The 144,179-nt window shown below is 39.6% G+C and overlaps 2 protein-coding genes across 17 annotated transcripts; one reads left to right on the top strand and one right to left on the bottom strand.

The window, feature by feature from the left end:
- Window positions 1–46,466: 46,466 nt before the first annotated feature.
- On the bottom strand, window positions 46,467–120,057 carry LOC107816080 (uncharacterized). 16 transcript variants are annotated; one of them, XM_075248218.1, is made up of 44 exons: window positions 119,850–120,057; window positions 119,584–119,769; window positions 118,249–118,338; window positions 117,187–117,260; window positions 116,936–117,091; window positions 116,269–116,381; window positions 116,011–116,066; window positions 103,882–103,936; window positions 103,751–103,807; window positions 103,514–103,615; window positions 98,834–98,914; window positions 98,643–98,695; window positions 93,280–93,349; window positions 85,654–85,717; window positions 81,861–82,009; window positions 81,632–81,759; window positions 81,492–81,549; window positions 81,223–81,320; window positions 75,916–76,000; window positions 71,669–71,734; window positions 71,529–71,588; window positions 70,779–70,865; window positions 70,505–70,691; window positions 63,973–64,016; window positions 63,767–63,898; window positions 63,553–63,684; window positions 63,383–63,435; window positions 63,243–63,291; window positions 62,077–62,135; window positions 61,622–61,761; window positions 61,369–61,517; window positions 53,604–53,732; window positions 53,439–53,524; window positions 53,234–53,349; window positions 53,034–53,146; window positions 52,768–52,891; window positions 51,036–51,157; window positions 49,706–49,874; window positions 49,402–49,615; window positions 48,500–48,812; window positions 47,587–47,726; window positions 47,380–47,504; window positions 47,078–47,279; window positions 46,467–46,884 (listed from the first exon to the last, which is right to left on the bottom strand). In XM_075248218.1, exons 9-44 carry the CDS (start codon window positions 103,775–103,777, stop codon window positions 46,803–46,805), a joined length of 4,008 nt encoding a protein of 1,335 aa, XP_075104319.1. In that variant the 5' UTR covers window positions 103,778–103,807; window positions 103,882–103,936; window positions 116,011–116,066; window positions 116,269–116,381; window positions 116,936–117,091; window positions 117,187–117,260; window positions 118,249–118,338; window positions 119,584–119,769; window positions 119,850–120,057; the 3' UTR covers window positions 46,467–46,802. The 16 variants fall into 16 exon arrangements, 13 of the variants coding, with proteins under 13 accessions (XP_075104319.1, XP_075104322.1, XP_075104310.1 ...); XM_075248221.1 differs by having other exon boundaries at window positions 46,467–46,881; XM_075248209.1 differs by having other exon boundaries at window positions 116,261–116,381; window positions 119,850–120,052.
- Window positions 120,058–130,779: 10,722 nt separating this feature from the next.
- LOC142178146 (uncharacterized) lies at window positions 130,780–131,358 on the top strand. The gene has a single exon (XM_075247475.1). It carries the CDS (start codon window positions 130,780–130,782, stop codon window positions 131,356–131,358), a length of 579 nt encoding a protein of 192 aa, XP_075103576.1.
- The last annotated feature ends 12,821 nt before the right edge of the window (window positions 131,359–144,179 follow it).

The following is a 144,179-nucleotide window of genomic DNA, read 5'->3' as shown; positions in this document are numbered from 1 at the left end:
AGCGTTATGGTCACGACAAGTCATATCGTCTTTACCATGATGAATTTGCCATCTCTTCTTTGGGTTGGACTCATCGCCAGGTTTTTGTATTCATTGTCTATTTTCTGGGGATGTTGATATTCCCGATACAAGGAGAAAGGATTCACACTCACCTAGCTATGGTCACTAAGACCCTAATGGAAGGAATTGAGGGGCAAACTTACACTATTGTCCCAATGATCGTGGCTGAGTTGTACCGAGCCTTAGACCGTTACAAAAAGGGATATAGGCATTTCGAGGGTTGCAATCTGTTGCTGCAAATTTGGTTGTTGTAACACCTTCGGAGAGGACAATACCATCATGAATTTTGGCGAAAACCATAGAATGACCACATAGCTTATCACCATCTGAAGAGAATGACTTTTAGTCCAGACAGGTTTGCACAACCGGGAAACGCTGTGAGCTGGGTATATTTCTTTAGCAATTTGACTGATGACAAGGTACATTGGATGTTCGAGTGGTTCCCTAGCAGTGAATTCATCATCAGGTCGAGAGATGTTCCTCATCTAGTGCTAATCGGATTAAGGGAAATCTATCATTATGCTCATTTCAGAGTCATGAGGCAAGTTGGGAGAAAACAAGTTATACCAAGAGTTTCCAAAATGGTTCATTACAAAGCATACTTCCAAGGGAATGTCATTCCATTCAAGTTCAAGGCACAACACATGTGGCATTAAAAGATTATTGTAGAGAAAGATACCATCGAGGCAGTCAGGTATCATGCCGGCCATGTGTACTTCTACCGATCATGGTTGGTCGATGACATAGCAGGAGAGGTCAAGCCAGGGGTTGATTTGAGAAATAGTGTCATAGACGACGCTGCTGAAGTACAAGTCAAATACAGGAGGTTGCGCAAAAGGGTCTTTGAATCTGAGGCCATGCATTTGGAACATAAAGTGGACATGGAAGCGATCAATGAATGGAAGGGAATCGCTACTCAATCAACAGAAAGGTTGGAGTATTTGGAGCAGGGTTTGATGGAACTTGAGGGAAAGATGAGGAAAAGGGTCTCGGATTGTCAGAACGCAGAGGGCAATGAAGGAGGACATCTAGCAAGGGCGTATCGGCTATTGGACATGCGCGACCTGGGGAATCTGATTGACGGGGCTAAAAAGGCCAAGCTTGGAGAAGGTCTCTCTAGGACCGAGTAGATTAGGAATGATGTTTTCTAGATTCATTTTAGTATTTGATTGTAATAAGTCAAATGCCACTAGTGACTCTTTATAATTATTGTCGTTTTAGTAGAGATTTGGTCTATTTATCATATTAATGAAATGATGCAGTTATCGGCATTGAGTTTTCTCCAACTATATGTCGCTAGGCCTACCTCGGGCACGATGAGGTCCCCAAATTATGACATGAATTTATAATTCCGCAATACGTGTTTAAATATCATAAATATCCTTTTAATACTCCTTACTGACTTATTTACCTTTTGCTTTTCTACTTTTCTTTGTTTATTCCCATCCCTAAGGTTGGTTCGTGCATACTGGCTTCATCAGCATATCATACCAAATCTAGAGGTCCTCCGCCTCCTCCTCCTCTAAGTGATCCTAAGAACAAAGGAAAAGCTAAGATGTACGATATGAGTGGTGTCAGGAAAGACAACGCTACGAAAGCCGAGAATGTCAAAACTTCAGATGGTTTGAGTACTCCGGCGCAGAATGACTTGGTTTTACGGTTAGAACAGAAGATATTGGAGTTACAAGAGGAACTTGAGCAGGTCCGTAACTTGGCAAACGTTTCTGTTACCCTGAATGTTCCCGATATCAACCAACAAAATGCCCAAAACCCAGCACTTCCTCAAAACACACAAAACCAGCACCCACAAAATCCTCCCGCACCTCATCAATATGCCACACCTCCCTAAAATCCTAATCCTCCACCAGTACCAACCCCTCCACAGCATCACCATCATCCAACCCACTATCCACAAACTACCACCTACCATACTCCTTAAAATGCACCACAACCTACCCCTGATCCCCAAAACTCAACCAATGATCACCATTACGCCCAAATCCCTAGAGTCCATCAAAGTAACCACATATACATGGAAACCTTACCCCACACTTCACAACAAACCTTGTATATACCGAAATCCTCCGAGAAGGACCTGCTCATCAAGAACATGGTGGAAGAAGTTAAGAAGCTTACAAGTCAAGTCCAAGGTGTTGAAGGTGGTAAAGGCATCGAAGTTTTAAACTATGAGGATTTGTGTATTCAACCGGACGTAGAACTGCCAGAGGGTTACAAACCTCCTAAGTTCAAAATGTTCGACGGGACAGGTGATCCAAAGGTACATCTGAGGACGTATTACGACAAGCTCGTAGGGGTTGGTAAAGATGAAAGAATCCGCATGAAGCTGTTTATGAGGAGCCTCACTGGAGACACCCTATCCTGGTACATCAGTCAAAATCCAAAGAAATAGGTTAATTGGGTAGGCATGACGTCAGATTTTATGGATCGGTTCAGATTCAATATAGAGAATACACCAGACGTCTTCTATATCTAGAATCTTAATAGGAAGCCAACAGAAACTTTCTGCGAGTATGCTACTCGGTGGAGATCAGAAGCTACAAAAGTAAGTTCGGCACTGGAAGAAGAGCAAATGAACAAGTTCTTTGTTCGAGCTCAGGATCCGCAGTATTACAAGAGGTTGATGGTTATTGAAAACCATAAGTTTTTTGACATCATCAAATTGGGAGAAAGAATAGAAGAGGGAATAAAAAGCGGAATGGTAACCAATTTCGAGGCACTCCAGGCTACGAATAAAGCCTTGCAGTCGGGTGGTATATCTAAAAAGAATGAAGTAGGGGCAGTGATGGTAACCTAAGATCCGAAGTCTCCTCTCACATACAAAACACCTCCACCCACATATCAGCCTTCACCTCTTAGATATCAACAACCAGCTACCGCCTACCACATTTACAACACTCAGCCAGCATATTACCACTCACCACCAGCCCGCCAAAACTATCAAAAACCCAGGCCAAATTTCGATCGTAGGCCGCCCAGACAATACACTCCTATTGCCGAACCTATTGACCAGTTGTATGAGAGATTGAAAGTTGCCGGTTATGTCACTCCCATCCCGCTGTCGCCATGGAAAATTCCTCTCAATGGGTTAATCCGAACAGGACATGTGCCTACCATTCGGGCATGAAGGGTCATACTATTGATGAATGCCGCACTCTAAAGGATAATATCCAGACGTTGATTGATACTAAAGTTATATAGCCAAAGGAGACTGTATCTAATATCCGCAACAATCCCCTCCCGGATCACAGGGGCGAGGGGGTAAATGTGATAGAAACTAATGAATAATGGGATCCGGAAGGGTCAATTGGGCTCATTCGAGAAGGGGATGATCCCAAAATGCCTCAAGTTACTCTCACACCTATTATGGTACAGATACAGTCACCGATTGGAGTTGAGATAGCCGCACCGACTCCGTTCAAGGTTGAAGTACAACGCCCTCAGCCACGCCAACTCCGTTCGAAGTAGAAGTGACCACACCATTCACCGTAACGGTAGCACCCACACCATCCTTTAATTCCAATGTTGTGCCCTGGGACTATACTGCAGAAGCGAGAAGGAAAGGAAAGGAAAAAATGGAAGAAACTGGTACAGCACAAGGTATGACCAGAACTGGTAGGGTTTACACGCCCGAGCATTTGGGGGGAACAAGTAAAGAAGCCGCTTCCAGGCAGCCTATCATTGAAACTAGCCCGGATGACCTTTGAAGAAAGGTGCAAGCAAGGGAGTATTCTGTGGTCGATCATTTGAACAAAATTCCTGCTCAGATATCCATTCTATCACTACTGCAGAATTCTAAGGCACACAGGAACGCGTTGATGCAAGTGTTGAATGAGGCTTATGAACCCAACAACATTACCAGTGGAGAGATTGCCAACATGGTAGGACAAGTATTGGAAAGCCATAAGATCACTTTCCACGAAGATGAATTGCCACCAGAAGGGTTGAGGCATAATAGGGCGTTGCATATCACATTACAGTGTGAAGACAAACTCATTGACAGGGTCCTGATAGATGGGGGTTTAAGTCTCAACATCTACCCGTTGACTACTTTGAAGAGGTTAGGTAAAGGTTTGCATAAGATACGAGCAGGAACTATGAATGTAAAAGCGTTCGATGGGTCTTAAAGGGCCAAAATTGGAGAAACCAACCTCTGCTTACAAATGGGTCCAACTTGTTTTGATGTTGAATTCCAAGTGCTCGACATATCCGCCTCATACAATCTGCTATTGGGATGACCTTGGATACATGCCGCTAGGGCTGTAGCGTCTACTTTGCATCAGGCTGTGAAGTTCGAATGGAATCATTAGGAGGTGATCATTCATGGAGACGGGAGTAACCCTATTTACACCAACCAGACTTTCCCGGTTGTGAAGAATAGGAGGAAGTTAGGGGGAGAGACTTACCATTGCATTGAGCGTGTTAACGTGATCGAGAAGGACAAATAATGGAGTAGCAAAATAGAAAGCATATTGGCATGGACATGGTATGAACCCGGCAAGGGTCTCGGCAAGAATCTCCAAGGGATCACCAAATTAATACAGTTAAAACCTCACGGCACGACCTTTAGAATGGGATATAAATACACCTGGCATGAGTATCAAAATTGGTCACCACCATGGCGTGGTCCTTATTACCCCCTCGAGCAGCCGATACCATATTTGAGCCAATCCTTCCATCATGCTGATATGATGTGGGGATCCGAAGAAGATGAAGCGCTAGCTGGTTTAAGGAATCTATTCTTGGAAGATGAAGACATGGACTGCAGTGTAATAGTTGAGGAGGAGGAGGAAGAAGGCCTCGTCATCCAGACAGTGGAGAAGGGAGCTGTTCTCAAGAACTGGACTGCCATACCATCAAGGGCCCACTGAGTTCCGGGGTAGCCTGGATGCTAGTGTCATTTATTTTAAAAACAATTCTTATGAGCATTTTTAAAACATTTTCAGTATTTTGTTTTGAAACATTTGTTTGAACCATTAAAAATCGCTTTTGTTTGACATCTTGATAACTATCAATGGTTTGCTATTTTATTATTTATTACTATTCTCTACATTTTTCTCTCTACAGAAATACTATTTCTTACCGTGATGAACCAACAACTGTGACATGTAATGAGACAGCGCAACATAAGGATAGTGACTCGAAAGAAATAGAAGAAGAGGATATAATACCTGAGGAAATTGTTAGAGAAGTTGAAGATTTTGAGAACAAACCTAAGTCCAACCTGGACGAAACTAAGATAGTCAAATTGGGAGATTCCGAAACAGTCAAAGAAACTCGCATAAGCATTCACCTGTCACCATCAGAGAAAGAAGAATACACTCATTTCCTGAAAGAATATGAAGACATTTTTGCATGGTCTTATGATGATATGACTGGTTTGAGCATGTCGATAGTGGCTCATAAACTACCCACCAACCCAATGTTTCCGCCCGTAAAGCAGAAGCTCAGAAAGTTCAATCCAGATATGAGTCTAAAAATCAAAGAAGAATTCACCAAGCAGACCAAAGCTAAGGTTCTCAAAGTGGTTGAATATCTAACTTGGTTGGCTAACATCGTGCCAGTTCCGAAGAAGGATGGGAAAGTCAGAGTATGCGTCGATTATCGGGACCTAAATAGAGCAAGTCCCAAAGATGATTTCCCGTTACCCAACATACACATACTGATCGACAACTGCGCCAAGCATGAACTCCAATACTTTATGGATTACTTTGCGGGATATCATCAGATCTGGATGGATGAAGAGGATGCGGAAAAGACAGCTTTTATTACACCGTGGGGGGTGTACTGCTATAAAATAATGTTATTTGGTCGAAAGAATGCTGGGGCCACTTATATGAGGGCCATGACAACTATTTTCCATGACATGAAACACAAGGAGATAGAGGTATATGTGGATGATGTCATGGAGTAAAATGAACAAGTTGGTGAAGAAATATCATTTCCAAAGGCACATTTTCTTGATGAAGAAGTATCATTCGTAGGAGAAGATATTGCCGAAGCCTACGACAGATGGAGAATGTTTTTCGATGGAGCTGCAAACTTCAAAGGATTATTGGAGCCATTTTGGTGTCAGAAACAGGTTAACATTATCTGGTATCCGCGAAACTCAGATTTCTATGCACCAATAATATGGCAGAACATGAGGCTTACATATTAGGGCTTAATTTGGCCGTTGACATGAATCACCAGGAATTACCGGTAATTGGTGATTCATATCTTCTGGTACATCAGGTGCAGGGAGAATGGGCTACAAAGAATACCAAGATATTACCATATCTATATCACATGCAAGAGATTATGAAGAGGTTTACGAAGATAGAGTTTAGACATGTCCCGAGAATCTAGAATGAGTTCGCAGATGCATTGGCCACTTTGTCCTCCATGATACAGCATCCGGACAAGAATTACATCGACCACATTCTAGTAAGGATTCATAATCAGCCAGCTTACTGTGCTCATGTTGAAGAAAAAGCAGATGGGAATCCATGGTTCCATGATAGCAAGAAGTACTTGGCAAAAGGAGAGTACCCGGAGTATGCAAATCATACTAAAAATGCACGCTCCGAAGATTGTCCAACTATTTCTTCCAAAGTGGAGGAATTCTATACAGAACGACTCCAGAGGTTTATTACGGTGTGTTGACGCCAAAGAAGCTTCCAAACTGCTCGAAGAGATACACTCTTGAACTTGCGGACCACACATGAATGGTTTCATTTTAGCCAAGAAGATACTGAGGGCAGGTTGTTTTTAGGTGACTATGGAAACAGACTGCATCAGGTGTGTCCAGAAACTTCATCAGTGCCAAATACATGCAGATATAATACCGGTGCTGCCAAATAAACTCAATATAACGAGTGCACCTTGGCCTTTAGCCGCTTGGGAATAGACGTCATTGGACCAATCGAGCCCGCCACTTCAAACAGGCACAGGTTCATTTTAGTTGCCATAGACTACTTCACAAAATGGGTCGAAGCTGCATCCTACAAAGCTGTAACGAAGAAAGTCATCGCAGATTTTGTCAGAGATCGTATTGTTTTCCGATTCGGGGTTCCAGAGTCCATCATCACCGACAATGCCGCCAATCTCAACAGTGACCTAATGAAAGCTATGTGCGAGACCTTCAAAATCAAGCACAAGAATTCCACAGCATACAGGCCTCAAATGAATGGAGTCGTAGAGGCTGCAAACAAGAATATCAAGAAAATACTGAGGAAGATGGTAGACAACCACAAGCAATGGCACGAGAAGTTACCATTTGCCTTATTGGGGTACCGTACCACAGTCCGCACATCAACCGGGGCAACTCCCTATTTGCTGGTCTATGGTACCGAATCTGTCATTCCTACCGAGGTTGAAGTTCCTTCTTTAAGAATTATACAAGAAGTTGAACTCAGTGATGCAGAATGGATAAGAAGCCGCTATGAACAATTAGATTCTCATTGACGGGAAAAGAATAAATGCAGTGTGCCATGGTCAACTCGATCAGAATAGGATGTCCATAGCTTTCAACAAAAGGGTCAAACCTAGACAGTTTGCATCGGGGCAGCTGGTACTGAAGCGGATCTTCCTGCATCAAGATGAAGCCAAAGGGAAATTTTCACCCAATGGGCAAGGGCACTACATGGTTCATAGAGTACTAACAAGAGGAGCACTCATACTCGTAGAAATGGACGGAGAGGTTTGGCCAAAGCCTATCAATTCAGATGCAGTCAAAAGATATTATGTTTAGAATGTTCGCATTTCTTCATCTGATGTAATTGAACTACGCTCGACCTGATTCCCGTTTAAGAGGGGATACATAGGCAGCCCTGTGGGTTCGGTCATAATTCAATAAAAATTTCATTTTTCCCACAACCAGAAACTGGGGCAGAATTTTGAGAAGGACCCTCAAAATTTCGGAGCAAGTCCAGCCAACGTCATCATATGCAGAACGGTCAGAGAATTGCCTAAGTAAACTGGGGCAGAATTTTGAGGAGGACCCTCAAAATCCTAAGGAACTCACAATGTCTCTAAATTGTCACAGTCATTGGTTTATCTAATTTATCCGATATTGCATACTAATGTATTTTAAATAGCTACATTCATCATATGCACACATATTTTCCAAAACTTTATTTTTATGAAACATCCAGATGCTACCCGTGGTAACTCAAGTAGGACTTCGATATAGATCAAAGCAAAGCGGGCAGGCGGAGGCACGAACCAACCTTCCCCCTTAAAACTCACGATTGTCCTTTGGATGCAAGAACAAGAAATATTCTCAAATTCGGGCACACCTCAGGAGCATTGTCTTCATAACGACAAAGCGGCCAAGCGCAAACACATTTCCATCTAAGAAATACTCTGCTACTACTTATTATATGTTCATTGCATGAGACTAAGCATTGTCTCCATCTTGCATGAGGCTAAGCCCCGCCTCCTCAATTGCATAAGGATAAGCACTGCCTTCCCCTGTATGAGATTAAGCATTGTATCCATTTTGCATGAGGCTAAGCCCTGCCTCCTTAATTGCATAAGGCTAAGCTTTGCCTTCCCCTGCATGAGACTAAGCATTGTCTCAATTTTGCATGAGGCGAAGCCCTGCCTCCATCTTGCACAAGGCTAATCACTTCCTTTCCTTGGATGAGACTAAGCATTGTCTCCCATCCTCCATGAGGCTAAGCCCCGCCTCCTCAATTGCATGAGACCAATCATCATCTCCCACTTCGCATGAGGCTAAGCATTGCCTCCCTAATTACATAAGGCTAAGCACTGCCTTCCCCTGCATGAGACTAAGCATTATCTCTATTTTGCATGAGGTTAAGCCCTGCCTCCATCTTGCACAACGCTAAGCACTGCCTTTCCTTGGAGGAGACTAAGCATTGTCTCCCATCCTGCATGAGGCGAAGCCCCGCCTTCTCAATTACATGATACCAATCATCGTCTCCCACTTCGCGTGAGGCTAAGCATTGCCTCCCTAGTAACATAAGGCTAAGCTCTGACTTTCCTTGCTTAACCCCAAATGCTATGCTACTTGAAATCTAGCACTATTCTCCACCTCGGGCTAAGCTCTGTCCCCGATCTTACATAAGACTAAGCTACATCATGGTCTAAGGACATCATCCCCATCGTCCAAAGACAACTTTCATGGTCAAAAGAGAATTTGCATCATGTTTGAATTATCACAATATACACCTGCATGCATTGTATTTAAGTTTTGCAGGTAATCCAGGAGGTAACCGTCTCCCAATGGGAGCAATCTTCGCTCCAGTTTCCGTTCAATATTCACACCCTGTAAGTACCTCAAATACGGTCCAACCACCATTCATTACCCATTTCCACTTGATGAACGTTCAAATACCCATAACCGTTCCAAGGTACATCCATTCACAATTCCGATATCGTCCTATCCAGAAGAGCTTGTCCGTTCCTATAACAACTTTATCGGCTTATTCCACCGTTGGATCCAGAACTACACACAGCCTGATTCCTGTAAAACCAGGGATATGTAGGCAACTCAGAAATCGGAGTTTGCCTCTATTTTTTCAAATCACCCCATTCGGTCAAAATCGGTCATCATTTCTTTACCCGACAACTCTTTCATCATTACCGGGTAAAGAGGGACAGCTGTTGATACTCAATTTTTTCCTCATATTTTTAAAATATATATAGTTTCAAAAATAGTATATTTGCATCATCATTTAGTTTATAAACCTATACAAGCATTTTTTCATAATTTTCCATAATTTTTAAAAGCTTTAAATTAATTTCTTTCTGCATTTTATTGTATAAATATCCAATAATTATCCTTAAAATTATTTTTTATGATGATTTAATCATCCAAACTTATTGTTTACACCAACATGTATGTTTTATAACATTTTACTCCATTTTATTTTATAATTACATTTGCATTTATAAGCTAAATAGCCTATATTCATGTATAATTACATTATTTGTGCCAAAATAATTTTTTTTATTTTTATAATGCCAAGTTATTATTTTCAATCATTTTTGTGCACAAGTAATATTTTTTATATTTATTAATTACTTTTATAAATTATTTTTTGATAAATATTGGGTATTTAAAAACTAGCCCCAATTTCTAAACAATTCCGGACCAAATAAATGGCCCAAAAAATCCCAATACCCTAGCCCAATAACCCCAGCCCAAACCAACAACCCCTTAACCCAAAAACTCGGTCGGTACCCGTTAATTGACCTGCCCCACTCCCTATTCTTTTAATCCTGGCCGTTGATCTCTCAAGATCAACGACCCTTGTTATTTCTCTCCCTTTTAATTACCCTCCCAGAAACCCTAAACCATAATCTCATAACCCGCCGCCCTCATATTCTCTCAACCTCCCCTCCCTCTCTGAATAACTCTAAACCCGCCGCCCTTAAAATCTTCTCCTAATCCCACTGAATATGGGATTTGATTATCACTTCTTGCCATATTCGACCTCTTTTTGGTACTGGTTGTTCTCCTACAGTGCTTGCCTAAACATGGCAAGCAGATCTCTTCAAAATTGAACCAAAATAGGTTTAAAACCCTATTTTTGAGTATTATTCTGTCTATATTCGTCCTATGCTACTGTGAGTCCGATTATTTGTTTATATTCTGTTGATTTTCACTTTCCCTAGAAACTAGGGTTTACAGATCCCTTAAATTGATTTTTTGATTGATTTGCATGTTTATTTACCTTATTTGTTGCTTAAATCGCTTTCTCTCCCTTGTTTGATGTTCGATTTTACTCCTATATAAACCCCTCCCCCATTCCCTTCTAAGAAAAGGACTTCAATCGCTAAAATCACTACTAAAAAATTAGGGTTTTACTCTGTGTTCATTCATTCTCTTGTTTTTGGCTCTTGGCCGGCTGCAAGCCAAGGCCACCGGATTTCCTACTTTTCCGACCTTTCTTGATGTGAGCAGTGCCCTGGGTTCTTTGAAACCCTTAGGAACTTGACGCATCTGGGATTCTGGGTCATATTGCTGTTCTTTTCTTATTTTTTGAGCAATAACTGGTTAGTTTCTCAACTTTCACAATGTTTATTCCATTATGTTCTAATTGGCATATCTATATTTTCTGAAATTGCATGACTTGATATAATCCCTTGACTCTCTTCATGTATGATTCTGCCTATAGTATGAACTTCTCTAGCATTGTCTCACGCCTAAACTGTTAGTTCTAAAAATGTCTTTGTATCTAACTTAGGCAATTTAGATAGTTTGAAGCATGTTTAGCTTAATGTGTTGACAATCTGAGTGTTTGCATAGGCTATGGGACCTAATCCGGTTTCCTGCCTGATTCTGAATTTCTTAGTGATTAATTTATGTTAATAGTATGCCCTAATCTGTTAAAGCCTTCACTCTAGTTGTAATTTGTCCCTATGACTATGTTTGTCACTCAGTATGTTCTCACTCTGCTCAATTCTATACCCCTAGAAATTAAGTGGAACCTCTCAGACTAGTTTTGCCTAAATTATGATTCTGCTTGCCTCATTAGTATAAGTTGTACTATTTAAGCCCTAGTGTTTAGCATAACTTGATCCTTAGGTTTGAACTTGTTGATTTAATGATAATTGTTTGTCTTGCTGGCCTAATGTCTCTTTGCTCATTAACTTTGTTATCCCAGAAGTTTAAGAATCCTTGCCTCTTACAAATATACCGTGCCCCAATGTGTTATGTGAGAACTTGTAGCATCAACTAGTTTCTTGAACTCATGCACCCTCTGTGTTGATATGTCCATTATGTGATCACTTTGTAGTGTTTGACTCCAGAAAATGTAAATGCACTTTTCTAAACCTTGTTACTTTGCTACTATTTTCATTGGTTGTTTCCCTGTTCTAAGTCTCTAATTCTTGGCCGGCTAAAATCTAAGGCCTCCTAAAATATCTCTATTAACCTCCCTAGTGTGAGCGCTGCTCGGGGTCTACTTTGAGACCCTTGTGAACTCTGACACACTAGGGCCTAAGGTTCTTGGCCACTTTCTTCTTGACTGCTCAAATCTGTCCCTCTCTATGCCTACTGGATAAGCTAAATGGCTTGTGTAAATGATTGTTTTCTGAATCTTTTGATCAACTATGGCTGTTGGGTATCATCCGAGTTCTCTTTTTGTTTTTGGGCTGTGTTGAAACCTGTATGGATACATAACGGAAAGTCTGGCTGGGCTGGGTACACTTTGGGCCTGTCTTAGGCCCACTATAGTTATTTGTATCTTTTTTTTTGTAATTTGATTCATTCATTGGGCCTGTAATAATGTTGTAATAACAATTGGGGTGTTAGTAAAATTGGAAAAATGGGTTTATTCTAATATTTGCATGAACGGGTAGAAATCCTGCCTATAGGTGTTTAATTTACTCAACATGTTCTGCTCCTATGTGTTGTTAGATACCATGCCTATAAGAAATAAAGTTTCAATGACCAATCTTTCAATTTACATAAATGCAGCATATTCATTAGATACTATGACTATAGGGCTATGTTAGCTTATGTTCTACAAAATCTGCATTTAGAAATCATGCCTATAGGGATTTAATTGGTTAATTCGCTATTATAATTTCCATTTAGGAGACATGCCTATAGGAGCTAAGTATTAAAAAAATCAATTTCAATCATTAATCGTTAAAAATCCTGCCTATATGGTAATACCACTCGCTTTTAAGTGTTAATATTGAACTTTCAACACTGTTTTGTTCCCACTATTAGAAAGCATGCCTATAGGATCAAACTGAGTAATTCTGAGAATCTTTAATAGTTATCACTGCCAACTACTGTGTAAATCACCTAGATATCATGTCTATAGGTTTAATCGCTTATAATCTTTAATCAACAGACAGACTGTGTAGTCGCTTTGAAATTGTATCTAAAATGGCATCTTGCTCTGAAACTGCCTGCACGTTTGAAACCCAAGGTCACATAGAAACCATGTCTATAGGGCTTAATGGCTTTAACTTGTCTCAATTCTGAAACTGTCAAACGCCTAATTTGTTTCCGTGCATTTGTTGTCTAAGTGTGGAGGCTAACTTGAGCCCTTAATTGCCTTCACATGAAGTCCAACTTGTTTTGTATGTCGCCTAGTTTTATCATTTTGAGCAACCTAAGTTAAGTCTAGAACCACCCAAAATAGAGGTCCAAACGCCTCCTGGACCATAGGCATGGGACGGGTAGTGCACGCATAAGGCACGACTTAGAATCAACTAGTGCGCCTTAGGTAACAACTTAAAGATAGTAATCGGGTAGCAGGAGATGATAGTCTGTGCCCGCTCAATAATACGAGTAACACCCCACCTTGAGGGAGTTACGAAGTATTATTTATGTTGCACGGGGTGATCCTTTCGGCTAGAAAACTTAGGACCCCCATCTTGTCTTTAAACCAATTATCTGTGTTTACTCAAGTACTTTCTAATAATGATTGTTTTTCAAACTTCTTGTTTTTCTCTTTGATTATTTGACTAATTCAAATAATTCAAGTTCATCCGGGACCCACAGTTGTAGACCTCGAAGAGTGCCTAACACCTTCTATTCGAGGTTATTTGAGCCCTTACCCGATCTTTGGTGACGCAAACAAGTTAAATCAGAGTTATTTGCAAATAGGTTCCCTAATGCACCTCAAACCCGTTAGGTGGCGGCTCTCTCTTTTAACACCTTCCTTTAAAGAGTTATCACGTGTCGAAGCCCGATTTTGCAAGAAAGAGGGGCGCGACACTGAGTCTATGAGCTTAATTTGGAATATTAGCTGCTATACGGAAAAGAGTTGCATGATATGAAGAAGGATACAACATGACTTTGGATTGGAATGTATCGTCGCATGTTTAGTTGATGTCGATGGGGGAGTGAACGGGCTTGTACGGCTTGTGAATGAGCACAGGCTCAGGATGGTTTATTGGTTTCATGGTAATTGTACTCAGTGCAGCATTGTTGGAAGATGTCTGCATGGAATTTCCACAGGTGGGATATCTCCTGTGAGCAGGTTAGCAGTTGCGTGGTATTGATGAAGCTTCTACGAAGAATTTTACTAGTTATCGAGTAAGAGGTCGAATATGTGAATATGGCTATTGATTCAGAATGTTTATGAAATGTTTAACATTAGGATTTCAAGAAAATTTGGCGGGTTAATTGTGCAAGATTATGTCAATAGGAGATAAGGAATCTTGGTGGGTTCTAAGGTTCCCGCATCAAGATGAAGCCAAAGGGAAATTTTCGCCCAATTGGTAAGGGGCCTACATGATTCACAGAGTACTAACAGGAGGAGCACTAATACTCGCAGAAATGGACGGAGAGGTTTGGCCAAAGCCTATCAATTCAAACGTAGTCAAAAGATATTATGTTTAGAATGTTCGCATTTCTTCATCTAATGTAATTGAACTACGCTCGACCTGATTCACGTTTAAGAGGGGATACATAGGCAACCCTGTTGGTTCAGTAGCAATTTAATAAAAAAAATCATTTTCCACACAACCAGAAATTGGGGCAGAATTTTGAGGAGGGCCCTCAAAATTCCGAAGCAAGTCCAGCCAACGTCATCATATGCAGAACGGTCAGAGAATCGCCTATGTAAACTGGGGCAGAATTGTAAGGAGGACCCTCAAAATTCTAAGGAAGTCGCAATGTCTCTAAAGTGTCACAGTCATTGGTTTATCTAATTTATCCGATATTGCATACTAATGTATTTTAAATAACTACATTCATCATATGCACACACATTTTTGAAAACTTTATTTTTATGAAACAGCCAGATGCTACCCGTGGTAACTCAAGCAGGACTTCGATACAGAGCAAAGCAAAGTAGGTAGGCGGAGGCACGAACCAACCTTCCCCCATAAAACTCACGATTGTCCTTTGGATGCAGGAACAAGAAATATTCTCAAATTCGGGGACACCTCAGAATGACTGTCTTCATAACGACAAAGATGCCAATCGCAAACACATTTCAAGCTAAGAAATACTCTGCTACTACATATTATCTGTTCATTGCATGAGACTAAGCATTGTCTCCATCTTACATGAGGCTAAGCCCCGCCTCCTCAATTGCATAAGGCTAAGCATTGCCTTCCCCTATATGAGATTAAGTATTGTCTCTATTTTGCATGAGGCTTAGCCCTGCCTCCTTAATTACATAAGGCTAAGCACTGCTTTTCCCTGTATGAGACTAAGCATTGTCTCCATTTTGCATGAGGCTAAGTGGTAGAGCCCCACCGTCTATAATTGGATTGGGTAATTATCAACTAGTATAGTTTCTGGTTATCAGTTTATTGATGAGTTGCCATGACTAAGGGAAGAGAACATCAGCGGTAATTTGAGCAAAGGATTTGAGGAATGTGTGCTATATTTGGCTTTATCGATTCATGTTCAGGTTTGGGGAAGACTCAGAGTCTAGGCTTCATGTGGAAGTGGTGTATAAGGAAAATGATTAGGCCGGGTGCTTCTTTGAGAGGACATTCATGTGCTAGTGGATCCGTGGAGTTTGATTATATTCTGGACCAAGTCAGAGTGGGTGAATCTCAACAATGGTCCTAGTAGGTTCAAAATTTAAGGTGCGGTGCCTACGGATTTCGAGCCCGTGGTATGGTTAAGTACCGAGTTTGGCAGCGGATTATGGAAAATAGGACTTGGAATGTTCTATGTTATCGTCGGTTTGCGGTGTGGCATTTGAGCAAAGGGAGAAAATAACATCGGGTTCATAGATGGGTTTTCAGAATGGGTGTACCAGTTGAATACGCGAATATGCGCACAAGGAGAGTATGAGATGGCTCGTAGGTTCTGGGGACAATGTGGTCTCGTGAAATGGGGTCGCTTAGGATGAATGCGGATTAAGTTCATTATATTGATAAAGGAGCTATTGTTATTTCTAAGGAAGATCCAAAGTAAATTAGGAGAGAAGTCGGATTCGGTTAGCAATGGTTGAATTGGCATGATGATGGCAATGATCAGCTCCTTCAGCATGTTGAGTTGTACATGTGATTTGTGGCGGTATGTGCGAGGCTTGACGACCGCCGTAATTGATTTTATTTGGGGGCATTCGAGTATTATGGCCTGTTATGTGTAGATGGAACCTGGAAAAATTATGATGGTTTAGACCACTAATCGAGGTTTGTATTTTGCTGCAGTTTGAGAATTTAGTTGCGTGTTGCATTGGTTCTTCTGGAATGAGCTAAGTAGAGGGTTTCTATATGATGAAATGTGTACCCTATTGGTGGTTTTGAAGTTAGAGGCATGGGAATTAAAAGTTGAGGATCAAGGTTGCAGTTGATGTCGATGAGAATGTTACGAGCTCGGATGAGCAGGGAAGAATTCAGATGTTTAGCGTAAGCTGGTGCTATTTTTAGCGTCACCTGAGATCGGTGTCCTCTGTAAGAGGCTTTGTGTATTGAGTTGCAGATTCTTGATTTGCTTTATAGCACTAGAGTGGCAGGCAGTATGGAGGTACATATTTATTACCTGATGCGGAAGGTCGTGGGGGTGTATCCCACGGGAAGATTGTATAAGTGTGACATGTAGTCACTGGATTGATTAAAGATTTGAAACTAAGTACGGAGATTTGGTACTATCGCTAATGTGAGACTTTATGCCTGAAGGGAGCTCAGTTTATTTGGTTGTGGAATGTGGAAAGTTTGTTCCGGATTTGACGGCTATTCTTATGTGTCGTGAATAGGTCGTTGTGGGTCCTTGAGAAGCTTTTTAGCCAAGCATGGTATGATCCGAATCGGTTGAGGTTCGTGGATGGATCTATATGTGAATATGGGCTATATATCAGGTAGGATGTGCTCATCTCAGCATGACGTTGTCATCGGAAAGGGTCTTCGGGCCTTGGATTTTATTTCTATCGTCAACTATCCCATATAATCTATATTATACCAGGTAGGTTGTGAGGTGGTTTGATTATTCACACTCATATTGAGATCTTGTATAGTGGAATTAGGTGAGCGGGATGGCTCTCGAGATGCAGATCATATATCACACCTTAGTCGTGCTTGAGTTTGATAGCGTATGACGCTACCCCATCTCCCGGATTTGTATTATGCACTTGGCGTGCTTATGATTGATATTCGGGCATTTCGTGAGTATAAGCGTTCCGGCTCGATGTGTATTTTCTTTAGATTATTATGTGTGGATCGGGTGGCACGACGCTACGGATATGTTGTTTAGATCGGGTGGCACATCGCCACGGGTATCATGGTTGGATCGAGTTGCACGCCGCAACGGTATCATGTGTGGATCGGGTTACACGCCGCAATAGTGTGCTATTGAGTACAGTTTCCCATATCTATTATTGCGTGTTTTGCTTCTCATTTTCTTGAGGAAGGTTCATAACATCCTTTCGGTTGTTTAATTAGCTACGTGAGTTGAGTAACTCTTTCCAGAGTTCGTTTTTCCTTATGTACCACATTCGAGTTTATGGATTTTGGCACATGGTGGTATCATATGAGACCTTTGGTAGTGTTTGTGGTGGCGTATTGCCGGAATGACTTGTACTGGGTGAGACGAGATTTTTGGACCTGGGATCAATGCGATCAGGTTTATATGAAGCATACTAAAGAGTAAATATTGCTATTCAGTATAGAATGAAGTAAGGTTCTTATAGGGAGGAGAGACTCCATAAACTGTAATTCGGTAGGTGGCTATGAGTTCTACACATCCTCTCAGTCGTGGCAGTATTGCGAGAGTTTAAGCAATGCTTAATTGGTCATGAGGTACACTACGAGCTTCGGTCGGTGAAAATTTTAGCTGATGTTCTTTGGAAATATCGTCTTGGGCAAGTGAGTAATGTGGTGCATGGTAAGAATTCAGTGAGAGTATACAATCATGAATTGGTACATTGTGTGGTGATTGAAACGGTGTTTGTATGTTGGAAGCATGCCTAGTAGAGAATTTCGGACATTGGAATTTGGCCCTAAGGCTTATTTGCCAAAATAAAGGGGAGTATCTTCAGATTTGCTCGAGCTAATGTACTCAGCTGGGTTGTGGTAGCACGGGCAGGTGCACGAGGTGTTAAACAGTGATTTCAGACAACTCCAGAACAGTTCTTAGCACGTTCGAGGACGAACGTATGTTTAAGTGGGAGAGAATGTAATGACCCAACCGGTCGTTTTGAGCTCTAGCACGTCGTTCAGTGGTTTGAGACCCTGAGCAGCTTTACTTCAGGTATTATGACTTGTACGCGTGGTCGAAATTTAATTTCAGGAAGTTTGGAGTTGATTTGGAAGAAAAATTATAAATTTCGGAAGCTTTAAGTTGGAAGAATTGACTAAGGTTTTGATTTTTGATTAAATGACCTCAGAATCGGGATTGGAAGGATCCAACAGCTTTGTATGATGATTTTAGACTTAGGCATATGTCCGGATCGGGTTTTGGATGACCCGGGAGCGTTTCGGCACCTATTGTGAAAGCTGGCATTTTGAAAGAATTTCATAAATTTGGGTTGAAGTGTATTTCAATGTTATCGATGTCCGTTTAGGATTCCGATACTGGGAATAGCTCCTTATGGCAATTCTAGTATTGGGAGCGTGTCCGGAAGTGGATTAGGAGGTCCGTAGGTCATTTTGGGGTCATTTGGCGAAATTAGAAATTTGAAGGTTTTGAAAAGTTTGACCGGAAGTGGACTTTTGGTATCGGGTCAGATTCCGATTCCGGGAGTTGGGGTAGGTCCGTAATGTGAGTGTGACTTGTGTGCAAAATTTGAGGTCAATCGGACGTGATTTGATAGGTTTCGGCATCAATGGTAGAAGTTGAAGTTTCAAAGTTCATTAAGTTTGAATTAGAGGGTGATTCATGATTTTAATGTTGTTTGATGTGATTTAAAGGCTCGACTAAGTTCGTGATGTGCTTTGAGACGTGTTGGTATATTTAGTTGAGGTCCCGAGGGCCTCGGGTGGATTCTGGGTGGTTAACGGATCGAATTTGGAGTTGAAGAAAGAGCTGAAGCAGCTGGTGTCTGGTGCAATTGCACCTGCGAGAAAGGGGCCGCATGTGCGTGCCCGCAGGTACGGCGTTATGGTCGCAGAAACGGTCCTGGACCACCTGGGCATGGGCCGCAGATGCGGAGTTGGGGGCGCTGATGCGCATCCGCAGGAGCGGTAGAGGCTTCGCAGAAGCGAGCCGCTGATCGCAGAAGCGGACAAGCCGGCTAAGGGAGAAAACCGCATCTACGAGGTTATTTCCGCAGATGCCGAGCTGCAGATGCGGTTGGCTAGCCGTAGAAGCGGAAATTATGGCTAGGTAGAATGTTTTAACGCTGGGTTTGGATTTTATTTCACCCATTTCCCCACACGGTTTGGGCGATTTTTAGAGCTTATCAAGAGAGTATTTTCGCCATCCTATGAAAGGTAAGTGATTCCCACCTATTGCAAGTTAAGTACTTGGTTTACATATGGGTTTAGACTTGAAATTTGTAGAAATATGGGATTTTGGTAGAAAATCTAGAAATTTATATTTTTGGATTTTGACCACGAAAATGGACATGGAATTTGGAATAAATTATATATTTGAGTTTGTGGTGTAATGGGTAATGGTTATCTTCGAAACTTTTGGAATCCGGGTACGTGGGCCCGAGGGTGCTTTTATTGACTTTTCGAGCGGAGTTGGAAATTGTTGTAAATTGATTAATTATGAGTATTAGGGCATACTTTAATTGGGTTGCATCTTATTTGAATGGCTTTGGAGCGACGGGCATTGGTTTGAGTTGTTGGAGCGGCTTTGGACCCGGTTATGGAATTGCGGAGCGAGGTAAGTCTGCTTTCTAACATTGTAAGAGGGAATTAACCCCATAGGTGAATTGATTAAATATGTGCTTCTACTTGCGGGGGCTACGTACGCTCGAAGTGGCAAGAGTCTGTACGTAACTACTAGCTATGCCTATGTCCGGGTAGTTTTAGGTTTATATCCTGCTTTGTTGATATTGTTATTTGATTTGTGGTTATTGTTTGCCTTGAAAAGAAACAAGATTGAGGTTTTCGTATTAATTATCTTGAGAAGAATTTAAATTGAGGAAATTAAGTTTTCAAAAAGTTTTCATTTGGACTTTGTATTTTCGAAAAGAAATTTAGGAATATTATAATAACTTAATAAATTTATATTTGACCGCGTCGCATGTATGATCCGCGAGCGGGAAAAATGATGCATGATTTATTGATAAATTTATATTTGACCGCGTCGCATGTATGATCCGCGAGCGGGGTAATAGATGCATCTATGGTTCGTGCCGTTCAACCCTCGGCAGTGCACAGTTTATATTTATATATTGGATCGGGCCGTACGACCTCGGCATGACTTGCACTTAATTGTATTAATTGCTTTGGGAATTATAATAATTGATATTGCTTCTTTGGCTTGAGATATAAATTGTTAAATGATGAAAATGAATTTGGAGAAATTTCTTATTAACAAAAAAGTTGTTTACTTATTTCATGATATTGGACTTACAGCCGTTCTACGTGATCCATGCTTAGTTATATCATTGGTATATTAATTATAGCCCATAGTATCCGAGTCAACCCCTCGTCACTACTTCTTCGAGGTTAGGCGGGATACTTACTGGGTACGCGTTGATTTACGTACTCATGCTACACTTGCTGCACATTATTTTGTGCAGGTATATATATGTCTAGAGGCCTTGTGGGCGCAGAGGCGCGGTTATTGCGGGGACTTAGGTGAGCTGCACTCTCTACTACGATCCGCAGCCAGCAGAGTCTCCTTCAGAGTATTTATATTTCTCCTGTCCAAATTTTTAGTCCGGATAGATGTTGTATTTTATTTTACTTCCTAGTTGATGCTTATGCAATTGTGACATCGGATTTTGGGGTGATTATGGGTTGTCCCGTATTGAGATTTATTGAAAATATTATTAGTTATCTTGTAAATTCCATCTCTTATTATTTAATTGAAGGAAAAATGTGATTTCAAAATATTAAAAACAAGAACCAAATTGAGCATTTATTGTTAGCTTGTCTGATAGCGGTGTCCGACGCCATCACGACCTTTAAGGGATTTTGGGTCGTGACACTTTTCTTTCTCTCTTGTTGTGAGGCCCCGTAAATATTTTATCTAAAACCCGGGATTTCATGGTGCCGAAGTAGACTATGTGTTGACGAATGTGGAGATTCTTCGCGGCGAGCTTACTCGCTGCGGTACGGATTTTTTTGGATTGACCAGTGCGCTGGGGAGTAAAGGAAAATTTTTGGTAGAAAAAGACATTTCTGTGGCCCACTATGCGGTCGCAGAATCACTCTGCGGGCCACAGAATGAAGCAGAAAAATGGGCAAAGTTTGGGTGATATTGTGCGGTCACTATGCGATCGGAAAACCATTTCGCGGGCCGCACATTGACTGCAAAACCAACATGAAATTTTTTGGAGGGAGGTTCTGCAGGCGCATCAAGTCTGCGGACCGCATAATGGCCGCATAGTGGGTCAGAGTTGCCCAGTTCAGGAGGACCATTTCGCGGCCCATTTTGCAGACCGCATAAGCATTATGTGGTCGCATATGTGACCGCAGATCTATGACGGGGCTCCTTTTTTCTAATTTTTTTTTACCCAACCCTATTTCGATATATTAGAGTAATGGACCACTTCTGAAGCAAAAACATATATTCTAGAGTGAGGGAGTGCCAAAGAGTGAGAGGGGGAGTTCCTAAGCCCATCATCCATCAATTCTTGCTCAAAGTTGAAGAAATTGTAAGAAGAATTCACTAGGTCTTCATCCTAGAGGTAAATTCTTTCTCCATAGCCCTCAATTTCATGATTTTTACTGAAAAATGGTAATAAGCCAAGTAAATTCTGGGGTGTGTGAGTTGTTTATTTTACATGCATGTACCATCTAGGGTAGTGGAAAGATTGTTGATCTCTTTTGGGTAAGCTTTGGGTAGTGGGATGATAGAATCCACCATAGGAGGACCTTGGAACCTTAATACACACGTAGTGTTTGATAAAATGCTCAAGTGAGCTAGAATTATGAACTCCTTCCTAGTTTGTGTTCAATTTTTCAATATCTCTACATAGATCGAAGTGGCTAGGATCTTCGGAACATTTTAGTAAATTAAAAGGGCTCTAGGCAAGGTATGTTGGCTAAACTTCTCTCTTAGAATTGAATTCCCATGATGATCTTGTAAGTCCCGAGTTGTCCATTATGAATTGACTTTTCTGAATAAGTTTGACGTCGGATGATGTGTATAGATATGAATATGTTCAAATGTGTTCTGGAATGTTCTTATTATATTGTGCAATTCTTCGGGAGAGTATTTGAAGTATGAGTATGTATTAAAATGTTGTGACTTCAAGTCAAGTCCAAATGAAAGTAATCACATCAAATTGTATAAGAGATCATATGTGCCTAAGACCCTAATTTGCTCAAGTATGTGTCTAAAGTCTTAATTTGAAAGGCCTTGTTGTTGATTATCCATGATAATGATTGAAAATGGAATAGTGAGCTTGAATTATGAAGTACGGCCAATGTGCCAAGAATGATATTGCGTTATGGCCAATGATGTCAATAAAATGAATGACATGTAAAAGAATATGAATTGAGTGGTAAATACTTTTAATAACAAATGCTTTGGGAGTATCGATTAGCCACCGAGGAAGGGTAGGTCGGAACAACCTAACTCCGAAACTACACGTGCAAGTGTAGGAATAATTGAGGGGTAAATCCATGCGTTAATGTGATGAGATTGTTTCCCCTTATATGGGATGGGATTGGTGTGTTGAGATGTTTTCCCCTTAAATGGGAAGAGATTATTGCTAGCTAGATGTGATGTAATGTCGACCCACATGGCATTGTGGTGAGACGACTAAGCCGATCGGGCTGAGATCGGACGCCATGCCGCGCACATAGTGGTATTGTGAGTGTATGTCTTGGGCAGAGGCCGAGCTAGGGATTTAAGTGTGTGGGTTCTAAATTTTAAAATAAAATACTGCTTTCAGCGGGAATCGAACCCCCATCTTTCCCAGCGAACCCACAACCTTTACCGTTGAACCAACACCTCTTTTATTACTGGGTTTGGCAGTATATATTTATATAGATTTAGTAAATATTTCAATACAAATACAGGGTTTCGAAAAAAGTCACTGGGTTCTCCCGAACCCGCACCCACTACTGTAGCTCCGCCCCTTGTCTCGGGGTGAGATGGCTTAGCCGGTCGGACTGATATCAGACTCCATGCTAAAATACGGTGGTATATCGGTGCTAAAGATCTTCCAACTTAAATTACCGAAACCTACTTGAAATTTACGTTTCCCCTAATGTGACACTTTGATACCGTTTGAGTCTCTTATTGTTATCATGTTTTATTCTCCGTTTTCTGTTGCTCGTTCTATTGAGAGGGTGTTTAGTTTTACATACTAGTACTATTTCATATGTACTAATGTCCCTTTTGCCAGGGGCGCTGCATCTTTAATGGATACAGGTGGTTACATAGCAGGTGGTATTGATCAGTGATAGCAGCACACCCTCTCCTCAGCTGATTTGGTGAGCCCCACTTCATTTCGGGGTCCTGCATCTTCTATCCTTTGTATATAGCATTCTGAGGTATAGCCGGGGCGTTGTTGCCGGTACTGTCATAGAACTCTTTTATTCCTGTTAAAGGTTCCCTAGACATAGTGTGGGTTGTATTTGTTTTGGGAAATTTAAAACTAAAAATGTTGTAAATGTATCATCTTTCCCACTTTAACTATGATTGTACAATGTACCATTTTGAATATTTGTTAAGGACATAACTAATGAAAATAAAATGGTGTTGTTCACATGACTTCTTACTGACTAATTAGTAAAATGTGTTCGTCTCTTTATTTGTGAGTGAGTTGGGTAGACGGCACTGTGCAGGCTTGCTCGACCAGGGTAACTCTGTTGGGCACCGGTCATGCTCCTCGAGGTCGGGGCGTGACACTTGTCCTCATGTTGAGCAGAGAATTGCTCATTCATGATGATCCTTAACTTATTTCTGCATTCTTTCACAGGATCAATCCATACATATTCCTGTAAATCCCCAAAAATAAAATCCACATGATCAAGGTTAGAATAAGAAAACAACGAAGAAAGGTCAAGTGAATATTCCTCTGGTATATCCAAGACCATTTGTTTCTCATTCTCTTCTAGTAAAGGTTGCAAATGTGGAAAGGTGGTGTCATGCCCCGACCTCGGGGAGCGCGACCGGTGCTCAACCGATATAACCCGGGCGAGCAAGCCTGCTAGATGCCTTCTACCCAACCTTGCCCATTAACAAATTAAGAATCAGTACAAGTGATAGACATGAGAAGAGCCAAGTGTTCCACATTCTTTTTCCATTACTAAAGGATATTCATTTATGATTTCCAAAATATTACAAGTTTATAGATATGATGAAAAACATGTTTGCCCAAATACCAACACTTACTAGTTTAATACCCAATATCATACACCACCCACAACCTGTCTACGGAGCCTCTAATTACAATAGAAGAGTAGTATGGAGGTGCCGACAACAAGGCCCCGGCTATGCCTCGAAACATAAAGTACAATGTCAAATGACATGAAGCCCGGAACATAGTAAGGTTCACCAAAATCTGCTGAATAGAGAGTATATGCTAACGAGCATCAAAACCGCCCGCTGATGAACCACCTGCATCCATTGAAGACCCAACACCCCCGGCAAAAGGGTCGTTAGTACATATGAAATAGTATAAGTATGAAAACCAAAACACCTATTCAAGGACATAGAAATACAACATGAATATGATGAATCATGGTAACAATAAAAGGGCTTAAATAGCCATTAAAGTCAAAGCAGATTTATTAAGAGCTTCCAATAACATTTACAAATTTTAAGTCGGGGATCCTCTGTAACCACCTTTACACAAAGTGGCCATACCTCCTCACCCCAATGTATGCGGGTGGAGGTTCAATCATGATACCATAAACTTTACACAAAGCGTCCTTACCGCCTCACCCCAATGTATGCGGGTGGATGTGTATCACAATACTCTAATCTCTACATAAAACAATCATGCCGCCTCACCCCAATATATGCGGGTGGAGGTATATCACAATACCACAATCCTTATACAAAGCGGCCATGCCGCCTGATGTTGGGCATATTTTCATATATTTCAATATTAATTTACACGCATTTTTACCTCTTTTAAGATGCATTTTATATTAAATATGTCAAGATTACTTAAATATTAACACTACATTAATTAATGATATTTTGAATGATTTAGGTGTACTTTGGATTATATAGGAAGAATATTTTTGCTAAAGAGTTGAAGGAAGCTGATGAGCATCACGTGAAAGTTTGGCAATTAAAAGATTTGAATTGATTAAAGTTTGCTGGTAAGGAGTTCAAAATTACATAGATCACCTTGGAGAAAATCGAGGCATGGACACTTGGAGAACATGGAAGACGTGAGATATGCACCTGAAAAGAATAGTTAGGCAAGCATCAAATTGTCTTAACCAGCAAATTGGAAAAGCTAGAGAGCAATGGAATTCCTTCGTGTTACACGCTGCGACGCTTCATCCAACGCGGGGTTCTGCCTCACGTTACTGTGACGCACCTTTCCGAGTTCGAGGCAATTTTGTCTCCTTTTTGGTATTGGACTTGGTTATTTCGCCTAGGCTTATTCCTACACCTATAAATAGTAATTAACATAATTTTATATAAATTTTGACCAAGGGAGAGCACAGAGCCGTCGTGGACGCCGAGTTTTATCTTTTCTTCCACCAAACTTAGTAATTTTCATGTTTCTTTATATAATTTGTTGTTTGGCTACCATGTCTATGTGGAGCTAAACTTCACGTTCTTGGGTTGTTGTTCTTTCATGACTATTATTATTCGGATATTGATTTTAATTTCTTAGTTTATTGTATTAGTTTATTTATTCAATCCTACACTTAATTATTTGATTGTTTGATCACCAATTGAATACTATCTACGAATCTAGAATTGAACTCGAAAGTGGGAATTCTAGATTGCATATAGGATTGAGTAGAGCAAGTTCTTGAACCTGGGCATCGGGGAACAGATTCGCGGTTAGGATAGACATATACCTAATTGCCTTGCTTGGTTGATGTACAGGAATTATAAATGCATTCTTGCTAATTCTAACTCCATAGACATATAGGCGTTAGGTTAGCTTGAATAGGCGAGTAAGAACTCAGCATATTCTTATGAGCAATATCAACCATGTTAACCAATAAACTAGATAAATTAGTTAGTCAATTCAATTGAAGAATACAATAGGAATGTTAGATAGCCCATAACCCTAGATCGTTTTCATCACATTGATAATATAAAAATCTGCTCTTCCTCTGTTTAAAGTTCATTAGTTATTTTTTTTTAGTTTAATTACTTTAGCATCACTACTTTTGTGTTTAATCCTTGTTTAGATAATTAGGATAGTCTAATTTAGTTAATAGTTAATCACAAGTGCTCATGGGTTCGACATTCGACTTTTAGTCACTTTATTACTTGACGACCGCGTATACTTACGTGTGCGTTTGGCCGCAACATGTTTTTGGCGCCATTGCCGGGGACTTAGAATTTGCTTATTTTCTAGATTAGACTTTTACTTTTATATTTACAATTTTTTTTCTTTTTGTAAATATTTTTATTTTTATAACAATTTGATCTTTCTCTTAGTGTGTTTCTAGTTCTATCAACATGATATCTGAGGTTGAAATATCCGGAGGTAAGGTTATTGATGAAGACGCTTGGTTGACGGAAGACTTTTATGGCCCATCTTTTTGGGCTTGTCATGAACTGAATTCTGGGAGGTCTGAATTTGAATATGGGAATAAGGGTTGGTATTGTGACGAATATTCTCGATTAAGGGAATATACGAAACGACGTTGTCTTCTAACAACATTGGTGAATGATTGATCTAAGGAGAGAGTTGAACTTGCACATAAAATTGACAATCTTGACTTGGCTGTGCATAACTTGGATGCAGATTTGAGTGCAAAGGTTGATGTGTGTAACGCTCAATAATTTAATAATAAGTTGTGTGAAGCTGAAAAAATCTTCTAGACCAAATTGAGGAGCTAAAATAAAAATACCAATCATTAGACCATATTTTTCTTGATGATGCCAATATTAAGAAGAGTGCTCTAGAGTCATGTGAGAGAGTAGATAACATTACTTTTGGAGAATTAAGTGTGTGTATACATGGGGATGTAAATAGTAGTACAATTCTTGAGTTAGGGTGCATTAGACCTCATTCCAATTATTTTTCCACATTGTGTTTAGATAGTAAGATAGTAATCGAGCCATCCGAACCTATGGGGGAGTCAAAGAGTGAGGATGAGAGCGCTTATATTCTTGAATTTGTCATGCCAAAAAAAAAAACAAAAATTACATTCATCATCTAAAGGGCGAGAAGTGCAGAGTAAAAAATTTATTACTTGGCATGGTTATCTTTGTAGCTCCACCACTGGAGCAGAGCCGCAGACTGAATGCCATGTTAGGGGTACAATTCATAAGTTCACGGTGGAGAAAAAAGTGGTTTACATAGTGCCGCGACGTTAAATTAGGCGCTTGTTGGGAGGCAACCCAGCTTTACTTCTTTCTTTTAGTTTTGATTTTTTTCTTATTGTATTATTTTTGTAGTGTTGTTTTATTTTGTACGATTATGAGCATAGGAAGAAAAGCCACTAGAAGTGTGCAAAAGTGAGCAAGATGGTTGGAACTAGTGTGAGGTACCCGCACAAAGGACCATCCTTAGGAGAAGTCTGAGTACCCCTTGAGCTGCTAGTGCTTCCGTCTTTGGCCTTTCAGGGAGTTTCTTGTCTACCCTCGTTATTTTTTGCTTTATTTGTGCAATGGGGACACTGCACTCTTTTAAGTGTGGGGTGGGAGAATTCCTTTAGATCATTAGTAGTATTATATTAGTATGTTAATTTCTTATTTTTTTCAGTTTCATATTTTTATTTTTTATAGTAGTGTAGTATTTTAGGTGATTAATTTTAAAATTAAAAAAAATGAAAAAAATTTGGAAAATATTGGACTTTTCCTGACGATGGATCTCCTAAACAGTTTTCTTGAGGGATTAAAGTCTAGCAAGAAAATTGAAAAATAAAAAAAAATAATACAAAAGTATGTCTTTTTGTCTTTTAGGTAGTAATAATCTCCCGTGGTTTTTCTTTATGCATTGGTTCTTTTTTATGGGATGTAATTTGAACCGGGTACTAGTTTTTAAATTTTTAGAGTAGATTAGAATTTAGGAAATAAATGGAGGAAGAAATATGAGATTCATAGGCGCTCTTAACTTGTTTTATAGTAGCATATTTAGGCTTTGGTATGTGTAGTACCTTCCCTATATTTTACAATTGATCATGATGCCTTTATAAATTGGATAACATGTTTTGTGACGCCTATACTTGACTTATGTTCACTTTGTGCTTAATGTTTAATATCTCGTGGCTTCATGAATACTTGCATTAGTTTGAGAGTCGGAATGGGACCGTTCTTAGTGAGTCATATGCCATGTGTGGTGAGGTTTTGTGTAGTCCATGTATTGTACTTGTGTCTAGAACTTGCCCGGTATGTGAGTTCAAGCGAAAGTTTAGGTGATGCTCGATTTAAAAAATAATTTTAAGCTTTCTTTGATCTTTTTGAGCTTATTGCTTGCCATAAATAAAAATTATCCCTAGTTAACCCTTTTGAGCCTATAGATTTTATTTGGCACCCACATTACAAGCCTATACTCCTTTTGTTCTTAATTGATATTGTTTTGATCCTTTTACCTCTTAAAGCACTTTAATTGTGAAATAAGCGCTAAAAGAAGTAAGAAGGGACTAAGTGTTGGGTGGCTTTTGAGTGGAACCAATGAAAGGAAGGAAGGTGCACTTGTTTTGTAAAAGAATACACCACTAGCAAAAATTGCAAAAGAGGTGCACTAGTTTTTTTTTTAATATATATATTTTTTTAATTTTTTTCAAAAACTGGTTGCGGCCAAACGCACACGCAAGTATACGCGGTCGTCAAGTAATAAAGTGACTAAAAGTTCGATGTCGAACCCACGAGCACTTGTGATTAACTATTAACTAAATTAGACTATCCTAATTATCTAAACAAGGATTAAACCAAAAAGTAGTGATGCTAAAGTAATTAAACTAAAAAGAAAATAACTAATGAACTTTAAACAGAGGAAGTGCAGATTTTTATATTATCAATGTGATGAAAACGATCTAGGGTTATGGGCTATCTAACATTCCTATTGTATTCTTCAATTGAATTGACTAACTAATTTATCTAGTTTATTGGTTAACAGGGTTAATATTGCTCATAAGAATCTGTCGGGTTATTACTCGCCTATTCAAGCTAACCTAACGCCCATATGTCTATGGAGTTAAAACTAGCAAGAATGCATTTATAATTCCTGTACATTAACCAAGCAAGACAACTAGGTATATGTCTATCCTAACCGCGAATCCGTTCCCGGATGCCCAGGTTCAAGAACTTGCTCTACTCAATCCTTTATGCAATTTAGAATTCCCACTTTCGACTTCAATTCTAGATTCGTAGATAGTATTTAATTGGTGATCAAACAATCAAATAATTAAGTGCAGGATTGAATAAATAAACTAATACAGTAAACTAAGAAATTAAAATCAATATCCGAATAATAATAGTCATGAAAGAACCACAACCCTAGAAACGTGAAGTTTAGCTCCACATAGACATGGTAGCCAAACAACAAATCATACAAAGAAACATAAAAATTACTAAGTTTGGTGAAAGAAAAGATGAAACCCGGCCTTCACGGCGGCTCTGTGCTCTCCCTTGGTCAAAAATTATGTAAAATTATGTTTAATAACTATTTATAGGTGTAGAAATAAGCCTAAGAGAAATAACCAAGTCCAAGACCAAAATTGCCTCGAACTCGGAAAGGTCCGTCTCAGCTTATAACGCGAGGTGGAACCCCGTGTTGGATGAAGCGTCGCAGCGTGTAACACGAAGGAATTCCATTGCTCGCTAGCTTTTCCAATTTGCTGGTTAAGTCAATTTGATGCTTGCCTAACTATTCTTTTCAGGTGCATATCTCACGTCTTCCATGTTCTCCAAGTGTCCATGCCTCCATTTTCTCCAAGGTGATCTATGTAATTTTGAACTCCTTACCAGCAAACTTTAATCAATTCAAATCTTTTAATTGCCAAACTTTCACGTGATGCTCATCAGCTCCCTTCAACTCTTTAGCAAATATTCTTCCTCTATAATCCAAAGTACACCTAAATCATTCAAAATATCATTAATTAATGTAGTGTTAATATTTAAGTAATCTTGACATATTTAATATAAAATACATCTTAAAAGAGGTAAAAATGCGAGTAAATTAATATTGAAATATATGAAAATATGCCCAACATCACCACCCCACACTTAAATATTTGTTCGTCCTCGAACAAACCACACAATTATAATAGACGAAACAAAATTAAGTTGATGCCATTTAAAGCACACTATAACTTATGACCATAGTTGATAGCAACAATTAAGCTAGAGCATATGCATTCAACACATACTTCCCATAACTCATGCTATACTTCAAAAACATTCAAAACAAAAACAACATGCTCATAGCAATCCTAGCCACAAAAATCGACTCAATGTCACAATGCACTCATGGCTTGAACACCCAACACCGTAAAGAAGTCTAAGAACGTTACCTATCCCCTGTGAAACCACGTTCCCTCGAAACAAGAACAAGAGAGTAAGTTGAATCCACACATTCAAATTGCATGATCAAATATATTTTAAGGACTCACATATATATAAAAAAAATAGCCCACTCTCACAAAAGAGGACACATGCATGCAATTGGTACCATCGACTTTCCCATAATATAAACCTCTACTAATGTAGGTTTGCTCAATCTAAAACCAATTACGACTTTTTCATGGTTATAATGTGGGCCAAGGGACGGGTAGGATATATTTAAGAATAGTGGTTCACCTCCTAAGCACTTTAACACATCATAAAATCAACTTTAATCGCATATTTCCTCAATCCAACTTCAACTTCACAAACAATATCACACCCAAAAAATATTCCCTTTTTCTTTAAACACTATCATATTTTCCACTCCACTAGCAAAAATACGATATTTATTCATTTATATTTTTTTCTCTCTTTTTTTTCCTCTTATCACAATACCACAATCCCTACATAAACCGGCCTTACCTCCTCACCCCAATATATGCGGGTGGAGGTGTATCACAATTTTAGGTTCATTAGTAATGAAAGCTTTGAACACAATAAATTCCTTTCCAAAGAATGGAGCTAAAATGATTAACAATTGAAGCACGAGTTAAAATCATAAACGAGTGATACACCACTTATTCTTGAAATACTTTTTCCCAAAGAGGGCAATACACAATTTCAATTTATGAAGATATAAGAGCTTAAAACACATTGAAATACTTACAAAGCACATCATTAGTTAAAACAACCACATTTAGGCATGACTTGGGTACATAAGATTTTAGGCAATTTTATTTTCGAAATCAATTTGGAACGGTTAAATCAAGGCTCGATTCATAACCTTTCCCACATCAATTCATTTCATCGGCACCATTGGCGACAAGTATAATTTTCATTCTTGGTACGTTGGCCACACTTAATATCTCCAACTCGCTTCTTTCACTTTCAAGCATCTTTATAGATTATCAAAAATAAGGCATTTCGAATCAAGATTTTAGGTACACGTATGAGCAATATGAGTTTTAGATGCGTGGGGTATTCTTTCCAAGTCAAGCATAATGGACTTTTGTCTGAAACATAACTTAAAGCCATAACATTTTAATACACATATCATTCTTGAACACATTCCCAAAGGATAACATAATGTGATAGGAATATTTGGAATGCATTTTGAATATATAGTTCTCGACACTGGCTTACTCGGGACAATTGAATTTATTGGGAACATCTCGGAACATGGGAATAAGGAACTTGAGCCAACCATACTTGAAACTTACGGGAACATCATTGAATTCAATTCTAATAGAGTAGTTTAGCCAACATACCTTGTTTGAGCTTTCCTTAAGTTACTACAACGTCCCAGCACTTCTACCAATAATAATCTATAGGAAGATAGCGAAAATCGGATAATAATTAGAAGGATTCTCATGGTGTAACGCTCTTAGGAATTTTTTCAAACACCTAGTATGCAAAATAGACTACAAAGTTCTAAAATGGTAATCCCTTACTCCCTCAACCACTTTCAACAAGAACTACCCACAATGGTTCATTAACCCCACATACTATAATCTATTGACACATGCATGGCCTATTTCTAACCCCCACAATACACTAGAACTCATAACCTCTTGCATGAAAGCTTAGGAGTAGGGCTTACCCGGATAGATAATAATCTAGTGATTGACTTTCTTGATTCTTAAAGGTTGGTGCAAGATTGGATGATTAGAATGCTAGGTTTCCTCATTATGTCTCTAAAATGCCCTTACCTCTCTCTAAAATTATCAGACAATCCTTCCAAAATAAGCCCCAAAGGTTATTTATTAAAATGGGATCGGGTTATAAAAATAGAAAAATGGACCCTCCAAACTCAGGTATGCGGTCGCAAAATGGACCATATAACAGATATGTGGCCCGCAAAATGGGCCGCGAAAACGATGCCAAGAACTGGGCTGGTCTGGACCGGTCTACGACATAAGCCTATGTCGGCACCACGAAACCTTAAATTCCTTGGCGAAATTTTTACGAGGTCTTACAGGTAGATGGGGGTTTGAACTCTTCTTTCGTTGCTTCACACTCAACCACAACCTTATTTTCAATCATCTCAGTTAAATCAAAGTGTTATTGAACAATGGAAAGCTCTCTCTTTGGATGCTCATCCTCTTGAGTAGGCTCATTCTCACAAGTTATCTCTTCCATATATTCACCATCACAACACAATGACATTTCTAAAAGTATAATTACTAATTGACTCACTCGCGTTGTTAGGTTCTTAATAGCTTCATCATTTTGCATAAACCTTTCTTCAACACTATTCATGAACCTATGCATAAGTGCTTCTAAACTAGCATTCTCCTCTTGAGGTAGTTGTCTCACTTTGCTTTCATTCCAGTCATAATAAGGGTATTCATCCCAACCACAGTCAGAATTGTGCCCATATGAATCATCATACCTGTATGAACTAGAAACAGAGTGAGACTGCTCAAAATACGAACCATAGGAAGAATACATACCTGCTTGACAGTCAACCCATAGATGATTTCCACTGCATTTAAAACACATTGCAGACTGCTGATAATGTTCAGTTGCTAACAATTCAACCATTTTCTTAGGCTGGTTGTACTCCATCTTCACATCATTTAGAGATCAAAATCCATAGTATCTTTTCCAACTTGTTAGGTCCTACAAAATAAATCTTGAAAAGAAGTTAACTAATAAAGAAAATAAAATAGAAAAAGAAAAAGAAAAGAAAAAAAAACTTAAACCTAATTCATGAATTATCACCAAAAACTATTTTAAACACTATTGATTTCCAATCCCCGGCAACGGCGCCAAAATTTGACGAGCTCAAAAAACACACTTAAATTATGCTTGCTAGTCAAATATAGTATAGTATAATATCGTATCCACATGGATTGGATTTAAACAGTATTCTTGCAGTTTCTAGCTTGATTGCTATTCAAGATGATCAATAATTGAGATGTATATGATGTCTAACTAAAATTAGCTATGAATCTAAAGCTATTGATTAATGACAATCGAAACCAAGATAAGCAAGGGAGTTATCAGTGGGAGAAAATGGGGGTTGATAGGATAGGTGCAAGATAATTGTTTGGGATCTAACTCTAGATAATTTACTTCTAGTGTTCAAGAGAGTCTCTCGAATTCACTCAATTATTAGTTCAAACATTCAGCAAAAACTCCTCTCTCTATTAAGTCTTAACCTCACAAGATGAACCAATTTAAGCACGGAAAGATATGCAAGAATGCATAGTTGATTGGTCTTTAAGAGAACCTCTCTCGATTATCCTCCTAACAAGGTTTAATCAATGATTTAACTAACCCTTTTCAATTACTAAGAAGAATTAATGAACTCAACCAATAATGTAATGCAAAAATATCACAAGTTATGCCTCTCTCGATTACACGAATAAGTGAATATAGATGCACCAATTAAATCATCCAAAAAGGCTTCAATACATAAAAATAGAGTTATAATCCACAAACAATCATCAATACACCAAATCCATCAAACCCTAAAGAGAACTACTCCATAGATATGGAGAAATGCATCACAAATAAAATTAAAGTGTACAAAAACATAAATTCAATCCAAACTCGTGTCTTGAGTGAGGAAAGAATGATGAAATCCTCGTGCTCGTGTTCTTCCAACTCCTCCTTAGCCTCCTTAGGTCGAATATGTGTCAAAAGTCCAGAAAATAATATTTTTCATGTGTTTATACCAAGTAAGGTCAGGCCTAGACGAAATCACCTTCTCTTAACCGAAATTGGATTTTCACTCGAATGCTCCATGCGGGCATTAGTGAGAAAATCCAGAGAGTTGGGTCTGACAGGCAACAGATAAATAGGCAGCCACGGTGCACCACGCGTCGCGGTTGTGGACTTTTCTCAGGGGACGGATTGAATCTCGATTTTTGACATCCAGACTTAGTCCTCGACCCCGAACATGATCCCGGCTTAATCCCTTGGTCTTTTACTCAGACTTCAAAGCTCAAAATAGCTCGAATTAGCTCCACAACATCTATATCACTCATAATCACTCCTACAAGGCATAAAACACACAATAAGTGCAAAACAATATCAATTAAAGCTCAAAACAAGTAAAGTGCAATAAATTATAGTGCAATAAGCGACTAAAATACGGGATTATAGCCTACCATCACTTGTCACGACCCAACCCCTCCCCAACACATAGATCTCTTAACAAATAGACTTATTTATACCCTATTTCTCTGAAATCAAGGTTAACCAAGACGCTTACCTTTTTCTAGAACACAAGCAACAATTTAACACTGTTTTTCCTTTATAAGAAGCCTCCAAACCAATCGAATCTAGTCAAATATTGTTCAAATAAGGTCAAAACAAGCTTTAGAAACTACCCTCGAATGAAAAAGGTTCAATCTTTAACATAATTAAAAAAGTCAACAAAAGTCAACCCGGGCCCACATGGTCAAAATCCAAAATTAAGATCAAAGCGCGATTACCCATTCGCCCCCCTGTCTGAATATGTGGTTTGTTTCGAAATCTGACCTCAATTTGAGTTCTAAATCTCAATTTTACAAAATCCATAAATGTCACACAGAACCCCCAATTTCTACTTTAAAATTCTTAGATTTAATGATGAAATTCATAAAACAAGTAATGAAAATTGAACAAAAACAAGTTAAGATTACTAACCTATGAATTTGGGAAGAAATTGCTATCCAAAAATCGCCTCCATGGAGTCTAGGGTTCAAAAATAGTATAAAATGAGCTATGTCCCAATATTCCAACATTTTACCTAGCTGCAAATATAGCAATTGTGATTTCGCAATTGCGACGTTCACAAATATGAATAGCTAGTCGCAATTACGATCCAGCCCCTGAGCCACTAAGGTCGCAAATGCGACAAAGCCATCGCAAATACGAGGGCCCACCTTCTACGAATACAATCCCAGCTTCGTAATTGCAAAGCTGCCCTCTAGCTCCCCAGTGGTGCATATGTGACACATTCCTCGCAATTGTGAAAGAAGCACCCATCACAAATGCGAGAAAAGATTTGCAATTGTCAGTATGACTTCGCAAAAGCGAAGCTTGCATTTGTGAACAAATCATTGCAAATGCGAGACCTGAAGGACATGAACACCAGCAATTCATCAGCTATGCCAAAACCATCTGCACCGCATCAGAAACTCATTCGTGCCCTCCGGGGTTCCAATCCAGACATCCTCATAATTGTAATATCATCATAAAAAACTCGCTCGCAAGCTCAAATAATCAACATAACATCTAGAATCAAGAATCGATCATTAAACTTATGATTTTCAAGTTCAAAACTCAATTTTCCAACTTTTTACGTAAAGCGTCGAAATGGCCTCTGGTCACCCGGGATCCCAGCCAAACATGCGTACAACTCCAAAATTATCATACGTATCTACCGGAATCGTCAAAATACCGATCCGAGGTCATTTACCAAAAATGTTGATCGTCAATACTAGACATTTTCAAAGTCAAAAATCACATTTTCTTCAAAATCTCACATATAAACTTTCTATAAATCGACACGGACTATGCAAGCAAGTCATAATTCATCAAATAAAGCTTTGAGAGGTCTTAGAACATAAATAGGGGAGCTAATACTTGAAATGACTTATAAAATTTCAGAATATGTCGGTCTAAAATAGCCATCGGCTCTTCATCATAGGTCAAATTCTCATCAAGTTGTAACGTGCTGAAGTATAAGACAAGAGACCTATCTCCATGGTACTCCCGAAGCATGGAAACATGACATACCGGCTATACCCCTGCTAGGCTAGGAGGTAATGAAAGCCTATAAGCAACCTCCTCGACTCTCTCCAAGATCTCAAATGGGACAATAAACCTCGGGCTCAACTTGCCCCTCTTCCCAAGTTGCATCACGCCCTTCATAGGCGACACTCGAATAAAAACCTTCTCACCTTCCATCTAAAACACATCTCGAACCTTCCGATCCGCATAACTCTTTTGCCAGGACTAAGCTGTATGAAGATGCTCCTAAATCACTTTCACCTTCTCCAACGCATCATGAACTAAGTCTGTGCCCAACAATCTTTCCTCACCTGGCTCAAACCAACTAATTGGAGAACGATATCTCCTCCCATAGGGCCTCCTATGGAGCTATCTGGATGCTCGACTAATAGTTGTTGTTGTGGGCAAACTCCGCTAGAGGTAGAAACATGTCGCATTTATCCCTGAAATACATAGAGCATGCCCGCAACATATCCTCAAAAATCTAAATGGTACGCTCAGACTGTCAGTCCATCTAAGGATGAAATGTGGTACTCAGCTCGACCCGCGTGCCCAACCCATGCTGCACAGCTCTCCAAAAATTTAAGGTGAAGTATGTGCCACAATCAGAAATGATAGAAATGGGCACACCATGCAGGCGGATAATCTCCCGAATGTAAATTTGATCCAACCGCTCTGAAGAGTAGGAATTCATCAACAGAATAAAATGTGTGGACTTAGTCAACCGGTCCACAATTTACCAAATAGCATCATACTTCCTCAAGGTCTGTGGTATGCCTACCACAAAGTCCTTAGTGATGCGCTCCCATTTCCACTCCGGTATCACCAACTTCTGAGTCAACCCACCCGGTTTTTGATGTTTATACTTCACTTGTTTATAATTCAAACAGCGAGAGACATGTCCAACAATGTCTTTTTTCATCTTTTGCCACCAATAGTGATGCTTCAAGTCACGGTACATCTTCGTGAAACTTGGGTGAATGGAATACCGTGAACCATAAGCCTCCTCAAGTATCAACTCTCTCAACCCATCAACATTCAGAACACAAATCCAGCCTTGAAGCCGCATAACACCATCATGCCCAATTAGAACCTTTTTAGCACCACTGTTCTGCATCATGTCTTTCAACACCAACAAGTTAAGATCATCAAACTAGCGAGCCTTGATGCACTCTAACAATGATGACTGGGCCATAACACAAGCAAGAACCCTACTAGGCTCCGAAATATCCAACCTCATGAACTTGCCAGCCAAGGCCTGAACATCCATGGCCAATTTTATCTTAACTAGCGGTACAAATGCCAAGCTACTCATGATCTCTGCCTTCCTACTCAAGGCATTTACCACTATATTGGCCTTTCTCGAATGCTATAGTATGGTGACATCATAGTTTTCCAATAACTCTAACCATCTCCCCTGCCAAGTTAAGATCCTTTTTTCTTGAATAGATACTAGAGACTGATGAGTGGTGTAGACCTTGCATTGCACGCCGTATAGATAGTACCTCCAAATCATGAGCGCGTGGACAATGGCTATTAAATCCAAATCATGCACATGGTGTTCTTCTCATGGACCTTCAACTGACGAGATGCGTAGGCAACCACCCCACCATCCTGTATCAATAACGCGCCAAGTCCAATATGCGATGCATCAATATACATAGTGTAAGATGCTGAACCTGTGGGCAACACCAATATTGGGGCTGCAGTCAAGGTGGTCTTGAGCATCGAAAAGCTATCTTTACACTTGTTGGACCATTTTAAAAGAGCGCCCTTTTGAGTTAACTTGGGCAATGGGGCAGAGATAGTTGAAAACTCCTCCACAAACCGCCGATAATAGCCCACCAAACCTAAGGAGCTTCGAATCTTTATAGCTGAAGTGGGTCTAGGCCAATTCCGAACTGCCTCAATCTTCTTAGGATCCACCTTGTTACCCTCGGAAGATACCATGTGAGCCAAGATGGCAACTAAGTCTAACTAGAACTCACACTTTGAAAACTTGGAATATAGCTGGCGATCCTTCAAAGTATGAAGTACTATGCGCAGGTGCTGCAATCCTTTGTGCTGTGAGAGTAAACCAGAATATAATAAATGAAGACAATCATGAAGGAATCAAGATAAGTCTTGAACACTCAGTTCATCAAATCCGTGAAGGCTGTAGGGGCATTAGTCAAGCCAAATGAAATTACTATCAACTCGTAATTACCACAATAAGTCCTAAAAGTTATCTTAGAGACATCTGATGCCCTAATCTTTACCTGATGGTAACCAGATCTCAAGTCAATCTTGGAAAACACTTTGGCACCCTGAAGCTGGTCAAATAAATTATCAATCTTACACAATGAATACTTATTCTTTATAGTGACCTTGTTCAACTATCGATAATCTATGCACATCATCTTCGATCCGTCCTTTTTCATAACAAACAACACTGGTGCACCCCAAGTTGAAATGGTAGGTCTAATGAATCCCTTTTCAAGTAAATCCTGCAACTGATCATTCAATTCATTTAACTCAGCTAGAGCCATACGATGCAGTGGAAAATAAATAGGCTAAGTGTCGGGAACCAAATCAATGCAAAAGTCAATATCCCTATCTAGTGGCATACCCAGCAAATTTGTAGGAAACACCTCAGGAAACTTCCTCACAAGCGGTACCAAATCCATAGAAGGAACCTCTGCACTAGAATCTCGGATATAAGCCAAATACGCTAAACATCCCTTCTCAACCATATGCTGAGCCTTCAAATATGAACCACCCTGCTAGTGAAATGACCGAGAGTCCCTCTCCACTCTAATCTAGGCAACCCCAGCGTGGCTAAATTTACAGTCTTGGCATGACAATTCAAGATAGCATGATATGGGGACAACCAATCCATACCAAGAATGACCTTAAAATCCACCATATCCAACAAAAAAGATCAACTACATTATCAAAACCATTAATAGTAACAACACAAAACCGATACACCCGATCAACTACTCTAGAACCTCCAACCGATGTAAACATAGAACCAAGAATATCAAGAGAATCACGAGGCATACTGAAAATGCGAAGTAAAATATGAAGACACATAAGATTATGCAAAACACGGATCAAACAACACGGCAGCATCTCTATGATAGACTGAGATAATACCTTTAATAACTGCATCCCACAACTCTACATCGGGACGACCCGAAAATGCATAACAATGGGGCTGAGCCGCACCAACATGTCCTCCACATCTAGGGCCACCTCTCACTGACTGGCCTCCACTTCTAACTGAACGATCACCACCTCGGGCTACATGACCCTTGCCTCTAGCGAACTAAGCGGGCGGTGGAGTAACCGGTGCCGGAATTATGGCATAAGTATCCTACTGTGAGATGTTGCCTTAAAATCTAGGACAATACTTCCTGATATGACCTGCATCTCTGCACTTAAAGTATCCCCTTAGGCAATGTGGCTGCTTAATCTGAGACTAACATGGACGACTTGAATACCCATCGTAATAGCTCTGAATCGGTGGTGCACTTGTGGGAGCTGGAGGTGCACTGAATGCTAGCTGCTAGGATTGAGGTCCATAAGCATTACGAGTGCCTGAAGTACCATTGATGACCTATAAGGATGACTATACTGACTTGATGGGATGGCCTCTACCAAATGAACCTCTGCCTCTAGACGGGTACCACTAAATCTTCCAAAATGACGGGGCCTCTTGTAAGAGGTCATCTTTCTCGCCTGGACTCTAATGCGCTCAATCCTCCTAGCGATCTCCACTACCTAAGTAAAGTAAATCTCAGTCTCGGTCTCTCTGGCCATCTGAAGTCCGATGCCATATGTAAGGCCCTCGATGAACCTCTGCACCTTCTCCATCCCAGTAGGGATCAGTATAGTTACATGGCGAGACAATTCCATAAATATAGCCTCGTACTGAGTGACGGTCATGCTATCTTACTGATGGCGCTCGAACTGGCTGTACAACCATGAAAACTGAGTGTCACAACCCAAAATCACAACCAATTAGGGTCGTGATAGCGCCTAACACCGCTTGCTAGGCAAGGCAATACACAACAGATAAATATGAAGACTCCAGTAAATGACTGACAATAGAACTATAACATAACATAAAAGAAATTTTGAGATAAACAAAATTAATCTAAAATACCTAAGAATGTTCAACCCTCCAAAGATGTGGAGTTACATGAGCTTCTAGAGTATGTTAAACACAATGTTCAGAAAGAAGTGCAATACTATCCAAGAAATGGAAACAGTACAATAGCAATGGGAAGGTAACTCTAAGGCCTACGAACGGAATGCAACTTTACCTTGAATCACCCGGCTGGTATTCGCTAAGTACCTCTCGGGACTCTGCTGGTACCAAATAACCAGATCTGCACAAGAATTAGAGAAGTGTAGTTTGAGTACAACCAAGCCAATGTACTTAGTAAGTATCGAGCCTGACCTCGACGAGGTAGTGACGAGGTAAGAAAGGACACCTAATATAAACTTGTGCAGTGATATAACACGCCGTAACAAAATAGCAAGTAGAGAGTCAGACATAGAAACAGAATTACAACAAGTAAAGGAATAACAAGTACATAAGTAAAAGGGCTTATGGTTGAAACATAAAGTATAGTGACAACAACTTTGTTTATTTTCATAAGAAAATAATGAAAAAAGAAAGAAAAGACCACATTTCAATGTCAAAGTAAAGAGCAATTAATCGATAATATTGCGCGGCATCACCCTTCGTACTTTTACTATCATCCTCACATAGTAATATAAAAGAAAGTGCACGGCATCACCTTTCGTGATTTAACTCTCATCCTCACATAATAATATAAAAGTAATTGCAGGTATCCCCCTTCGTGCTTTTTTCCCACGTTCACTTAAGCAATAACATCAATATATAAATAAGGCACAACAACACCCTTCATGTATTTCGCTCTTCCTCATCCAGGGATCACAAACAACACAATACCAAGGTGGGAAACAAGTTGAACATCACTAATAGAATTTGAACACAACTCCTCATATAAAAATCTTCCAACAATTTAGCACCAACCACCTATCAATAATTCGGCGATCTCAACTCCCAATATCACAATAATTTCCAACATAAGAAATAACCTGAACACGAGCAATTAATGAATTAAACAATCTATGTAAAGCATAGAAGACATATTACACAAATAACATGACACAAATAAGCATACATTCCTTACAGCATCTAATAGACCTTGCACATGAAGAAACATTATATTAACAAACTAAATAACATAATCTTGAAGAAAAACAATTCTGAGCATATGGTAACATACCTTCTGCATATCTGACATGAATGTATACCCTTCACCATCTTTCAAGTCAAAAGAAGCCTTCAAGTTCTCCATGAACCACTGCCATATTCTTTTTGTTTCCTTATCCACCACAGCCCAAGATAGTGGATACACATGCTTGCAAGAATCTTGAGCAACAACAACTAACAATATTCCTTGGCATTTGCCTTTTAAAAAGGTTCCATCTATACCTATAAAAGGTCTCAAACCTGCTTTGAATCCACTCTTGAGAGCTTGGAAGCAGACATACATCCTCAAAAACCTTATCTTACCTTCCTCCATCACATCCTTGGATATTTGTATCACCACATCGATACCAGAATTGGTTTCTCTCAACTCTTGAGCATATGCCTCCAACTTGTTGTACTCATCCAAGTAACTGCCCTCCAATTTCTCTAAAATCATTCTCTTCACCCTTTTTAACTTTGAATCACTCACATTCAAACTAAATCTATCCTCTAAATCAACCTTCATCTCTTTAACCTTAAACTTAGGACTATTTTGAATCTTTCTCTTAAAATAATGTGCTAAAGTAGCAGGAGTAGCTCTTCTGTTCTCAAAAACTTCACCACAATCATGTTCATCCCTCCAAGTTTTTATCTTTATCCCTTGATCTCTACCATCCTTAGAAATAAGATATTTAAAGGGACATGTAATCTGTCTTCTCCTATCACTCTTATCTACCTGAAGGCCCCCTTATTAAAAACAGCATAAAAACCAATAACCTCTTTAGCTTCAGCAAGATCATTGAAAGTCATACCTTTTTCCAATGTTTTATACCTATCAAGTTGGTTAGCTACCTCAAATTTCTTCTGCCTCTCAAATAAACCTAGGGCATCACTATCAACACTTTCAATATCGGTATCATCTTCACTACTATCACAGTCAGTAGCTACAGCAACAAGTACACTATTTGTATCAGTTTGCTGGGTAAATATAGGAACATTTAGAGTATCATCCAGAAGGTCAACACCAAATAAATGTACATCAGTGAAACCATTATTAATTAGGGCTTGAAGCTTCCTAATCCCTTCATCCTCATCCAACAAAAAATACCTCCCAGATGGGTCAATAAATACTAACTGTTATACCTCAACAAATCCTATTACTTCAGTGTATTCTTTACACAAATCAATATAAGAGAGGTGGTCCACTTCATAACCACTCAACAGGTGCACATCTTTCTTAGTATAAGACAGTGTAGGTTCCAATACCACTCACCCCCATAATTAAAATACAAGTTTACTTTATTCACCATCCTTCGGATAAAATCACATGCAATAACAATAAAAATAAAAAAAGCAAAATGGGACCACATCAGCAGTATTCAAGGCTTAAACAATAAATATATAAAGATATGAAACCCCCACCATCAATTAATTATACAAAACGACAAAAACCCTAGCTTTAATATGTAGAACCACCACAAACAAAAGTAACATAAATAAATCTAGAAAGGTACAAAAATAGCTCATCAGATAACATAAAAACATCACATGCAAAAGACATAAACTTGCTAGTTCTCAAATATTCTCCAACCCTATAATTTAATAACTTAAAGTTGTAAATACTTACTTTAATCGAATGATATTGCAAGATAGTGCTGGAAATCAAAGTTGTTTCTGTTTTGTGCGCACCAAATCGGAGCAAACCACGAACCCTAAAGAAACCCTAAAATCGCTATTTGATGGTTTAGATAGAGGAAATGAGAGAAATGATAAACAGTGAGTGTTTTGTCGTGGGTATAAGGTAAAAGAACTGACTCACATAAAAAAGAGTGGGTCGAATCGGTTAAATGGGTCGAAATTTACTCAAATACAATTTCAGCCCCACAGAGCCACGTGGCCAAATGAAAGGATGCCACATCATTTAATGAGAGGCCCACATGTGCTGCCGTTAGTCGCGGGGGCACTTTTGAAAATAGAATTAACGTTCTATATATTTTCAGACGAATAGATAGACAGGAGGTTTTTATATACGATAGGGGTATTTTAGGCCCTTTTCCCATTGTGAAAAGCTTTTAAAGCTACTAGGCTAATAATAAGTGGCTAAGGGAATAAATAATATCCGTTAGCTATTTTCTATTGGCTATTGTAACCATACAAATTTACTAATTAACAAATGCCAATTTCTGGCAATTATATAATTGCTCATCTATAGAAGACATCTATTATGACTAATGACTAACATGATCGTGTAAAACAAGTGAATTCTGGAAACGAATAAATCTGAAGAAACTACAATTGTAGTTTAGGCTTGGACCATATTCCACTAGGGAAAGTGTAAAACAAGTGAATTCTGGAAACGAATAAATCTGAAGAAACTACAATTGTAGTTTAGGCTTGGACCATATTCCACTAGGGAAAGTGCATAGATAGCCGATTTGAGGACCGCTATTTAAGGCAGAACCGAAGTTTGTAAGCTTTTGTATTTTTAACCATTTTAAATTTAATTCCAAACTCGTGAGTCTGAAATTGGGCTTGCCAAAGAAAAACTTCAGACAATGCATAACTTCAAGCTTCAGGCATTTGCATAAGTTCGAACCTCTAACAAATGTCTCAAGTTAAACTTGGTAGTCCCCCACTTCAGATATGTAAGTCTGAAGTTTGAACACTCCACTTCTGAAGTTTGAACTATCAACGTCTGACTGATAGTAGTCATATAGCCGGACTTATTCCCGGACAATAATTTCAAGCTTTTCCAATAACATCACTTGATTTAATCTAACTTTTCATATCCAAAACCAAGACCCCCTTTTTCAAGCTTGCAACAACGGTTATTTTATGGTGCTTTAATTTTCTCTACTCAAACAGTGTTCCAAAGATGATCTCATCTCCAAATAATAATACCAAAGGAATTTCAACAAAGAAACATACAGCAACTACCAATTTGAGCTACTAATCTTGAGTTCTCAAGAATTCCAACAGTAAATAACTCGAAACTTCCCCACCGACAATTCGAACCACCAAGTAAAATTCAATTTTCAGGTCAAACAAATGGTCTCGATTAGTTTTTCAATTATTGGTTTAAAGGAGAAAAGTGAAGTAGATTATTGGGTGTTGATGGAAACAAGGGAGAATTTCTTATCTTGCGAATGTGTAGCTTTTCTCATTCTGTCGAGAAAAAGGCTATCCCTCTAAGCGGATTGAGTGAGAAGAAATGTGAAATAGTTTATAGAGGTTGAAGAGATGGTTAGGGAACATAGGTGGCAACTAGCAGCACACAATGGGTGAAGTTGTGTTTCATCTTTGAATAACCATGGCCTCCTCAGTCTCTTTAAGCGCCAATCTATATATAGGGAATCAAGTCTTAGGTGAAATTTATGTTAAAATGACAAAAAGGTCCTTAATTTTAATGTACTCCAGTAAGGATATTTAAGTGAACCAAAATGTAGGTACGGATGTATAGGTGTGTGTGTCTGTGAGGACGCTTCAATTCAAGACCTGAAAAAGGAACCTTTTAGTTTTAGAGCATTTCTGCATCATATCATATACCATCACCCACCCCCAGACCATTTGAATGTCAGGGAGGCACAAAATGTTAAACATAAAACAAAATAACTCACTGAGCAATATAACACGAAAGAGGTAAGAAATGCACTCTATGGATCATTTGTCCAGGTTTTCAATAAGGGAAATTTGCACAACTATATACAGCCCAACACAACACATTGCATCCATGTAGCTATATTTTTCAGTTTAAACTCGCATATATTTTTTTCTCCAACAATATTTTATACACTCTTGTACATTATTATAAATATTTGTACACCTATATAAGTGATATATCCACCATGCATAAAAATGTATAATAGTGTATAAACATGTTTCAACCCTATATAAAAGTATATACAATTGTATAAACGTCCGGCTACAGTGATAAACTTCACTATAATTTTCAGTTGCAATTCTTGTTCAAAATCAATAAAAATCTCCACCAAATGGCTTCAAATTTTATAGACAATATTCTTATTTCCAACAAATCTAAACAACACCCACTTCAAACTTTTCACAAAAGTTAGATCCAAAATTCAAATCCACTTCTTTAAGCTTGTTCAACAATGGTGGAGCTACCTTTCTAATCTAATTTTCACCATCCAAATCTTACAAAATCAATACTCTAACCGCGATTTGAGCTCCAAACACTATAATATAATGAACTTTACAAAGATTTCTAAATCATGTAAATGTCCAAAATTGAAAATATAAAACAATTCTAATGATGCAAATAGTAATAAGACTTTTTTAATTACTCTCTTCTTTTTCAAGCACTCGGAGGGTTGTGGACAAGTATATTCAGTTTTAGGTGAAGAGAGGATGAAGAAACAGGGAGAAGAGAGAACAAAGGAGACATCGGTGCATTCAGTTTCTATGTTTGTAATTATTTTTAATACACGTACAAGTTGGCATGTTTGTAAAGATGCGAACAGGAAGATCCAATGAAACTTTAATGTTCCCTGAGATTGACTTTGGGCCTTTCATGCGCAGCTTATGTGGAATTTTTTTCTTGTCCAATACAAAATTTAATATAAGAAAATACTTTCCTCTCACCTTACAGAGACAAGCTATAATTGTAATGAATTAAAATATTTTTATGAGGTTAAAAAAATAAAAAATAAAAACTGAGGATTTTGATATGTAAATTTGGGCTTAAATTGGTAAGGAAAGCAGCCCACATGTACTTTCCTAGTAATAGTTTCTTTCCAAAATCTGCTGGAACAAGGACACCACCTAATCGAGTTATAGGAAAAAGATACATACAATAATGTACAAGAAAGTTTCTTGGTTTCGACACTAACCGTGTTTTCTCGAGTTCTTCATTTTGGCTTAATGCACAAAGATATACATTATGAAACACCAAAAATTGGAGGAAGACCAAAAATTTCCTCATATAATAGACTCGCATGAACAAATTAGGAGCCAACTATTAGAAAATGCCAACCGTTTCTGTTTCTTTCAAATTGCTCAAGTAGACTTCTGTAGTCCCAACTCAACTATGATGTGTCTTAGCAATAGTTGCACCAGCTCTCTCACTCTGGCTTCCCTGCTAATAAAGATTTACCTCATATTAGATATCTACTTCTTAATTGTTTTTTAAAATGAACAGAAAGGAAGAGTCAAAAGTTCACTATGAAATAACCACACTATGTTATAGCTCCGTTAAACAAAAGATGCCCAGACACAGAATCTAGAGTTTGACCACTTCAACCACATCCTCTTTCATCATTTCACCTGCTTACCTTGATATGACAAGTTCACAGAAGGATGGGAAAAGAACAAGTAAATGCGAACGCCTTGCTTGATTCTCTCCTGTAAGGCCTTCTTTTAAGTATGGATGTAAAGTAAGTTGGGATACAGTGTCTGAATGAACCACAAGAAGTGCAAGCTCTTGGAGGACAAAGATAACTTCTTCCACACGTGCTGCTGGCAATGGATTTTCTGCTGAATAGTGGTTGTATGATTTAAGAAATAAGCTGAAGAAAACAAGAATGACAAAAATGGAAGCATTTAAAATCCCTTTCAACATAACTAGATCACCCACCTAATCTGCTCTCATCCATCAAGAACCTTCCCAGAATGAACTCACATCTGGTCAATAATAATTTTATTGATATATTGCTAACTTCACATCTAGTTGAATTCCATTCACCAGTTCCATGGCTGAAACTAAGTGAAATGAGTGTGAGATGGCAATCACCGCAAACATGGAAAACAGGTAAGGCGGTGTCAATTAAAAGGTACTATATACCTGCACAGAAGAAACAGCTTCTGTAAACAGGACAGGGAGAACCTGCTACAATGTGAAGGCATCAGTTCGACAGTCTCAAGCGGCAAGGAACATGTACGTGATGCACACCGATCCAGAGTGGTGATTAGACGTTCCAGAATCTGCAAAATTGACATGATCTGCGTTATGCTTGATCTAGAAGTTTACTCCTTCAATGCATCATTAGAAAATATGAATGCAAACAGACATACAACTTTAAGTGGCAATGGAAAAATAACTCTATTATAGTAAGCAAGAAGTCTGAGCTGTAAAACTGGATAAATATCATATTATATCATCTGCTGAACTTCTCAAGCCACACAGTCTGGGCTATTAATTCGTAGCTGATTTCTATATCTAATCCTGCAAAAGGCCATAAATAATTCCTATAATCTCACATTTATCGACCAGAGTTGTGTCACCTGAATTGTACATGATTTTTTCCCCTAACATATTTTCGAGGATTCAGTTACCTGCAGAGGTAACTGTTAGTTGTTAAATCATTTATACAAACAAGGGCCCCAAAAAGATGTTAGGTGGTTGGCTATTCGTTGGACTTGGTAGTTAGAAAACCAAAAAGAAAATGGGCATACTTATAAAAAATATTATTGGCTAATGCCTAGTGGCACGCAATAAATTGAGATAAAACCATGATAGATAGCATTTAGTTCCTTCTCAAAGAAGAGTGGACATGCTAGATCTACACCTTTTGGAACTTATGAAACACATAAGCACATCTTGCATACAGAAGTTCCCAAAATATTCAAGGTTCATTAGCATGGAAGGAACCAGTGGTCCAAAATGAAGTGTTTGTCGGAGATGACAAAATATGTGCAGCTGTAAAGTGAAAGAACTAGAGTGAGAATATCTAAAAAGATTAGGATTGGAACGTTACGTCAAGAGGTGCATCAGTCTGTGATTTGAGAATTTTGTCTCCAAGAATATCCAAGAGATTCATCTCAAGAGACTCATCAGCACTGTCTACCGTTACTGAAAGTGCACGACCACAGTAGCCTATTAGAAATATCTCAAAAATGTCAGAAACTTCTTTCCAAATACGCATTCTTGCAGGTCTGGTAATAATAGTCAACTCTGGCCCTGCTTTCTCTGTCAGTTTTTTGACATCATCGAGCAGAATGCGAATAAAACCTTCAACTGCTAGTCTCCAAAGTGAGCCATCAGGATTGTCTCTTCTTGTTATCATACATCTAGTGAAGAAAATTAGAACTTGTTCAATGAGAAGCTCTAAATTCTTGGAGTATATTGATCTCCTTGAACGATGAACACAATCAATAAAAGGAGTACAAGTAATTCAAACTCTGATCAATCCAGAAAGATTTATGTATCATTAACATGTAAGCACACACATATTAGCCCAAAAAAAAAATTACAAAAGAAGCCTACAGATTCATGCAAGAGAGGAGAATGGATTATTTCAAAAGTAGATCATTTTTTATTTTGATCATAATCTATGACAGTCTTCCCAAGTAATTTGGTATGATTAACTGAAGAGAACATGAGAATGGATAATAAGCCCCTTTTTTATCCAACTTCATAACAAGGTTGTATTATAAGGTTTTCTTCATAACAAGGTTCCAATATCTTGCATCCCCTAGTCAACTCTTAAAATAGATTCTTGTCACAAGAATACACTTCAGAGTACCATTTTTAATCAAACACTATAGGAGCTGTCAATGATGGCGGGAAAAGAAACAAGAGGATCTGTCAGTATGATCAATTTTTAATGATAGACGGGAAAAGAAACTAGAGGATCTGTCATGCATGATCAACTCTCACCTTCCTAAAGATTGAATAATATCAGGTAAAATTTTGTACTTCTCAGCAGGTGGAGCCTGCAAAAGGAGATCCACTAGCACGAGAACAAGTTTTTCTGCGAAAAGATGATTTGAGATACTTGGCACTGTAGTTGATTCAGGACTCTTAGGTGAAGCTTCTACCCTTTGGGATTCTGAAGCAATTCCATTACTGACCTCAGCATCATCGTTGATCCCTGGGCAACAATGTCAAAGAAAATAAGTTATGTAAGAATAAAAAACAGCTCTAAGAAATGTACTGATTCCAAACAAGTAACTAATCTCACCGGTCTCTTGGTCGTTCTCATCTTCAATTTTGTCCATACAGGAATCAGAGCTTGGAAGATACAGCAATAATTTTGCAAGCAGCGGTGACCACATTGCAGAAAGGTGTTCTGCTGGACGCAACTGTGGCAGTATTTCAAGTGCAGTACGTTGCAAAGGTGGAACATGACCCTAGAGAAAAATATGCCACTGACAAATTAAAACTCATGCAAACAGATAAACTGCGCAGCTTGTTGCATTATCTACCTGAGTACTGTAATGATTTTTGTCTTCAACATAATAGAAAGGATATGAGAGTTGAATGACCTCTAGGTTTAGAGAACCGTAACTTGTCTTTTCTTTTTAAGACAAATTATTTAGTATTAGAATGAAATGGACATGAATACAGCAGAACGGTTATAGGGAATTCATAAACCTGACTTCAACTAGTTAGGTGTTGAGGCATAAGTGATTGATTGAATGTTTTAGAGAGGAAACAGTTTAAAAATATTCATTACTGCCACAAACAAGATGCAAGATAGTTTATGATATTGGATGTCCCTGCAGGGACATGATATCTGGATCTTGTAGCAAACTTGTTATTAGCTAAAACTTGGGTAGCTGCCAGACAAGGTAGGGGTAAGGTCTGCGTACACACTACCCTCCCCAGACCCCACAGTATGGGATAATACTGGGTATGTTGTTGTTGTTGTTGGGTAGCTGCCAAACAAATGATTATGAACCTTGGTGAGTGGTGGAACTCAATAATACTATCATCATTATAGCCAAACGAATTTACTGGAAAGAAGCTGCAGATCATTCAGTTGCTTCTGATAATCAAGTGAAGATGGTCCTTCATACAATTAATAACAAAGGAACCTCTAGCCTAGAGGGTTCTTGTTGAATACATAGCATAGAGTATTCTCCTTTTTTGTCATAAAATTTTATTGAAAAAAAAATGACACTTGGATCTAGTCGTATTTATACAACCTCCCCCCCCCCCCCCAAAATTTAGAACAACCCACACAGTTCTCACATGCTTATATGGAAAAGGTCCAGACAATCTAAGGGCTTACACAGTCTTATTAATTATATCACATGAAATGCAAGTACTTGACAAGACTGGGTTGCTCTAGTGGGGAGCACCCTCCACTTCCAACCAAAAGGTTGTGAGTTCGAGTCACCCCAAGAGCAATGTGGGGAGTTCTTGGAGGGAGGGAGCCGAGGGTCTATCGGAAACAGCCTCTCAACCCCAGGGTAGAGGTAAGGTCTGCGTACAAACTACCCTCCCCAGACCCCACTAGTGGGATTATACTGGGTTGTTGTTGTTGTTGTTGAAATGCAAGTACTCACATATTCAGCTTCAACGTTACTATTGGCGACCTTGGCTTGTTTAATCCCTGAATCTACAACTGACAGCAGCTTTAGGTACGCACCATTATCGAACATTCCCTGCGCTTGAACATACAATTCACCTGCCAATAAAAAGGTTCTCATTGTAAACTACTGGACAGACTACAAAAAATGTCATTGTTTCGTCATATAGATTCTCTGTAGGTCCTTGATCAGACTGGTATCAACATTAAGCAACCATAAAGATTACATTAATATAAATAAGTAAATACATGTTTTAACCTCATGAACTCAACTAACAAAGATTCTGGCTTTCCTTACCTGCAGACACTGGCAGATTAAGGATTTTAAAAGGATGGCTTCACCACTACCTACAGTAGCGGAGCTACCTTTAGTGAAGGGGGGTAATTTGAATCCCCATAGTTGGAAAGTTAGAACGTGCAAAACGGTAAATACAAAAAATCTTGTATATATGCAACTTGTTGGATCTTCTTGAAATAAGGGAATTTTCTAATGAGTAGCAAAAGTGGTTCAAAATTTGTTTAGGGTCAGAGTTCAAATCCAGAGTGTGACATTCTTGCATTTTTCTGAATGCCATTGTTAAAATTTCTGGCTCCGCCATTGAGTAACTAACATAAAAATATTGTGCCTTAGCATAAGATGGGTATGAATAGTAAGTAGGAAAAAAAAGACTTGAAAGAACTGAAAGAAAATTTATAAAAAAGAAGTCCACAGAAGACCAATTCTTCTACCTGGATGCAAATATATTGCCAGCTTATAATCAGTGCATCACTAAGCCTTCTGCAGAATGGGTTCCCAAGTGCACTACTTTTCTGTTTTCATAAATTATTACAGTGCTATATAGAGATTTACATGAACCCAACCCTATAAAGTAGATTCGCTACTGCCTACAGAGATAGAGAACAAACTAATTACTGTACAAGTTACAAAAACAAGGAGATTATTGACATGGGACAAAAACAGTTGTCTGTCTATTTTGATCTCTTTAGCTTGGGGAAGAAAGGATGCACTATACTATTTACAGTATTTAGAGGAAAAAGGCATAGTGTATGAGGGACTTGACATGAGATAAAAACAATTATCTGCCTGTTTTAGTCCCTTCAGCTTGGGAACGAAAGGATGCATTATACCAATTACGGTATTCCTCTTATACAATTTTTCTAAGCGACATTGACACTGATGCTCAACGGCCAACTTCATGTGATCTTAAAACTCATGGTGCTCAAATTCATACTGAGAATTTTCTTAATCTGGATTTAGTGTGATCTTATTCCTAAGCCTAGTCTGACAAAAGCTGAATTTGTAATTTGGATCAATCTTGACCCTAGAAAAGCGTAATCCAGATTGAGTTTGCTTCAAGTCAAACTTGAGTTGGTCACCGAAAAGTTTTGATATTTTATTGATTTATTAATACATATAACATAGATATCATTTACAAAATAAAATAGTACTATAGCTATTTATGACTATTGACACCCTAGTATTTAAAAAATTAATCCAAAGGAATAAATATGCCAAATGGAGATGATATAAAATCCTGATTAACATCCAATTTGATCAGACCAACAGATCATGCAAACTGGATGAACTAAATCTAGAAAAATTTCTAATTTAGATTTTATAAAAGGACCCGATCAAATCTAATCTGACCTTTAAGCTCCCAAACGGCCCTTATAGAGCAATCTCAATTATTACACACAAAAACACTTACCAAGACCATATAAGATCTCCTGCTTCAACTTGTATGCCATATTCCCGCTGTAGTTTGGTGACTTGTGCAGCACAAGCTCATAGACATCAAGCACCGAAGTAAGATAAGGCATAGGCAGATTTCCCTGCTTCATAGGATTTATTCATTGAGTACTGAGTAGAAGCTAAAACCTATAAGCATTCAGTAATATTCATAACTGATAACTTCCATAGACTTCTTCCTATTAGATGAAGAAATGTCATTTGCACAAATATATCACATATTACCTTTGGGGAATGAGAAACTATGGTGGACTGTAAACAATTTACTGCTGCGAGAGCAACTTCTTTACTACCATTAAATATGCTGTTTCTTACAAAAAGAAGCAAAGTCTGCCATCCTACATAAGCACAGAACTCTTCCGTGATCACTGAAAATGTTCTTTCCAGGTAAAGACAACGATAAATCAAAGGATTGTGAAATTTACCAGACTGGAAATTCTCTAAGCTTCTCAAGAAAGGAAAAAAAGAACGTAGAATTCGAGCTATGCCCCCAAGTACAAGCACAAGTGTCTCATCCCATTGTTTCTGAGCTGTGTTACGACTGCAGAACCAAATAATTCACTTAAGACAGAGATTGAAACAAAAACAAATAGAAAATATATAGGCAGCGAGTTCCAAAATTTGGCATACCTATGGTGTATGAGCATATGAACTGCTTTCCCTCCACGTGTTCCAAGTTCTTTTCCCTGCCATTCTGTCTTTGAAGATGTTGCAGCCTAAGAGCAAAATATATCTTATTGGCCAAGAAAAGCTACAGGATAGTCCCTAAAATAGATTGGAGCCATTTCAACCTACCATGTGAGAAGAGCGATCTAATGTAGGTAAAACATAATTCCATAGACAATCTTCCCACATACTCTTTGAAAGCTTTTGCCCATGGCTGCCAAGAATTTGGAAAAGTGTCCGAACAGCAGAGTTCCTAACCTGAAAAATAGATTAGGTCAAGCATAGAGAATTATGTCCGCTACTAACAAAAGCATCAACAAAGCACACAATTTTCAGCAAGGTTAGTGTTAGAGAACTAATGTATGTAGGAGGCGCCGACTTTCTTACGCTCGTCAGCGGCACCGAATAGCCCGTGCGGCGCCAGTTCCCCTCGCTGCAGGCCAGCCTCTCCTTTTCCCAGGTTTTCCAAGCACGATCATGTGCCTGTGGTGAAGCTTGCCTAGAAGGCCTGCTTCAATTGTGTCGCCCGTATGATGTCTAGGCTCTTGGCCTCGACTAGTTGTGGCGCTTCTCGTCTTAGGATCATAATCCATGCGCGCCCTGGGGTTGGCTAAGGACATGTCTTGTCCCTCGCCTCACACTGAACATCGCTCTCGCGTGCACAGTCCAATCCTCAAGCTTGACACTCGCCTCGTGCATCTGCACCCAGCTTGTGCTTCGCCCGAGTAAGGCAACTTTTAGTCCTTGGCCATTGTCATGTGCGTCTTTCGTGCCATGCCCATACACAGCCCTCATGACACACTTCCATCCCGTATAGTGCAGTGTCGCCCCACAACTGCACGGTTAGGCCAACGGACCCTTGCTCGCATAGCTGAACCCAAGCTATGCTTACAAGTCGACACACGAGGCCCCTAAGATGGGTGCATCAAGTATCCAATCGGCACAGAGGTCTTTGTCCAACATTTCGGTAGCCCGCGGGGCATACCCGTCCCATACGTCGAGCCTCCAGCGCCCGTTTGGTGCCCAACGCTAGCCCAAAGGCGTCGCGCCGTCCATAGAGTTCCCTAACTCGTATGGATACCTAAGACACTCCTTTGAATCGTCCAGGCAGGCTCTTGAGGTTCCACTCAAGATAGCTCGTTTGGTACGGCTTGGTGGCAGCACATACGGGGGAGGCAGGTTGAGCTTCAACACCTATACCCCCTTATATATGCTTAAAATTAAAAAGCCCAAGACTCACCAGTAGACAGGTCTACGTCAGAGAATTAGAAGGAGTCTTTCTCACGGATCTGAACGAAGTCACAACCTCAAAATGCGGGTTGTGACATCCTCCCACACTCATTCTGTCATCGTCCACGATGACACATCAAGGCCTACGACATCCCGGAGTCTGCCCCCTCAGGCATGTACATCGCGGCTCCCTTAACCCTGTGGGTCGGACTTCCTCGAAGTCCTGCTCAACATGGAGTCGTGCCCCTTGCACTTTCCCCCTAAGTATCTTCCAAGCGTGCCTCTGCACTTCACCTCCTTTCGGTGTTCACTTGGAAAGTGCCTCCGCACTTTCACCCTCTGGTGTCTTAACTTTGTGGTGACCCACACTAGTCAACCACACCATGACCCTCACGGCCTTCATGTCCGTCTGAAGCTCTTCCCTCAAAGGTAAGCACATCAGCGTGCTTTTGGCGCAGCTCCCGTAGCATTATCGCTCCCGTAGCCTTTTCACGCCCTCTGGCATAGCTCTCGTATATCAGTCGCTACTGTAGCCTTTTCCTCGCCCTCATTACCTTTGAAGACTTGTTTGCTTTCAGACTCACAATTTCGCCCTCAATGCCTCTGCATAGGCGGATCCTCCCACACTCGATGTGGAGGATACTTCTTAGCGCACTCGTCCCACTTGGCATTCGGCCAACTCTTGGGACGTACTCTTGGTAAGTACTACATTCTCAAAGTCATAGCATCGCCACATTCACGAACAAAGCTCTTTGTTTTCCAACTGTCGCTTCCTCAGCAAGTACCCAATGTTCCCGGTAGTACGTCTGTACTCGCCCTATAGTCAAGAACTCTCTTGGTTCTGCTAGCACGGCTTCCCGGTCCGGTGTGCTTCGCACTTGGCCCCATCTCAGTGGTCCCCGATCATTCGGCGTACCCGTTTCCAGAATGACACCTTCCAACTTGGAAATCCGCCCAATTCTGAAGGTTCGCTATTTCCTTCGAATCCGTCTCCTCACCTTGGCATTTCAGCACTAGGCCTCCCCATGACAATGGTTTGGCTCCTCTCAATGCCCTCAGGCAGTCCACAAGTCTATCCCGAAGGAAAGACACTCAAGTGATGCGCTACACACATCCTTGGCAAGATCTCCGCTACGATCATTCCCAAAGTTTATAGTCCACGGCTCCCACTATTTGCAATATGGTTGCTCGACCTGGCAAACATGGCCTTTTCTTGACCACCCGATTCATCGGCATATCACCACATTCAATAGAAACCCAGACTTTCAAAAGAAACTAGAGTCACCCATTTCTTTCTTCGACCAATAGTATCGGGTTCTCGATCTCTGGTGGCATATGAACATCAATCTCCGCTTTGACGTGATCTCCGCACTGACATCCAAAATGCACTCGCCATCTCAACTGCTTGCCTTGACATCATGTCATGGCATAGTATGGTCTTTATCAGCTTTGTTACCACGTGTCACGGGCCGACTTTCTTACACTCGTCAGAGGCACCGAATAGCCCATGTGGCGCCTACAGTTACCCTCGCTGCAGGCCAGCATTTCTCCTTTCCAGGCTTTCCAAGCACGATTTTGTGCCTGCGGTGGAGCTTGCCTAGAAGGCCTGCTTCAATTGTGCTGCCCGTATGATGTCTAGGCTCTTGGCCTCGACTAGTTGTGGCGCTTCCCGTCTTAGGATCATAATCCATGCGCGCGGTTGGCTAAGGACATGTCTTGTCCCTCGCCTGACACTGAGCATCGCTCACGCGTGCACAGTCCAATCCTCAAGCTTGACACTCGCCTCGTGCATTCGCACCCAACTTGTGTTTCACCCGAGTAAGGCAACCTTTAGTCCTTGGCCATTGTCATGTGCGTCTTTCGTGTCATGCCCATACACAGCACTCGCAACACACTTCCATCTCGTATAGTGCAGTGTCGCCCCACAATTGCACGTTTAGGCCAATAGACCCTTGCTCGCATAGCTGAACCCAAGTTATGCTTACAAGTCGACACATGAGACCCCTAAGATGGGTGCATCAAGTATCTAATCGGCACGGAGGTCTTTGTCCAACATTTCGGTAGCCCGCGGGGCATACCCGTCCCACACGTCGAGCCTCCAGCGCGCGTTTGGTGCCCAACGCTAGCCTGAAGACGTCCCGCCGTCCATAGAGTTCCCTAACTCGTATGGATACCTAAGACACTCCTTTGAGTCGTCCAGGCAGGCCCTTGAGGTTCCCCCTCAAGGTAGCTCGTTTGGTACGGCTTGGTAGCAGCACGTACGGGGGAGGCAGGTTAAGCTTCAACACCTATACCCCCTTATATATGCTTAAAACTAAAAACCCCAAGTCTCACGAGTAGACAGGCCTACGTTAGAGAATCAGAAGGACTCTTTCTCACCGGATTTGAACGAAGTCACAATCTCAAAATGCGGGTCGTGACATTAGTCCCACATCGGAATAGTAGTAGTATGTAGTGTATAGAATGTAGATATAAATAGGGCTCCTTGTATTATAGTAAGAAAATGAATAACAATAATATATTTTTCCCGTGCTATTAGAGCTTTGGTGAGAAAAGATCATTGTGCATCATTCAAGCGACATCCGGAAAGAAAGAACTCAGTCGCCCTGCAATATTCCGGGGACTTGAGAGGCTGTCAGCCACTGTCACAGGGTTCCCCCATCACCAGCGACCAAACCCCAGTCAGTCTCTCCGGCAAAGTCACCACCATGCACCTCCACGCGCAGTCATAAGTTCTGTCCTTCCGCGTCACGCGCCGACGCATTTGGACTGTTCCGGAAACTGTCCTCACAGAATTGGGTCGCCTCCCCATTCCGACATCACCCATCTAGTTTCCTCTGTTGTCTGATAACTTTCTGTCCAGGCAGTCCATTTTTTCGGCGAGTACTTCCCTGTTTCTGTCATATGTGAAATTTGTTTGTGTAAAATCAAAACTTTTCCGACCAAGTCAGAATCTCCGGCAAGTTCAGTCATTTCTCAAGTCACCTTCGAAGATTCATGTGTATTCTCTCTGGACAACTACTTGACTATTTTCAGAAGTCCTTTGAACTTTGGTTGCAACAAAATGGGAACCAATACTTTGAATAGTTGGATGATTTCTCTACCGGAGTATATTGAGTTCCTTCGGTACAAAGCACGTAAACAAACATCTTCTGAGATAGTTTATGTTGTTCAACCAGGTAATAGCGTGAGTCATGTCTCCCAATCTTCTTCTCCCGACTTTTTGGTCATTGATTCGGGTGCATCTGATCAAATTTCTGGTAACAAATCTCTTTTCACGACTATTTCACTATTTCTTACTCTTAATCACTTCCAACTGTCTCAATGGGCAATGGATCTCAAACCATGGCAATTGGAATAGGTCAAGCTAGTCCACTTCCTTCCTTACCTTTGAATTCAGTTCTTTATGTTCTTGGTAGTCCTTTTAATCTCATATTCATTAGTCGCTTAGCCAAATCACTTATGTTGACTTTGTTATTATACAGGAACTTAGTACGAGACGGATCATTGGTACCAGGTGTGAATCAAATAGACTTTATTACCATATCCTTGCTAAATCATATGGACTTACATCCAGTGTTATCAAAGGCGAAAAGCGCAAAAAAGCTCTAAGGCCCGTTGGGGCTTTAAGCGCAAATAAAGTGTGGGCTTTAATGAAAAAAGGCGCAACTGGAGGAAAAAATAAAAATATGTATATGTAGTCCAAGACCAATAATTATAAGCATGAATAACAAATATATGGACAAAACAAGTTGACAAAAAAATAACGATAAAGTGAAATATCAATTGTTAAGTGTCGCATTTTCAGGATTACACTCATTGGCAAGGAAAGTATGCCTTAGAGCCTTGATGCGACATTGAAGCGCCCGCAAAGCGAGGCTAAGCGCTCAACATGTTTTGAGCCTCGCTTTAGGGCTTAAGCGCGCCTTTGACAACACTGTTCACATCTTGTCCTGCTTCAACAGCTTGTCCAGTAAGTGATTCGTCTGATTTATTACATAAATGGTTGAGACACCTCAGTTTATCAAAACTTCAGAAAGTGGTAACCGGTTTGTCTGACTTGTCCACTCTAGCGTGTGAGTGCAGCTCGGTAAGCATACTCGCTCCCATTTCCCTCGGCATCCTGATAATCGTGGAAGGCAACTTTCACTTTAGTCCATTCAGATCTTTGGAGTCCTAGTCGGGTTAGTTCTATCGTAGGATTCCGCTACTTTGTCTGTTTCATTGGTGATTATTCAAGGTACACTTGGATATTCTTTATGAAAAAATGATCTGAGTTATTTCCTATTTTCCCCACCTTTCACGCTGAAATCCAAAATCAATTTGGAGTTCTATCAGCACATTTCATAGCAGCAATGCCTCAGAGTATTTGTCTTATCCATTTCAGCAGTTTAGGAACTTTCATGGGATCATTCATTAAACATCTTATCCATACACATTTCAACAAAACGGGTTAGTTGAAAGAAAGAATAAACATCTCATTGAGACCGCTCGCACCCTACTCATGCAATCTCATATTCCGTTGCGGTTTTGGGGGATGCGTTTCTCACATCTTGTTATCTTATTAATCATATATCATCCTCAGCTATCCATAATCAAGTTTCATTCTTTGTCTTGTTCTATTCTCTTTGGGAGGACGTGCTTTGTTCATAACCTTACTCCAAGAAAAAAATAAGTTAGTTACCCGTACTCTTAAGTGTGTACTTCTAGGTTACTTAAGAACGCAAAGGCATATTGATGCTATTTACCTGACCTCTTGCAGTGCCTTATATCTGCCGATGTTACCTTTTTTGAAACCCAACCATATTTCACAAGTCGAGGTGATCAATTCGATCTTTTGGAGATTCAGTTACTATCCCTCCTTCATCTTCCTCCATAGCTCTAGCTCCACCACTTATAGCTCAAGTTCCATCACCTGCATATCTCGTTCTAGCTCCACCACCTACAGCTCTAGTGCAATCACCTATAGCTCCAGTTCCATTACCTACAGGTCCAGTTCAACCTTATATAGCTCCACCACGCCTAACTTATCGCCGTCAGCATTCAACATCAGGTCCTAATAATTCAAGTCCTGTATCGGATCCTTCACCCACTGCAGACTTGTCTCCTTCTAGTCTACCGATCGCACTTCGAAATGGTATTCGATCCTCTTAATCCTAGTCCCCATTATATTGGTTTAAGTTATCATCGTTTATCATCACCTCATTATGCCTTGGTGTCATCTTTATCCTCTATTTATATCCCTAAGTCCACAGGTGAAACGCTATCTTATCTTGGATGGCTATAAGCTATGATCGAAGAGATATCTGCTTTACATGCTAGTGGTACGTGGGAGCTTGTTTCTCTACCTCTAGGAAAATCTAAAGTTGGTTGTCGATGAGAGTATGCAGTCAAAATTGGTTCAGATGGTCAAATTAATTGCCTTAAAGCCCACCTCGTTCTCAAAGGTTAAACTCAAATATTTGGGCTTGATTACATTAATATTTTTTCTCCCGTGGCTAAAATAACATTTGTTCCCCATTTTCTATAAATGGTTGTTGTTCGCCATTAGCATCTCTATCGGCTGGATATTAAGAATGTTTTTCTCCACAATGAGCAACCACCTGATTTGTTGCTCGGGGGGAGCCTAGTAGCCTTGTATGTCGGTTGCTCTGGTCACTCTATGGTTTGAAATAGTCTCCTCGAGCCTAGTTTGGTAAGCTCAGCATAGTTATTCAAGAGTTCGGTATGACTCGTAGTGAAGTTGATCACTCTGTATTTTATCGGCACTCCGCTTTAAATTTGTGTATTTATTTGGTGGTTTATGTCTACCAACACTTCCAAATTAAGGATCTGGGCAGATTGAAGTATGTTCTAGGTATTGGGTCGCTTAGTCTAGCTTAGGTATTGATATTTTACAACGGAAGCATGCCTTAGACATTCTTGAGCAGACAAGAATGACGCGTTGTAGACCGATTGACACTATCCGAATGCTAAACTTCTGCCGGGATAAAGAGAGCCTCTTCGCGATCCTAAAAGATATAAGCGGATGGTTATCAAGTTAAATTACCTCCAAGTAACTAGACCTGACATTTCCTTTCCCGTAAGTGTTGTAAGTGAGTTTAAAGACTCTCCCTGTGATAGTCTTTGGGATGCAGTTATCCGAATTTTTCGGTCAGCCACAGGCAAAGGACTGTTGTTCAAGGATCGAGGCCATGAGCAAATAGTTGGATACACAGATGCCGATTGGGCAAAATCACATGCTGATAGCCCTTTTACGTCTGGATATTTTGTTTTAGTAGGAGGTAATTTGGTGTCCTTAAAGATCAAGAAACAGAAGGTGGTTGCTCCATCTAGTGCAGAAGCAGCATATCGAGCAATGGCTATGGCAACGCATGAGCTAATTTGGATCAAACAGTCGCGCATAAAATTGTACATATCTTCAATAATTTGAGTAGGTTGTCTAGTTTCTAGCAAATTACATTTCCCTATCAGATATTCTAGATAAGTTTGTTTTGCTACGACAAGCCTCTCGGAATTAAAGTAGCAAACGCCTGAATTTGAACTTATCATAAATAGACTAAAGAGAAAAGGGCTTGAAAGCCTATTAGATTAGTTGCCTATCAGCTATATGCTCAAAAAATGTAACAAGAAAAAAGCTTAATTGCACATAAAATACAAATACCTCTGGTCTTTCATCAGCACCAAGATTTTGTAATAAAGAAAAAATTGAAAAGAGCAATTTGTCACAGTCTACAATATTCATTTGGAGTGCTTGGTCGTTAACTTTCCCAGAGAAACTTAGAGCCTGTTCTTCCTTCATTCCATTACTATCTGCAATCAGATAAACACTCAGTTTTCATCTAGAAGAAGAGAAGAAGTCAAAGAACACTCTTTTAATAGGAGAACCAACACCTATTTACAACCCGTGGTTCTACCTGATTCTTTTTCTTCATTCTGTTTATGCAGAAACCCCTTAATGATGAAATCTGTGGAAGTCCATAAAAGGCCAATTGCTGTCAAACTGATATTCAGTTCAGTATTCTGAGCACTATATGCTCCAGTGACATCAATGCATCTGCAAAGAAAATAACATTAATAAATAATGATGCTTTCGTGCTATTTGGTTTCTTTTGTCTTTCTTCTTTTTAAGTTTATTTCTTAATTCTTACTGCTGTCTGAGAGACCCTCTTCATCGAGTTCGTTTCCATTGCTGTCTGAGAGACCCTCCCAGTCAAGTTTTCTTTTTTCTTATTTTAAACACATACAACATGTTTGCAAATTGATCATGGTTGCCAACATTATGCACATGTAATGCTCAAAACTTCTACTGAAGCTGGAATAACTAAGAGAAGAAAAGTAGACAAAGTCCAGGAACACAAAAGTAGCTTACACATGAAGGCAGTCAGCAGGTACTGTTGAAAGGCCATCATTCATGATGACACGAAGATTCTGTTCAAGAAAACGTAGCAGTCAGTTCAAATCAAAGATGCAGATGTAAGCTAAACCTTCGCGTTCAAGTACGTTACACCATTCAGATTGTAAACATTAAGATGGTAGAACATAGCCAACACTGATTGCATCAGTGAGCCACCATGAATTATGTGGAAGCATTCTGTCCAACCCGTCTTCTTTTGTAAAGCAATTTTAAATGTGGGAAAAATTTGTATACAAAAACTATACTATAAGGTAGAGAATCTATACAAAACTATGGTTCTCTACAAAATACAATGAATCTTCTATACATATAGGAATCTAATAGGTGCATCAAAAAGAAATTAGAAATAAGAGCAATTCTTCAACTGTACAAAGTCAGTCCTAACTCAATCAAAAGCCCCCTATTCTTCTCCTTCTATCGGACCCACAATATAACGAGTGGGGCGATAGTATTCTAATTGATCTTATATGGACTGAACATAACCTAAACATCAATAAAGGAGGGAAACCAGTACCACCAACCATGTTATTTTAAGCGGTATTTTAGAAGAGATGAAAGAGTAGAGGCGAAATATGAATGATTTTGGGGTTGAGCTTTACACTTTTCCTCAAAATGCCTGGGGTTGAGCTTTACACTTTTCCTCAAAATGCCTTTAAAAAAGGTAGGACAACAAAAAAGAAATTAGTCAACGAATGAAAAGCATCTGGGAAATATCAAGCCGTCTCTAAATACTTTGCTTGTTGTTAAACCACTAAAGGAATATGGACTCGTCGAGAATGATTCTGATCTAGTTCATGGCCTATTAGAAGTGGAAGGCACGATCCACATTCAACTTAGACATTCCACTTTATGTAAACATTGTCCGGATCAGTAAGATATTTCCTATGATAATATTTCGATGAAAACCCTAATAACCAAATTGACATTCCTCTTTTTTGTATTGGAAAAGGAATAACATGTGTGGTGGATGCCTTGCAACTTGAGCTGGCTTGAGTCAATCAATACTAAGCAAAATAAATGGAGGAGCTGGTTAAGACAAAATCGACCCAAGCTCGCAAATCTCATGAGATAAGCCTAGTTCACTTGCACCCTCAATTTTGTTGAGTGTTTAGCGTTGTCACCTGAAATCCAAGAGTAATGAGATCCTTCTCGGCAGCGTTTGCTACTGACCTGAAAGCGTCATTCCAAGATTTAAAGTTCTCTTGACTGAATAAACTATGGCTCTAAAGACCAAAAGCAACTCGAAGTACTAGATGAGCACCTCAACAATTCAAGAATATTTGGCCAGCTATAATGGAGCTTTTCTCCATGTCTCTGAAAGAATATAAATCATTAAAAAGATAAAAACAGTAGTGAGAGAGGATCACAAGAGAGAGTTCTGCATCTGTGTATCAGTGCTATGGAGTAAAACAGTAACTTGGATAACACTACCTCTAAAACGTGAAGAAGAATTTTCAGAGATCCAGCACGAACATCGATGTTCTGAGCTGAAGAATATAGCACTTTCAGTGGAGAAATGACAGCACACTCCAGTGACCTCAACTCTATATTCTCAGTTTGTACCTAGAGAGTTTGCCCAAAGTAAAGATTATTACCACCTAGCATGCAAAATATCATGACCTTTGAATGGAAGGTTAATTCTCACATCATTGCATGCACCCTGGAGCTTGGATGATGCATGTTCCTGGAGCTGATTAGATCCTAAAACAGCGGAAATAGATTGATCCATTGCATTCAGTGCTATAGTTCTCACATGCTGATTTGAACTATCAGTAAGCTACAAAAACATGAAGACATTAGAGCAAACATAACAAATGCAACCATAAATTATGAAATTAGGGATTAGATTACCTCAATAAAGTGGCAAATAACTTCATCCCATAATGGCCCCACCCCTGTTATAGAAGATTACCATAATTTAACTGTAACGAGAAAAGATAATGAAATTTTGAAAAGGTTAAACATACAGATAATGTGTGTGTGTGTATTTTTGAAAAGTGCAGCTAAGTATATGTTAATAGATTCTTGACAAATATTTGAGATTATCAGTATGTGGTTGAAGGAATGGATGTTGTCTCCTTATGTAACCTTGAGCAATCAACTTCATGAGCTAGCTTCTGAGATTGAGTTTGGCCCAAGGTCCATTTTATTAACATTATATCAGAGACAGATTCACTACTACTTTCTATGTTTTCAAAATAAGCAAACTGAAGTTCGTTTCTCCTCCTTGAGATGGATGGAGCCGGTTAGAATATCAAGAGAATACTTGTCTTGATTCATTGGCTTGAATAAGGAAAATATTGTAGAATATTCTTGAGGATACCTTATTAATTACAAAACATTCCTCAGCTATCAGTTTTCAATACTATACAGACTATCAGTTATCAGTTATCAGCTTTCAATTTCAGTTTCAGTTATCGGTTAAGCTTTCAGTTAAATGTCAACTATCAAATTATAAAATGTTATACAAGGGTATTATTGCATTTCATATTTTTATTTAGTAAGTTTTTCAGCACCGCATAGGGGGTAGTCAATGTGACTTACTGAGTACCATGAGGGTGACACTTAGTCTTCGGGCATCTACTTACTATTCTGTAGAGACTAGCGCGTCAGGACGAGATGTTTGGCTAGTACCTAACCCTTTGCAGATCCAGGTGAGTTCCGCTTCTTCTAACATTGAATGCCCCACACATTTGTGTACCTTGCTCTTTATCAGATCATTATATGAATACGGATTCAATTACATAATTTACCTTGCTCATTATAAAATTGTGATATAAATTCAATGTTAAAAGCAATTCAGTCAGCGAGTTCAGAGTTCACTCGATGGGTAGTACGGGTTGGTTGTTGTTAGTTTACAAGATATGTATAGTGTAGTCTTGTCCCACATTAGAAGAGGAGTAATATCTCCTTGTAGTGTATAGCTATAAATAGGGACCTCTTGTATTGTATTTATTATCCAATATCAATAACATATTTTCTCCCGTGCCTTCTCACATGGTATCAGAGCATTAGTGAGAAAAGATCGATGTGCGTCATTCCAGCATTAACCGAGAAGAAAGAATTTAGTCATCGTGCAATTTTTTTGGTGACCTAAGGCTTGTCTAAATGAAAGTCACTTTATGTCGGTGTTGCGCTAAAACCAACACCACCACGTGGTAGATCACCCTCCGACGACCAACCCCTGAAATTTTATCCGGCAGAAAAGCCGCCACGCTCACGAGGCGGCAACAACAACTTTTCCGGCAAGGGTTCCGGCCATTTATTCGCTAAGCTTCTTCAGGACAGTGTGCCCTCCTCAAAATTCCGAGCCTATCCATCTAATTCAAATCAAATTCCGACCACTTTTATATTTTTCCGGCGTGAACAGTGACCTTTCTGGCCATTTTTGAAAACATTTCTTAAGGACAGCTTGCTAGCAAAGGAATTCCAAGTCTATCCATCCTGGTTACGACAAATTCCGACAACTTTGGAATTTTCCGGCGAGCTACAGTGTTTCCGTCGTAAACAGTCTTTTCGGCACAGAACAATGTTCTGTTTTCCTGCTGTAAACAGTGTTTTTCAAGCTATTTCTTCAGTTTTTTCACAAGAGTTACTTATTTCCACTATTTAAAGTTAACCATACTACTACAAATTGTAGCGACATGGGAACCGATGTTTTGAATAGTCGGATGGTTTCTTTAGCAGAGTATATTGAGTTCCTTCACCTTCAGTATAAAGCATGTAAGCAGACATCTTCTGAGATAGCTTCTGTTGTTCAAACAGGTAATAGTGAGACTTGTTTCTCCCAATCTTCATCCTCTGAGTCTTGGGTCATTGATTCAGGTGCATCAGATCATATTTCTGGTAACAAATCTCTTTTCACTACTATTTCGTATTCTCAATCTCTTCCAAAAGTCACAATGGCCAATGGATCTCAAACCATGGCAACTGCAATAGGTCATGCAAGCCCACTTTCTTCCTTACCTTTAGATTCAGTCCTTTATGTTCCCAATGGTCCTGTTAATCTCATAGTTGTTAGTCGCTTAGTCAAATCAATTAAATGCGTTGTTTTATTTCTTGATGACCATGTTTTTATACAGGAACGCAGTACGGGGCGGATCATTGGTACCGGGCGTGAATCAAACGGACTTTATTACCTTATCCTTGTTAAATCACATAGACTCACATCTTGTCTTCCTTCTACAACTTGTCCTGTTACTGATTCACCAGATTTATTACATAAACGGTTGGGACATCCCAGTTTGTCAAAACTTCAGAAAATGGTATCTGGTTTATCTCACTTGTCAGCTCTAGAGTGTGAGTCATGTCAGCTTGGTAAGCATACCCGCTCCCATTTCCCTCGACGTCTTGATAATCGAGCAGAGTCACCTTTTACTTTAGTCCATTCAGATATTTGGGGTCCTAGTCGGGTCAGTTCCACCTTAGGATTCCGCTACTTTGTTAGTTTCATTGATGATTATTCCAGGTGCACTTGGATATTTTTGATAAAAAATCGATCTGAGCTGTTTTCTATTTTCCAGACCTTCTTGGGGGGATGCAGTTCATACATCTTGCTTTCTTATTAATCGTATGCCATCTTCAGCTATCCAGAACCAAGTTCCATTCTCTGTCATGTTTCCCCAATTACCTTTGTTCTCTCTTCCACCCCGTATCTTTGGAAGCACTTGTTTTGTCCATAACCTTACTCCAGGAACAGATAAGTTAGCTTCTCGTGCTCTTAAGTGCGTATTTCTGGGTTTCTCGAGAACACAAAAAGGGTATCGATGCTACTCTCCTGACCTCCAACGGTACCTTATGTCCGCTGATGTTACCTTCTTTGAAACCCAATCATACTTCACATGTTCAGGTCATCACTTAGATATTTCTAAGGTACTACAAGTTTCATCTTTTGGAGATTCAGTCACTCCAGCTCCACCACCTACAGCTCCAGTTGTAGCTCCACCACCTATAGCTCCAGTTGTAGCTCCACCACCTATAGCTCCGGTTGTACCACCTACAGCTCCGGTTGTAGCTCCACCACCTATAGCTCCAGTTCCTCCACATAATCCAGTTCAACCTTCTGCAGCTCCACCACTCTTGATTTATCATCGTCGTCCACACCCAGCATCAGGCCCAGGTGATTCACGCCCCGCATCAGATTCTGCACCTACTACGGACTTGTCTCCTCTTAGTCAACCAATTGCACTCCGCAAAGGTGTACGATCCACACTTAATCTTAATCCTCACTATGTCGGTTTAAGTTATCATCGTCTGCCGTCACCTCATTATGCCTTTATATCTTCTTTGTCCACTGTTTCTATCCCTAAGTCTACAAGTGAGGCACTATCTCATCCAGGATGGCGACATGCTATGATTGGCGAGATGTCTGCTTTATATGCGAGTGGCACCTGGGAGCTTGTTCCTCTTCCTGCAGGTAAGTCTACTGTTGGTTGTCGTTGGGTTTATGCAGTCAAAGTCGGGCCGGATGGCCAGGTTGATCGGCTTAAGGCTCGTCTTGTTGCAAAAGGATATACTCATATTTTTGGGCTTGATTATAGTGATACTTTCTCTCCCGTGGCTAAAGTAGCATTTGTTCGTCTCTTTTTGTCCATGGCTGTTGTACGTCATTGGCCTCTTTATCAGTTAAACATTAAGAATGCTTTTTTTCACGGTGATCTTGAGGAAGAAGTTTATATGGAGCAACCACCTGGTTTTGTTGCTCAGGGGGAGTTTAATGGTTGTGTGTGTAGATTGCGCAGGTCACTATATGGTTTGAAACAGTCCCCTCGAGCTTGGTTTGGTAAGTTCAACACAATTATTCAGGAGATCGGTATGACTCGTAGTGAGGCTGATCACTCTGTGTTTTATCTGCATTCTGCTCCTAATCTGTGTATTTATCTAGTGGTTTATGTCGATGATATTGTTATTACTGGTAATGATCAGAATGGTATTACTAATCTGAAGCAACATCTCTTTCAGCACTTCCAGACTAAGGATCTGGGCAGATTGAAGTATTTTCTAGGTATTGAGGTCGCTCAGTCTAGCTCAGGTATTGTTATTTCACAGCGGAAGTATGCCTTAGACATTCTTGAGGAGACTGGAATGATGGGTTGCAGACCTATTGACTTTCCTATGGATCCGAATGCTAAGTTTCTGCCTGGACAGGGGGAGCCTCTTAGAGACCCTACGAGATATAGGAGGTTGGTTGGCAAATTGAATTACCTCACAGTGACTAGACCTGACATTTCTTTTCCGGTGAGTGTTGTAAGTCAATTTATGGATTCTTTTTTTTTTTTTTTTAAAACCCCTCCCAAATTAGGAGGATCTATAGTGTTTCCACACTTTCCCTCCAGCGTGACTCGAACCCGGGACCTAACGGTCGTAGGTGGAGGTGATTTTACCAACTGAGCAAGCCTTACTTGTCAATTTTTTTGATTCTCCATGTGATAGTCATTGGGATGCAGTTGTTCGCATTCTTCGGTATATAAAGTCAGCTCCAGGCAAAGGATTACTATTCGAGGATCGAGGCCACGAGCAGATTGTTGGGTACACAGATGCTGATTGGGCAGGATCGCCTTTTTATAGACGTTCTACGTCTGGATATTATGTTCTAGTAGGAGGTAATTTGGTCTCGTGGAAGAGCAAGAAACAGAATGTAGTTGCTCGATCTAGCGCCGAAGCCGAATATCGGGCCATGGCTATGGCGACGTGTGAGTTAGTTTGGGTCAAGTAGTTGCTCAAGGAGTTAAAGTTTGGAGAAATCAGCAAGATGGAACTAGTGTGTGATAACCAAGTTGCTCTTCATATTCCGTCAAATCCGGTGTTCCATGAGAGGACTAAACACATTGAGATCGACTGTCACTTTGTCAGAGAAAAAATACTTTCAGGAGATATTGTTACAAAGTTTGTAAAGTCGAATGATCAACTAACAGATATTTTCACTAAGCCTCTTACTGGTTTTCGTATTAGTTACATGTGTAACAAGCTCGGTACATATGATGTGTATGCACCGGCTTGAGGGGGAGTGTTAGTTTACAAATATGTATAGTGTAGTCTTGTCCCATATTGGAAGAGCAGTAATATCTCCTTGTAGTGTATAGCTATAAATAGGGACCTCTGGTATTGTATTTATTATCCAATATCAATAACATATTTTCTCTCATGCCTTCTCACAGTTGTCAATCATGTACCACCCCAGTTTAGGGACATTGACATATTTGTCAAAGCCCAAGCCCATGGCATGTATTATCCGCTTCGGTCCAACAGACCTCACGGATTTGCTTCTTGGGTCCTCGAATTGAAGAAAAAATGAGTGATCAAGAGAAGTTGTCCCTCATGATCAATCTGAACTGAAGTGCTACCAACTCTTCTTGATGATTAAGTAAATAACAAGGATGTCTACATCATCTTACGCTCGTCATCATCGAGTCCAAAAGAGCGCAACCATGTGAACTTGTCATATCCTATGCCTTATAAAGCTCTTCACTTTCCTCTTCCATTTTGATATGGGATTCGCCTACGGTGTCATGTGCACCCCTTCTTCGAAAGCTTGCTAACGAAGAAGCCCGACAGTCCTCTTTAATCCACCTTCATCAGCCCACCCTCTGTCATGGGCGTTAGATATAAGGAGCACCACTTGTATATTATTACTTAATCAAGTCAATGAGAAGTGTTTTCTCTTTTCGCATACATGAACAATAAAACAGATGACATGCAGGTCAAGTCATGCAATACCAATATACATTTTTTACTTTGGACGTCTCCAAAACATATCCTAGTCTTCAACTTTTAAGCCAACTCATATGCATCGGGTAGTCATGATTGTGAATAACAAAACAATCCAGAAGGCTAAAGTGGGTGTAGTCTGAACATTCCCTAAGTATGCTCTTCCAGTGATGTGTCTCATAGCTCATGTACGCTTTAGTTTTTTTTCTTTTAATACCTATAATTTTGAAGCAGAAGTTTGAAACAGCAGTATATAACATAGAATTCTGCAGGTACTTATTGAATAATAAGTTCCCCATAGTCAAGTGACCACCACTATAAAATTGTGGGTCCATATTACCTAAAAGCTTAAACTATTGGAAAGGACACACTTCCATTTACTTAATTATATCTTCAACAACCACGATAATGACAAGGAAGTCAAGAACATTTACAGCCTACCTGATAGCTAAAATATCTGATCCTATAGCATTTCAGCTGCAATGCGCCCTCTTAGTTTAAACAATTTTAGAAGAATAAATAGAGAAATAAATAAGTGACCAATTATACTTGATGTCACCTTCCAAAAAATTGAAACAGATAGTTATAAACTCAGAGCATACAGTGCATGTTTCATGTGTAACAACTAACAACAGATAGGGGAAAAAACATAGGAAAAATAGTTGTCAGGACATACTATGCACGTTATTGACTAGGATCGATAACATTCTCTCTACTGAGAAACAGATGCTTCCACTTTTTTGACTTGACGGTGGGCCAAAGCCACTCACAGCTGCAGACATACACTGATGTGACAACTGACGTAGAGCAGAAAGCAGTGACTTGACAGCAGCTACATGCATCAGAGCAGAGCTCTCAAACAGCTTCATAAAGAAGTTAACTTTTGAATTTATATACAAATGATAATAAGTTAAACAGTGAAATGAGAAGAAAAAGGGGAACTCAAGCACCTGAGAATTTAAGGAAGAAAGAATATGAAAATCACTATATTGACCAGAAGAATCTCTTGTAAGCTTTGGCACAGCTGTGGAGACCTCCTGCATCATGGTAATTAAAGTGGATGAATAAGTAGATTTTTCAGCCTACAGTGGTGACACATACAGCCATAATGATAGGGACAGCTAGTAAATTTTGATAGGTAAGAGTTGTAAATTATAGCTCATACTGTATTTTTATTAGCTGCTATGTCATTTCCAGAACCCATTCCCTGCTTACTCGGAATTGTTTGCTTGTAGTAATAGAGAGAAAACCGAGAGCTATTAAAATCTTCCGTTTTTCCCCTTACTCCAAACTATAGCATTCTATTTATCTTTTCCACGTTTTACTCATAATTAGACTGTTTACGTTGAGAAAAGAAAGGGCAGTCCGAGGAAGGGTCGGACCACAAGGGTCTATCATACGCAGTCTTACCGAAGTGCAGGAGGCTATTTTCACGGCTTTCCGTTGAGAAAGCCAATGAAAATTAAAAGAGGCCATAACTCAAAAGGATATGAAGTAAGCATTCAGGAACTGCATTTTTCTACTAGAGTTTCATTGAATAATTCGAAGCTTTCTATACTACAGTGTAAGTAACTCTTTAAGGACACTAGCCTATTAGTGTTGAAGTAGGTCAATTCAATTTTAGAGATTGGTCCAATCAATCTCCAAAAATAATAATTGAAGAGTAATTAGCCCTTTCCTTTGTTGACACCCAATATTACCTGTGTAGTTGCATGTGGAGAATGAATAGCTCGGTCAAGAGAAGCTAGAGTCTCCAGTACCTGCACATATTTAGCAAAAGCAAATATTAGGAGCTTGCAGTTCTAACCTTTCGGTAGATGCAGATGGTGGACTAACTCACCAAGCTCCATGAAGGACCTAAAACATTATGCAGTCGATGAGATATGTTGAAAAGTGTTCTTAGTGCCTGAGATACAGAAGCATCACCATAAGTTTCTGAAAACCCATACATCATGAAATAAAAAGTGAGAAAAATCTATTATTGATATTATATTTTAATTATAATACAATGAGCCCTATTTATACAATACATATCATACTCCTATTCTATGTGGGACTAGGACTAATTCATATTATTTACATAATTATCTAACACCCCCCTCAAGTCGGTGCATACAAATCATATGTACCGAGCTTGTTACATATGTAGCTAATACGTGGACCAGTAAGGGACTTGGTGAAAATATCTACAGGCTGATCATTCGACTTCACAAACTTTGTAGCAATATCTCCTGAGAGTATCTTTTCTCTTACGAAGTGACAGTCAATCTCAATGTCTTTAGTTCTCTCATGGAACACCGGGTTTGATGCAATATGAAGGGCAACTTGATTATCACACACAAGTTCCATCTTGCTGCTCTCACCAAATTTCAACTCATTAAGCAAATGTTTGATCCAAACTAGCTCACATGTTGCCACAACCATTGCTCGATATTCTGCTTCTGCACTAGACCGAGCCACCACATTCTGTTTCTTGCTCTTCCAAGACACCAAATTACCTCCTACTAAAATACAATATCCAAACGTAGAACGTCTATCAGAATAAGGCATACTTCCGTTGATGATACATATCTGCCCAGAACTTTAACACTATCAGACCTGATCATTGCCGGTAATAACAATATCATCAACATAAACCACCAGATAAATACTGAGATTTGAAGTAGAATGCCGATAAAACACAGAGTGATCAGTTTCACTACGAGTCATGTCAAACTCCTGAATAACTGTGTTGAACTTACCAAAGCAGGCTCGAGGAGACTGCTTTAGACCATAGAGGGCCCTACGCAACCGACATACAAGGCCACTAGACTCCCCTGAGCAACAAAACCAAGTGGTTGCTCCATATAAACCTCATCTTCAAGGTTACCGTGAAGAAAAGCATTCTTAATGTCCAACTGATAGAGAGGCCAATGGCGAACAGCAGCCATGGATAGAAAAAGGCAGACTGATGCTATTTTAGCCGCGGGAGAGAAAGTATCACTGTAATCGAACCCAAATATTTGAGTATACCCTTTGGCAAAGAGACGAACCTTAAGTCGATCAACCTAGCCATCTAGACCAACTTTGACTGCATACACCCAACGACAACCAACAGTCGATTTACCCGAAGGAAGAGGAACAAGCTCCCAAGTACCACTCGTATGTAAAGCAGACATCTCGTCAATCATACACAATGGGGTGATGACAGACGACGGCAACTTAAACCGACATAATGGGGATTAGGATTAAGTGTGGACCGTATACTTTTTCGTAGTGCAATCGGCTGACCAAGAGGAGACAAGTCCGCAGTACTAGTCGGGTCAGGTGCAGTACGTGAATAAGTTGGCCTGATGCTGGGCACGGACGACGATGATAAGTCAGGAATGGTGGAGCTGCAGAAGGTTGAACTGGACTAAGTGGTGGCACTAGAGCTAGAGGTGGTGGAGCTGCAACTGGAGCTGTAGGTGGTGAAGCTGGAGTTATAGAGGAAGAAGAATGGGAAATAGTAACTGAATCTCCAAAAGATGGAACTGGTTGCACCTCAAAAATATCTAAGTGATTACCTGGACCTGTGAAGTATGATTGGGTTTCAAAGAAGGTAACATCAGCAGACATAAGGTACCGCAGGAGGTCAGGTGAATAGCATCGATATCCCTTTTGCGTTCTCGAGTAACCCAGAAATACGCATTTAAGAGCACGAAGAGCTAACTTATCTTTTCCTAGAGTAAGGTTATGAACAAAACACGCGCTCCCAAAGACACGGGGTGGAAGAGAGAACAAAGGTAAGTAGGGAAACAGGACAGAGAATGGAACTTGATTCTGGATAGCTGAAGATGGCATACGATTAATAAGATAGCAAGATGTAAGAACTGTATCCCCCCCAAAAATGCAACGGAGCATGAGATTGTATGAGTAGGGTACGAGCAGTTTCAATAACATGTCTATTCTTTCTTTCAGCTACCCCATTTTGTTGAGATGTGTACGGACAAGATGTTTGATGAATAATCCCATGAGATTTCATAAACCGCTGAAATGGGGAAGACAAATACTCTAGGGCATTATCACTACGAAATGTACGGATAGAAACCCCAAATTGATTTTGAATTTCAGCATGGAAGGTCCGGTATATACAAAACAATTTAGATCGATTTTAAATCAAAAATATCCAAGTACACCTAGAATAATCATCAATGAAACTGACAAAGTAGCGGAATCCCAAGGTAGAACTGACCCGACTAGGACCCTAAGCATCTGAATGGACTAAAGTAAAAGGTGACATTGCTCGATTATCAAGACGCCGAGGAAAATGGGAGCGGGTATGCTTACCGAGCTGACATGACTCACACTCTAGAGTGGACAAGTGAGATAAACCAGGCACCATTTTTTGAAGTTTTGACAAACTGGGATGTCCCAACCGTTTATGTAATAAATCTGGTGAATCAGTAACAGGACAAGTTGTTGAAGGAAGACACGATGTGAGTCCATGTGATTTTGCAAGGATAAGGTAATAAAGACCATCTGATTCACGCTCGGTACCAATGATACGCCCTGTACTGCGTTCCTGCATAAAAACAAGGTCATCAAGAAATAAAACAGAGCATTTAAGTGATTTGGCTAAGCGACTAACGGCTATGAGATTAAAAGGACTACCCGGAACATAAAGAACTAAATCTAAAGGAAAGGAAGGAAGTGGACTAGCTTGACCTATTCAAGTTGCCATGGTTTGAGACCCATTGGCCATTGTGATTGTTGGAAGAGACTGAGATTGAGAATATGAAATAGTAGTGAAAACAGATTTGTTACCAGAAATGTGATCAGATGCACCTGAATCAATGACCCAAGACTCGGAGGATGAAGATTGGGAGACACAAGTCACGCTATTACCTGTTTGAATAACAGAAGATGTCTGCTTATGTGCTTTGTACTGAAGGAACTCAGCATAATCCGGTAAAGAAACCATCTAACCATTCAAAATATCGGTTCCCATTTTGTTACGACCAAACTTCTAACAACCTCCAAGTATAGACAAGTATGATGTCCAAAGAGAATGCGTCCAGAAAGTACTTGCATAAAATGTGAAAGACGATTAAACTTGCTGGAATATTTTACCGGAAAATTTTGATTTTTCGGAGATTTTCAGATCTGACCCAGCCCTAGCTGACTCCCAAAATATAAGAGAAACTACAGTTCACTGTTCAGTTATTGTTCACTGATCACCGAAAACACTGTAGCTCGCCCGGAAATAAAAAAGTCATCAGAATTTGGTGTAACCAGAATGGATAGACTCGAAATTCCCTTGCGAGCCAGCTGTCCTAAAGAAATTTTTTCAAAAAGTGGCCGGAAAGGGCTCCACGAGACGGAAATTTTTTTTTTCTTTGTTTGGCGCGTGAGGGCGCGTGGGAAGGTATTTTATGGGGTTGACTGGGGTTTGGTCGCCTGAGCCTAAGGAGTTGTGATGGTGTTGGTTTTTTCACAACACCAACGGAAAGTGATTTTGTTGCATACAACCTCTTAAGTCGCCGGAAAATTGCACGGCGACGAGGTCTTTCTTCCCGGAAGTCGCTGGAATGATGCACAGCGATAAGTTTCTCACTAATGCTCTGATACCATGTGAGAAAGCACGGGAGAAAAATCTATTATTGATATTCTATTTTAATTATAATACAATGAGCCCTGTTTATACAATACATATCATATTCCTATTCTATGTGGGACTAGGACTAATTCATATTATTTACATAACGATCTAACAATGCAGTCGATGAGAAATGTTGAAAAGTGTTCTTAGTGCCTGAGATACAGAAGCATCAATAATAACACCATAAGTTTCTGAAAACCCATACATCAACAACAACAACAACAACAACAACCCAGTGAAATCCCACTAATGGGGTGTGGGGAGGGTAGTGTGTACGCAGACCTTACCCCTACCCCGAAGAAGTAGAGAGGTTATTTCCGAAAGACCCTCGGCTCAAGAAAACAAAAAGACAAAAGGGCAAAGAAATTGGCAAAGAAAACCCATACATCAAGAAATAAAATTGGCTCTCCAAAAGTAAAATGTCAAAGAAATTTGCAATAGTTGCGCGCACAACAAACAACAAATACCTGCACATTCTTAGGAGTAAGGACAATAGTTTCCTTTGGCTCAAGCAATGCTTCTGACCGCTTAGACCCAGGAGATTGCACCACACTGTAGATTGTTAATAGCATATTAATTCAACGAATTGCACAGAACTATTTCAAAGAAATACTAGAACATATGATCGAACGTTATCATAACTATATGCAGCTTAAATGTGCAGATTTAGCCAACAAAACATAAATAAATATATACCTACTTCTGCATGAATTTGTGCAATTAGTTGAGCAGCTGAAGTCATTAGGCTACAGACTGCAATTCCTTAAGTGAGGGTTCCTATAATCACTACATCAATTGTTTCTCTGAAAACTTAGGACAGGGAGAGGATAGCTCATCATTATCTTTTAGTAGCTTGGCTATCTACATAATCCACCATTATTTCATTTCTGGGGTGAGGGTGTCAATGGAGGGCACGTGGTAAAGGCTTTCAGCCTTGAACACAAAAGAAAAACTTTATTTTCTGATTTAATTATTAATAAATATATCTACCTAAGATAGGAAGGATAACTAACATCCAGATTAAGGTAGGAGAATATGAAAAGTTTTCTATGACAGTGCTTCAATATGAGCTTTCCCATCCAGCAATAGTTCTTTTATTTTATAATATGAGGATTGATTATGGGGAATACTATAGTTGTAGGAACTTACACACCAATTGTTTCTATATAGTGATTGGGTGGATAGTTGTTCAAAAAATTTTTGTCAAAACGGTGATTGGAAATAAATAATATCTATAATTTTACTTCTCCGTGTACTACGAATAAAAGTGCCAATCGTGATCCTTGGCCTTCAACAGAAAAATAAAAGGAAACTTGGCCTTAGTTTTTGCATTCGAATTTTTCCCTTAACTTTAATTGAACAACTTTCATGATTAGGAATAATCACACGTAAAACCTTCCTTGAAATAAGATAGGAGTAAAAGTTGTCTTCAGAATTATTTAATTACTACAAGTTCTAACATGATAGGACTACTTCCTAAAAGTCAATAACCATAATGTAAAAAGTTGGTTTAAGAACAAAAGATCTTCAGCCTATAACATGGTCCCTATTTTTACCTATGTTACTCGGGACTCTCCAAAAATGTTGCCACAAACGTGTCGGATCCTTCAAAAACGCACTACTTTTGGAGGATCCGACACGCACCCGACGGCGTCTATGAAGAGTCCGAGTAACATAGATTTTTACAGCTATTCAACAACTTAAAGGTCTATGAATACCAGATTATAAGTAACTAAACATAATGAATATTACTCCTAAACAACATCTTTCCTTATTCTATCAAATATACTTGGTGACTATCAAATTTATCTCAAGACCAATGATGGTGAAAAATACTAGAGAGACAAGTAGAAATTTTTATAACCTAATAAGCTACAAAATACAGTTTACAACTTTATGTGAGAGGTAACCGGCAAAAAAAAAAGAAAGGAAGAAAGAAAACAAGACTACCGGTACACAAAATGAAGAATGATCAAGAATTCAATTCGTTTTATCAGTGGTGCTCAACTTCTTCTGAATACAAATGACATTTTTATAAGAAATTTTTTAACAAGTGACAAAAATAAATTAGATTATATATCAAGTTGACATGGTGTTAATAAGCAAAGCTGAGTGAAAGATATAGTTTATTGATTCAAAATTTGAATAAAATAATAGTCATTTTTAGAATAACATTTATCAATCTATTATATTAGTGAAATAATGAAAGCTGAATTAACCATTATGCCTCAAGTTGGTTTCGGTACGATAGCCCCATCCATGTTGCCTCAAGTTGGTTTCGGTAGATTATCTATGTTTTCAATTATCATATGCCTAGATTTGATTGTCACGATAATATGGACAGAAAGGGAGTCATTGATTTTCAACCCCCTTCTAAGGCACGCGACCCTTCCTCTATTATCAAGATTTTTCTCAGTTTCAAGTGTCACACGAGCTTCCTGGATTTTCTAGCCCCCTAGAGCAAAGGTTGTCCCTTTTATTACCATCGTAGTCTCCCTCGAAAGACTCCCTTTGCCTCAACGTGATGATAAACTTCTTTTCACTTTTTGTGGGCGTGAATTATTTTTGCTAGTGAACTGGTTTAACTTGTTTTGTCAGACCGATACACTAATCCAAGGGCATACAGGTCTTTTTTTTTTCTTTTATAGATTCCTTCCTCGCCAATACTTCGAACTCCCGGACATCTGCTCTTCCTCCACTTGCCATTACCGGCTCATCCACCATACCTAAGAGTTTTCCAGCCTCCTTCATCACTCGCCTCACCCCTTCTACCTCTCCATTTCTTCTCCTCCCATATCCCTCTCTCTTCTCCCCTTGTCCCTACCTCCATTACTCCCCTACCCAGTAATACTTTGGTGCAGAACTCTCGGTACAAATGTAACCTATACCCATGCTCACAATCGTCAACAACTATTTCCACTGGGATTCTCCCTCCCACTCCTTACATAGATTCTAACCATAGACATGTGGGCCATACTACATAATACATTCACGTACCTCCGAGATATGTCCCCAATCATCTCAAGCAGATCTAGGCACCGTAGATGCACGGAAACTCAAACTATGTTAACAACCACAATCTCCTTTTGTTGCTTGTCTACTATACACCCCGTCAACTTCTCCATCTTTTTAGTTTCACGAAGTTGCTTCGCGTCCACCTTTCGCTTCCATACAATATTAGGTTCGGTAAATATGAGATAATTTATTTAACAACCAATTGTCCTTGTCTTCTAAGATCACTATGAGGCTCCCAAAAACCTAGTAAAATCTTGACTTTCAGATCAATGAAAATATCAACAAGCCTGTAATTTGGCATCCCTATTTCCTCAAGAATGTCAAGAGCATACTTCTGGAAACCTTAATGCCTAGAAAATATCGTAATATACCTAGGTCTTTGGTTTGAATATGAACTATGTCATCAACATATACCACAAAACAAATGCACCGATTTGGAGTAGAATGTTGATAGAGAACATAATGATTAATTTCACGAAGAGTCATGCCAAACTCCTGAACAATTGTACTAAACTAACCAAACCATGCTCTAAGTGACAACTTCAAGATATATAAGAATGGCGTAACCAACACACAAGATTTCTATACTCCCTCTGAACAACAAAATTTGGTGGTTCTTCCATATATACTTTATCCTCAAGATCAATATGAATTATTCTCGTGTCTAAATGATAAAGAGGTCAATGGCGATTAGTAGACATTGATATAAAAAAGACGAATTGAGCAATTTTAGCCAATGCAGCGAACATATCACCATTATCAAGTCCAAGTATTTGAGTATATCTTTTCGCAACTAAATGAGCAATTTTAGCTACGGGAGTGAACATATCACCATAATCAAGTCCAAATATCTTCCATCACCATAATCAAGTCCACATATCTTAGTATATCCTTTGCAACTAAATAAACCTAGGAAAAAATAACTTTAATATTGAATGTATTGCTAGAATATCAATAGAATATGTGTCTAGATTCATATATGTCTAGTTCAGTGTACTTTAAGAAGGAAAATCTTATAAAATATTCTATAGGATATCTTAGGATATTATATATTTAATTATAAAAAAAATTCTCATCTTCTTTATAACTTTATTAGCATAGAGATTCATCACCTACCATATGTACGTAACATGACACTCCTATTATAGGAGAACCTCTTGCACATTGTTACTTAATTAAACTAATGACAAGTTTATTTCTATTGTCACGTGATGTAAGAGCCTCTACGATCTTCATAGAGACTCAAATAACTTCTACTGCCGACCGGTTTGTCAAACCAGCCCAACCAAATTTTTCTTCTTTTCTTCTTTCTATCGGTGTCTGGCATTGTTCCTCAACAATGACCGTCAGTGCTACTTTCTGGATGACCATTCAAACGTGATACCTCTCTCCAAAGAGATAAGTTGGATCAGGCACAAAGCGAGGAGCAACACCAATCATTGGAGAGAGGAGGGTTGTGGTTGCCAAAAATAGAAAATGAGGAAGAACATTAGCCAAGTAGGCGAAGTACATGCTCATATATGGAAGCTACTTGAGATATTACCAAAATCTAAAAGTTTGATACCGTGTTAAAGGGAGAAGAACCTCTTATTGACTCAATCTTAATTACCAACGTAAATGAGAAGCTCCTTATTAAGATTCATAGCTATGTACATAACGTTAGGTAACCATTCTTAATGTCTAGTTAGATAAGTAATATCAACATTAATGAAAAATGCGCTTAAGCCCTAGAGCGAGGCGTAAAATATGTTGAGTGATTCGCTCGGCTTAGCGGGCGCTTCAGTGTCGTCATCAAGGCTCAAAGGCATACTTTTCCTTGCTAATGAGTGTAATCCTAAAGAGGCGACGTGAAACAATTGATTTTTTACTTTATCGTATTTTTCTTCAATTTCTTAGTCCATATATTTGTTATTCATATTTATAATTATTAGTCTTGGGACGTATTGGTATTTTTTTCCTCCATTTGTGGCTTTCTTCATTAAATTCATGTTTCATTTAAAGTGAATAGTTTACAAATAAATAAAAAATATCCCAACATTTCCTATGGAATATTCTTGTAATATTTTTTTAATTCAAGATTAATGAATTTGGACATATTTGAATCTAGGCACATATTCTTTTAATAATCAACAACGATTCTTTCCTATTTTAGGACGTGTATACACTATTAAGAACACCAATAGCTTAAGGGAATAATCAATGTTCTACAATTTTCTTATATTTTTAATATGATAAAACCCACCCCAAGACCCCCTACCCAGGAGGCAAACATTAGCACTGTACTCCCTTGGTAATTCAAACCCCCATGGTTGAAGGAGGAAGGCCATTTCACAAGGCTAACCCACCCTTGTAGATAACCAAGCAGTACATTCTTCCCTAATTCTGTTCTTCCTTTCACTTCCTCTAAAAGACATTATTTTTTCAGGATATTGTGCAAGACATTTTGAAGCTAAAGATAACCACTTGCCAAGTCACCTTTGAGACCCTTGGTCTTGGCTTGACAATTACTGTAGTAAACAAGCCACTGATTAGGATGCACATACAACTGTTTTGAAGAACTAAGCATATAGAAAGTGCAAGTGTCGGCAGGCACCTTGAGAACTTACAGAAGATTAGAAAGCATGATTAATGAATGAGAAAATAACCTCTACAAGATTCAATGTCCAATCAATTATGAAGGAAAAAGGTTCAGTAAATTTATTTCATAATAAGTAAAGAAAGTTGTGGCTAAAACAGGAAAAGTTCCCATTGGAATTTACCTCCTCTTCTCAACTTCAACAGGTATGCCAATTGTGAATTTGCAAAGGGATGCAAGAAAAGAATTTAAAGGCTCTACAGCATGAAGAATTCCACAGGCCTGAGCAACAAGAAGTTCTGGTCATCATCACAAATTGGAGAAAACTAAGCAGTTGGTCAAGAACATAACACCAATCCCTCTTGCTCTCAAAAGTTGTACAAAAGTCAACTAGAGGCCAATTTTGCAGGAACTCATACAATAGGAAGAAATTTAAATTTGACCAAATATTACCTGAGTAAATGCTTGATAGCCTTTCAGTATTTCCAAAATAATAGCCTCTCCCTGAGACCTACAATGTACATCACAGGTGAAAATAAGTACATATAGCATTTTCTTGAAGGTTCATTCATAGACATGAAAATTTTACATACTTTGCCAAGATGAATGACAAAGCATCAAGAATGGTCAACCACAGAGAATCAACCATTGATACACAAAGAAGTGCAGTTCTCCCAGTGAGTTTTGCTGGTGGATCAGATTCACATCTTGGAGAGTCAAGCTGGTCACACCAAGACAACAAGTATGTCATGTGACTAGTTGCCTTTCAGAATAATTATGTCACTCCAAGACAAAATATGAAATAGTAACTTGACTAATTACCTCACCCGTGTCAACTGCCTCATCTGTTAAAGTAGCCACAGTGAAAACGACTCCTAGCAGACCCTCAATTGCTAAAGTTATTGCATGTGCTTCACTTGCAACTAAAACAGCAGCATTGGATGCGTCGCTATCTAAGCTCCACTCAATCCCTACCAGCCATATTGCTTAGTGATTAGTGTTATTAGTTAAAATAAAAAAAATGCTAGTGAGACAAAGATAAGGGTGAGCAAGGTATAACAGAGGGAATTGACTCCCTGCCCCACATCCAATTGGAGCTCAAAGTCTAACCACCTATCAAAAGGAGGACGAAAACTGACAAAAGAAAACCTAAAACATCCATTTATTGCTCTGAAATAGGAACTGAAATGGCATTTAATCTTCCTCAGAATTTTTGCATCACTAAGGCCTCATTTGTTTGCACTTAATGGAGGACTGAATCTTAATCATTCAGATCTCAGACATTAAGTGCGTTTGTTTTTAAAGTCTAAATTTTAATTATTCAGATCTTAATCATTAAGTGTATTTATTTTTTTTACTGCACAACCACTTAATGGGTCTGAATAGGCCTGTATGATTAAGATCTATAACAGAGACTTAATTTCATTAAGATGCTATCATCCATGCATATCCATTATTATTTGCCGCCAACGCCTACTATTATCAACTACCACCATGCCGCCACCACTACCACCACCATCCTCAATCATAGCCGCCACCATTATCGACTACCACCACGCACCATCCCCACCACTCTCACCACCATCATTCTCAACCACAACCAACACGCATCCACCTCAACTACCACAACTAACCACCCCATCACCATCAATAACCATAGCCGGCACTGCCCATCATTATAAACTACCACCACCCACCACCACCTTCCTCAATCACAACTACCACCACCGCCGCCATTATTAACTATCACCACCCATCACCACCACCCTCAATCATAATCGCCACCACTACTAATCACCACTAGCTACTACCTTGAACCACCACCATCAATCAAAACTACCGCCAACCACTGCCTCTAGTTGGCATTCACAAGCACCACCATTAGCCATCACCACCAGCAACTACCATATTTTTAAAAACATATATATATATATATATATATTATTGATAGAATATTAGATTAATTAGTATTTCATTTGAATTTTATGTTTACTATTTTCAAATAAAGATTTTATCCATTCAGATGTTAAAAATCAAACAATCTTAATCATTTAGTATTCAGATCTTAAATCTTAATATTCAGATGTCTATTCAGATTTAGACGTCGTAATCTTAAAAAAAAAAAATGAGGCCTAAGAGCCTGTTTGGCAACGTTGTCAAAAACTGTTTATTTTGAGAAATGCTTTTATTTAAAAGTGCTTTTCGAAAAAGTACTTTTGGAGAGTAGTAGTTTGTGTTTGGCCAATTCATTTGAAAAGTGATATTTGCAATATTTGATAAGCAAATTGTGTTTGGTCACTCCCAACCAAGAGTGGTTGCTCTAGTGGTAAGCACCCTCCACTCCCAACCAAGAGGTTGTGAGTTCGAGTCACCCCAAGAGCAAGGTGGGGAGTTCTTGGAGGGAAGGAGCCGAGGGTCTATTGGAAACAACCTCTCTACCCAAGGTAGGGGTAAGGTCTGCATACACACTACCCTCTCCAGACCCAACTAGTGGAATTATACTGGGTTGTTGTTGTTGTTGTAAATTGTGTTTGGCTAATCTTTTTAAAAAATGCCTTTGAGTGTCAAATTACGAAAAATGCAGTAAATGTTCAATTAACAATTAGTATTATTTAAAAGAGAGAAATGAATTTAAATATTTATTATAAATTTATAAAATATAAAGTAAAAATATATATTAAAGATTTTAATCAATATAAAATATAGTTATCCAAAGAAGTAATATTGCATATATGGCATTACTTATTGTTTACATGATGATTCAGACATATCAATATACATTGTTCAGTATAAACTAAAAACCCACTCCATAAATTCTATATATATCAAGATACATCATTCAATATAAAAATCTAATCCATAAATCCTATATAAAAGAAGAGATTTATTTACTATAATAGAGAGACTATTTTAAAGAGGAATATGAGAAGGAGAATAAAAATATGACGGAAACTAAAAAAAAAAAAAAAAAAAGGAGGAGGGGGGGGGGATGGTAGAAACAAAAAGGAAAATGAAAAAGGAAAGGTTAAATTAATGAAGGATAATTTGAGAAATATAAATTTATGGTAAGAATATTTTGTCTTAAAAAAATTAATTTTCTACTTTTGCTTCTTGGAAGAAGCCAGAATTTATAGCTTCTTCCCAAAAGTAGAAAAATTGCTTCTACTGCTACTCAAAAGCACTTCTCCATCCCAGCCGAACACCTCAAATTTTTAAAAAGTACTTTTCTTGACAAGAGAAAGTACTTTTTTTACAAAAACAAAATATGCTTTTAACCTCCTAGAAGCTTGGCCAAACTAGCTCTAAGTACAACAATACTCAACCAAATCCACACTCCCCTTTTTCCAACCAAGAACAGAATTAGGTATATATCTAAACTCCCTAGAGCTGCAACCTAAGTTGCTTGGACTCGGATGCGGGTATCCGATACGGGTATGAATCTAGAGATCGGATCCTACAAGATCTAAATTTTAAGATTTAGGGGTATGTATCCAGATACAGGTGCATGGATTCGACTGAAAATAATTCAAATATCTAAAAATAGAATAAAAAAAATATGTCTAAATTATGAGACATTATGTGAAAAACTTACAAGGTATTCCGAGAAGGAGAAAATATTAATCAAGAGGAGAATCCAAAAATGAGATAAAAGGAAGGCCTGATGGAGAAATTTCTATATACAAGACAAGGTATTCTATTTTTTCAATTTCACCCTAGCTTTGGTTTTGATTTCAAAAATCATTATATCTATCCCGAATTTCTCTATCAATTTTGGTTTAAAGTATCCAAATTCGGTTGACCAAATCTGGTACAGATCCCACCCCCACACCAAACTCACATCGTGTCGATACTGGTGCGGCAACAAAAGTGAAGAGTCTGAGCAACTTAGCCAGCAACCATAAAACCCTGAGTGGTATCGGCTTTTAAACAAAGCTTCTGCATTTATACTTCAAGAGCATGGGTACATAACATCTCAAGAAAACTCAGTATTTTACGGTTTCTCATCCAATGGCAACAGAAATTAGTGGTTATGTTATTATTGATGCCACTGCATTTCAATGAGTTCCAGCCTAGCACACCAAGGAGGGAAAAGAATTATTACCCACCACAAAACCTCCCTTTATTTCCATGAACAAGACCTGGCATAGAAAAGACCTGCATCATTTAAGCTTTTCTTAAAGAGTTACTACCATTTTACAAACTTTTCCGTTAATCATTTAGTTTGAAGTCCACTGATAAAGATCATTCTTCAGGGGTATAAAAGATTGGGTATCATCCGTAGAGAATCATATTACATTGTAGATTTTCTACTTTTAGGTATGTTGCTTGTATACGGGAGATTTTCCTCTTATAAATAAAATTATTTACCTTGTCAAAATAAAGAGTGATCATTTACACTTCAGGACACACCAGCATTTACTTCACCAAATCTAAGTAATCATTTATAGGAATCATTAAATTGTTGAGTCAACTGAAGTCGCTAAAAGTAATTGATGTAATCATGAATCCTGTACAACTCATTCAAACTAATCCACAAATCAAACAAGTCAATTTTCAATGTCTAAAAGATTTTATGTTCCATTCTCCACGAACAATTAGCTGATGATGCAATTACCTTTTGCTTTACTACTGAACATTCCAGCTACAGCCGCAAGACTCTCCTCACATGTGTCTTGAAACTGGATATAGACGAGCAAAAGTTAATTTGAGTTTCTCCGCAAAGAAACCATAACAATATAAGATGAGAGCAGAGATAAAGCAAAGTAAGGAGAAATGAAGCCAAGTCAAACAATGTAACTGTTTAGCCTAGAATAAGATAACTTTCATCTTTAAATCGAAAAAGGAAGTCACATACTCACACATTGATGTTGAGAAGGGCCAACCAGTTTCTTTTTTTCCTACAACTAAAACAAATTTGTTGAAAGGCACCAAATAGGGGTGCAGCCCAACACGACAATTGTAATTAGAAATCCAATGTATGTATACTCGAAGCAGCAAGCGCTATTCAGTGTATTCACCAGCAGGTATTGGGGAAAAACTTTGACTTTAAGTAATCCTACATTTAACCAAATTTTCATGTGCTATCATATATTTGAAAAATTCAAACTCATTTAGCTTCAAAACCCCCAATAGGGTGGAAATAAATCTCCTACATACGGTGGGGAGATGCAATGGTCCTCAAATATACTGGATAACTACAATGGATAACTCCAGAATGCAACAGCGCATAAGAGTATACTTTTTCAGTTGCTGCACCTAACGCATTAATTAGGATTAAAGCCTTTCTCACCTTCTCCTGGACTTCTTAACTATAGGACGGGATCATGGTTAGCCATCCCCAGAATACAGTTCAAGTAACAATTAACTTTTTTTTCAAAATTGTTAGCTCTAAAAAGAAATTATGGTGCCCTATAGCACTCAATGGTGTGGTATAGTGCTCAATGAAGTAAGAAAGTCCTTGCTCCCAGCAGAGACAAAAAAAAGCTACTAGGTCATTTCTTCTACCTACCTAAGCCTTGGTGGGCAGAGTTACCATGTACCCGTGTTGATGGGAGATAATAGGTACCCGTTGAATTAGCCAAGAAGCATGCAAGCTGGTCCGAACACTACGTTGACTCCAAAAAAAATTATGATGCCCTAAATGTTTTTCTAAGTGGTAGGAGAAAAATTTGTATAGAAATAAATCCGTTCTTGGTAAACTACACCATAGTAGGAGAAAGCACTTCGAGCGAGTTCATGCTATGTGGATGAGGCAGCGAGTTGAATATGAGGGCTTAAACCGGTAGCGAGTAGAATAAAGAAATTGCTTCTAGAATGTCGATTACTAGGTAAATCGCCCACTATATATAGCATAAATGACTAGAATTTGTTTTTCAATTGGCAGTGGTGCATATTGTGATAATTTTGGTACTTCTGTCAGCCTTGCACCTCTATTGAGTAATGCCTGTGTCGCAGCTCTTACTGTAACAGAACTAGAACCGTCAACTCCAATTGTAGCAGCGAGAATGTCTTCATCCACAGATATTGTCTTCATCCACAGATATTGCATTAAGAGCTTCTATTGCATCAACGGTGGAAATGGAGAGCAGGCTCGGAATAGAATAGATTGACTGCTTAGGCGGGTCTCATGGGATCTATGCCGGCTGTCGGAATCAAACGAAGGTCGAAGGACCATTCAATTCATTAAGGGGCATAGCGGCACCCTCGCTCGGCGCCATTTCCGTACCTAGCAGCAGACGGGCGGGTCGTGCCTGAATTCAGACCGGACCAGACTCTTCTTTGTTTGAGCTGCTCCCGAAATTCAAAGGCTATGAAATGTCCATCTCCACAACTTTTTGGTTGTGTGAATATTTTTCATTTGGTACAAACATGTGGAAACAAGCCCCTATTCCTATCGGTTGAGTAGCCCAAGCTCCTTAAGTATTGTCCCCTCTCCTGTGAAAGAAAGAGGTTGATGCACCCAGCTACCCGAAGTAGAGCTTTCTTTGTCCCACCTTTCCTTACTGACTTTCCTAGTTTAGATAGCGTATTGAGAATCATGTCAAAATACACCAAGACCTGGGCCCAGGTTCTCTTTCTTCAAGAAAGGGTAGCTTTAAACAACCCGGTTCCAAACACACCAAACAAGCAAGCGACTCCCCTTCCTTAGCGTATTGTTCCTTACGACACTATGCAATAAATTCGCTTTTAGACAATGCACTGTGCATGGGTTATGCACACCCTAGGTACTCATCTAGTGAAAATTCTAACATTTACTCATCCCAAAAAGATGAGTAAAGGTTATATGGTTTGGGCATGTGGAGAGGAGGAACGTACATTATTGGGATCGAAAATAACAAGGTGTCATGCGGAAGTTAACAATGCAAACCTTGGTGACGATAAATCAGACAAGAAAAAAATATACTAAAGAAGTATATTATATCAAAATGGTTTGGCCAAGTGACTCTACATATGATTTACTAATATAAAAGAGAAAAAGCTTATGAGAGAATAAATTCTCCCCCTAAACAAAACTCTCGTAATGACTACATTGTGGATGTTCTTGTGTTACTGCATGAATGAAGGATTCTCAATTTATAGAGGCCGTTATCTTTTCCGCCAAGAAAGGAATCTATCAAATATGGAAGAAATCTATATTTTTCTTTAAGAAAAAGTAAAACAATTATGGTTAATATTCTAATCTTCCTTTAAGTAAAAGAATAAATCCAAATAAGGTAAGAAAATCAGGACAAACTCCAAACAATTCTCCCCTTTGGCCCGAATTTTCTTGACAATGCTTCATTCGGCTTCTTCACATAATCTTCATCACTATTGCTTGCCATAGTTAAAAATATGTATGGGATAAAAATTGGAGCCTCATGCGTTGAAGGTGAGCACGGGTTAAGAGTATTGGAGCCTTGCGTTAAAAGTGAGCAGGGTTAAAAGTGAAGCCCTACGTTAAAAGTGAGTAGGGTTAAAAGTAGGAGGTCATGCGTTAAAAGTAAGCATGAGTTAAAAATTGGAGCACATACGCATGGGTTAAAAATGGTTTTTTTGTATATAGAGCAGCAGGATTGTTAAAAATATAGTTGAAAGTTTATCTCCACATGTAGTATTCTTGAAAGTTTTTTTTTGTTGATAAAAATTTTCATTGTCGTCAACTTGCTCTGATACCACTTTTTGTGAAAGGTTTTTTTTTTAAAAAAAAAAATTCTTCAGTATCGTCAAATTGGGTTGCTTGATCTGAATCTGCCTTAACCTATCTTCAACCTCGCTCTGGACCATTAGCTCTGATACCACTTGTTGGGATCGAAAATAACAAGGCATCATGCGGAAGCTAACAATGCAAACCTTGATGGCTGTTAATGAAAATAGTAATTCATTATTTTTAACAATAGGTCTCGCTTACGGAAAGTAGAAACCGAAGCGAAGCAGTTTCGAGTGACGATAAATCAGACAAGAAAAAAATATACTAAAGAAACATATTATATCAAAATGGTTTGGTCAAGTGACCTACATATGATTTACTAATATAAAAGAGAAAAAGCATATGAGAGAATAATTCTTCCCCTAAACAAAACTCTCGTAATGACTACATTAAGGATGTTCTTGTGTTGTTGCATGAATGAAGGATTCTCAATTAATAGAGGCCGCTATCTTTTCCGCCAAGGAAGGAATTTATCAAATATGGAAGAAATCTATATTTTCCTTTAAGAAAAAGTAAAACAATTATGGTTAATATTCTACTCTTAAATCCAAATAAGGTAAAAAAATCAGGACAAATTCCTAACATAGATACCCTATTAAGGAGATGCGAGAGGCTGACCTTGGTAGGCTTGAGAAAAGGTAGAGGTAGGTCGAAGAAGCATTGGGGAGAGGTGATTAGGCAGGATATGACGTTTCTTCAGCTTTCCGAGGACATGACCCTTGATAGGAAGGTATGGAGGTCGAGAATTAAAGTAGAAGGCTAGTAGATACTCGAGAGGGTTTCTTTCTCATACCAATAGTATTAGTGTTAGTCTGGTGTACTATTATTGTTAGATTTCTATTACAATGTGTTAGTTCATTTCGCTTCGTTTTCTTATTATTTTGTTATTGTTAATGCTTGTGCTACAGCTTTCCTTTCATCTTTCCTTGAGTCGAGGGTCTATTGGAACCAGCGTCTCTACCTTCAAGGTAGGGGTAAGGTCTGCGTACACACTACCCTCCCCAAACCCCACTTTTGGGATTATACTTGGTTTGTTGTTGTTGTACTCATCCCAAAAAGAAATAGGGATAAGCCCAAATTGTAGAAATAAAAAAACATGGAAGTAACTTTTTTCTGTCTTTTCGAAAACTAATCCGACTTGTTAATGTGAGAAAGCACGGGAGAAAAATCTATTATTGATATTCTATGTTACAATGAGCCCTGTTTATATGTATATATAACACCTAACCTACTCATATTACATAAGGGACAAGGACTAACTACATATATTCACATAACTATTCTAACACTCCCCCTCAAGCTGGTGCATATAAATCATATGTACCGAGCTTGTTACATATGTAGCTAATACGAGGACCAGTGAGGGACTTGGTGAAAATATCTGCAAGTTGATCATTCGACTTCACAAACTTTGTAGCAATATCTCCTGAGAGTATCTTTTCTCTGACAAAGTGACAGTCAATCTCAATGTGTTTAGTTCTCTTATGGAATACTAGATTTGACGCAATATGAAGAGCAACTTGATTATCACACACAAGTTACATCTGGCTGATCTCACCAAATTTCAACTCCTTGAGCAACTGTTTGATCCAAATTAGCTCACATGTCGCCATAGCCATTGCTCGATATTCTGCTTCTGCACTAGATATCGAGCAACCACATTTTGTTTCATGCTCTTACCTCCTACTAAGACACAATATCCAAACGTAGAACGTCTATCAAAAGGTGATCCTGCCCAATCAGCATCTGAGTATCCAACGATCTGCTCATGGCCTCGATCCTCAAACAATAAACCTTTGCCTGGAGCTGATTTTTTATATACCGAAGAATGCGGACAACTGCATCCCAATGACTATCACAGGGAGAATCCATAAACTGACTCACAACACTCACAGGAAAGGAAATGTCAGGTCTAGTCATTTTGAGGTAAATTAATTTACCAACCAGTCGCCTATATCTTGCAGGATCGCTAATAGGCTCCCCCTGTTCTGACAAAAGTTTTGAATTCGGATCCATCGGAGTGTCAACAGGTCTACAACCTGTCATTCCTGTCTCCTCAAGAATGTCTAAGGCATACTTCCGTTGTGAGATCACAATACCTTAGCTAGACTGAGCAACCTCAATACCCAGAAAATACTTTAATCTGCCTAGATCCTTAGTCTGAAAGTGCTGAAAGAGATGTTGCTTCAACTTAGTAATACCATCCTGATCATTACCGGTAATAACAATATCGTCAGCATAAACGACCGGATAAATATAGAGATTTGAAGCATAATGCCGATAAAACACAGAGTGATTAGCTTCACTACGAGTCATGCCAAACTCCTGAATAATTGTACTGGACTTACCAAACCAGGCTCGAGGAGACTGCTTTAGACCATAGAGGGCCCGGCGCAACCGACATACAAGGCCACTAGACTCCCCCTGAGCAACAAAACCAAGTTGTTGCTCCATATAAACCTCATCCTCAAGGTCACCGTGAAGAAAAGCATTCTTAATGTCCAACTGATATAGAGGCCAAATGCACAATGGGGTGATGACAGACGATGGTAACTTAAACCGACATAATAGGGATTAGGATTAAGTGTGGACCGTATACCTTTTCGTAGTGCAATCGGATGACTAAGAGGAGACAAGTCCGCAGTACTAGTCGGGTCAGGTGCAGTACGTGAATAAGTTGGCCCGATGCTGGGCACGGACGACGATGATAAGTCAGGAATGGTGAAGTTGTAGAAGGTTGAACTGGACTAAGTGGTGGCACTAGAGCTAGGTGGTGGAACTGGAACTATAGGTGGTGGAGTTGCAACTGGAGTTGTAGGTGGTGGAGATGCAACTGGAGCTGTAGAGGAAGATGAATGGGAGATAGTGACTGAATCTCCAAAAGATGGAACTGGTAGCACCTTAGAAATATCTAAGTGATTACCTGGACCTGTGAAGTATGATTGGGTTTCAAAGAAGGTAATATCTGCAGACATAAGGTATCGCTGGAGGTCAGGAGAATAGTATCGATATCCCTTTTGCGTTCTCGAGTAACCTAAAAATACGCACTTAAGAGCACGAGGAGCTAACTTATCTTTTCCTGGAGTTTGTGAATTAACGACTTTGTTCTTTATCAATAAGAAAAAGATTTTAGATTTGTCAAATTTTATTACAGTCTAATGAATAAATTGGGAAAATAAAATTCTTATTATATTTCTTGCCCATCTTTTTGAGAAAAAAATAGCAAAATGAATGATGATCTCAACTTTTTAAAATTGTTCATTTTGGGGTAGAATTGTTTCCCCCCCCCCCCTCACAAAAAAAAAAGAGCGACACAAATCCCCCCCTACCAAAGAAAAAAAGAGGGACACAAATCTCACTTGCCGGAACCACCCTTATAGCCGCTTAATGTCTTTTTTCACTGAACCCGCTTGCGTGAAATTCTGGGTTTATGAACTGTGTTGCTGCACCAAAATCTAATAAAAACAAAAGGTTATCTCTCAATTCTACAAGTTCATTGTCCATCCTTCAAAAGTCTGTTATTCCTCTTTTCCCGTGTTAGATAGCAAATGTACGTTAAAATGTGTATAGGTACACTTACTATTAGTGTCCTGCATCGGAAAATATGAGAAACACGGAAATGAGTTAATACTAAACGGAAGGTATCCTTTGGCCCTAAGTTCAAGACTGAATTGTATATACTCTCACCTAGAATTCCCTCTGGAAAAAGAAGAGAGGTAGTTTTAAAAAAAAAAGGAAGAGTAGAATTCAAATGTATGACTACTAACGGATTGGTGTTTGCCAGTTGTTGGTTGCCACAGGATCAGATGAAAGCCACAGCAGTGAGAAATATGGTTGAAGCTCCTGGGTGTACTGTTACAGCTGTGGTTAAAGCAACTTCTAAAGATCATAGAATTATTGTTGTGGCTGTCAAACTTGATTAGGAGGCGAAGCAAAGAAATCATCCGCACTGGGCAAAATTACTGATAGTAGAGTGAAAACCTATTTCCAGTATTCACATTAGTTTTTAAAAAGGGAAAATGGAGGTAAAGAATTCCACTCTAGGCAAAGACTACACTTTAGGTCAATATGCTGACCATGCGCAAGATAAGTGGAAGGATTCGAAAAGTCATAAATAGAAAATGGCGAGAGCAAGAGGAATTAGAAATTCAAATAAGAAACGGGGTTAACATATCCAAGAATGTGAGAGATTGTCCTCGCCTAAACCTAAGGGATAATTTGATATTTTTCCTAATCTTTCCATAAATGATACATGTTATATTTGACACGGTTTGAGTGTATAGGGGAAGGCACCTTCTTGAAGCGACAATCAATAGAACTTGCATAATACTTAGAAAATTAAAATAAAATCAAGGCTGAGATTGCTCAACCTATTATAAAATCTAAGAGTAAGACGTACAACAATAACAAACACAAATACCGCAAATTCGCACTAGCAGAGCCAAAGCATAACCTTTTTTTATTTTTAAGGATAGTGGAAATAGCAAGATAAAGAGGTAAAATAAAAAATGGATTAGGAATAAAGTAAATAAGTGTAGAGCCCATATTGTGCACCTGGATACTAGAAACAACACGAGCAAGAGCTTTTACCATACCCTCAACCACATTTGTGTTTTTTGGATGCCTGCATACACCAAATACGTTCACATATGCATAAAAGGGGGGAACGGAGAATAGGGGAACACGATATTTTTTAGATAGGTAAAATCAATTGTATTAATGTTGGAAGTCAAGTAGGTGCTTAGGATTACAGAACTTGTACACAATCCAAACTGGGCCTGCAATGGTGTAAAACTTTTAATAAATTTCACTTCAGATATCGTAAACTTTAAGAAGAAAAGGCTTCTTTCATATATGAGTATGTATTTACATTCAATGAGCAAGGCTACTTATACAGGAGGTCCTATGACTAATTAAGGAACGGAACAATTACAAAATTAGAGCAAATGAATTAGAATACAACAACAACATACCCAGTATTATCCCACATCGTGGGGTTTGGGGAGGTGTACGCAGACCTTACCCCTACCTTGTGAGGATAGAGAGGTTGTTTCCAATAGACCCTCGGCTCAACAAATGAATTAGAATAAGAAAACAAATCTCCTACAATCAAGCTAGTCAACACTCCTTCCCAAGTTGGTGCAAAGATGTCACACATGCCTAACTTGTAGATCAAAGTATGAAAGGTTTGTTTGTTGAGGCCTTTTGTAGACACATTGCTAGCTATTAATCTGATGACACATGAAGCAAACTCAAGATACCACTTGTAATCTTTTCTTTGATGAAGTGTCGATCACTTGTTGGAATTACTGGTTTGTTGTTGTTGTTGAAGTGTATCAATTTCAACATGTTTCTTTCGGTCATGTTGAACGGAGTTATGAGCTATACCAATTGCAACCTTTTCATCACAATACAGGAAAGTTTTCTTTTTTTTCGGACAATCTCAATTTTCTCTAATAGCTTTTGTAGCCACAAAAGTTCACAGACACCCTGGGCCATAGCTCTATATTCTGTCTCCGCACATGATCTAGCAACTACATTTTGTTTCTTGCTTCTCCAAGTAACCAAGTTCCCTCCTACGTGTGTACAGTAACCATATGAAAATCTTTTGTCATCTAGAGATCCAGCTCAATCCACATCTGTAAAGGCTTCTATTCTATCTGGAGGTGACCATGCTAGAAGAAAAGCAGATCTTTTCCTGAAGCAAACTTCAGATACCGCAAAATGTGAATGACAGCTAGCATATGAGGATCTCGAGTTGGCTCACTAAGCTAACTGAATAGGCTATGTCTGTCTAGTGTAAGAGATATAAATGAGTCTTTCAACCAACTTCTGATATCTCTCCTTATCAACCGACTTTCCAACTCCTGTTTGTAACTTGCGATTGCTTTGAACTGATTCTGATGGCCTGCAACCTCTCATACCAGTTTCATTTAAGAGATCTAGAATATACTTCTTTGAGAAAAAAAGATTTCTCTTTTTGATCTAGCAACAATCACAGTGCATGTGCTCTTTATCAGAAGTAAATGCCCTTGGTTGCTCATGAGACATAGTTAACCAAGACTTCTCGGTTGGTGCTGAATAAAGCATGACATGTCGTTGGCTTTCTTCCTGTTGAACATAAGAGTATGCATCTTTAAGAGAAGGAAAAGGAATTTTACCAAGAACTTGAACCCTGAATCCCTGATCTAATTGTGTACTCTGTGCAAATCGGCGAGAAAATCATATACCCTTTCCTTTTCAACCAATTTTTGAAAGAGAACTGCATCATCAGTACGCTTCGCTTGGAGATATTGATAGTAGTCAATCTCCTGCCATAACCCAGTTAACTCAGAATAGTAATCAGTGATAGTCAACTCACCTAGCTTAGTGGCATGAATCTCATTTCAAATTTCAAAGATCTGGGCATCATTTCCCAGCGAGAGTAAATGCGCTTAGTTGATTTTCAGATCTTTTCAGTAGTATCAAGCAATAAATACTTTTTAAAAATTCGAGGGTGCATAGGATTCTAAAGTCATGTCATAAGTAGGGAATTGTTAGAATCCTATTGACCATAGCTTCCAGTAATATAACCCAGCAACTTTCTAAACTTAATAAAAAGCAAATAAGATCTTGACCAAGCAAGATACGTACCAAACCTACCCAATTTTATAGTATTTATTTGTGAAAGAGTAGTGTTGTCCCTCATAGAAGTGTTATTCACTGCCTTAGTGTCCCCCATAGTTCAAATAGGACTCTAAATCGGAATATATACTTTCCAGTATGTTACATTCTCCGAAGCCCAGTCATACTTCACAGGTCCATGCGATCACTTAGATATTTCTGAGGCGTTACCAATTTCATATTTTGGAGATTCGGTCACTATCTCTCTCTCACCTTCCTCCATGCTCCATCACCTGCCGCTCCGGTATCATCACCTACAGTTTCAGCTCCACCTACAACTCCACCACCTACCATTCTAGTTCCATCTTCTACGGCTCCACCTCTTTTAACTGATCACCGCCGTCAACTTCCAGCATTACGTCCAAACGATTCATGCCCTGTACCGGATCCTTCACCTACTGCGGACTTGTCTCCTTCAAGTCCAGGAATCGCACTCCGAAAAGGTATTCAATTTCATCACCTACAGTTTCAGCTCCACTACAGCTCCACCACCTATCACTCCAGTACTTATCATCGTCGTCAGCTTCCAGCATCACGTCCAGATGATTCATGTCATGTATCGGATCCTTCACCTACTGCGGACTTGTCTCCTCCTAGTCCAGCAATCGCACTCCGGAAAGGTATTCGATCCACTCTTAATCCTAATCCACATTATATTGGTTTGAATTATCATCGTTTATCATTAACCCGCTATGCCTTTGTGTCATCTTTGTCCTGTATTTCTATCCCTAAGTCCATAAGTGAAGCGATATCTCATCCTGGAATGCGACAAGCTATGATTAACGATATGCCTGCTTTACATGCTAGTGGTACTTGGGCACTTGTTTCTCTACCTCCAAGTAAATCTACTATTGGTTGTCGATGGATGTATGCAGTCAAAGTTAGTCCATATGGTCAAATTAATCGCCTTAAAGCCCATCTCATTGGCAAAAGCTTATACTCGGATATTTGGGCTTGATTACAGTGATACTTTCTCTCGTGGCTAAAATAGCACATATCCGCCTTTTTCTATCCATGGCTTAGCAACCACCTGGTTTTGTTGCTTATGTGGAGTTTAATGGCATTGTATGAGGGTTGCACGGTCATTCTATGGTCTATAATAGTCTCCTCGAGCCTGGTTTGATTAGTTCAACACAGTTATTTAGGAGTTTGGAATGACTTGTAGTGAGGTTGATCACTCCGTGTTTTACCCGCATTCTGCTCCAAATTTGTATAATTATTTGGTGGTTTATATTGACGATATTGTTATTACCGACGACCTTAATGATGGCATCACTAGCGGAAGTATGTCTTAGACATTTTTTAGGAGACATGAATGACAGGTTGTAGACCCATTTACACTCATATGGAACCAAATGCTAAACTTCTGCCTAGATAAGGGGAGCCTCTTAGCAATCCTGTAAGATATAGGCAGCTAGTTGGTAAGTTGAATTACTTCACAATGACTAGTCAGTTTATAGACTCTCCCTATGATAGTCATTAGGATGCAGTTGTCCGGATTCTTCGGTATATGAAATCAACCCCGGGCATAGGACTATTGTTCAAGGATCGAGGCCATGAACAAATAGTTGGATACACAGATGCTGATTGAGCAGGATTACCTTTTGATAGACATCCTATATCTGGATATTGTGTTTTAGTAGGAGGCAATTTGGTATATTAGAAGAGCAAGAAACAGAATATGATTGCTCGGTCTAGTACAGAAGCTAAATATCGAGCAATGACTATGGCAACAAGGGAGCTAGTTTGGATCCAGCAATTGCTCAAAGACGTGAAATTGGTTGAAATCAATCAGATGTTAATTGTGTGTGATAATCAAGATGCCCTTCATATCATGTCAAATCCGGTGTTCCATGAGGACTAAACATTGAGATTGACTGTTACTTCGTTAGGGAAAAGATACTCTCAGGAGATATTGCTACAAAGTTTATGAAGTCAAATGATCAGCTTGCAGATATTTTCACCAAGTCCCTCACTGGTCCTCGTATTAGTTACATTTGTAACAAGCTCAGTACATATGATTTATACGCAGCGGCTTGAGTGGGAGTGTTAGATTGTTTATGTATACATTAGGTTGAGTATCGCACACTGGAATATGTGTAGAGTATAAATATAAATTCCTTGTATATAGTTAAGTAACACATATTAATAATATTGTTTTTCCCGTGCCTTCACTTCTGGCATATTTAATTGTGTTTCTTTGCTTTTTTTTTTTGGTGCAACATGCAAATGTACATGAGACTCACCATGCAGAGGCCATGATTGACTTTATTATCTCTACACAATCTATGAGGCCCACTTTTGGTGTACCCTGGAGTTCATACCAGCATACACTTGACTGATAAATATATAAGACTTTACCTTATTCACCAAAAAAGAAAGAGTGCGACAATTGACGAGAGATTTGCCATTCATATTCATGATGGAACGAGAGAGAGGAAGTGGTATAACGTTCAACCTTCTATCGAGAGGAACTTTGTTATTGGAAAGGAGTGCAAGTTACTTTTGCTACTACAAACACTACTAAATTAAGCTTTTAATCAATTTCAAGCCAAATATTTCCTAGAATACTAATCCCTTTGTTTCAATTTGTTTCCCATAGCTTGACTCAACACGAAGGTTTTGAAGTAAATGATGATTTTTAAACTTGTTTTCTTAAAATTGCTATAACATCTGTGTTGCTATAAGACAAACATGAGGTCTTAAACATGACACAACATTAATTTTTTTGATAAGAAACATGACATAACATTTGTGTAGTTATAAAAGTTTCTCATTAAGGATATATAGAAATGTGTCATTTTTTTATGGACTAATAAGGAAATGTGCCAAACAAAATGGGATGGAGGGAGTAAAAGGAAAAGCAAACCAAAAATAAATAAATGAAAAAGATAAATAAGTCTTTAGAAAGTATGATTTAGTTTTTTGGTTCTATTTTCAGTGGAAGATAATACATAGGGTATTCCATTTTGCATATTATTTTCTATTTTTCTTTTTCCTTTTTGTATAACTTTAGTTTTCTCCTCTGAAGAGAGATTATATGGTCAAGAGAATATGAACACAGATGCAAAACCTGCATACTTTACTGTGCGAAAAAACACAAGAGGTAGTTCACATAATTTCACAATCTAGGAGGTGAAATTATTTACAAAAAGCAACATTTTAACTGATTATAATTAACTGCAAAAAGTATGTTTCATCCAAACAATTATCTACAAAGAAAAATCCAAGGATCAAAAGGTGAGCAACCTTACATGTCAAAATTAAGGAAAAGAACTTGCATCGTGCGTGCTTCCACACAGAAGCCCTGCCAAATAAGCAAAGTTACTAAAATTAGATTAGATAGAAGTTAATATTCACTTGACTATTTCACAGATTCAGTGTAATGGTTGGCAGCAACAACTACAGGAGAATTATCTTAAGAGAAAAGAAGATTTTGAATTACCCTTAAAATTTCAAGAACAAGAATGCGATGCCACAACGGTAAGTCTAGAGATATAACCCTCACCAACATGCTGAGAAATACCTGTCCGAAAGAGGATTGACTAGTTTAGCAGTGAAAAATACTCATAGATAGGAAATAAAGTTGTCGATCAAAAACATAACAAATAAATAGGAAAATAGCTTAAATTCAGCAAGACTAAGAAGATCAGAAGATTTGTTAACAAATCTGACATCAAAAAGTAAGCATGCTCTACAAAACTACAGAAGGAGATAAAGCGTGCAGTAGCATTGAGTAAAACACTAAGAAAGAAATACAAGCAGTGGTAATTTGCGTACCAACACACGTCACAAATCTTTTAATGAATATACTTCGTCAGAAAGGATTTAACGAGATTTAGGTTAGGGTTGTAAGAGCCCGTTTGGACATAAAAAAAATTCACTTTTTTCGAAAAATTTTTACTTTTTTTCGAAATCAGTGTTTGGTCATAAAATTTCCAATTTTCACTTGAAGATGAATTTTGGAATTTTTCGAAAATTTGAAAAACTCCAAAAAGCTATTTTTCAAAATTTTCACTCAAATCACTCACAAAACTTCAAAAACAATCCAAAATAATATTCATGTCCAAACACAACTCTAATTTTCAAATACCATTTTCACTTGAAATTTTTTTTCACTTTTTTTTGGAATTTTACAATTCTTATGTCCAAACACCCACTAAGTTTTCTTTTTTGTTTCCCAAAAGGGGTTCTAAGGTTAATTGTATTTATTTTCATCTTTCCCCTCCTATCTTAACATTATGCATCGCAAAAAGAATATAATATTCAGAAGTACATCGTCTAGTGGTCCTGCCCAATCTGCATCTATCTATCCAACAATCCGCTCATGGCCTCGATCTTCAAAGCAGCTAGGGCAGAATTTATATATTGAAGAATACAAACAATTTATTCCAATGATTGTCATACGGAGTCCATAAACTAACTTTCAACACTCATTGAAAGGCAATTCAACTGTCAAGTATATTCCAATTGTTTGTATTCTTCAATATGTCAAGTCGAGTCATATTGAGATAATTCAACTTACCATCCAACAGCCTATTACTTCCAAGATCACTCAGGGTTTCCCCTAAACCTAGAAAAAGCTTAGCATTGGAATCCATTTGGAGTATCAATGGCTCTACAATCTGTTATTCATATCTCCTCAAGAATGTCCCGCAAATACTTACATTATGAGAAGACAATTCCTAATTTGGGCTAAGCGACATCAATGCTTAGGAAACATTTCAATCTCTCTAGATCCTTAGTCTAGAAGTGCCGAACGAGATGCTCCTTTTCAATTTAGTTAGACTTTCTTGAGCATTGCACAACAACAACATACCCAGTGTATTGCCACAAGTAGGGTCTAGGGAAGGTAGTACGTACGCAGACCTTACTTCTACCTTGTGAAGATAGAGAGGTTATTTCTAGTAGACCCTCCACGAGCATTGACCGTGAAGATTATATCACCAACATAAACTACCAAATAAATGCACAGATTTGGAGCAGCATATTGATAGAATAGAATGATCAGTGAGACTACGAACATTGCCAAGCTCCTGAATAACCGTGTTAATCTTAACCAACCATGCTTGAGGCTATTTCTGACCATATACAAACCGACGCAACCGGCATATAAGACCACTAGACTCAACCAGGTGGTTGCTCCATGTATACTTAATCCTCAAGATTGTCGTTGAGAAAAGCATTCTTGATATCTAACTGATAAAAGGACATTGGCGAACAGTAGCTAAGGATAGAAAAAGACGATTTAAAGTATCTTAGCCGCAGGGGAAATGTATCTTCATGACAACTCCAATAATCCGTGTATAACCTTAGTAACATGATGTGCCTTTAGCCGATTAATCCATCTATCAAGGCCAACATATACGCAACGACAATCAATAATAGATTTGCTTTCTAGTACCACTAGATTGTAAAACAAACATCTCCTCAATCGTAGTATGCAGCCAGCCTGGATGAGAAAGAGCTCCACATGTACTCATACGAATAGAAACAGATGATAGTGATGATACAAAGGCATAATGAGGTGGCAACAAACGATGATAACTCCGATAGGTAAACTTAGAATTAGGATTAGGGTTACAACTAGGATGAATATCTTTTTGAGCGGCAATAAGCCGATTTTGTGAGGGAGACTAGTCCACAATCTCCACAGCAGGCAAACATTCTGATTTTGGGTGTGAGTTATCTGGAACGAATGAAAAATGCAGACGACAATGATAAATCAAGAACGGTGGGGCTAAAGAAGGTGGAGCTATAGAAGGTCGAACTATACATGGTGGAAAAAAAAGCTGGCGGAGCTGTAGATCGTGGAGATATGGAAGAAAACGAAGAGATAAAGGTAGAATCCCCAAAATATGAAACTAGTAATACACAGTTAAGAGCACGAGGAGCTAACTTGTCTTTTCCCAGAGTAAAATTATGGACAAATCATGTGCTCTCAAAGCATGAGGAATAAAAGAGAACAAAGATGAGTTAGGAAACAAAGCAGAGTGTGGGACTTCATTTTGGATAGCGGAGGAAGACATGCTATTAATAAAATAACATTACATAATAACTGCATCCTAGAAAATACAACGGAACATGAGATTATATAAATAGGGTGCGAGCAGTCTCAACGGGATGCATGTTTTCCCTCTCAGCTATCTAATTCTGTTGAGATGTGAAAGCAGATGACCTTTGATGAAACTTCCCATAAAAGTTCATAAGCTACTGAAATGGAGAATATAAATATTTTGGCGCGCTATCACAATGAGAAGTGCAAATAGAAGCCCAAATTAATTTTCAATTTCAGCATGGAACTTTAGTAACTCTGATCGATTTCCATCAAGAATATCCAAGAACACCTAAAATAATCATCAACGAAATCGACAAAGTAGCAGAATCCCAAAGTGGAACTGCCCTAACTTGGACACAAACATCTAAATGAACTGAAGTACATTGAGGAAAAGGAACGAGTATGCTTACCAAGTTAACATGACTCACATTTAAAGTAGACAATTTAGTCAAAACAAGAACATTTTTTGGAGTTCAGATAAACTAGATTGTTGTAATCGCCTATGTAATTGAATAGGTGAATCAATAACAGGACAAGTTTTGGGAGGAGGACAACGTGTGGGTGATTTATTTAGGCTAAGGTCATAAAGTCCATGTGTTTCACGTCCGGTACCAATAATCCGTCTCGTGCTGCAATCCTCTATGACAACAAAGTTGTTGAAGAAAGCCATTGAGCAATTAAAAGTTTGGGATAAATGAATAATTGATATAAGATTAAACTGACAACTAAGAATACAAAGAACAGAATTTAAAGTTAGGAAAGGAAGTGCGCTAACTTGGCCTATTCCGGTTTACATGGTTTGAGATCCATTGGCCGGTGTGATTATTGGAAGAGATTGAAAATAAATAGTAGAGGAAAGGGATTTATTACCACAAATGTGATTAGAGGCACCTGAAATAATGGCCCAAGGACTGAAGTAGGATATTTGGAATAACAAGCTACGCTATTACCCGTCTGAACAGTAGAGGTTATCTCAGAAGATGTTTGTTTAAGTATTTTGTGTCGAAGGAACTCAATATACACATGTAAAGAAACTATTCGAACACTCGAAGTTTTGAATCTCATTTTCATGTAACCAAACCACTCAACTCTTTCTCACATTTATTGTTTAAATTAATCAAGTTAATAAATAAGAGTCAAATAGGACAGTAAGCAGGCTGATCAGAAAAATTTACTCAAATAGACTGCCGGAAGATTCTGCTCGTTTGAAAATGTCGCCTAATATTTGGAAAATCAGGTAGAGCCTAAATGATGCTAAAAAGATGATGGAAAGGTAAGAGTTCCCGAGTCCAAGTTGACTTGACTGATGCTAAAAAGATGGTGGAAAGATGACTAGACAGTCAAGAACTGACCGGTATCAAGAAAGTCTCATCGGAAAAGCTGCATGAGTATCACAAACTAAGGTCCAGCAATCGGAATGCAGTGGGAACTATGGGTAGACTTGAAATGAAGAGGCGAGCCCACTCAAAAGAATTTTGCCAGAATGTCGCCAGAGGACAGCACACAAGCAGTGTGTGCAGAGATCTCGCCAGAATTTCCTGAGCTTAGGTCAGTGCATGGAGGCACATGAGGAGCCTCTGGGAATGGGCTTTCTGGGGTGTGGTCGCCTAAGACTTCCAAACCTAGTGTTGGTGTTGGTTGATGCACAACACTCATGGATTTGACAATCAATTGCTCAGCCGCTATGCACAGCGACGAAGTTTTCTTCCTAGACATCATTGGTAAATGTGCAGCAATAAAATCCTCATACAAGCTCCAACATCATGTGAGGAAAAAAAAGCACAGGAAAGAATATTGAGAGAAAACTTAACTTGATTATTCCCCAAGCTACCGGGTCTAAATAGTGAATGCACAAGTTATACTATAGGAAAAAATATTCTGACTATCTAATTTCATGAACAATCAATCTAATTAACTCTGACTAATTCTAGTTGAACATCATATCATTTACAATACTCTTAACATAAGGCAATCACTCTGTCAACATAGATGGAATTTCTTCTCAGAAAGAATCCATAATGACCACCAAAAGGAACAGCAAATGTCATAAAATGGTTAAATATTTACCTCAGATTCAGTGATAAGTGAAGAACTGTATAGCCTGATTATGTTGGCTACTGAACGCAACACCAGACGCCGAAAATAAGGTTCTCCGGATTCTCCTTCAGGCTGCTCAGAGGATAATGTATAAGATACAAAACAAATAAAGAGAACCAGATTCTTGCGATGACAGCAGTTTAAAGTTTATGCTTAAGCCTTAAATCTGTTTCCGTGACACTAAATTCCAGATGGAAGAACTATCACCTCGGTATCAGTACGAAGTGATGTCATTAGCAGTGAGCATATCTGGCGACGAAGAACCTGCTATTTAGAAGCTATCGATTAGAGAATGGATATAATCAATTCAGCTAGAAGTAAAGACGATATCTCTATACCTCTTCATAAGGAACCAACACTCTGAACAGCACCACATAATTGGACAAAATAAACCTGAAAAACAATGAAGCAACATGAGAAGCAAAATCAAAATCACAAAACATATTAAATAAATTAGTCAACAGCTACAGAAAACTCTTCAGACTTATTTGTACAGACCATCTACATAAACATGTTTTCTTAGTTGTGTTCTTCATCGTTCTTCTTCTACAATTTTTTTTTTTTGAATAACTAAAAATCAATTTATTCAAATCGTGCAAGAAGATGTCAATAACTACCCAAAAAATCCTTAGATTCCATTAAAACAATGCTGGATAAAATACTACAGCTGCTACTATAGCTCATGCTCTAAAGTATGGCCTATTCATTATTCAGTCAAACCTCTCTATAACATCATCCCTATATAACAACACTTCACTATAAAAGCCAAACTTTTTCGGAACCAATGTTCATGTTATAATATATGTTCTCTATAACAGCACTTCGCTATAACAACCAAAAATATTCGGAACAAACGAAGCTGTTATAGAGAGGTTTGACTGTATATAGCATGAAGGTTCTCGACTCATGGACAATCAAATCAATCAACTATGCCTAACTCCATAATATTAGTTGGGGACGGTTATATGAATCCTCTACACCTATTCTAAACTAGATGAAATCATGCACACCAGGAAAAAATGTTAATAGAAACACGAGAGAGAATAGATAGAATATGAAGATTGATAATTTCCTCAAGCTACTAGGCAACAACAACAACAACATACCCAGTATTATCCCACACTGTGGGGTCTGGGGAGGGTAGTGTGTACGCAGACCTTACCCATACTTTGTGAGGATAGAGAGGTGGTTTCCAATAGACCCTCGGCTCAGGAAAGTATAAGCACCACATTAATAAAAATATAGACAATGGACAGTACCAAAAAGGCACCATATTAATGAAAATATAGACAAGAAGGGACAGTACCAAAAAGGTATATAAAAGCAGAATAAAAACAACAAGACAGTAAGGTGATCAACAATGAAAGAAAACAACAGTTAGTCATAAAAACGTACTGTTATGAACACTCTAGACTACCTACTTTACTACCCTAATCATCGACCTCCATACCTTCCTATCAAGGGTCATGTCATCGGTCAGCTGAAGCTGCGCCATGTCTTGCCTAATCACCTCTCCCCACCTCTTCTTTGGCCTACCTCTACCTCTCTGTAAGCCCTCCAATGTCAACCTCTCACACCTCCTCATCGGGGCGTTTGTGCTCCTCCTCCTCACATGACCAAACCACCTAAGTCGCGCTTCCCACATCTTGTCCTCAATAGGGGCCACACCCACCTTGTCGCGAATAACCTCATTTCTGATCCTATCTAACCTGGTGTGCCCGCACATCCATCTCAACATCCTCATCTCTGCTACCTTCATCTTCTGGACATGAGCGATTTTGACTGGCCAATACCACATCGTTGGCCTGACCACCACTCTGTAGAACTTACCCTTAAGTTTCGGTGGCACCTTCTTGTCACACAAAACACCGGAAGCGAGTCTCCATTTCATCCATCCCGCCCCAATACGATGGGTGACATCTTCATCAATCTCACCATCCCCTGAATAATAGACCAAGGGTACTTAAAACTCCCTTTTCCTAGGAATGACCTGCGAGTCCAGCCTCACCTCCCCTTCCCCTCCTTGAGTCTCGCCACTGAACTTACACTCCAAGTATTCTGTCTTGGTCCTGCTCAACTTGAAACCTTTAGATTCCAGGGTTTGCCTCCATACCTCTAATTGCGCGTTCACACCGTCTCGCGTCTCGTCAATCAATACAATATCATCTGCAAATAGCATGCACCACGGCACCTACCCTTGGATGTGGCGTGTCAGTACGTCCATCACCAGAGCAAACAAAAAAGGGCCGAGTACCGACCCCTGATGCAACCCCATCATAACCGGAAAATGGTCTGAGTCCCCACCCACTGTCCTCACTCGGGTCTTTACTCCATCATACATGTCCTTAATCAACCTAACGTAGGCAACCAGTACACCTCTAGCCTCCAAACATCTCCACAAAACCTCCCTCAGAACTTTATCGTACGCCTTTTCTAAGTCGATGAACACCATATGCAAGTCCTTCTTTCTCTCCCTATACTGCTCCATCAATCTCCTAACAAGTTGGATAGCTTCTGTAGTCGAACGCTCCGGCATAAACCCGAACTGGTTCTCGGAAATAGACACACTCCTCCTCACCCTTAGCTCTATCACTCTCTCCCAGACTTTCATAGTATGGCTAAGCAGCTTGATACCCCGATAGTTATTGCAATTTTGGATATCACCCTTGTTCTTGTATACGGGAACCATCGTGCTCCACCTCCACTCATCCGGCCCGATCACTTTGCCCCTGCTCATCTTACGCATAGCTCCCTCAACTTCATCAACTCTAATCCGCCTACAATACCCAAAGTCACAACGACTCCCGGAGAGTTCCAAATCACCCAGTACAATGCTCATGTCCCCCTCCTCGTTCAAGAGACTATGGAAGTAGGTCTGCCATCTCCGACGGATAAGCCCTTCATCCAACAAAACTCTACCTTCTTCGTACTTGATGCACTTCACTTGGTCCAAGTCACACGCCTTCCTTTCTCGCGCCTTGGCTAACCTGAACAACCTCTTATCCCCACCTCTGCTCGTCCACTTCTCCTCCTCGTCTACACTTTCCACTAGCTTCAGATACGCTGCTTTCTTGGTTTCTACTTTTTCTTGCACCTCTCCATTCCACCACCAGTCTCCCTTGTGACCACCAGAGTAACCCTTTGAGACCCCTAATACCTCTCTCGCGGCTTCCCTAATGCATTGCGCAGTCGTGGTCCACATAGCGCTTGCGTCACCACTACTCCTCCAAGCCCCCATAGTCACCAGTTTGACCCCCAACTCCTGCGCTTGAGCTTCCGTCAAGGCTCCCCACTTTATCCTATGTTGGCTATACATCGCCCTCTTCCTCCTCTTCCTCCTCTTCCTCGTGATCTCAAGGTCCATGACCAGGAGCCTATGAAGGGTCGAGAGGTTTCCTCAAGCTACTAGGGGCTTTAAATAATAATTTAAACTTACTCTAAAAGAGGAAAATATGTCAAAGTTACATAATTGCAGGAAACATAATTTTCTTACCTAATTCCTACTGATTCTAATAGACGTACAATATATTCAATAATCACACAATATTATTAGCACTCTGTGCTGAACTTGTTATATATGCATATAATTCAGGGACCAGCAAGAGACTTGGCGAGATATCTGCTAGCTGATTCCACTTCACGAACTTTGCAATGAAATCTCCTAAGAGTATCTTTTCTCTGACAAAATGACAATCAATCTCCATATGTTTAGTTTTCTTATGAAACACAGAACTTCATTCGACATGAAGGCCAGCCTGAATATCACACACGTTTCATCTAATCAATATCTCCAGATTTTTACAGTAGCTGCTTGATCCATATGAGCTAACAAGTAGCTTCTACCATAGCCTGGTATTCTGCTTCTACATTGAACCCTACAACTACATTTTGTTTCTTACTCTTCCAGATGCTAAACTGTCTCCAACCAGAATGCAATATCCTGAAGTAGCTGCTTGATCCATATGAGCTAACAAGTAGCTTCTACCATAGCCTGGTATTCTGCTTCTACACTGAACCCTACAACTACATTTTGTTTCTTACTTTTCCAGATGCTAAACTGTCTCCAACGAGAATGCAATATCCTGAAGTACATCGTTTGTTAGAAGGTGACTCTATCCAATATCTGCATCTATATACCCAAAAACTACTCATGTCCTCCATCCTCATAAAGTAATCCTTTTTCCTGGAGTAGATCTTATATGCCAAAGAATATGCATTACTGCATATCAATGACTATCATTTAAGAATCCATGAACTGACTTTTCCAGATGCTAAATTACCTCCAACCAGAATGCAATATCCGGAAGTACATCGTTTTTAGAAGGTGACTCTATTCAATATCATTATTGCATATCAATGACTATCATTTAAGAATCCATGAACTGAATTTTCCAGATGTTAAATTACCTCCAACCAGAATGCAATATCCGGAAGTACATCGTTTTTAGAAGGTGACTCTATTCAATATCTGCATCTATATACCCAACAATCTACTCATGTTCTTGATGCTCAGAAAGTAATCCTTTTGCTGGAGCAGATCTTATATGCCAAAGAATACACATTACTGCATATCAATGACTGTCATATAAGAATCCAAGAACTGACTTACTATGCTTATCTGAAAAGCAATATCCAATCAAGTACAGTAAGATAATTCAACTTGTCAACAGAACTCCTATGTAGTCCATGATCACTAAGGGGTTCCCTCAATCTGGTAGAAGCTTAACATTCATATCCATATTAACATTGATAGGCCTATAGTTTGTCATTTCTATCTCCTTGCGAATATCAAGAGCATACTTCCTTTATGAGACTACAATATCCAATCTGAATTGAGCGACTTTAGTACCTAGGTGGTATCTCAACTAGCCAAGATGGTTGGTCTGAAAATATTGAAAGAGATGATACTTCAGCTTAGGGATGTCCTTTTAATCATCACATGTGATAACTATATCACCATTAAATACCAGATACATGCAAAGATTTGGAGTAGAATGTCGATAAAATACAAGATAATTACCTTCATTGACGACTGGCCAAAGTCCTGAATAATTGTGTTGAGCTTACCAAATTATGATCAAGAAGACTACTTCAGACCATATAAGAATCGACCTAATCGACATACCAGACCACTAGAATCTCTTAAAGCTACAAAAGTTGGTGGGTGCTCCATTTACCCCTCATATTCTAGATCCCCCTAAAGAAAATGCATTTTTTATTTTCAACTAATACAGAGGCCAATTACCTTCATCCTTCATTGCGGACTGGCCAAAGTCCTGAATAATTGTGTTGAGCTTACCAAATTATGATCAAGAAGACTACTTCAGACCATATAAGAATCGACCTAATCGACATACCAGACCACTAGAATCTCTCTGAGCTACAAAAGTTGGTGGGTGCTCCATTTACCCCTCATATTCTAGATCCCCCTAAAGAAAATGCAATTTTTATTTTCAACTAATACAGAGGCCAATGACGAACAGCGGCCAGACTAAAAACAATAAACCAGGGTTGTAAATAGCACTCGCCTCAGCGTTAATAGCGTGAGGCGATGCGATGCGAGGCTGCAGCGCCAATTTCCTCTGTTGCATGGCAAAATAAAAATAGCAAGTGCCCTTGCCTGAGTAGCGAGAGGCGCACAGTAGCGATTTTTTTTTTTGAAGAAAAAAAAGAGGAAGCAGACCATCAGCGATTAAAAGAAAAATTAGGGCTTGAGTTTATTTTCTTCTTTCTTCTTCAACATCGTCGACTCAACCCCACAGCAAAGAAGCAAACAAGATTTCTTCTTTCTTCTTCAAGTTTCTTCGATCAGGTATGCTTCTTTTCATCATCTCTTTTCTTCTTTCTTCTTCTCCTTTCTTCTTCTTCGAGTTTCTGCCTGACTGACTTTGTCCATTTTTTTTTCTTTCTTCTTCCTCTTTCTTGTTTATTCTTTCCTCTTTCCTCTTTCTTTCTTTCTTCCTTTTTTTCGTCTCTTCTTTTTTTTTTTTTTTGCTCTGTTGTTTTCGAGCAGCAGAGAGCTTTTTGGCAGAGCTTTCTCTCTCTTTCTTCCTTCCTTTTTCTTCTTCTCTTCTTTTTTTTTCGCTGTGTTTTTCGAGTCCAGCACTATTTTTTGGGCAAAGCCAGACAGCTTCCTTCATACCTGAATTTTCCTCCTTTTTTCAGTTATAGAGTAGAATTAATTGCATATTGACTATAATTGTTTTCCTATAAACAGTATTGAAATGGCTTCATCTGATGGTAATAAAAGAAATGATATAGTTTGGAATTATGCTATAGAAGGCTCAACAAGATCCGCAATTAAATGTGTGTTTTGTGAAAAAACATAACATGGTGGAATAACTCGTCACAAACAACATTTGATTGGTGGATTAAAAAATGTAGTAGGCTCATGTTAGGGAGGAAGTAAATGCATTTGTTGAGAAGAAAATGTGACAAGAACTCAAATGAGTTATGAAGCATCTGTGAATCTTATTGATGAAGATGATGAAATGGGACCTCCCCCCACCCTCACCCCCTCCCAAAACTCAAAAGAAATCTTCAAATATTTCTAGTGGATCATCCACAGTGTGTAGAGTAACGAAAGGTCCTGTCAATCTTTATTTCTCGGCAAAACAGCAAGAAAGGGAAAAGGTGATTCTGGTTCAGGTTTAGAAGCCAAGAAGATTTTGAGTGATCACGCCGTAAGTGCTTTTGCAACATGGATGTACGATGCAGTGCTCCCTTTCAATTGTTTTAACAACAAAACTTTTGATAAATCCATTGAGGTTGTAGGACAATATGGCCCAGGAATGAATCCCCCTAGCTATCATGAAGTTAGAGTAACTCATCTTAAAAAGAGGTGAAGAAGATAGACAAGATTGTTGAGGAGCATAGAGTGGAATGGAACAAGTTTGGATGTTCCATTATGATGGATACATGGACAGCACGGAATGGGAAAATAGTCATAAATGTGTTGGTGAATCAGTGTTATCAAAGACGAAAAGTGCAAAAAAGCTTTTAGGTCCGTTGAGGCTTTAAGCGCAAAGCGCAAATAAAGCACGGGCTTTAATGAAGAAAGGCGCAAAAAGAGAAAAAAATATAAATATGTATGTGTGGTCCAAGACTAATAATTATAAGCACGAATACCATATATATGGACAAAGAAATTGAATTTTTTTATGATATATTGAAATATCAATTATTTAGCGTCGTCTCTTCATGGTTACAATCATTGGCAAGGAAAAGTATGTCATAGAGTCTTGATGACAATATTGAAGCGCCCACTAGGCGAGGCGAAACGCTCAACATGTTTTGCGCTTCGCTCTAAGGCTTAAGCGCGCTTTAAGCGCGCCTTTGACAACATTGTGGTGAATCCTCCAAGAGGTAGTGTTTTCTTGAATCTTACAATGCTAGCAACTCTTCTACGGATTCCACCAAAATGTACAACTTGTTTGCAAAGACTATTGAGAAAATTGGGAAGGAAAATGTTGTACAAATTGTTACCAATAACGCAGTGAGAATGTTAGTGCGGGTAAGATGATGCAAGGTGTGTATCCACACATTTATTGGACTCCATGTGAAGCCCATTGTATCAATTTGATGTTTGGTGACATATTCAAGGAAAACCCATATGCTTCGGGTAACTTCAATATAGTCATCTTTAACTTTATTTATACTTATGTCCTATTAACTATAAAATTGTTATTGTTACTTTTATAGTTTTCACTAAGACCGTCAAGATATATTCTTACATCAGTCAAAGGCCATTGTTGTTGCATTTGATGAGGAAATTTACAGATGAAAGAAATTTGGTAAGACTGACCAAGACTAGATTTGCAACGGCTTTCTTGACCTTACATAGTTTTTACTTGCAAAAGAAAAACTTAAGAAAGCTAGTTCTTTCAACCGAATGGAAAGAAAATAGATATGCAAAAGAAGTTGCGGGGAAAGAAACTGCCAAAATTCTTATTTCTCCATCATTTTGGAATGATGTTGTTCAGGCTCTTAAAGTTGGTGGTCCTTTGATTAGGATACCTTATGGTGGATGGGGAGAGAAAACCACCAATAGACTATCTTTATGACACTATGGATAGAGCCAAAGAAACTATTGAAGCGTCATTTTAGGGAAACCACAAAGTTTTTGAGAATACTGATAGAAGATGGTCGGATCAACTTCATCGACCTTTGCATGCAGCAGGCCATATTTTGGACCCGGGATTGTTTACAAGAATAGTATAGATGGCACTTTAGATTCAGAGGTGTGGGTTGGATACCATAAATGTATTGAGAAGTTGGTCCCCGATGCAGCGATGGTAGATCAAATAGGGGAGGAGTTTGGTAAGTACACACAAGCAGATGGCCTATTTGATTTATAGGCGGCTATTAGAGCCAGAGACATAAGGTTACCAGGTAACTAACTCTAATAAAGATGTCCTTATAGCTTTAATTTAATTAATTTGATTTATTTATACTTATTAACTTTTAAATATTTTTCTATAGTTGAATGGTGGATGCACTTTGGTCATCAAACTCCAAACTTGCAAAAGTTTGCCATCAAAGTACTAAGCTTAACTTGTAGTGCATATGGATGTGAGAGAAATTGGAGTGTATTTGAGCATGCAAGAAGTAGATTTATTATATTAATATATTATATATTGTATTATTATTAGTATCTATTAATTAATCTAAACAACTTATGCGCAGATTCACTCCAAGAAAAGGAATAGGCTTGAGCTATAGCATCTCAATGATCTAGTGTATATTAAATACAATAGAACATCGAAGCGTCGTTATGACGCTCGCGATACCATTGATCCAATTCTGTTGGATAACATTGACAGAGGCAAGTGAATGGTTAACGGGAGCCCCCCAAAATAATGAAGATGAACAAGTGTATGTAGGAGATGATCTCGATTGGGGTATTGTTTCTATGGCGGCTGGAGTTGTGGAGAATATCTATGGTCTTAGAGGGAGTTTTTCAAGTTCAAATAACAAGGGAAAGGGAGTAGCTACAAGTTCAAGTCGGTCCCTAATTGATGAAGACTCCGAGGATGAAGAAGAAAATAGCCAATATAATACTAACAATTGCTTGTTTTATTTTATGAATCTACTACGACTATCTATTGAGTTTTTAATTTTTTAATTGATATATCTAATACTATATTATTGCTATTGAGTTTTTAATTAATTATATATATATATATATATATATATATATATATGCAAATTTAATATTTTATTTTTTTGTATTAATTGTCGCTTCACATCAAAAAGGTGAGCGCTTCGCTTCTCGCCTCTTGCCTTAGTGAAGCGGGCCCTCACCGCTATTTGTCGTCTCACGCTATCCAAAACACTGCAACAAACAGAGACAATCTTGGCCAGGAGAGGGAATGTATCACCAGCATCAATCCTAAATATCTGAGTATAATCATTGACAACCAAAACAAGCCTTAAATCGATCAATTTAACCATCCAAACCAACCTTGATGGCATAAATCCACTAATAACCAATTTGGAAATTTCGTAGAGGCAAAGGGACAAGCTCACAAGTACCACTAGAGTGGAGCAATATCTTCTCAATCATAACACATCGACATTTTGGACTAGAGAGCTTCACATGTAGACTTAGGATAAAAATAGAAGATAAGGACGACAAAAAAAAAAACAAGAGATTCAATAATAGAACATATGGATGGTTCCAATATGTTAAGGTAGAAAAATCCATGTGATTCGCACAGTACCAATTACTTGCCTCATACTATGATCCTGCACGAACAACTAAGTGTTTCAAGTAGGTGATTAACCAATATGAGATTGAAAAACAACCAAAAACATAAAGGACCGAATTTAAAGTCAAAAAGGGTAAAGAAATAGCTTTACCGACTCTAACAGTCATGGTTTGGGATCCATTAACCAATCACAGTACTCAAAAGCGTAAAAAAACTCCAAAGTCAGTTGGAGCTTTAAGCGAAAAGCGCAATTAAATCATGGGCTTTAGGGAAGAAGAGCAACAACAACAACAACAAAAAACCCAGTTTGATCCTATAAATGGGGTCTGGGGAGGGTAGTGTGTACGCAGACCTTGCCCCTACCTCATAGAGATAGAGAAGTTGTTTCCGATAGACCCTCGGCTCAAGGAACAGTGAAGATAACGCAACCAAGTAGCAAAGAATATTAGCAATAATGTAACATGGTAACGGGCGTGAATATCACAACATGCATAATAAAGAACCATAAAAAGGAAATTACAAAAATGGTCCTTGTACTACTGGTCGGCCTAGGAGGAACACACTAATAGCTGTTAAGATAAGATAAACACAATAAATAATTATTTCAATAGAATGGAAAAATTATAATTAAGCTATAGATGAAGTTGTGCCCTTAAAGACAATCCATTGGTACACACGCCTTAACGCCTTGATGCCTCCACTAAAGTGCCAATTAAGCGAGGCGAAGCGCACAACCTGGGCTTCACTAAGCTTCAGGGCTTAAGCACACTTTAAGGAAGCCTTTAACAACAATGTTGTCAATGTGACTTTAGGAAGTGATTCAGAACAGTGAGTAAGAAATTGTAAAGAGGAATTTATTACCAGGAATATGATTTGAGGCTTTTGAATCAATGGTTCAAGGTAGAAAATCAGAGGACTTGAGGCATAAGTGGATTACCAATTTGCACCATCGATGCAATTTGAGAAGAATTTTTGTTTACATGCCTTGTACTTAATGAACTCAATGCAACTAAGTATATGAAGTTTTCCGAAACAAAACTTGAAAAAAAAAAGCCTCTAAATGAGGTTATCAAAATAGTCTATTCGTCGGAAAACTTGCCAGAGTATCATCAGAAAATCTATAATTTTATTAGAGATGAAGTTCATCCTCTAATATGCTGGGAGGAGTCGCATACTTCAATCTATTCTAAAGGTGTCAAAAGAGTGGGTTGCAGCCGATGGAAAATTAGAAAAGTCGAGAAACACGCCAAAAACAAAATGGAGTACTCTAACTAGGGTTGCAGTAGTCGGAATGGCTCGGAACCTCTATAGGTAAACTCGGGCTCAAGAGGCGAAGTTGAATGGACTCACAGTGTCAGGGCCTGAGATAACTTCGCCGAACATTCTTGCCTCTAGACATCACACGGAGGCGCATCTGGACTCAAGTGACGGTGCGTCTTTCTGGGTTGTGCTCGCACGAGGGTTTTTAGTCTTACTCTAGTGTTGGTTTATATGCAACACTCACGGAAGCTAAGAAAGATTTGCTTAGCACTCTTTTTATCTTTTGAGATGTTAAGGTAAGGTTCGTGCAACACTCGCATTATCCAGAAAAATTGCAGGGCAACCAAAAAAGTTCTATCCCTAATATCATTGGTAAATACACGTCGATCATTTTCACCAATGCTTTAATACATGTGAGAAAGAAGAAACACGGCAGAGAAATGAGAGAATGCGAGCCTTGATGATTTCTCAAGTTGTTGGGTGCTCAAATAATAATGTACACTTATTCTGAAATAGGAAAGCATATCAAGGTTACATAATCACAGGAAAAATAATCTCTAATTGATCCCTACTAACTCTTATTGATATACACCTTAGAATAATTAAACAATATTCTTGGCATCCTTAACAAAGGCACGCTAGATCCAATTATCCGATGCAAAAGCTAAAGCAATTGACACCTACTATGCATTGATAGTCCATGATAAGAGAGTGAATCTTGTCAACAGATGAAACTGACAAAAAGTGGTTCACCACAGTTGGATTGAGACCAATGTTACTAGTCCTTTGATCTTCAAAAATTGTTTTGACTCATCTCTCTCTCTCCCTCTCCCTTTCCCTCTCCCTTGAGTGTGTGTGTGTGAGAGAGAGAGAGAGACAGAGAGAGAGTGTGTGTGTGTCTGCGAAGTGCGTCCCTCATAAAACACACATACCTAGGGTAGGCGCAAGTCACGAGTTTGAACCCCGTCTCAGATAAAAAAACCTGATATTTAAATGGAAAAGAGTGAGAGGCGAGCCCATTATCCATCAAGTCTCGAAAGTACGCCAGATGGTCCTCGAAATTCTCGATTATCAAATACATTATAAATAAATATATACATATACACACACACACACACATAAAAGAGCGTGTGAGTATGTATAATGTAAATAGAACAAGAAAGTGTCAATGACTTACTCAATCCAAATATGCCTTTTGGAAAGAATGGCAAAATTTCAAAACTCTACAAGTTAGGGCTCTAGGAAAATAATGTATTTCTCAAAAGTTGAAAATCTAACAGTACTTAGCTTTGTTGAGCAAGTACGATATTTACTTTGAAGAGGTAAGTATTATAATACTCCACATTCATGTGGTACACTTCACAAGCATTAAGCAGAAATCATATTTAAGGGGATAAAAGTATTAATGCTCCACATTCATGTGATACACTTCACAAGCATCAAGCAAATCCATATCCAAGGGGATAAAAATATTAATCTAGAAGGTTAGATCATTACTCAAGTAGATCAAGTGCAAATGTCCGTTGAATGGAACTGACACGTAGCCAGACAGCCTGAAGTATAAAATAGACATAATATCAGGGAGGAATCTAAAGCTTCCATTTGCAACAGAAACACATTTATTTTTATTATTTTATAATAAGTAACAGAAACCACATTGATAGTGTAACACTTCCAGAAAGTAGGCAGCCCATAGAATTTGAACATCTTTCAAACAAGAAGAAGAACCACTCATATTGGCACATACAGATCCACCTGCAGCAAGAGCTGTCAGGTCCTCAAGCAACCGAAGTGCGAGCTTTCCAGATTTAGTTAGGGTATCCCTCATTAGCGATGGACCTCCGGAAGAAAACTCCTGCTCCAACGACCTGTTCAAGTACGTCGAGAAATTGAAATTCGTAAATCATAACATCAGACTTCATAAGATAAGCAATCAATTTGTTTAAACAATCCAGTTAGATCAACCACTAACATAAACTTCTTAAATGCCAGTAGAATATTTTATACAGAAGCAAACATTCTCTCACTAAGAAAGAAGATATAGTCAATAAGAAGAAGAGTACAACAAGAAGGAGACAAGATGTCCTCGAGGAAGAATACTTGAAATATAAGATTTAAACGAATAGGGTTCTTCACGAATCTTCACGGGATCACTCACGGATTAGCATAGGTGTAATACTAAAAATGACTAAATATGTCGGCATAGATAGAGGGAATATAACAGACAGTTGACAAAGTAGGTATGACTGCAAGAAACAAAGACAGGCCAGACCACTCAATTATCTATTAAGTTGCTGAATCACCACGAGCAGAATATAATAAAGAGTTGCTAGACATGCAGAGAAGAGGACAGAAAAAACTAAATCCATTTTAATATTAGGATGTGTAGCTGTTAAAAAAAGTTATCAGGATGTGTACATACTCTTGCTGATTTATATTGCGATTAACATCACTACTAACTGAACTGCTACGAGAAATGTACACTCCAGAACCAAATTTTCCGGCTGGAAGTGACTCAGCAGAAACCACACGATCAAATATCAATGCTACGGCTTGCCTAAAAGTTGCTGCAGCAGTACTGAGACAATTTGCCAAGAATGAGCACCCAAATGAAAGAAGAGATAAAAGGGAACAGCCAGCTGAATGCGTTTTAATTTCACCCTTTAAACTCACTTTCGCACGCTATCAGAGGATCTGTTGTTTTCAAGAAGACGAAGAATGATACCAAGCGCTTGAGCGGTGTGGTCCTGAAAGTTAAAGAAAAGTTAATGCACATCCATTTTAAAAAAGGAAGACCAACCACAATTCTCCCAAAATAACATTCCCCGCCTAAAAAGGAAAACTGGAAACGTTGAAGGAATTATAAGAAGGACTTTTTCTAAGCTCCTGCACTTCCCCCATTTGAGGTGAGGATTGCCCAAGACCATATAAGGAGCCAAGGACCTCAAATCCCACCGATGTGGGACAACTCAACACTCCCCTCACGCTCAGGCCTGCAAACTGGAGCGTGGACAACATAAATGGGGGCCCAACATCGGTAACAATAATTGGGATGGGCCTGGCTCTGATACCATGATAAATGGACCTTAGGCCTAACTCAACCCCAAAAGCTAGCTTATGAGGTGAGGATTTCCCAAGACCATATAAGGAGACCAAGGACCTCAAATCCCACCGATGTGGGACAACTCAACACCCTGTATTACATGTTATCACATACTCACTAGCTAGAAGCCAGATTTTTCTTTCTTTAATATACAGCAGTATGTTTTTTCTGTTATGCATACTTATACATATTATGTTTCACTGTCAAAATTCAAACTAATGTTTTGAGTTCATCAACCATAATCATAAGTTTTGAGCAACATTCAATACTCACATAAAAGGTGTTAGAACTCAGTTATGTACTTTACAATACTGTCATTCATGCTAGACAGGGAACTAAAGATATTACACATGGAGTCAACATTCATAGATAAGATTCAACAGCAAGGTACCCAGAAAGCATATCAGTTTCCATCATATGCCCTCAAAAGTCTAGCAAATTCCTGCTTTTTTCCAAAAAACCAGACAAAACTAGATTAAGCATACATGAACAAGTTTTGTCCTTTTGTGTTTACGCAAAAGTCACTTAGTTGTTCAATGTCCGATACCACTGATTCAGCCATATTTCAGCAACACATAGAATAGCCAACAACTTACTATGATAACCGAGAGAGGCAATAGATTAATTATTACCTCATTATCAGGTTGTAAACGAGATTGAAATATTATGAGGATAGTCTGCAAGGTCTTAAGCTGAAGACTCTCATCAGCCATTTCCCCATGCTGTGAAAAGATTTTGACAAGAGGCAGATTTTATATGATGCAAATATAGTGTAAAAGCATACAACAATATTTCAGACCGGAAGGAGGAAAGTACTATTGGGATGAATTATAGAAGAAAGATCATGTGGATGTTATATCTCTAGTTACTAACACATAACTTGCTAAAAGTTAGCTTTTAGAACCCAACAGCAATAACTATCTTTCTTGCAGAATGATTTTCAAGTTCCTCAAAGCATAATGTGATGGTGCATCTTTCGGCATTGCTAACTTCAAATAAATCAGGTTACCTGCAAATAAACTTATTACTCGGTCACCTTTGTCCTTCAAATGCAGGGTATTTAGTTTCTACACTAAGTGTCCGGGTTCTGTGCTGAGTACTTGAGGTGCTCAAAATAAAAGAGCTTTGTAAAGTTTGAACTCAGAATCCACCAAAGGTACCCAAACAGGATCAGTGTTTTAATACTTGACCTTGAAATAGCATGGGAAGAACTAGCAGGTATACTATTTCACGTTGCCTTAAATCCAGCATATTTTGCTTTTAATACTTTTTTGATCCAAAATGTTGCTTTCTTTGGGGGGTCTTCCATTTATGTTACATTAGGTGCTCAAAGGGAGTTTTGCTACCTAATCTTTTGCAGAACTTCTCGTGTGTTTTTTTTAAATAGATTATGCTTGGGAAGTCTTTATTGTGTTTTGATTAGATTCTTCTTTGAATTTTCATCATTTGCCTACAATGAGACACTCTTAGCTCGGATTTTGTTACTTTCAACAACATCAGACCTTTGTTACTTCTGAGAGATTTAACAAAGCATGACAAGGCTCAAAGGTTTGTAGAGGGGACCCAAAATCCATTATATTATATTATAGAAATATTGCAATCAAGGCACTATCAAGATCAAACTGACTGTCAGCTCTAATTTAATTTGGTTTCCGCGCTAGCAATGTTGTTAACTTATGGCAGGCATTTTCTCAAACAACAACTTGCTTATATACTCCCTCTGTTCTAATTTATGCGAACTTATTTGATTGGGCACGGAGTTTAAGAAAAAATAAATTGTAATTTGTGGTCCTAAACAAGTCAAAAAGGCCCAGAGTATTTGTTTGGTTATAAAAGTTTCTCATTAAGGTAGAATTGTAGGTTCAAGCAAAATTAATTTTAAATTTAGAAAGGGTCATTCTTTTTTGATCGTACAAAAAAGTAAATAGGTTCACATAAACTGAAACGGGATAGTATATATAACTTACATCTTTGAGGGTGTCGAGAATCTCCTTTAAAGCTGATGGAGCAACTACATCGTGAGAAATGAGCTTTTGCAGACAAGAAAGTCCAATCACGCTCATTTTCACAGTCCTAACTTCACACGCCATCAAAAATATCTTTAGTATATCCTCGTTAAGTACTATCTCACTCGGGCTCGACAAACATCTTAACTGCATAGTTATATATAAATATGAATCAATATTTATTTAGAGTCAAAAAAAAATGAAAAATGAATACTTTGAGAAAGAACCTTCAAAATAGCGTGCTCTGCAGCATCTTTGACGGCAGGATATCGCCGGCGAGCTTCTGCCGATAAAGCTCGAAGATCTGACTCCAACACTGCCATCAAAGCCATCTCTTTTTTCTATTCGGTGGTAACGTTACGCTTTGCAGATCTCCTTTTCTCAGTGAGACGAGACACCGTCTGGGAAAAGCAGATCTGCTGTCGTTTCAGGGACATTTTACTATTTATTTTTAAGCAATATATTCATAATCTACACTAAATTTAAAAATTAGACAATATGTCCAAGCTTTAGGACTAAATATTTTAAATTTTTGTGTCCTTAATTTTTGAGCTATTAATTTGAAATTCAGGACTTATTATTCTAAATTTTTGAGCTGCTAATTTGAAATGCAGGATACTTAGTCCTGAATTTCTAAACTGTTAATTTGAAATGCAGGATACTTAGCCCTGAATTTCTAAACTGCTAATTTGAAATTTATGACTAAGAGGGTGTTTGGAACTTTAGATTGGCTTTTAAGCTCGTCAAATCAGCTTTTAAGTCCTTTTTATCTTTTTTTACTATTTGGCAAAGTCAAAAAGTGCTTAAAATAAGTTTAAAATTGCTTAAAACAAGCCAAAAGCAATAAGCTTAGCAACCTCATCTTATTATTTTTTTGTTAAAAGTTATTTCTGCTGAAAAGCCACCTTTTTTAAGTCAATCCAAACGGGTTCTAAGTGTCATGAATTTCTAAATTGCTAATTTAAAATGCAAGACATAAAATTCGAATTTCTGGATACATTTTCAAACTTTAGGACAGTGAGGTTTAAACTTCAGGATAACGTGTCCTGGAGTTTGAGCAAATTAGTTAATCTTTAAATATATTGTAAGATGTGGAGATATTTTAAACAGCATACTGTCACTTTTAAGTATATTGTTTAAAATATATCTACTGTTTATAATATATTTAAGAATTAGCTAATTTGCTCCAACTTTGGGACATGACATCCTCAAGTTTAAACCTCACGATCCAAACTTCAGGACATCGTGTCCTAAAATTCTAAAATGTATCCAAAGATTCTAATATTATGTCCAGAATTTTAAATTAGCACCTCAAAAAGTTAGGACACTAAATCCAGGTGTTCCCAGTCATAGCGGGTGTTGATATTTGAGCAGCTGATCCTGGAGACTATCGAGGTAGCTGCATGGCGTTCGCAGGACTTGGCTCTCCTTTATTATCTTTATCACATTTCAATTCTTATTCCGTAGACATTGTATTAGACTGTTCCTGGTATAGATGCTCGTGTACTCGATGACACCCCGATTTTGGGATAGATTCTATTGTGCAACGGGTTTATTTCTGTTCTTAAAAGATTTTCTTAAATATTAATTGCTTCCGTCTAAAAATTTCAAAGCTTTTACTGTGTTAAGATAGTTGATTAAACGCTTGCCTAGTACCATGATAGGCACCATCATGACAGTTGGTTTTTGGGTCGTGACAAGTTGGTATTAGATCCTATGTTACATAGGTCTCACGAGTCATGGGCAAGTTTAGTAGAGTCTTGCAGATCGGTACGGAGATGTCTGTACTTATCTTCGAGAGGCTGCCGAACCCTTAGGAAACTTCACATTCTTAAATTCCTGTCGTGCGAATCTGTTGATTCTGGTGACTAAACTTCTGTTGTTCTATTCTCTCACAGATTGTGAGGACACGTACCACTGGGTAGGATGGATAGACAACAGTACCACCAGTCAGGGCCGCGAGAGGCCGAGGTCGCGGTAGGGGCAGAGGTACAACTCGCACAACAGCTAGGGCAGCACCTGCGGATACACCAGTTGCCCCAGTTCAGGAGCAGGTTCCAGTTGTGGATGAGCGTGTGGGACCAGCTCAGGCACCACCTGTGCCCATTATGATTTCAGGCCTTCCGGAGGCCTTAGCTTAGATTCTGACCATGTGCACCAGTCTTGCTCATGGTGGTTTCGGCTCAGGCCGCACCTGCCACTTCTCAAGCCGGGGGAGGCACTCATACCCTATTGCCCGTACTCCAAATCAGGTAGTACAGGGACTTCAGATACCGGGGGAACTACCAGCCCAGCCGTTTGCAGCTACTCAGGCCCATGTGGTTCCTGTTATGTCTGATGATGAGCGGTGGAGATTGGAGAGGCTTGGGAGACTCCATCCTCCATCTTTCAGTGGTACAGAGGCAAAGGATGCCCAGGGTTTCTTGGACAAGTGTCAGAGGATTCTCCATATAGCAGGTATTCTGGAGACTAGTGGGGTCTCGTTCATTACTTTTCAGTTCTCTGGGGCTGCCTTCAGTTGGTGGGAGGCTTAAAAGAGGTGTAGGCCAGTCGGCACAGCACCCCTTATATGGCAGGAGTTCTCCGTTCTCTTCCTGGAGAAGTTCGTGCCTCAGTCCCGCATAGAGGAGCTGCACAGGCAGTTCAAGTAGCTTCATCAGGGTGATATATCTGTGATGTAGTACGAGATGAGGTTTTCTGAGTTGGCCCGTCATGCAGTCTGGTTGGTTCCCACCGATAGGGAGAGGATCAGGAGGTTCATTGATGGCCTCACATTTCACCTGCGTTTGCTTATGACTAGAGAGAGGGTATCTGGTGCTACTTTCGATAAGGTTGTCAACATTGCTCGTTAGATAGAGATGGTCCATAGCCAGGAGCGGATTGAGAGGGAGGAGGTGGATTCAGCGGTGTTCCTTCTAGGGGTCAGTTCTACCACGTCAGGGGTCGTCCTTACAGACATGCTCAGACGGCTCGCCCAGTTCACTGTGGTGCATCATCTGGCCATGGTTCACACAGTTATCAGTAGGGTCACTCATCTCTCAGTGCCCTTCCAGCTTAGAGTTCGTCCCGTGCTCCATCGGGTCAGGGCTCGTCTATGCTAGGTCCTTCAACCAGTTATCCCGGTGCTCGGGCCCCCCTCCAGTCCCCACCACCAGCACCAGGGAGTTGATATGAGTATGGAGAGTTTTGCCATATCAAGAGATATTGTCCCCGCCTTACGGGAGGTCCGGCTCAACAGAGGAGTCGGACTATGGCTTCAGCACCAGTTACTTCACCACCCGCTCAGCCAGCTCGGAGTGGGGCCCAGTCAGCTAGAGGTCACCCTAGAGGGGGAGGCCGATTAGGTGGTGGTCAGGCCCGATTCTATGCTCTTCCCGCCAGACCAGATGCCATTGCTTCCGATGCAGTGATCACAGGTATTGTTTTAGTCTGCCACAGGGATGCCTCTGTATTATTTGACCCTGATTCCACTTATTTATACGTGTCATCATATTTTGGCCATTATCTGGATATGCCCCGTGAGTCTCTAGTTTCATCTGTTCATGTATCTACACCGGTAAGAGATACTATTACTGTGGACCGGGTATACCGGTCGTGTGTAGTGACTATTGGGGGATTGGAGACCAGAGTTGACCTCTTGTTACTTAGTATGGTTGATTTCGATATGATCTTGGGTATGGACTCGTTGTCCCCATGTCATGTTGTTCTGGATTACCACGCTAAGACCGTGACATTGGGGATGCCGGGGTTGCCATAGATTGAGTGGCGAGGTTCTCTAGACTATGTTCCTAGTAGAGTGATTTCATACTTGAAGGCTCAGCGAATGGTTGAGAAGGGTTGTCTATCTTATTTGGCCTTTGTGAGGGATGTTAGTGCAGAGACCCCTACTATTGATTCTGTTTCGGTGGTGCAAGATTTCCCGGATGTGTTTTCTGCAGACCTGCCGGGCATGCCACATGATAGGGATATTGACTTTGGCATTATCTTGGTGCCGGGCACTCTACCCATTTTTATTCCTCCATACCATATGGCAGCAGCGGAGTTGAAGGAGCTGAAGGAGCAGTTTTAGGAACTCCTTGATAAGGGGTTTATTAGGCCTAATGTGTCACCTTGGGGTGCACCTGTTATGTTTGTGAAGAAGAAGGATGGTACTATGAGAATGTGCATTGATTATAGGCAGTTGAACAAGGTCAAAATCAAGAACAATCCTTTGTCGCGCATTGATGACCTATTTGACCAGCTTCAGGGAGCGAGGGTGTTCTCCAAGATTGATTTGAGGTCTGGGTATCACAAGTTGAAGATTCGGGAGTTGGATATTCTTAAGACAACTTTCAGGACCCGTTATGGTCATTATGAGTTCCTTGTGATGTCCTTTAGGTTGACTAACACCCCAGCAACATTTATGCACCTGATGAACAGTGTATTTCAGCCTTATCTCGACTCGTTTGTTATTGTATTCATTGACGACATCCTGGTGTACTCTCGTAGTCAGGAGGAACACGCCCAACATTTGAGGGTTGTGTTACAACAGTTGAGGGAAGAGAAGCTTTATGCCAAGTTCGCCAAGTGCGAATTTTGGCTCAACTTAGTGGCATTCTTGGGGCACGTGGTGTCCAGTGAGGGTATTTAGGTGGATCCGAAAAAGATAGAGGCGGTTCAGAGTTGGCCCAGACCATCCTCAGCTACGGATTCAGAGCTTTCTTGGCTTGGCCGGTTATTATCGTCGCTTTGTAGAGGGTTTCTCGTCTATTGTATCACCCTTGACCAAATTGACCAAAAAGGGTGCTCCTTTCCGGTGGTCGAATGAGCGTGAGGAGAGCTTTTAGAAGCTCAAGATTGCCTTGACCATAGCTCCAGTTCTAGTTCTCCCGTCAGTTTTGGGCTCTTATACAGTGTATTGTGATGCTTCTCGGATCGGCATTGGGTGTGTTTGATGCAGGAGGGTAGAGTGATTGCTTATGCTTCGCGCCAATTGAAGCCTCATGAGAAGAACTACCCTGTTCATGATTTGGAGCTAGTTGCCATCATTCATGCATTGAAGATTTGGAGGCATTACCTCTACGGTGTGTCTTGTGAGGTATTTACGGATCATCGGAGCCTCCAGCACTTGTTCAAACAGAAGGATCTCAATATGAGGCAGCGGAGATGGTTGGAGCTGCTAAAGGACTATGACATCACTATTCTGTATCATCTAGGGAAGGCCAATGTGGTGGCCGATGCCTTGAGTAGGAAGGCAGTAAGTATAGGTAGTCTTGCTTTTCTTCCCGTTGGATAGAAACCTCTTGCAGTTGATGTTTAGGCTTTGGCCAACCGATTCGTGAGATTGGATATTTTGGAGCCCAGTCGGGTTCTCGCTTGTGTGGTTTCTCGGTCTTCCTTATTTGATCGCATCAGAGAGCGCCAGCATAATGATCCTCATTTGCTTGTCCTCAAGGATAGGGTTCAGCACGGTGATGCCAGAGATGTGACTATTGGGGATGAAGGGGTAATGAGGATGTAGGGTCGGATTTGTGTGCCCAATATGGATGGGCTACGTGAGTTGATTCTTGAGGAGGCCCACAGTTCGCAGTATTCCATTCATCCGGGTGCCGCTAAGATGTACTAGGACTTGAGGCAGCACTATTGGTGGAGAAGGATGAAGAAGGACATAATGGGGTTTGTAGCTCGATGCCTTAACTGTCAGCAGGTAAAATATGAGCATCAGAGACTGGGTGGCTTTCTTCAAAGGATAGAGATTCCAGAGTGGAAGTGGGAGCGGATCACCATGGATTTCGTAGTTGGGCTCCCACGGATTTCGAGGAAGTTCGATGCTATTTGGGTGATTGTGGATCGGCTGACCAAGTCCGCGCACTTCATTCCAGTGGGCACCACTTATTCTTCAGAGCGGCTGGCTGAGATTTACATCCGAGAGATTGTCCGCCTTCACGGTGTGCCGGTTTCCATCATTTCAGATAGAGGCACACAATTTACATCGCAGTTTTGGAGGGCCATGCAGCGGGAGTTGGGCACTCAGGTGGAGTTGAGTACAACATTTCACCCTCAGATGGACGGGCAGTCCGAGCGTACTATTCAAATATTGGAGGATATGCTACATGCGTGTGTCATTGATTTTGGGGGTTCATGGGACCAGTTTCTTCCACTCGCGGAGTTTGCTTACAACAACAGCTATCAGTCGAGCATCCAGATGGCCCCGTATGAGGATTTGTATGGGAGGCGGTGTAGATCTCCGGTGAGTTAGTTTGAGCCCGGTGAGGCTAGGCTGTTGGGTACAGACTTAGTTCAGGATGCATTGGATAAGGTTAAATTGATTCAGGAGTGGCTTCGCACGACGCAGTCTAGATAGAAGAGTTATGCCGACAGGAAGGTCCGTGATGTATCTTACATGGTTGGGAGAAGGTTCTGCTGAAGGTTTCACCCATGAAGGGTGTTATGCGGTTCGGGAAGAATGGCAAGTTGAGCCCTCAGTTCATTGGGCGGTTTGAGGTACTTCAGAGGATTGGGGAGGTGGCTTACAAGCTTGCCTTGCCACCTAGCTTGTTGAGTGTGCATCCATTATTTCATGTTTCTATGCTCCGAAAGTATGTTGGCGACCCGTCCCATGTATTGGATTTCAGCATGGTTCAGTTGGATGGTGATTTGACTTATGATATGGAGGCGGTGGCTATTCTGGGTTGACAGATTCGAAAGTTGAGGTCAAAGGATATAGCTTCAGTGAAGGCGCAGTGGAGAGGTCAGCCCGTTGAGGAGGCTACTTGGGAGACCGAGCGGGAGATGTGGAGCAGATATACACACCTATTTAAGACTCCGGGTATGTTTCTAGACCCGTTCTATGATGAACGTTTGTTTAAGAGGGGAGGATGTAACGACACGGCCGATCATTTTGAGAGTTGTAGCCTCGTTCCCCTTTTCTGCTCATTTTTGTGCTTCACTGTTATTTTATGACTTATCGGGTTAGTTGGTTCGGGTCCGGAGAGAATTCAGAGTGAATTGAGACACTTAGTCTCTTAATTGAAAGCTTAAGTTGAAAAAGTCGACCGGATGTATACTTATATGTAAACAACCTCGGATTGGAATTTTGATGGTTCCGTTAGCTCCGTTGGGTAATTCTGGACTTAGGAGCGTGTCCGGATTATGATTTGGAGGTCCGTAGCAGAATTAGGCTTGAAATGGCTAAATTTGAAATTTTGGAAAGTTTGGTCGGGATTGGACTTTTTGATATCGGGGTCGGATTCCAATTCCAGAAGTTGCAGTAGATTCGTGGGGTCATTTGTGACTTATGTTCAAAATTTGAGGTCAATCGGACGTGGTTCGATAGGTTTCGACGTCGTTTGTAGAATTTGAAAATTTCAAAGTTCATTAGGCTTGAATTTGTGTGGAATTCTTGTTTTTGATGTTGTTTGAGGTAATTTGAGGGTTCGACTAAGTTCGTATTGGGTTATAAGACTTGTTGGTATTTTTGGTTGAGGTCCCCGGGGCCTCGGGTTGAATTCAGGTGGTTAACAGACTTGGAAGTAAGTTGAGGAAGCAGCTGAAGTTTTGCTATTGCTGTAGTTATCGCACCTGCGGAGTGGGAACCGCAGGTGCGAGCCCGCAAAAGTGAGAAGGAGCCCGCATAATCGAAAAGTAGGAGGCTTGGCGGTGGCCGCAGGTGCGAGATTCTTTCCGCACCTGCGAGGCCCTAGATGCGGACCTGCTGCGCAGAAGCGCTTCCGCAGAAGCGGAAAGGAGTATGCAGGTGCAGTAGCGGACTTTCAACAACAAAAGCGGGATCGCAAAAGCGGGACCGCAGAAGCGGGATTTGGGCCGCAGGTGCGGAAGACCTGAGCAGAACATATAAATACGAGGTTTCGAGTTTTTTCACCATTTATAACATTTTGAGCTCGGATTTTAGAGATTTTGAGAGGGCTTTTCAAGGGAAATTCTTGAGGTAAGATCCTTGTGTCCATTTTTCTTCAATGATTACGTTTCCCTATTGATATTACACCTAGTTGGTGAGACTTTGAGGTGAAATTCGGGGGTTTGAGGCTAGGGATTTGGAGAGTTAATTTTGGGGAATTGAATGGCCATTTGATGTCAGATTTTGATAAATTAGGTATGGTTAGACTCGTGAGCGAATGGGCTTTCGGGTTTTGTGACTTTTGTCGGATTTCGAGATGCGAGCCAGGGGGCTGGGTTTGGACCAATTTCGAATTTTGGCTTATAATTCGTATTTTTCTTATGGAATTAATTCCTTTAGCCGTATTGATTGTATTGTATTGCTTGTGGCTAGATTCGGGACGTTTGGAGGCCGATTCGTGAGGCAAGGGCATTTTGGAGTAGAGTTTTGGCTCGGATTGAGGTAAGTAACAGTTTTAAATCTGGTCCCGAGGATATGAAACCCCGAATTTTGTTGTTATATGATTGTTTGGTGGTGACGCACATGCTAGGTGACGGGCATGAAGGCATGCACCATAGGAATTGTGACTTGGTCCATTCCGTGGAACTGTAAAGTTGAATAACTTGTTGTTAGCTATATGCTCTCCTTGTGTTATAGAAATTTGACTGCAAATCGTGTTAGGAGTCATGCTTAGGCTAGGTGATTACACTATTGGGACATGCAGAGGTCGTGTACTCGTTGAATTAATTGCTAATTGCTGTTTTGTACTCAGTCACGATTTACTTGTGTATCATATCTCAGTCTCTTCTTATTTCTTGCTGATACATTATATTATCTTTGTTTGGGCTGATTTTTATGATTTCTGAGAGCCCGAGAGACTGGAAAGATTGATGACTGAGTGCCGAGCTGTGAGCTATATGTATGTATATGGATCGGGTTGCACGCCACAACGAGCCTTAGGGCTGTATATATATATATATATATATGGATCGGATTGCACGCCGCAACGAGCCTTATGGCTATTCATATGGGATCGGGCTGCACGCCACAACGATATAGCGCTTGGGCTAAAGGAGCCCTTCCGGAGTCTGTACACACCCAGTGAGCGCAGGTACCTATTGAATGTGAGTGTTGAGGGCTGAGAGCCGAGTGATGAGCTATTGAGAAAGATTGAGTGACTTTTGCCCTGAGAGGCGGTATTCGCTTCCATTATTGTTGTGCATAGTTGTTATATGTCATTGTTTTGAAACTTATGAGGGATATTATATCAGGATTTTACTCGAACTTGGCATTTATAAATTGATTTGACTTAAACTGCCGAATTTTAAAGGAGGTCTACTTTCTTGTTGAGATTACTGAAAATGAACTATAACTGCATATCTCGTCACTATCTTTCAGTTCCTTATTTATTGTTGTTACTTACTTAGTTGGTTGTACTCACGCTACACCCTGCACTTCGTGTGCAGATCCAGGTATTCCCGGTCATAGTGGGTGTTGATATTTGAGTAGCTGATCCCGGAGACTATCGAGGTAGCTGCATGGCGTTGACTCTCCTTCATTATCTTTATTGCATTTCAGTTCTTATTCCGTAGAATTGTATTAGACTGTTCCTGGTATAGATGCTCATGTACTCGATGACACCCCGATTTTGGGATAGATTGTATTGTGCAGCGGGTTTATTTCTGTTCCTAAAAGGCTTTCTTAAATATTAATTGCTTCCGTCTAAAAATTTCAAAGCTTTTACTCTGTTAAGATAGTTGAGTAGATGCTTGCCTAGTACCATGATAGGCGTTATCACGATAGTTGGTTTTTGGGTTGTGATAAGTTGGTAAACATGAGCCGTTATGCTAACTATACTTTATATGAAGTCTTATTTGTTTAAATTATGTGGCTCCTAGTCTTTTAATTTTGAGCAGCCTAGGATGGGTCTAGAACCACCTATATAGTGGTCCAATGCCTCCTGGACCATAGGCATGGGACGTGTAGGAATGTGTAGGGCACGACTTAGAATTGAATTAGTGCATGTTAGGAAAACCAATTAAACATAGTAATCGGGTAGCTGGAGATGATAGTCTATGCCCACTGGATAATATGAGCACTCATTGCACTTTAAAGGGTTGCGAAGTATTATTTATGTTGCAGGGGGTGATCCTTTAGGCTAAAAAATTTAGGAAGCCCCCCAATTATGTCTAATTTTTCCTTGTATAGTTAGTGTTTAGATTTATTTAAGTTCAACATCTTGTAGTTCAAAGAAGTTCTACCTATTAATTTATTAATGAATAAAGTGTACTTTTTGAATTGTTCCTTTGCATTACTTGTGTATTTTTTTCTTTCGATTAATTACTTCATTCTATTCCACCTAGAACAACTCTTAGACCTCTTCTCCTCTAATTCAACCATGGATTAACTTGCATGCTCACATAAAATAGTTGTTTATTATTCGAAAAACCCTACATAGTCTAGAATTCGGCCGGGAACCACAGTTGTGGACCTCGGAAGGTTCCTAACACTTTCTCTTTGAGGTAATTTGAGCCCTTACCCAATCTTTGATAACAGAGACTAGCTAAAATAGAGTTATTTGCAAATGCGTGCCCTAACACACCTTTAAAATCGTTAGGTGACGACTCTTCTCTTTCAATGCCCTTTAAAAGAGTTATCATATGTCAAAATCCGCTTTCACGAGAAAATGGGGCACGACATCTACTATACTTGTCCGTCTTGGATAAAACCATTTGGATGCATGTTGGGGAAAAACGACGAGATCAAAAAGAATGAACAAGCTATTTACTACCTGAGCAAGAAATTCACGCCATACAAAGCCAGATACACCTTGTTGGAACAGACATGTTGTGCTTTAACTTGGATCGCTCAGTGTTAAGACATTACTTGTCGGCATATACCACATATCTGATATCCAGACTCGACCCGCTCAAGTACATCTTTCAGAAGCCGATGTCGACAGGAAAGTTAGCAAAATGAAAGATTCTTCTCAGTGAGTTCGACATCGTGTACGTGATGCAGAAAGCTATTAAAGTCAAGCATTGGCCGATCATCTTACAAAAAACCCGGTGGACAAATACTACGAGCCACTTACCACGTATTTCCCGGATAAAGAAGTATTATTAGCTGGGGAGGACATTTCAGAGTCATACCCCAGATGGAGAATGTTCTTTGATGGAGCTGCAAATTTTAAGGGAGTGGGAATCGGGGAAGTCTTAATCTCCGAATCGGGACAACACTATCGAATTTCAGCAAAGATAAGGTTCCCCTGTGCAAATAATATGGCGGAGTACGAGGTGTGCATCCTTAGGATTAGGATGGTGGTCGATATGAACATCAAGGAACGTTTGGTCATGAGAGATTCTGATTTGTTGATCCACCTAGTCCAAGGAGAATGGACCACCAAGAATGCCAAGATCATTTTGTACTTGGATTGTATGAAGGAATTGTGTAAGAAGCTCACCAAGATCGAGTACAAACATGTTCCCAGAATTCAGAATGAGTTTGCAGATGCTCTTGCAACATTGTCATCCATGATTCAACACCCGGACAAGAATCACATTGACCCTATCGAAGTAGAAATCCAGGATCAACATGCATACTACTTTCATGTAGATGAAGAACCAGATGGAAAGCCTTGGTATTATGACATCAAGAAGTTCCTCGCGGCAAGAGAATATCTAGAGAATGCCACTACAGGCCAGGAGCGAGCATTGAGAAGACTAACTAATCGCCTTTTCCTTAACAAGGAAGTCCTGTATAGGAGGACCCTGGACCTGGGTCTTTTAAGGTGTATAGATGCAACTGAAGCAACAAATTATTGGAAGAAATACATGCAGGAACGTGCGGGTCTCACATGAATGATTTCACTTTAGCCAAGATGATTCTAAGGGCTGGATACTTTTGGATGACCATGGAAAGGGACAGTATCCGCTATGTGCAGAAATTTCACCAGTGTCAGATTCACAGGGATTTCATCCGGGTTCTGCCGAATTAGTTAAACATAATGGGTTCTCCCTGGTCGTTCGCCGCTTGGGGCGTGGATGTAATTTTACCTTTAGAACTGGCTGCATCAAATGGATACCATTTCATCTTGGTAGCCATTGATTACTTCACTGAATGGGCCGAAGCTTCCACATACAAGGTTATTACAAAGAAGGTGGTGACAGATTTCATTCGTAACAACATAGTCTACTGATTTGGGATTCTAGAGTCAATCATAAATGACAATAAAGCCATCCTCAATAGCGATATCATGAGGGAAATTTGCGAGAAGTTCAAAATCGTCCATCTTAATTCTACAACATATAAGCCATAGATAAATAGAGCAGATGCAGCAGCCAACAAAAACATCAAGAGGATCTTGCGAAAGATAGTGGACAATCATAGGACATGGCATGAGAAAATATCATTTGCCCTACTTGGTTACCATACCACTATGAGGACATCTATCGAGGCAACTCCATACATGCTAGTATATGATACGAAGCTGTAATACTTATAGAGGTCAAGCTACCATCTTTAAGAATTATCCATGAAGCCAAGTTGGACGACGTGGAATGGATACATATCAGACAAGAACAACTCATGCTCATCGGCGAAAAGAGGATGGATGCAGTTTATCATGGTCAGATGTATCAAAATAGGATGGACAACACATTCAGCTGGAAAGTGAAACCTCAACAGTTCATGCCAGGGCAATTGGTTTTGAAGAAGTTATTTCCCCGTTAAGAAGAAGCAAAAGGGAAGTTCGCGCCAAATTGGCAGGTTCCCTATGTGGTCCATCAGGTATTGTTAGGAGGAGCACTAATTGTAACGACTCGACTGGTCATTTTGTGAATTGTAGCCCTTTTCCCATATTTATGGTCTCTTTTATGTTCATTTGTGATTATGTGACTTGCCAGGGTGGTTGGATTGGATTCGGGAAGGTCTTGGAGTGAATTGGGACACTTAGTCCCAAGGTTGGAAGCTTAAGTTGTAAGAGTTGATCAGAGTTTGACTTTTATGTAGATGACTCCGGAATGTTATTTTGATGGTTCCAATACCTTCGTATGGTGATTTTGAACTTAGGCGTATGCCCAGATTTGGATTTGGAGGTCTGTAGGTTGGTTTGGTGCTTTTTGGCAAAAATTGGAAAGTTAAAGGTTTAGGAGGTTGAGAGGTTTTACGGGGAGATGACTTTGTTGATAGCGGGTTCGGATTTTGGTTCCGGGAGTTGAAATAGGTCTGTTGTGTCATTTGATACTTGAATGCAAAATTTAAAGTCATTCAGAGTTGATTTGATGTGGTTGGGCATGGGTTTTGGAAGTTGAAAGTTCATTAGGCTTGAATTGGGGTGCGATTCATTCTTTTAATATTGTTTTGTGTGATTTGATTCCTCGGGTGAGTCTATTTTATGTTTTGGGTTTAGTTGGTGTGATTAGATGGGGTCCCGGGGGCCTTGGGTATGTTTCGGATGGGCTAGGGGCCATTTTTTCATGTTTTAGAGTTGCTAGTTTCTGATGTTCTGCAGTTCATCGTGATCATGTATGGGCATTCGCGATCGCGAAGAGTGATTTGGGTGGCTGAAGATTTACTCATCGCGTTCACAAGATGGCTTTCGCATTCGTGTAGCATGGAGGGGAGAGATTCATCGCGTTTGCATCCTATGTGTCGCGATCGCGTAGAGGAATAGCTGTAAGGGGCGCTAATGGTTGGCCTTCGCATTCGCAGGCGGTGGGTCGCTTTTGCGTAGGCCAGTTGAGCTAAGGGTTAGCATTCACGGGCTTCAGACTGCGTTCGCGAAGATGTAGTATTGGCAACTGATAATTTGATCTTCGTGATCGCGAAGAGGACCCCTGGGCAGACCTATATAATACTCTATTTCGAGGGATTTTGTTATTTTATCACATTTTGAGTTAGAGAGCTTGATTTTGGGCCATTTTTGTGGGGATTTTCACGATTTGGATCGAGATAAGAGTTTTTGAGATTTGTTATTATTTCATGATTCCAACCTCGATTTTAGTATTTGGTTAATGATTCAAATTGGAGAAAGTGGGGATTTTTGTAAAAACCTTTTTAAAATATAAATTGAGGATTTGAAAGTCGATTTGAGGTCGGAATTGGATGATTTTGGTATGTTTGGATTCGTATCGGAATTTGTAAGTTTGGTGGAGTTTTGAGGCACGTGCCCGAGGTTGAATTTTTGGGTTGACCTTTTAATTTTGGTTAAAGATCTTAGAGTTTTATCATTTGGAATCAATTCCTATGACTTTTATTAATTATATTAAGTTAATTTGGCTAGATTCGGGTCGTTCGAAGGTTGGTTCATGCAGGAAGGGCTTGTTAGAGGAGTGATTTTTCTTCCTTGAGGTAAGTATCTTACCTAAACTTGGTTGAGGCACTAGTTGCCTGAGTTATTTGTGATAGCTACGTGCTATGGGTACGCATATGTGTGGGGTTTGAGCCCATATATGAGCACCGGGTTATTTATCCATGCTCGGGGGTAGTGCTTAGGCTATGAAATGCCTTGAATTGATTGTGAAGCTTTAAGTTGTGATGTTTCTCATAATTGTAACCTTTTTGTGGGCTATTTGATCCATGTTTGAGGTTATTAGGGGCTAATCTCATGTAAGGCCCCGTACAAGATTTGCTAAAACCCGGGATTTCATGGTGCCGAGTTAGGCTAATGTGTTTGAGGGTTGTAGAAATTCATCGCTGTGAGCTTGCGAGAATCATTTTGCAGAGTATGGCGCTTGCCGGAAACACTTTGGATCAGCTCAATCCAGGAAGTTTAGAGTGTAGGAGGTATGGAGAAAGGAAAGGTTTTTGCGGTCCACTTTGCGACCGCGAAACAACTTTGTGGGCCGCAGATCGGCCGCGGAATGAAGCAGAACTTGAGTTAATTTTGAAGACCATTATTCAGTCCATTATGCGGCCGTATAACCATTGCGCGGGCCGCACAATCCATCGCAAAACCAACATGAGAAGACTTCAGAAAAAGGTTCTGCGGTCCATTATGCGACTGCAGATTTGTCGTAGAACTATCCAGCCTTGCCCAGTTTTTGGGACCCTTTCTGCGGTCCCCTTTGCGGTATGCATACCTATTTTTGTGGTCTGGTCTGCGCTCGCAGACCCGACTTCGTAGAGTTTAAGTGTTGGAAAATTTTACCCGATCCCATTTTTATAAAAATAAATTGGGGTTTGTTTTTGTTGGTTCTAACTGATATTTTAGAGAGAGGAAAGTGGTCTAGAGTGAGAGGGGGATTCCTAAGCTAATTGTTCATCAATCCTTGCTCAAGACTTGGAGAATTCACAAGGAAAACTCAGAAGGTCTTCATCCAAGAGGTAAGGTTCCATACCCTAGTCTTCAATTTTAAGTTTGGGATAGAAGATGGGTAATGGGGAGTGTGATTCTTAGGTATGGGGGGAGGGTGTTATCTATGCATGTATGTACTAACAAAGTTATGGGAAGGTTATTGAGCTCAAAAGGATAGATATTTGGTTGTGGGATGAAGGAATCCACCATATGAGGACCTTGAAAAAATAATGCCCACCTAGTGTTTGATAAAGTGTTCAAATGAGCTGAACCCCCGAGTTTCTTTCTAATTATGGTTCAATTTTATTATGTTTATAAAAATATTGAGGTTGTTAGGATTTTAGGATCATTGTAGTACTTAAGGGAGCTCAAAGTGAGGTATGTTGGCTAACCTCCTCTTGTAGAATCAAAGCTCATGATGTTCTCGTAAGTTGTAATTATGATTGGCTCAATCTCTTATGTCTCATGTTCCGAGTTGTTCCTTATAAATTTGACTATTCCGAATAAACTCTGTGTCGAAAGATATATGTTCAAAATGTATTCCGAATGCTCTTATCATATTATGTTATCCTTCGAGATTGTATTCAAAATTGACCAAGTGTCGAAATATTATGAATTCAATTATGTCTCAATTGCTAGTTATTATGCCAAATTGTGGAAGAAAGCTCAATGTACCTAAGACTCTTGTTTGTTCATATGTGTACTAAAAGTCGTGATTAGAGATGCTTTGTTGTTGATAATCCATGATGATGTTTGAAAGTGAAAGGGGCGAACATGAAATATGAAATACAACCGACATGCCAAGAATGATATTACATTTGTGGCCACTAGTGACAATGAAATGAAAAGATAAGTAAAAGACTATGAAATGAGCTAAAAGTCCTTTACACAATAAAAATTTGGGAGTATCATTAGTCACAGAGGAAGGGTAGGTTGAAATAACCTAACTCCGAAACTACACATTCCGGTGTAGGAGTGGATTGCGATTATTCCCCTTATTTGGGATGAGATTGATGTGATGAGATTATTACCCATAAATGGGATGAGATGATTGCTAGCAAAGAGTGATGTCGATCCACACGACATTGTGGTGAGATGGCCTAGCCGGTCGGGTTGAGATAGGACGCCATGCCGCACACATGGTGGTGATTGTGCTTGAGATTGTGATTGAGATAGTGATTGAGATTGTGATTGTGATTTTGATTGGATGTCTTTGGGTGAGACGACCTAGCCGATCGGGCCGTGATCAGACTCCATGCTAAGACACGGTGGTATATTGGTAGTAAAGATCTCCCAACCTAAAATAATGTAATTTACTTGAAATCTTATCTTGCTCCTAACTTGATGTCTTGGTATTGGTTGAGACTCCCATTGATTCTATGATTGTTATTCCTTATTTTATTACTCGTTCTATTGAAAGGGTGTTTATTCATTCATACTAAGAATATTCCATATGTACTAACGTCTCTTTTGTCGGGGGCGCTGCATCTTTAATGGATGCAAGTGGTTCCACAACATACAACTTTGATCAGTGATAACAGTACACCCTCTTCCCAGCTGACTTGGTGAGCCCCACTTCATTTAGGGGTCGTGTATATTTTATTCCTTGTGTATTATGTTTTGAGGTATAGCCGGGGTCTTGTTGCCGGCACTATCATAATATTGTTTTGTATCTATTAGAGGCTCCGTAGATAGTGTGGGTTGTATGTTGGTATTGGGAAGGTCAAACTAGTAATGTTGTATTTGTACCACACGTTCCACATCAAACTATGAAAGTGTATGTATTTTGAGACTTATTAATGATGTAATTAATGGTAATGAATTGGTGTCACTCACATGATCTTCTCATGATCTAATTAATGAAATATGTCTACACCTTATTCTTGGGTAAGTTCGGGTAGAAAGCATCTAGCAGGCTTGCTCGGCCGGGTTATCTCGGTTGAGCGCTGGTCGCGCTCCCCGAGGTCGGGGCGTGACAAACTTGGTATCAGAGCCTAAGGTTTTAAAGTGTCCTAGGATGTCTTAGAGCCGTGTCTAGTAGATTCCTTCTTATCGGTGTGTGGTCGACCACATCTATATATAGGAGGCTACTTGGGCATTTAGGAATAACACCCTTCTTAGATGTTCTAGGCCGTGCGATAGAGCTGATCGTAAGACTGTTCCTCCTTTAACTTGATGTTCTAGGTCATGCGATAGAGTTGATCGTAAGACTGTTCCTCCACTAACTCGTGCATTGATCTAATTTTCAGTACATGGCGCCTAGAAAGAAGACAAGAACTGGAAAAGGAGCCAATGCCACCCAGGAGTGGCAGTTGATTCTATACCTGATGATGTGGGTGAGCATCCGAGGGGTGGGGATATTCCCCCAACTACTACACTGCCTGATTCTACTACTCCTACTCAGACTGCACCAATCCCTATGCCTACTGAGGGTGCAACGATTCCTCCAGCCGATATTCCAGTTCCACCTCCAGCCCCAACTTTCGGTCCCGATATTTCTGAGGGGGACCTTAGGGGAGCCATACAGATGTTGGCTCAGATAGTGGCTTCCCAGGCCCAGAGATCGAATTTTGCACCTACATCTTCCAGTTCAACTAGGGGACTCTGCTAGTTCCAGGGTGAACAAGTTTCTTTAGTTGGATCCTCCAGTGTTCACGGGTACTAATCCCGAGGAGGACCCCCAGAACTTCATTGATGAGATGCATAAGACTCTTCGAGTTATGTGTGCTACTGAGACGGAAGCAATGGAGTTGGCTTCCTACCACCTGAAAGAGGTGGCATATTCTTGGTTTGAACTGTGGGAGGAGTCCCGTGAGGAGGGGAGCCCTCCGGCGAGGTGGAGTGAGTTTGTCGATGCCTTCATTGATCATTTCTTGCCTGCCAGGACTAAGTCAGCCCGTGCCGCTGAGTTTGAGAGCCTAAGGCAAGGTAGCCTGAGTGTGTGGGAGTACCATATGAGATTCACGCGCATGTCCAAGTGTGCTATTTACATGTTGCCCACTATGAAAGCTAGAGTGCGCTGGTTCGTGCAAGGTATTAGCCCCTTGGTTATTAATGAGGCTGCTACAACTGCCTTAAATTCTGATATGAACTATGGGAAGATGGTGGCGTTTGCTCAAGCCACAGAGAACTTTAAATTGAAGAATAGAATAGAGCGAGAGGGTAGCAATAAGGCCCGATCCGCTGGCAACTTTGGTGGTTCTTCTGGCGGTGGTGGTAGTGGTAAGTGAGTATTTAGGGGAGGGTCATCAGGGCCATCCTAGTCCTTTGCTCAGTCTTCAGTCAGTGCACAACCATGAGGGCCCAGTCAGCAGCAGCAGAGCCGTTTTAGGCACGGTCAGGGCAACAAGGGATCCTACCAGCAGGGTCGGCCTGGTGGGAGATTCTAGCAACGGAGGAGGCCCTCATGCCCTAAGTGTGGGAAGATGCACTTAGGGGTATGCTACATAGACCTATCCATATACTACAGATGCGGGTTGAGGGGCCATATTCAGAGGGATTTCTGTTCGTCCCGCCAGGGTGTGGGCAGGGGTACGACACAGCCAGCTAGTTCTGCAGCTACTACATCTGCAACACCTCCTCTAGCTCGAGGCACTCCAGCACACGCAGGGCATGGTGCAGCTAGGGGTGGTACATAGAGTTCGAGAGGGCCCAACCGTTTCTATGTTATGAGGGGTCGCTAGAGTTCAGAGGCTTCTCCAGATGTTGTCACAGGTATATTGACTGTCCAATCTCATGATGTATATGCCCTTATTAATCCCGGTTCCACTTTGTCCTATGTCACTCTTTATGTTTCTATGGAATTTGGGATAGAACCAGAACAACTTCATGAGCCTATTATCTACTCCGGTTGGTGAGTCTATTATGGCCGCTCGGGTTTATAAGGATTATTTTGTCACGGTGCATGGTCGGGACACCATGGTCGATCTTATTGAATTGGGGATAGTTGGTTTTGATATAATAATGAGGATGGACTGGCTTTAGTCATGTTTTTCTAAGCTTGATTGCAAACAAGAGCCGTTAGGTTTGAATTTCCAAATGAGTCAGTTATTGAATGGAAGGGGGATGATGTGGTGCCGAAGGGTATGTTTATTTCTTACCTTAAGGCCACGAAGATGATCAACAATGCGTATATTTACCATTTGGTCCGAGTTACAGACACCAATGCTGAGGCACCTACACTTGAGTCCGTGCCAGTGGTGAATGAATTTCCGGAGGTCTTTTTTGATGAGCTCCCTGGGATTCCACCAGACAAGGAGATTGATTTTGGGATTGATATGATGCCAGGCATGCAGCCTATATCTATTCCACCCTACAGAATGGCATCGACATAATTGAAGGAGCTAAATGAGCAGTTGAAGGATTTGTTAGAGAAGGGTTTCATCCGGCCGAGTGTGTCACCTTGGGGCGCACATGTCCTATTTTTAAGGAAGAAGGATGGGTTACTGAGAATGTGTATTGACTATCGTCAGCTCAACAAGGTCACGATCAAGAATAAGTACCCACTGCCAAGGATAGATGACATGTTTGACCAATTGCAGGGTGCTATGTACTTCTCCAAAATTGATTTAAGATTCGGGTATTACCAATTGAAGATCAGGGAGCAGGATATTCTGAAAACATCTTTTAGGACCCGGTATGGGCAATTTGAGTTTCTGGTAATGTCTTTTGGGCTAACAAATGCCCCAACAATTTTCATGGATCTTATAAATCGAGTCTTCAAGACTTTTCTCGACTCCTTTGTGATAGTGTTCATAGATGATATTCGTGTATATTCACGAAGTAGAGAGGACCATGCTGATCATCTCAAGGTAGTTCTGCAAACTCTATATCAGCACAAGTTGTATGCAAAGTTTTTGAAGTATGAATTTTGGCTTGAATTTGTCACATTCTTGGGTCATGTTATCTCCATAGAAGGAATTAAGATTGATACTCAGAAGATTGCCACTGTGAAGAATTGGCCTAGACCTACAACTCCAATAGAGATTCGCAATTTCTTGGTCTTAGCTGGGTATTATAGGAAATTTGTGGAGGGGTTCTCTACTCTTGCCTCTCCATTGACTAAACTGACGCATAAGGCGGTTAAGTTCCAACGGTCAAATGCTTGTGAAAAGAGCTTCAAGAGTTGAAATCAAGATTGACTACGACACTGGTGTTGACCTTACTAGAGGGTACAAATGGGTTTGTGGTATATTATGATACTTCAAGGATCGGACTTGGGTGTGTATTAATGCAGCATGGCAAGGTGATAGCTTATGCTTCTAGGCAACTCAAGAATCATGAGAAGAACTATCCAACACATGACTTAGAGCTTGTGGCAGTGGTATTTTTATTGAAGATTTGGCATCATTATCTGTATGGGGTCCATGTGGATATATTCACGGTCATAAGAGACTCCAATATGTTTTCAAACAGAAGGAATTAAATCTAAGGCAGAGAAGATGGCTTGAGTTACTCAAGGATTACGACATCGATATCTTATATCATCCGGGGAAGGCTAATGTTGTGGCAGATGCTCTTAGTCGGAAATCTATGAGTAGTTTGGCTCACTTGGAGGCATATCAAATGCCGTTGGACAAGGAGGTTCATTGGTTGGCTAGTTTGGGAGTTCGTCTTGCGGACTCTAGCAAAGGAGGGGTGCTCGTACAAAATAGGGCTGAATCATCGCTTGTTGTGGAAGTCAAGGAGAAGCAAACGATCCATTGTTGGTGCAGTTGAAGGAGGGGATTCATAAACATAAGACCACGACTGTTTCTCTTGGCATGGATGATGGTACATTAAGGTACCAAGGGCGACTATGTGTTCAAAATGTAGATGGTCTCCGGGAAAGAATCATGATCGAGGCTCACACTTCTAGGTATTCCGTGCACCCATGCTCTACAAAGATGTATCATGATCTTAAGGAATTCTACTGGTGGAGTGATATTCAGAGGAATGTAGCGGACTTTGTGGCAAGATGTCCAAATTGTCAGCAAGTGAAGGCCGAACACCAACGGCCTGATGGGTTGGCACAGAACATCGAGATTCCAATGTGGAAGTGGGAGATGATCAATGTGGACTTTGTGGTAGGACTACCTCGCACTCCTCGCAAGTTCGACTCGATTTGGGTGATTGTGGATTGACTCACGAAATCAACACACTTCTAACCTGTTAAGGCTACCGACACAGCAGAACGATATGCTCAATTGTTTATCAAGGAAATAGTCAGGTTGCATGGCACTCCAATTTCTATTATCTCAAATCGAGGGGCACAATTCATGGCTGATTTTTGGAAGAAATTTCAGCAAGGTTTGGGTACTCAGGTGAATTTTAGAACAACCTTCCATCCACAAACTGACGGGCAGAACGGACTATTCAGATGCTTGAGGATATGTTGTGCGCTTGTGTTCTTGACTTCAATGGTAGCTAAGATGATCATTTTCCGCTCATAGAATTTGCCTACAATAACAATTATCATGCTAGTATTCATATGGCACCGTTCGAGGCTTTATATGGTAGGAGATGTTGATCTCCCATTGGATGGTTTGAGATTGGGGAAGCAGAGTTGATAGGGCCAGACCTTGTGCATCAGGCTATGGAGAAGGTTAAGATCATTACGGAACGGTTGAAAACTTCTCAGAGCCATCAGAAGTCCTATTCGGATGTGCGTCGTAGGGATTTGGAGTTCAAAGAGAATGATTGGGTATTCTTGAAGGTTTCCCCCATGAAAGGTATAATGCGATTTGATAAGAAAGGGAAGTTGAGTCCGAGGTATGTCGGACCATATAGAGTCATTCAGAGGATTGGTTGGGTGGCTTACGTGCTTGAGCTACCTCCAGAAATGTCCTTAGTGCACCTGGTGTTTCATGTGTCTATGTTGAAGAAGGTGGTTGGAGAGTCGTCGCTTATTGTTCTTGTTGAGACTATTGAGGTTAATAAAGAATTAACTTATGAGGATATTCCAGTTGCCATTCTTGATAGGCAAGTTTGAAAATTGAGAAATAAATAAATTGCCTCTGTGAAAGTGCTATGGCGAAACCAACAGGTTGAAGAGGCCACCTGGGAGGCCGAGGAAGAAATGAAGAAGAAGTACCTCCATTTGTTTGAATAACTATGTATTTACAAAGTTATGTTTAATGAAAATGTTACGAGCTTACCTTCTATGAATTATGTTTCACTTATACAATTGATGTTAAGGGTGTTCACAATTGGTAATATATTGCTTATGATGCCACGATTGGTGTAGTTTTCACGTTATGTCGCGTCGTTAGATTATGTATATGTTGTTAGGATTGGTTTCTCGGATTCTCTGACAGGTGGATAGGCCCAGTTATAGGGGAACTCTGCCGAAATTTCTGGAGATTTGGGAAGTTAGTCAAATATTTGGGGTTGCTAGTGTGTGAAGTAATTGTTGAGTCACATTGGATGCTAATAGTGAAATTTGACCCTCATTCGAGGATGAATGATCTTAAGCGGGGGAGGATGTAAGGCCTCGTAAAAGTTTTGCTAAAACTCGGGGTTTCGTGGTGCCGAGTTAGGCTAATGTGCTTGAGGGTTGTAGAAATTCATCCGCGGTACGGTCTTTGTGGGTTGTACAGTACGTCGGGGAGTTGAAAGAATCATTTTGCCGACCATGGCATTTCTGCGGTCCACTATGCGACCGCAGAACAACTTTATGGGCCGCAGATCGGTCGCAAAGTGAAGCAGAACTTGAGATAATTTTGAAGACCATTATGCGGTCCATTATGCGATCGCATAACCATTTCGCGGGCCACACAATCCATCGCAGAACTAGCATGAGAAGACTTTGGAAGGAGGTTCTGCGGTCCATTATGCGATCGCAGATCTGTCGCAGACATGTCCAGCCCTGCCCAGTTTTTGGGACCCTTTCTGCGGGTCACATACCTGTTTTTGCGGTCCGGTCTGCGACCACAGACCCGGCTTCGTAGAGTTTAAGTTTTGGAAAATTTCACCCGGTCCCATTTTTATAAAAATAACTTGGTGTTTATTTTGGCTAGTTTTAACTGATATTTTAGAGAGAGGAAAGTGGTCTATAGTGGGGGGATTCCTAAGCTAATTGTTCATCAATCCTTTCTCAAGACTTGGAGAATTCACAAGGAAATCTCACAAGGTTTTCATCCAAGAGGTAAGGTTCCATACCCTAGTTTTCAATTTCGAGTTTGGGGTAGAAGATGGGTAATGGAGAGTGTGATTCTTAGGTATAGGGGTGTTATTATTTATGCATGCATGTACTAACAAAATTGTGGGAAGGTTGTTGAGCTCAAAAGGGTAGATATTGGGTTGTGGGATGAAGGAATCCACCATAAGAGAACCTTGAAAACATAATGCCCATCTAGTGTTTGATAAAGTGCTCAAATGAGTTGAACCCCCGAGTATCTTTCTAATTACGGTTCAATTTTGTTATGTTTCTAAATAGATTGAGGTTGCTAGGATTTCCGAATCATTGTAGTACTTAAGGGAGCTCAAAGCGAGGTATGTTGGCTAACCTCCTCTTGTAGAATCGAAGCTCATGATGTCCTCGTAAGTTGTAATTATGATTGGCTCAAGCTCTTATGTCTCATGTTCCGAGTTGTTCCTTATAAATTTGACTATTCCGAATAAACTAAGTGTCGAAAGATATATGTTCAAAATGCATTCTGAATGCTCTTATCATATTGTGTTATCCTTCGAGGTTGTATTCAAAAGTGACCATGTGTCAAAATATTATGAATTCAATTATGTCTCAATTGCGAGTTATTATGCCAAATTGTGGAAGAAAGCTCAATGTGCCCAAGACTCTTATTTGCTCATATGTGTAATAAAAGTCATGATTAGAGATGCTTTGTTGTTGATAATCCATAATGATGTTTGAAAGTGAAAGGGGTGAACATAAAATATTAAATATGGCCGACGTGCCAAGAATGATATTACATTGTAGCCACTAGTACCAATGAAATTGTGGAAGAAAGCTCAATGTGCCTAAGACTCTTATTTGCTCATATGTGTAATAAAAGTCATGATTATAGATGCTTTGTTGTTGATAATCCATGATGATGTTTGAAAGTGAATGGGGTGAACATGAAATATTAAATATGGCCGACGTGCCAAGAATGATATTACATTTGTAGCCACTAGTGCCAATGAAATGAAAAGATAAGTAAAAGACTATGAAATGAGCTGAAAGTCCTTTATACAATAAACATTTAGGAGTATCGTTAGTCACCGAGGAAGGGTAGGTTGAAATAACCTAACCCCGAAACTATATGTGCCTTTGTAGGAGTGGATTGTGATTTTCCCCCTTATTTGGGATGAGATTGATGTGATGAGATTATTCTCCTTAAATGTGATGAGGTGATTGCTAGAAAAGGGTGATGTCGATCCACATGACATTGTAGTGAGACGGTC

Source organism: Nicotiana tabacum, chromosome 24 (assembly GCF_000715075.1).
Source record: "Nicotiana tabacum cultivar K326 chromosome 24, ASM71507v2, whole genome shotgun sequence".
NCBI lineage: Eukaryota > Viridiplantae > Streptophyta > Magnoliopsida > Solanales > Solanaceae > Nicotiana > Nicotiana tabacum.
Note: the sequence above shows the minus strand (reverse complement) of the source record. Positions and strands in the feature narration are given on the sequence as shown.

Coding starts and splice junctions, on each gene's coding strand:
- LOC142178146 (XM_075247475.1), top strand. CDS start 130,780: ATGGCGGAGTACGAGGTGTGCATCCTTAGGATTAGGATGGTGGTCGAT.
- LOC107816080 (XM_075248209.1), bottom strand. CDS start 119,954: ATGGCTTTGATGGCAGTGTTGGAGTCAGATCTTCGAGCTTTATCGGCA. Junction 53,733..61,368: donor GTGCTGATGAAAGACCAGAG/GTATTTGTATTT, acceptor TCTATTTTTCAG/GTTAGGAACTCTGCTGTTCG. Junction 46,885..47,077: donor TGTGAACTTGTCATATCAAG/GTAAGCAGGTGA, acceptor AATCTTTATTAG/CAGGGAAGCCAGAGTGAGAG.